This window comes from Cryptomeria japonica, chromosome 11 (genome assembly GCF_030272615.1).
Source record: "Cryptomeria japonica chromosome 11, Sugi_1.0, whole genome shotgun sequence".
NCBI lineage: Eukaryota > Viridiplantae > Streptophyta > Pinopsida > Cupressales > Cupressaceae > Cryptomeria > Cryptomeria japonica.
In genome coordinates, this window is record NC_081415.1 from 495,935,965 (window position 1) to 496,080,143 (window position 144,179).

Sequence of the window (144,179 nt, forward strand, 5' to 3'; positions counted from 1 at the left end):
AACCACAATGAGATTCTAACTCACAATATGCATAGTAATTGTTTACAAAGATTTAGACCATAGGCAAGGGAGCTCACTACTCTGGACTTGCAGACTAAGGCGCACTGCCTCAAAGCAAGATACAACTTAAGGACTTGCACAAGTAAAGAGCACTTCTTTAGGGCAAGATACAAAAAACAATTGTCCAAATCCAATAGGAATAAGAAATTTTAATTGTAGAAGGAATACATTTACCAACATGCAAATAACAGTTCACAACTTAATACTCATTTGACATATCTTTGCTCTGTAACACATCCATACCTCTACTTTACTTCAAACACACATCATATTCGCATCATATATCTTAATACTTCATCTTCATACTTGCACACACCATCTATCCATGCACACACATACTCATATCCATATATCTTAACACAATTGATTTGTCCTTTATATACCAACCGAAACATCAATAACTTCTATTAGGTTGGCTTAAAGATGTAACATGTATATGCATTTGTAGACACTTAAAATTGACCCATCATTAACATCTTTGATTATTCATTTATATTAATTAAATATTTTTTATTATTTAATTGATCTATTTTTATTCTTCCTAGTTAATATTAATCATTTTCGTCACAAATTAATTATTCAATTCTATCTTAATCAATTGATCATCTGACCATTTCCCTTTAAATTAATTAATTAATTTTATTATTTAATTAATTTTGATTATATATCTTACTTAAATGGTTTTTATTATTAATGAAGATCAATTTCATGTTTTCCCATTATTAAATAATTTCTTTAAATTATTTAATTATCTAACTTTGTCTTCTAAATTAAATAAATTTTATAAATTTATTTAAATAAATTTCCCCAAAATCTAATTTCAAATAAATTAGAATTTCTGCTAATCTCAAATTAATTTCATTTCTCATTAATCTACATCTCATTTCACATTTTTGAAAATCAAAATGCAAACTAAATTGAATTTCATGCTAATTTCCTACAACACATGCTAAAATTCAAACTACCATTAACATCCTCCCAATCAGTCTTTTATGACTAATTAGTTGACTCTCAATCAATCTTTTCTAAATAATCAGTTAAATCAATGAACTATCAATCACCTTTTTCTGACTAGTCAATCAATCTAGATAACTACTCAATCAACTCAGTCTTCTAATCATTAATTTTGTTATGTATCTAAACAAATTCTCTAACTGATCAATCAAATTTCCCAACTGAGCAATCAAATCAATTCTCTCTCAAATCATGCCAATTGATTTGTCAATCAGATTCAGTCAACATGAGTGATTCTCTCTCACTAACTTGTCACATCGAACCTTGACTATCGATTGAATCAGTTTTCACATTAACATTAACTGTCTAATCAATCCCTCTAAAATCTATAAATTCAACATTGATTCTCTTTTTTCAACAACCACAATCTTCAAATTCTTGCATTGTTATTTTGCAGGTTTCACAACGTGATGTTGAGAGCCACCATATTGCATGAAGCAGAAGGACAATGGAAGTGAGTTTTTGACATCGTCAATTTGATTTCATCTATTACATTGTTGAATTCATGAATGCATACTTTCATTGGTATTATGCAGGAATATTGTTAATTAGATAGGGCTTTGTGGTTTCCCATTTAATTTAATTAGCATAATCTGATGATTTTTCCCTGTATACAACATTATTGACCCAAAACATTACATGCAGAAGGAAAATAAGATGTTTGAAGATTCACACTAAGTCATCAAGACTTCCAATTATCCTCATAAAGGTTCTACACACAACTGCATGGACCAAAACACATAAGCCAATTCATACCAAACTGATTTACCCAAAATATCTTAATCCAAACTGAAAAACAGAATATGCAGTCCACTATGAAAGAAGCACGACACGTTAGGAACAATATCAAATGATCCATAATAACCTCAAGGAAATAGAAAAACCAAGGAAAGCAACGCATTCCTTCGCAGATTGCTAAAATTGTGCCAAAACAGATCCAAGACATAAATACCACTTACAGACAAGCATCCATTCAACTGGAAAACTAAGATCACTCTGTCATAACCATCATACTCCAATCATCATAACCATTTGATACATATTCGGTGTAAACATATATTTCGAGCAAAGATATTGATCACCAGAACAGTCAATAGAGATAGTAACACATTTTTCAGACCAAACAAAAGACATTAATCTCCTATAAATACATCACATCATCATTGTTAGCCATCCAAAAAGCTTATAGATGGTTAATATAGCATATTCATCTATTCTTGAAAATGCCACATCAATCTACATATAACTCTATATCATATTACCAATAGATAGCCATCCAGATTGTATATGGACCAGCAACCAGATTCAACCAAACATTAGGGACTTAGACTTAATGCGCCCTTGGTCTCCTTGTGTTGTACAATGCAGCGCTCAAATTTGCAACATGTTTTAATGACCTCCCGTGGATTCATTAAGTCTCACAGTTCTTTTAGGCATTAAGAGGTTGATCTTTTGGTGCAACGACAACCATGTTTCCAACAAAGGTGAAATTGGAATCCCTATCTAATTTTGGGACACCAAAAGTCCCTACTAAGAGTGTCACAAGAATGAGGAACCCAACATTACGATCATCATCTATAAAATAACATGATAGAAGGTTCAAGGAGGTATGTAGGAAATTGGAGGAACCCCTAACAAAAAAATGGAAAATTGAAAGGTTCATCTTTGGATTGGACAACGACATAAGAACTGACCTATATGGCAAAATCTTTCAAAAATACACAAGCCCGATACGAGTGGCATACTGAATCAAGGCCCAAAAATGGTAGAAATAGAAAAATGTCAGAAACACTAAACTATTAGAAAGTTTGTTGGGATAAATAAAAAAAATTGACCTTACAACCAGAGACTAGGTCATTTAAACCATAAAGAATATGGTGCACGTATTGCAATAGAGAGGGACACCCCCAAATCAAATATCCTAAAGAGAGAGGTAGAAAAGACACTACTACAAGAGCAGTCAAACATAATGCTTTGTATTATGTAAATTGTCAGGAATGGGACCTGCACTGCATAGAAGAATACCCTAGGAACAGACCTCGGTTCAAAAAAGGAGGAAATGGGCGTTGTTTTAATCATAGTTATAGCTAAGAGGACAATGAAGATGCTGGGTACTAGACCCCATCATGGTAGGATAATCAAAATGTTTGTACAAGATGAGGCTATCAAGATGACAACAGAGGTTTCAACTAGAGAGGAGGTTGAGGTCGAGCATGGAGAAATAGGAGAATAAATGATGCCAAATGTTTCAACTGTGGGAAGTTAGAACTATGTCATGGAGGGTTGGGCTAAAAAAAACTTAAATGCAGATTTTGTGGAGGTAAAGATCACACTATGTTTAATTGTGAAAAGATCTAAGGATTTTTATAAAGAAGTACAAAAACCTTTTCGCAGTAATGAACTGCAAAAGGGGGCTAGAGTAATCTAGAGAGTACCACCTCATGGAATCCAAAGCTACCACAGGTTGGATGCGTGTACCTCTGATACCTTATATGAAGACAAGTTTAGAGAAGAAGGAGTGATAAGAACGAAGAAGAAAAATGTAGTAACCAGTTAGGGGATGGACGCCAGGGGAGACATAAGGAGATCAATGATAGAAGAAAGGTTGGAGGGGTATTATATCCTGGAAAACAAAGGAGACAAGGTAGAAGAAGAACCTACCCTCTTTAAACTAGATACAAGAGAACACGACTGGGTGATAGAAGAGGCAAGCAAGACAATCTAACAATAGTTACAAGAGGAAGTAGCTCATTTCACTGAACAAGATGTCTGGACCTTAAAAATTAATAACAACAATGCTAAGAAACAATGATTTAGTGGTAAAATTAAAATAGCTAGGGAAATACTGGAATAAGAGGCCTCAAACGAATCACTTGTACAAAGACTGGAAATGGAAGAATGGGCTATGATTCATTGATGTTCAGTTAAATGACCATAAAGTAAAGTATATAATGGTGGATCTGGGAGAAAACTTAAACATCATATCGTCTAGAAAATGGGAGAAGTTGGGCGGAGTGCAACTAGTGAAGACCCTGATAAACATATGCCTAGTCGATGGGTCCAAAATGAATACCTTGGGCACCTAAAAAAACGTAAAAGTTAATATAAAAGGGATCAAACAATATGTTGACTTTGAGGTAGTCTAGATGAAGGAACCATTCAATAAATTTCAAGATCTACTGGAGCTTAGATGGTATATAAACACAAATGGGATTGCAGACTCCCAAAAAGAAGAAATATCATTTGTTGATGATAACTAGATAGTGAGAATCCCTGTCTGGCCCAAAGGATACATCATACATTGAAGAAATAATGCAAGAACATACCAAGGAGGATGTGAAGAACCTTTACACTATTTCCAACCTCCCAGATGGAAAAGAAGAGGAAAATATGAACATATAAGGGGAATTAGAGCTCAACAATGACCCTGTGAGTACAGACAATGATGAGGTATTACAAGCTTGGGTACAATACAAACTAGAGGTAACAACACGATGAGTGTACAACTTCTGAAGACTTTTTTTCATACATTAGAAGTTGAAGTCATTACACCCACCAAATGGGGAGAGGGTTATGTGCATAGTCAAAAATAGGCAAAATAAGCACCCTCCTATCAAACCATAGAAAATCCAAATGACCAACCATCTAAACATTAGAACATATAAGAAAGCCAACAAAAGTTAATGAACAACAAGAGGAACACCACCAAATATTACAACACAAAACCCTAGAAAGGTTGTGTTGTCACAAGGATTTGCACTCGAGAGCTATGCTTGATGCTCAACAATCCCATGAAATATGGGAACATCTTTGAGCCCGTGGATTGCTCATTTTGAAGATGAACCTCCGGGTTATGGGCTGGCTCCCCTTTTGATATCCTAAAAACTACTAATATATATTTCTGCTGGAGAAAAGGGATAAAAGAATGTTCTGGAAATGAATCTACTACTACTGATATGTGATGCACCAATGACTTAAAATGACTTGATATGTTGTTAATACTCACAAAATACTCAACTATGAAGCTAAATCAGCTCACAATCCAAGTACGCATGCCTGCAAAAAAGTTTCATATTAAAGGTTTTCTGATTCTTAGATGACTATTTGAAGGATCGCACTACTGTTTCACAGCTTGCATACATCAAAACATGAAAACAACTTCAAAGACCTGCACCATACATGTTTCTCTTGAACCAAACATTGAAGGAATTATACAAAAATAAAGGATTTTGAGACTAAATCACAATATTTTTATCACACCATTCACATACAATAACTGGACAATAAGAGAATTGGAAAAGAGCTCAGCTTACTTATTGAGAAAAAGAAGTTTTTTGCATTACAATCTGTAAAAAATCTTATAGATTGACCGAAAAACTCATGAGAAATGAGTTACAAAGTACAAGCTTTGCTGCTACAGCAAAAGAAAGACTCAGAACTAGATAGAGAAGAGAGAAGGAGAACTTATATTCAAAAGTGGCTCCAAAAATTTGAATTTTGAATTCTTGGCTATCCTTTGCTCCTGATGACTGAGTTAAAATGATGTTGACTGCTTCTTCTTGTGCTCCAAATCAGGTCCAATTGACCTTTAGTCATCACTTTCAGTTGTTGGGTGGATAGCCTTGGAAATCCCATAAAATCAGGGTTAAAACTGAAGGAAACTTGTTGTTAACTACCTCAAAACTCCCCTTGGTTGATGAGTCATCCTTGGGGCCTTCAAATCAGGGGTTGAACTGCAAATTAGGCTTACAAATCCCCCTTAAATCATGGGATTTGCTTTTGGACGACCCCTTTCAATAAATTTTGAATTTTGTACTCGGATACATTGATTAAATTGAAATTCAAACCTTGCCACCTTTTGTCATGTTGTCACTTTATCCCCTAGACCGCATAATGACATTTCAAAAATTTGAATTTCAAAATGCCTCCCTTTTCAAGTCAGTGGTCTTTGAGATAATGATTGTTAACCTTTGCTTCTTTTTAGAATTAGCACTATTCTGGAATAACGTTTGTTGTAACAACACTACCTTGATTCTCTGCTCTTGGGCTGATCACTGCAACTTTGCTCTTTTGATTGTGTCTTAGACCTTTGAGATTGTCTTTGATGGTATGATTTTTCCATACACTGTCATTGATTCTTTGGCTTTAGCATAAGATGATGAATACTTCCTTCTTAGCTCTTCTAGCTGAATCACTGTCATGAAGACATGCCCATGATATTGGATTGCACCTGCTCACACCTTCACACTTTTGCATTACTCTCGAGATTCGAGTTATATTGATTTAGACCTTTGTTTTTGTGTTGGATTTCTGTGAGATGCCATCATGTCACTTATCTCAAATGAGCTCCTTTAAACTGCTGCTCTACCCTTGAAGAATCTGCTTTGTAGACTACCTCTTTGGTTCTTTTAATGGGCCTTAATATCCCTTAAATTACTGTCAAAATCTTTGACAAAATCTTTATTGTGCCTTGTGGAATTGTGATTATATTAAGGATCTAAGAGGTATCCAATCTTTTCTCATCTTAGGTCATAGTTGTCTTAGGGCTTAGAACTGATTTTTGACTGTTTTGAGCCTCTGATTTTGTAACTGTATGTATGTATTTAGTCTTAAAAGTCTGCTACTGACTTCTTATTTGATGACTCAGTCCTTTCTATCTTCCATGATCTGACCTCTATGTCTGCTTATTTGTATTCATTGATGATATAATGACTGAAAAAGACGACCTCTGATACTGATGATATGACTAGAACTCCATGACTGCACTTTCATACGTGTTGCGACTGATGATCTTTCCTCTAAGGTAACTATTAATGCTACTTGACACCTTGTGATAGTGATCTGGATATCTCCTAACTTTGTCTTCATCCACTTTGAGACCATAGTTGATCTTGGGTGTTCGACTGTTACATCCTTATAATCTATGTGCTTAGTGAATGCTCTGTGTGTTGAGACTTTTGAATGGGACCATGACTCTTGACTGCAACATCACTGTCCAAACCCTTTACATCTCTAGTTACAATAATTCAATTGGCTTCATATTTCAGGATTATACTATCTTTCTTCTCTACATCTTTCTTACTATTTTTCTGATCAATATTTGGTTCGGACTGGTGAAACAATCTCATAAACTACGAACTAGGTTGGTGAGAAATTTATTGGTTTTTTTTGCCTTCTTATTTCCTAGTTTATATGAAAATATTAGAAAAACCCAGATCGTAATTTAATAGATATGATTGAATCATTGTGACTGCATTTTTCTTGATCAGTGCGTAATACCTTTGTTGAAACTTTGCAACTTTACTCTTTTAAAGCTCTGCCCTTGTTGCTGCTATGACTAATATTTTATTTTTCATAATTATCCTCTGAAAACAAACTACCCATTGTGAATGACTGCTATTTTATTATCTTTCATTGATGGTGCTGATCTCTATTCTCAGACTTCTATACCACTGCTCAGGGGTCATTGGTGCTCTGAGATATTCTGTTTGCCTCCATTGTCATGCCCTTCGTGATGATGTTGTAGCATTCAATCTTTCAACACATTCTTCTTTGCTCTGTGTGGACAATGAAGTGTGCACTTTGACTGTGGATCACTGATATCCTAGACTTGAAGCAAAAATACGTCACAGTCTTCATTGTTCTATGCTCATTGTTTTCACTGTGAAAATTCTATATTAGCTGATCTCAGTCATACAGGACTGCATTGATCACTGCTCTTTCATCTATGATACGCAACATGATGACCTTATTTATCCGTTGCTTTCTTCTATTAATTGTCCCTTGGTTGAAGCTACTATTTGGTGTTAATTTATCATGACATATGATACTCATTACCAGCCATCGCAGTGATAAAAAAGCATGTATTGGGAATGAATCACAAGGTCACCAAATACAAAGACAAGAGGCCATGATAATGAGTCATGATAACAGTTACAAAGCAGCACTAGAGCATCGCCATAAAGCCATCAAATGACAAGCAATAAGCTACAAAGACAACCCTCTTAAAAAACAAATCACCGATGAATAATGACTTCTTGATATAAATACAATGAAACCTCCTACTACAACAACCATTCTTCAAGCCAAAATAATTAAAAGCTTTGAAAAGTTTGGACCGTGCTTAAGACAATGAAAGATGAGGGCATTTCATATGAAAAATAATGCAAAGGGCTAAGAGATGGAGCGACATCTAATGGAAAATAAAACTGTTTACAAATCTGTGAATGAATCAAATAAGCACACGTAAGAAAAACCAACCCAATTTATGTCTTAGTTGTTCATGGAAAGTCTTGAATACCCTTGAACACGTGGCTGTGCTTTGGAGTGATTTCCCGGAGCTGTGCTCTCTGTGCATGCAACATGTTCTGCATATCTTTTAAGTAACTGTAACGTGGAGTTCTAAACCTTGATCATGGTTGCCATTTTGGAATTCATATGGGAGACTAACAAAAGAACATCTTCTTCTTTTACAAGAACTCGAGCTTTCACATAGAACCCTAATTTCACCCCTACTCTGTGGGGAAGGAAATTTGACCGCTTTAATTCCCTCCAAATATTAAAATTAAGCCTTCTTTGAACTTTATGCAATGTGGGAATGTGGGAATAGGATCCAAAATACAAAGGGCTCTTTTGATTTACTTTGGAATTTGACTCCAAATGATAGAAAAATAACATTATACACTCTCTTTATTGAGTCAAAGGGTAAACAAAAAAATTCAGGACTTTGACTACATTTGCACATTTGAACTCCTAAAAGACCAAGACTTAAGAATGATGGATAACTCAATCTCTGTATGCAATTTGAAGGCGAATCTAAAATTGGACAACAAGTTGAATGAGGCATAAGAGAATATTATATAAAGAATATTCCATTCTTGTGTAACATAGTGTAGCCATAATGTAAATTAAATGCAAGTAGAGATAGGAGATAACGACCGAAAATAACTAACAAGTAGAACACGATAATAGAAAGGAGATGATACTAGAAAAATAAACACGACCATCGATAACACTTATATAAGCATCCCACGACTATCTTAGCCACTTCACTCGCATCTCTAAACTCTTATACTCCATACAATAACTAGCAACATGGTTCCCTAAAGTATGATAACTCGTCCATCCAAACCCTAAGCGATTAACTCTCAACTCCTAACTGCGTCCATCTACCATGTCTTCATCCGTTACCCCCACCTTAATTGATGCCTCTGCTAAGCTTTGCCCCCATAACCGGATTTCCCTACAAGGCCCTCCAAATAGACCCAAAAGGAGCTTTCTCAAAGGTGTCGGAAGATGTAATCTACATCGAAGATATCTGGAGATGCATGCATGCATCGCTAGAATAAATTGACAATACCAACTTTGAAACACTTCAAGGAGAACCCTTGAAGAAGAAGAATGATTACAAAGAAGAGTATTCTAGGATTGTAGACTAAAAACTTGATGTCTTTAAGGATTTAACATACTTTATCTATGAACATGAATGGGTATGATTTGTTACGAGTCATCTACACAAAGAGTTCCTATATCTAAATAAGTCCCACCGAATGATCAAATAAGTTATTCAAGACGTCATCAAGTTGATGGGAGAAAGACCCTTACCACTGAGGAAGGGTATAAATAATGTCAAGGTGGAAAAGATTATCGAATCCAAATTTGATGGCAGGAGCTTGAACATTAGCCCATTCGATTACCCTATTCATTCCTTAAGTTACCTTCCGAAATACCATCGTATGCCCCCATCAACAAGTATACAACAACACAAACCCTCATCTGCTACATGATTGCACTCAAAATTACACTATGGTGAATTTTTGCAAAAAACTTCTGAAATCTCTAGCAGTAGCCATTATACACTAAAGGTCCAAATCACAACAATAGGAAGAGAACCTAAAACAAATCACCATCAATATAATAGCTCTAGAATTGACCCCCCCGAGCTACAAAAGATGAATAAAAAATTGCACTTCGAACTTCAAAGTAAGCAGAGGCTGGACAAATTGATGTTGGACACACTGAAAGAAACACAAAATGCACAAATGGAGATCACAGAAGTGGCCACCAAGACCTATAAGGGTATTTGTGAGGAAGAGAAAACATAGAAGCTGGAAGGACCTATCACAGGCCTCCACAGACTCACAATGATGCATTTGAAACATCATTCGGTGACATGTCTGCCATGAAATAGATTCAACAAATCCTCACTTCCAGACAACAAGGATTAGATACGTTAGCTAAACTATTCAAAATCCCAGTGGTTGGAGACAAAGTAGATATTGGAGGAATTACACCAATGCAAAAAATTTAGTTGGGGAATATACTGTAGCAGAAAGTCTACGAACAGGTCCTCAAGGAGCAAGATGAAATCACAACTAAGGTGGACCAGATAGTCAAGGATATTCAGAGTCAATTCCCATAGATTAAGGGGGACCCCTCTCACGCTAGTCTAGAGCATCTTCGGTTTTCAATCAATAAGCTACTTCAAGATCTAGAAGTTCAGAAGGATGGCATCTAGAAGGATGGCATCTAGAAGGAGTTCAATAAACATAAGAAGGATGGTGCAAGGAGACGATGTGGTATGACCCAGACAACTTCAAAGACTCAATTGGTTGTGACTAAACTCACTGCCACAAAGATCGATAAGCTCTATCTCTATTGCCTACAATCGCACAAAATGTTGAAGCCTGTCTAGGATAAGATGGAAGAATTGGAAGGGCAAATATAAAAGAACTATCAATAGTATGATGCCATGTAGAACTTGGATGGGACAATCCGGGTGAACATTGAGGGCCTTCGTGATTAGCACCATCAGTAGCATGAGCAAATGGATAAAGGACAAAGGGAATTCTAGAAACCCTAGGATTTTGTTAGCATGCGGCTTTCCCACATTATCAGACTAGTAATTGATGCCCAAACATTTCGGGATAACCTACAGATCATGACATCTCTCATTGAATCGTAAACTCAACTTCTTGACCTCCACATTCACATTAATCAACTGCAATCTGCCAAGAAACAATAGAATGATCAATTTCAAACGTTGTAGGTCATATATCAAGATATACCACGAAATAGGCCATCTATTTGACTTGAGGACAATTCAAAGGTTTTTCTTCGAGGGGATGATGTTGAGCAACAAATAGGCTATAGACATTGGTTCAAAGAAATAAAGTTGTAATTCAACAATAGTGATATTAGAATAAATTAGAAAGATATTCTCAAATGGCTACGACCCTAGAAAGAGATATAAGTGGAGATAGGATAGATAGTTGACGAGAGGCAAAAGATTAAGAAGGCTAAGAACCAAGGCGATAGATACAAATATTGTATTTGCTAAAGGGGATATAAGGAATGCATATGGTATACTAAGATATTAATACAAAGAATCCATTTTTGCAACTCTAATATAGTGTATGATATTTTTGTTGACTAAGTAACTAACCTAGATCCATTAAAAAATCTAATTGACCACCTCAATAGAATGATCTTCAAGGTTAGAAAACTACAACTAGTAGATATCCTTTGGAAACAAAACTCCACTCTATCTCCTTTAGATTTCTTGTTAACAAATTACACATGGAATTATGGATATGTGTTCACATGGGTATATGCTTGTGATAATCATATCAATAATGTAGTAAAAAGAATGAATAAATTATTTGAGTGCGTGTGTGTATATTCATGTATACATACATATATGTACGCATATATGTAAATATACAAACATATATTTGTATATTTATACATATGTATGTATATATACACAAGTATGCATACACATACACATACATACATACATTCATATATGCATAAAATTGATTTTAAATAAAAAGTAAATAACAAATGATGTTTGAATGGATAGAACCAATTGGATTCTACGCATAGTATCATAGCACAATTCAAACACTAGGACCTATGAGCATATTGTGTAGAAGTTGTCAGTAAGACAACTCTTTATGTGTCTTATTACCATACAAAAGTTGTCAATAAGATAAGTCTTTGTGTACCTTTTTATCATGCACAAGTTGTTAGTAAGATAAATTTTGTGTTCCTTGAATGCAAAAATAGGTGATTGAAAGACTTGGAAAAGAAGGTAAATGAAAATTAAAATTTGTAGCATCCTAATTTGTACTCTCTTACAAATTTGTTCTTATTTGGGCCCTCACCTTGGTGTTTGTCCCCCGAGGGCTGATTGGAGTCCTGATTCTACTCACACCATGCACCAAACTCAATATTTCCAACACCTATGCTTTCTCCCCCCGAATTCTATGTCCCTGATTGGTTAGGACAAGAGCACTGGCGCCCTGGTCCTTAGGGACCAGAGTGCACTCGCTCTGGTCCTCCCAATTAGGACCCATTTTGGGGCCTCTCAACAGTAACTTGAAATGGGCAAGAACCTGGATCTCGTCTCAGCTCATGTCAAAAAAATAACTTGTTTTTCGACCAAGAATGTATAAAAGGAGGTTTACCCCTCTCATTTTATGGTACACATCCATGAATTCAATCTGATCAATCAAGCATTCATTCAAATTCAAGCGAGCAAGCAATCAATCTTCTTTCAAGCATTGGAGTAGAAGTAAAGTTAAGATTCAAGCATTGGAGATGACATTCATGTTCTATGTTTTATGAACACTACATAAAACCCTAATTCCTTGTGAAGACAAACAAAACTTCATAAAAAGGTATATCATTAGTGTTTAAGACATTTGGAGCATTTACCTCAAAATGAAATCATTTCTATTACAACTCATTTACATTTCAATTCTATTTCGTGGTTTATTCCAAAACCAGAGTTTGACCTAAGGCAAACCCCTATTTTCAACCATTTTCCCTTCTTTATTATGTGTAGGAACAAGTACCAAGTTGTAACTTTCAAGAATGACATTATTCATAGAGACAAACAAGTCCCCCTTTGGATGGCGAAAAGTGTGAAGGACCAAAGCAATGGGCATTCTAGTCCCGATAATTCAGAATGACCTTCAAGGAACATATCCAAACATTCACATATTGCTCAGATCCAGGTTCATAGCTCCATTTAACAACTGTAGCTCGATGTTTATGCATAATTGCTTCAATTTCAACACATTTCCCTTAATTTCAACATTTTCATAATTCAACTTAAAAAGAGGGAACCAAATTCCATTTGGTGAATCTAATTAGAATTCTCAAAATTATCCTTGTTGATTGGATGCTAGATTTATTGGATTCACCCCTCTTTAATGTAATGGTACCTAAGCAAAATATTAGTGGTTTTACTACATCATTAGGTGAAACCCTAATATTTTTTCATAATATTACAAAATTAAACAAAATAATAAAAAATATGGATTACTCAGGAGAATCATGACTCTCTAACTTTGAGATCCTCTCAAATTCCCTTGAGTGATTTAATATAGGGAAAAAGAAACAAATTGAACAACCAAAAACCACTCTAGTTACTTTAGCTAAACCTCAGAAACTATTAGTGGTTGACGAGTAACACATTGGTTGTGGTCGTAATGCATCGAAGATTAGCAAAGAGGAACTTGAGGAGTGCTTACGAGTACATCCCCCTTCCAAATTTATTTTGTTAGGTTTTGAAGGAGAGAAGGAACCTAAAGAAATGCCTCTCTTAGATAGTGATATTTAATATTGTGATAACCCTATTCAAAATAAGGACGTAAAAATCTAATAAATTATGAATAGGTATATTCATTTTGGGTTGATTTTTTTATGTGTCATTGTGCATATTTAATTTTCATTCAAAAGAGTTCATCCAAGATAAATGTTTGCAATTATAAGTAAACTTTAAGTCTTCTAGTGATATATTTTAGAAACTAATAATCTCTTATGACCGATTAGGAGAAAACATGGTTTGAACAAGGGTAAACCCTAGTGGAAGTAAGTATGGCTCATGCTAGCAATAAAGAAATCCCATGACTTAGAAATTAAATCAAATCTTAAAGATTATGAATGAAATTAAGGAAGTCTTTGGAGTTCTTGAGAAGGAAGTGAGAGGGGCAGATGGGCTTGAGAATGACGAAGAAACAAGACAAGCAAAGAAGGATAATAAAAAATACGAGCATAATGCTCATAATCGTCAAAGAGAAGCTAACCAAAACCCTGAAAAAACAAGTGGAAATGAGGAATCAACATAACCAATGAGTTAGATAGGAACATGAAAAATATTTGTCCAACTAAGTTTGATGGCACCATGGGGTAAGTGCACCAAGATGGGGAACCAAGAAGGGGACCTTAAGATGGCACTTTTTTTCTTTTTTTCTTTTTTGAAATTAACAAAGTCTAAACTTCTCAAGCTTGAGACATTTTTTTTGAAATGGACAATGAGGGAGATGGAAAAGGTGCAGAAAACACTAATTGACATGGGTCTAATAGGCTGACAGACAATACCATGAAGAAAGGGAAGGAGGCCATTGATATGGATGAGGATGAGGATGATATTGAGGAGGTGGAGGAGACATAGGAAGAGGAGGATGTGAGATACTTAGAGAAGATTGTCAGTGCCCACTCAAAGAGTACCCAATAGCCCTTGGACCTGATAGAAGTTGCCCACTTATCGAAGGATGAGCTCCCAATTGAGAAAACCTTCCGTACCAAGGAGGATTATACCTGTGAGAAATGTAATGCTATTGCTGCAGACCGAGAGGCTTTAAAGGTGAAGGTGATGGACCTAGAGAAAAAATTGATGCATGTTTCTAGTTTCAACTCTAAAGTCATGCATAGCTCAGATACTACCCTATGCCTGTTGTAGAAGAAGTTCTCGGGAAAATATGTTGAAGATGAAGGAAATTACAAGGATCTTTTCAAATTCCTTGCTGAGGTTTGGGGCAAGCTATTTTTCTAACCACCTTAGGGTTGCTCTTTTTGATACTTTTTGTTTAAGTATTTTATACTTAGATATTATTATGAACTCGTTTTACTATAAGGTTTTAAATTTTTTGTTTTGATAAGTTTTTGGTTAAACTTTTGGAAGTTGTTAATGACTTGTTAATGCTTCCTTTAGGTTGTTTGTAAATAGGGACAACACCCTTGTTTTGCTACTTTATTTATCAAAAATTTGATTGCTCAATTAGGTTCTAATGTTTTACATTTCTCCATTACATTTATTTTAATCCATTGCCTTAACCATGTAATTGATACAAGATGTTAAAATTTATATAATCTTGTTTTGTTTCTTTCTTTATTTTGTAAAATATGTATTTAAAATGTTAAAGAATACGCAAGGCATTTTAGTTATTTTAAAATATACCTTAAAGATGTGATCTCATGGACTGCAATGATTTTAGGATATGCACAAAAATGGACATTTGCTTAAGAGTTTTTGAGGTCTTTTCAAATAAACCATTTTATACATATCTAATAATCATCAAATACCATGAGACCACATTTTATTAATGTATTTAATTAAAAATTCATAAATTCTCATCAAGAAAACCATTATGTGTATGTTCCACAATTTAAAGATTCCGTGAGAGCATTTATCAAATAGTTCACATATCTTTTGCATTCTTTCACAAAAAAACACTCTCAACTATGCTTTCATATATGTTTGTACCTTGTTCTAAAGCTCTAATTTTGGCACATTCTAATACAATATTGGTAGATTATGTAATTTGGCTTTACACTTAAAAGTGTGTAGTACCTTTTCAACAAACTCATTTTGTGCTTGTAATCATTGTTGTCCACAAGACCACATTTCTTTGAGGGATACTATCGAACCTTTTAATCACCTTGTGTGCTCTTTGACATTATCACACTCTTATAATTATTATAACTTGTTTACCTTATCTACAATCAGAACCAATATTATTACACATGAAGTAAATGATGAATTTGGCTTTTTTTTTTAAATACGACCCAAAAGTCATCATTGAACCTACATAAAATATTTTCACTTTGTTCCTACAATTCAAAAATTAACATAATTTTGATATGACATTCAAATATAGACTAAGCAGATCCCATTAGCATATTCAACACTAAAAAAATTACTAACTTTCAACCAAAAAAGAAATGGTAAAATGTAGGTCTATGATAGATCCAACTTAACAATAAATATATGACCAATTTACAAAATCTTTGTTAGAAGTGTTATTGAAATTTACAATTATTTGAAGAAATATTTGTAGAAGATTCTTATTCTATCCACTACATTGAAAATGCAACCTTTGTATCCAAACAATAGTTGCATAACCTCCAATAACTTCCATAAGATATTGAACTATCTAATCAAGCTTAGTTTCAAGCATGAAAAAAAAACAAGACTATGTTTTGTTTGGACAAATTGATTTAAAAGATAATTATATATTCATCCAAGTTCTTATGATTAATCTTTATTATGACACTCTTGGGCATATATGTACACCAAACAATGAATATAATGACTCTAAAATTATAAATGTGTAGGCCTAAAAAACTATAAACATCTAAGCATTTTGATCACTTGATAACACCTTTAAATGCTTTTACTAGTATAATTTCTATCATACCTTGAACATACTTATATTTTATAAATAAAATTTATGTAGAGGATGTCGAGAGATATCAATTTTAAACAATCTTTATCATTCATAAATATAAACAAATGACAAGATTTAATATTTAAAATAATTATAACAGATATAAGGACCATATTGCATTGATCAACTGATGAGACATTGAAACCTTATTTACAAGATAGATATACACATATAAGAAATTGAATATAATAAAACCTAGAACTTAGCAATTGATTCTAATAAAACATTTCTCTCGAACGAATAATTAGTGCATCTTAATCCACGATTCAATCATATCAAATGCAAACTATATATTCTATTATTTATTTAATATTACTTAATTCACTCATCCAACATGGAAGTAGATTTTGGAAAGCCAAATGGTCTAAACCTCGTAGTAGATAAGTTTGATGATGATGCGTTTAAGATTTAGTGTTATAGTTCAATGTAATGTTCAATTAGGTCCAAGGTTAGTATTCAATTTTTGTTAAGATTTTATAAGTGTAAGAGTGCAATTTAGACTTGGGTTTTGAGTTAGGCTTCAATTTGGTTTAGTATTAGGGCTCAATTTTGTTTGGTGTTAGGGTTAAGGTTTAATTTGGTTTAAGATTTGTGATGGATTGGATTCTATTAGTTTAAAAATATGTAATGAGGACATATTGATGAGAAATGAGATCACTTGATAATACACTAATTAAGGTTGTCATTTAATTAAAAAATCATTAAAATAGGGTTAGTATAAGGCTCAAGTCAAGGTTTAGGGTTAAGATTCAATTTGGTTGAGTGTTAATTTTAGGGTTCAGTCCAATTTCCTGTCTAATTTGGTTTAGTGTTAAGGTTAGCATTCAATCTGGTTTAATGTTTAATTTGGTTTTCAAGGTTGATTATTTCCATATCTTCAATGGGACTCTTTATGACCGAAAGATTTAGGTTTAATTTAATTTAGGGTTTTGGCTAAATTTGGTATAGGTTAAGTTTGAATTTGATTTCAAATAGAGTTTTTCTCAGGGTTCTATTAGGTTTCGTTCTAGGGTTCAATTTAGTTTAGTGTTAGGGTTAGGATTCAATTCGGTATAAGGTTAAGGTTCAAAGTGGTTTTGTGTTAGCGTTCAAGTTGGTTTGATTAGGATTAGGGTTAGTTAGGGTTGTGGTTAAATTTGATTCATTGTTTAAGTAGGCTTAGGCTTAGGGTTCGATTTGGTTTAGTGTTAGGTTTATGGTAAATTTTAGTTCATGGTCAAGGTTAACGTTTAATTAGGTTTAATATTTAATTGAGTTTAGGAATATGGTTCATTGAGGGTTAAGGTTATAATTAAAATTATTTTAGGATTAGAGTTCAATTTAGTTTAGTGTTAGAGTTAAGCGTTGAATTAGTTTAGGATTTGGATTCACTTTGGTTTAGGGTAATATTTCGAGGGACCTCTTGGTCTATTTTTCTTTCTTTTTTATAGATTATAGAGTGTTTTGAAATATTCATTTAAATAATTATCACCTAATTCAATTTGAAATAATTTTATAATAATTACATGATAGTTTATAAGTTAACATTTCTAGAATTTTCATGATCCATCTTTTAAATGATAGACTATATTATGTATGTGGAAGGATCAAGAAATTTCACCATCCTTCATCACATGCCTATGAGAGCATTGGAAGAAGAAGACCATATTATAATTTGATATTTTATTAATTCAATCTACGTGCCTTTAAATAGGCACTACGAGAGTAAACAATTTTAAAAACTAAACAACTAAAAAAACTACTACAACAACAACCCATAATGTGATACACCAACATTCCCCCCCTTATTACATTAATTTGAATAAGAGTGGAACATTGCAAGGGTTTTGAACCCAACCCTTCTAGAGACTTTGATGAAGCGCCTTCACCAATCCTCCATGCTCACTTAGGAAATATCAAACTGGTTGCATCAATGGATCTCCTGATTTTAGAACCTACAACCATTTGCACAACATGAGAGAAAATAAAAGTGTTCCCACCCTCCATGTACAATGAGACACATTTCCTTTGAAATTCAACATCTTTTGCAAGTGTGTCCAATGCCTCCTCTAGTGCTGCACATGAGAGGCCTTTCCTTCGAAAGTCCACATCTTCTTCGAGTGTGTCTAACGCCTCCTAAAGTGATATGAAATAATCTCTCCTTTTCTATACAAATCACCAACCAAATGTCTACACATGAGACACCTTTCCTCTAAAAGTACACATCTCCTCTAAGTGTGTCAAATGTTTACTCAAGTGCTTGACAAATCACCAATCAAATGTGAATACACTAAGTGCACCCACAAGAAAACCTGCCTGCCCCCTCACTACTTGAAGAGACAAACATTATGCTTACCCCCCTCTTTTGTTTAGGGACACAAATTTGGTTCTTCTTATGCAATGAATCATCCTTAAGTGAGGAGCTAGTTTGGGATGATAATAGACCTCCAACATTCGATGTGATTTTTCTTTACATATTTTGCGTCATCTTCTCCAATAGCTCAAACATGTGAATTTTGAAATCTTGGAAAGCTTTGTCAAATTTTTCATGTATAGACCTAAGAATAAAAGTAAAATGTGTGACCATAATAAAAAATAAATAACTAACAAGATATTGGATTCAACCGAAAATATACCTTTTACAATATAAGAAAATGTCTTCACACGTGTCTTAAGAAACAAATTAGTTGCATGCCTCTTTGACTATGTTTAAGAATCGCACTAACAAGTTAATAATTGAGTTTCAAATTGACGCCAATAAGGTTAAATCATGGTTAGAGGGAAAAAAAAGTTCACTTGAAAATTTTCATTGCCTGAGGTAGCATTGTATCTTTGCAAGTACAAACAAAGAGAACAAAGAGACTTGACAAATTATCCTTGTGTCATCCTATCTTCCACGCCCAAGCATCACCTTATCTCTCCATTGTCTATGTGTGGGACAAATAGGGCTTGAGAAAACTCAAACCCAATACCTCCCATATAGGAGGCTCCCAGCTAACCACTACATTGCAGGGTCATCCCCAACTTTTGAATGATTTTTATCATTGTATCTTTAATTTTCAAAACTATAAACCTTCATGCTATTATTTATTTGAAAAAAACCACATCTATTCATTTGTATTGATGATCTTATGCAAAATCATGTGTTGGACAACCTAATTTCTATAAATTTTCCATTTTTTTCCACTTCCAACAACAACACTTCGTCCTTAAACCACTTAAGTACAAAAATTTGTTTGCATGCAATGCATTTCTTAAGCAAAAGAACGATCATAAAATTTGTCCTCAAGTTTAAGAAGGCGAACCAAGGTTCTATACGCTTGCTTCAATCATGTTACACAAGCCCACATGATCAACCTACAAGTCTTCTATGCCATATATCATCTTATGCCACTATAATCATGATCCCAATGCAGGGTTTAATTTCACCTCACACCATCATACAAGATTCATCATTTAGAAACTATCATAGATGCATAGGTAGATGTTTTTATCACTGCTTAGATACCATACGTGAGAGCATTGAAAGAAGAAAACCAAAACAAAATTCTATATTTTATAAATTCAATTTGTATGGCTTTAAATAGGCACTACAAAAGTAAACAGTTTTAAGAACTAAACATGTAATATGCTGAAAATGCTATTATTTATTTGAAAAAAACCTCATCTATTAATTTGTATGAATGATCTTATGCAAACTCATGTGTTGGACAACCTAATTTCTGTAATGTTTCCCTTTCTTTTCCACTTCAAACAACAATACTTCGTCCTTAAACAGCTTAAGTATAGAAATTTGTTTGCATGCAATGCATTTCTTAAGCAAAAGAATGATTATAAAATATATCCTCAAGTTTAAAAAGACAAACTGAGGCCTATATGTTTGCTTTAATCATGCTACACAAGCCCACATGATCAACCTACAAGTCTTCTACAACAGAGATCATCTTATGCCACTGTAATCACAATCCTAATATAGGATTTAATTTCACCACGCCATCATACAAGATTCATCATTTAGAAACTATCATAGATGCATAGGTAGACACTTTTATCACTACTTAGATACCATATGGGAGAGCATTGAAACAAGAAAACAAAAATAGAATTTGATATTTTACAAATTCAATCTATATGCCTTTAAATAGACACTACAAAAGTAAATAGTTTTAAAAACTAAACATGTAATACGTCGATAATGACAAGCCTTAGTATTGAATTATTTTTATTGTTCATAGATACATATATGTTTGCCCACTTTCTTTACTAATCATATTGGTTCACTTTCAGAGAACATATAAATTTTCAACATTCACACGGTTCGACATCACACCCTCCCTAAATGGTCTCCTCAAACCTTGCCCAAGAACCACACTTCCCATCAGAGAAACCAAGCCACAAAGTGAATGGGCAGGAACATAGGCTTTCATCACCCATTCTACCTTTCTTTAGTACCAAATGACAAACCCTTTCTTTGTATTTAATAAATAATAATAATAAGAAGTTGCTTTTTTATTTAAATTTGTTTCTTTTAAAATAATTTTTAAAATTGGACGATTCTTTTAAATCTAGATTTAAAAATATAATAATAGAAAGTTTATATATATATAATGCTTTTTAATTTAGATTTTAGTCTGTAACATATTTTTAAATTATTCATGAGAGATAGGAAATAATAATAATAATTTATTTTTAATAATTTTTAGTACTTTTCGTAGCCAATATTATTGCATTCACTTAAGCCTAATTAATCAATTATTTTGACCAATCAAAATTATTATTTTTGTTTTCAAAATAAACTTGATTTTTATAAAGTTGATATTTATATTTTTAATCTAGAAATTATTTATCTACATTATGATTGGATGAAAAAAAATTTGGTTTTATAGGAGCAAATTTATAGGAACGATAGATTTTATAGTTTTTTTAGATTTCTTTATATTTAAAAAATAAATGTCTATTTTAATTAACTTTTTTCAAATTTTTATTAACAATTTTTTTTGTGTGTCGATAATCGCTTTTGATTGGAGCTTTGAACTAGTGGGGGTCACATTTGGTGGACCTCCTTCTCGTGGTTACAATCATTTTTCTCGAGGTATTAACACCTCCTTGGTTTATTTATCCACTTGCATCTTCCACCTCCATTCTTCGTTGGCATTACTTCGCCTACAACCACCTCTTAACCTTTGTCAATCCTCTTGTGTAATGCCCGCCAAAATACCCTAGAGAAATACACTAACTAACATACAAAATATAGATAAATTTTTTTTAAAACATCATATAAACTAGCGTAACATATATAATCAACTGCTCATATGCATTTAACAATCATTAACACTCAACATACAATTACATATCATAGACATAATATACAAACCATAATACGTAAGCAGAAATAAAATACAATAATCATCTACCTCCCCTAGGGTATCTCAACGTCATTACTTAAACTAACTACTTATCCATTTCTAAACATGATAACATATTTACTTCCATAATCCAAGTGAAATCTAACTTACTATCATTAATTCCTTTCACACAACCATACATGAATTCATTACTTTATCCTAGACTAATTACATCCATTTATGTTTATTCTAACCTTCCCATTAAGTTCATTTTAAAGCTCAAATACCAAACATTCCTAGTCCCAACCATTCATTTCGTTTATCATCAAATAACCATTTCAATACTAGTTACCACATTATTAAACCATAACAAAATGACCTAATTGCAACATCTAAATACAAAATACACATCCATAGAATTGATATCCATTATTGCCAATTAATGAATTATTCTCAAGATGCACATGATACACCATCGTTCCTGAAAACATCTACTATATACATGAATACTACATCTTTACAATAATGGGCTTAGTTCTTCAAATACATTTACATATCACATATCAAATGAATCAAGTACAGTAATCTGCTACAAATATCCATCCACGAGTTGAAGAGATGAGAAATCCACATCCACACAAGTATCCAAGAAAAGCATCCTCTGAAGAACATCCCAATGGAAGAAAGGCACCAACCACCCGACCATGTGGAACCAAAGGAACCACCCCCCATGCAAGGAGATGACACAAGATCTCACACACACTTTAGATCTAAGCTGACACCTATCGACCAAAGAGGAAACAAATCTAACACAACCAAGGAAAAACATACCAAACAACCAAGAGAACCTCCAGAGGCGACTCAACAACAAGACATAAGGAACTAGTACCAACATGTACAGAAAGAGTGTCATCACATGCTACCACATAGGATACACATGCAGAACCGTCTCAATCTTTGAGAAAATCAAGGGAGTTCGGTTTACCTGGTTACCAGATATTCTACTTCACTCCGGTATCCGATCCATGAGATAGACACCACAAAACACATTTATTATCTCGCTTATATGAGTTACTACTACCCAGCCCACCTAAGACTATTTATTATGTTATCACTTACAATTACAATGGAAAACCTCCAATTAGTTATCCAAATAGTCTAGACCCCGACTCTCTTACTCAAGAATCCTGGCAGTCTATTCTTCATGACCTCAATAGACTCATGGAAGCCCACTCCCCCTACTCAAACAAGAAAGCTCACAAAAACACAATCCGACTAACCAAGATAGAACATCATAAATGCACAAGAACCAACAACATATACCACATAGGTCACATAGACCACGTGACATCATAGAGAAAAGAATCCATCAACTTAGAAAGACATTATTCCTCTTGCCAACAATAAAAATGATCAAATAATGCATCCAAAATATTACTTCGGGCATCCAAGAGTACTCAAGAGCACAACACAACCTCTGGACATTCCTAACAGAACCGAGGAACCCATAAAATCAAATCTGAAACTCTGAAAAATAGAGAGAAAGGATAAATTACCAGTTTAACACATTTGTTTAGCAGTTTAGCGCATATGAATAATTCTTTAGCGCATATAAGAAACAAAACAACACATATGGGATACAGAACAAGGCATATGGCAAGTAAAACGACGCATATACAAAGGATTCAACGCTTTTGCATTACTCTGCAACGCTTTTGGCTTATAAAACAACACATTTAACATATTAAACATTGCATATGACCAATAAGATAGCGCATATGTTGTTTTAGTGCAACTACTCAAATAGACAAGCGTAAATAATGAACTTTCGAGAGTAAAATAAAATCGGTCAAGTATCAAAATTTCACAAATGAAGGCTCAAAAGAAACGCCCAGATCATATGAATCGAATGACATAAACCAATCTTCAAATCAAAATCCATAAGGAAATAATTTTTTGAAACAACAATCACAGTCCTAGGAAAACCAATCTCAGATAGAGACACGAGATAGCTCACAGGGACAAACAAAACTTCCCAACTCTTCCCAAAACATAACAAAAGATTCCATCGAAACCAAAGCACTCAAATCCAACGAAATCACATACAGCAAGGAATCCAAAATACACTGACAAAATGCACTCACGACTACGTACAACCAAGACCCAAATGTTTTTCCCCAGCTATAAAGTTTAACCTTAGTACATAAAGTGTATATAAAATATTTCCAACAAAACTATATAATAAATTTATTTTTCCCAATCTACCCGAAAACAATCTTTCTGAGCAATCATAGAGAATACAATCTTTTCTAAAAATGAAATACACAAGAAGAAAATTCCTCCAACTTGGAAAATAGAAGTTATGGCCAAGAATCTGATGAAGAACAACCAAAACAATCCTTAAGCAACCAAAATCCCAAGCCAAGTCAAATACGCAGAAAATTCTTTCTAGAAGCCAACCCGAGTGAATGCACATAAAATCTATTAAATAGAAAATCAAGCCAAAACCCATATAATATGTTGGCCAATCAAAATAATAGGCAAAACGATATTTCTTACCGACTCATATCAAACTCCAAGGTAAAATATAATAATATATTATTTAATTAACTTACCCAATAATTCAACCAATAGAATGAGAGGGTAAGTAGAAAGAATATATTAATTATCCCAAAGTGTAAAAAGAGAAATAATAATGATACTCATGGGCACAATTAACTATAAAAGCCAATCAACAAAATAGCCAAGAGTATACATACAAATACTCAAATTAATAGATAATATTTATCCAATGATCATAAATCAATAATATAAAATCACCTATTAAATATAAACCTCGATAAATAAATAAACCAAGGCTATAATAAATAAATATTTTAATTAATAATAAAGCCTTTTCTTACTAAATGATAATATTAATTCCAAAGCAATTAATTAAATAATAGATAATAATTATCTAATGATATAAAAATCATTTATCCAATATTACTCTTTCGCAATTATTTATCTTTTTATTACTAACTATAGATATTATTATAAACTATATAGATCTATTAATTAAATTTAACACTATTAAACTATAACTTAATTAATTAATAATAATCAAATCAAACAATAAACACGATACACCACGCAAGATAACAAAGGGCAACTCAAAAGATCACCAACGCTAGACAACAACTCATACCAAGATACCAACTGGCAAAGGTGACCAACTTAAACCTAGAGTGTGGAATGGGTTTTCATGTCATCTCCGATCAACTTGCCATTGGGATAAGACACAATTAGACCTACGAAGCCAGGTGGAGTCTATGTCTGGTACCTGCAAATCCTGCATTCACAAAGCCACGATACAACATATACAATATATAATATAGGCAAGTGATAGAAAATCGCAATGGCACATCCCGCTCGCAACGAGTGATGTGGCATTGTCCCTATCACGAAGACATTAGAAGACACTCGCAAACAATCAAGCAATATCATAATCGATCTCCCATCATGAATTAGGATTAGTACATCATAAAATACCATCAAATCAACATTAAGTAGATTAAGTTATAACAAAGAGATCTATTGATGTACAAAAGAGCTAGGTAACTTAGGGAGAGGCACTACATCCTGTATCACCACTTGCCACCATCCTCTAATACCTCCTATCCTCTGCCATTCTTCTCACCTCACCACCCGCCAACATCCTCCAACACGTCCGCCAATCCACCCACATCCCCATCTCTTTCTTATTTCTTCTTTTCTTCTCCTCCATGTGCCTCCTCACTGTTATCCCTCCACACCATCTCTCATATTCTCTGTACTACCATCTCCTCCAAGCTCCCGTGCCTTCTCCTCCTACATCCTTACTCCTAGCACCTCCTAGCACTCGCTCTCCATGTCTTCTCCTCCTATGTGCCTTCTTCTCTGCTCGACTTTTGCCCTATCATGTCTACGCTCAACCTCCAATCTCCTTCCACCTTTCATTATAGCCATTGTACTAGCCAACTTCATAGCCATCATCAACTCTGATGGAGATATTAACACCCCCTGCATTTGATAAATGTGCCATATCACCTGGTCAAACGTTAGTTGCACGGGTTAGCATAAACTACATCAAAACCTCCATCCTTTCGATAATCAAGTCTGAACATTCAAACCCATGACCTTCATATTAACACGAAGTTGCAAATTCCGTTGCACTGTAGGGTCATCCCCAAATTTTTATGAACAATCTTGTAAATAAAGTCATTTTTCTATTAAAAAATAAACCCAATTATTGTATGTATCTTTTATAATTATATTTTTGTATAATTTTTTTGAAATCATTCTATTTATTTTTTAATACTTTTTGAAAACCATAATTTTCTTTTTAATAATTTTAATATATATAATATAATTTTATAACATTTAATCATAAATTTAAATACTTTTTATTTAGTCACTAAAAAAAATCTAGATTCACTCTATTTTTTATATTATATAATTTTATATTTATTAATAATAATTAATAATTGAGTTTAAAATTAATTTTACTATTATAAATTTCTTTGTTTTGAAATAAACGGGTAAAAACTTTATTGAAAATCAAACACAAGCATTACAAAGAGAACCAGGGCCCCAAGGCCCCAGAAATGAACCACAAGCCCGGCCCAAGATCAACTAGTTTCATACCCATGCATGTCCTCAACAAAAATCTTCTGCAAGTCCTGACAGTAATCCGAGGAGAGATGCTCCCAACCTTCAACTTTTCAATCACTACCATGTTTCGAGGCCCACTTAGCCAAACAATTTGCTGCTCTATTCCACTGACAAGGAATGTGGATGAAAGACACCTGCTCCATTAACGAGATAATGTGAATAATCTGACGAACAATCTTTGCCAACTGCCAATGAATCCCACTCACCTTCTGCTCTGTCAACAAGTTCATAACAATTTGTGAATCCGATTCACAGATAACCTTCCTTCAACCCAACTCCTAAGCACGCTCCATGGCATAGAGAATTGTACCGAAAAGAAGAAGACCACCTCCCCCATATGATCCCTACCAACACCAACCCCAGCAGGGCCTGGGTTACTCCTAGAAGAGCCATCAATATTAATATTGATAAACTCATCCTGAGGAGGCATCCATCTTCCCACCCTTTGAACCTTCTTCGTAGTATGTCTACCTCTCCTGACACAAGCTGAGGAAGGAGACAACTCCTGCAATCCCAACCTACTCACAATATCCACCTCATCTCTATTCAAAGGAAAATGCACCTCACATTTAGCTTCCACCGTCTCCCGAATCATAACAATGATTCTATTCCATACTTTCTGAACTACCAGTCTGACCTCACAAAAGATCCTCCTATTCCTCTCGAGCTAGATCTGCCACAGTATGAAAATGGGCCCAATGTACCAGATAGTCTAGAGGAAGGAGGAGAAGATAGGAGGTTTGCCCAAACTGCTCAAAACTCCACCAGAGAGTCTGCGTGAACACAATAATGCTTCCACACCCCCCACCAATAGTGCCAAATAAGCATAGAGAAGGGGCATCTAAAGAATAGGTGTGAGGAGTCTTCCTCCCCATTACCACACAAGGCACAGATGGAAGGCCCCAAAAATCCCCGCTTGCGAATATTGTCTCAAGTTAGGCATCTATTCAAAGCCAAAGTCCAAGCGGAGTAGTTACACTTCGGCCAAGAAAAATTATTCCACACTTGTTTCCACCAGAGCACCTCTCTTCCCTCAAGTCTTCGGTTCAATAGTTATGGGTATCCACTAGCCACAATAAAGACGCCCTTAGGATTCAGAAACCAAGCAAGTCCATCCCTACCCTTGAGTGAACTATAATGTCTATTCGCCATAATGCCATGCAACTTAGTAAACTCTTCCTCCATCCCAGCAACTAACCACTCATTAGGAGCCTTCCACCGCTCCATCTCTAGCCGCCCACACCTATACACAACCTTGAAGGCACACACCCTAGACCACCTTGCCTCCAAAAACCTCAATCAAAGATTCCCAAGGTTGGGAAACTGGTCCAGGATTGGGGGGGGTAACCATCCCAAGAGTCGTTCCAGAATAGGACCTCTTCCCCCCCTGTAAATCCAAAAGAGACCTTCCTTAATTAGAGAAGCCCCCATCTTAAGAGTACTCCAAATTGTTGAGCCTTTCCCCTCAAGCGAATATCTTGGAATTTCCTCCATCGGGATCCTGTGCATATATTTGTAGGCCAAAATCCTAGCCCAGCCATGATCCTGCTCAGCACACCACCTCCAGTACAATTTAGTCGCTAGAGCCTCCCCAAATAAAATAGACTGCCTTAAACCAAGCCCCCTTGACTGCTTCGGGCTACACACCAAATCCCAATTGATGAGACTCCATTTGGAAGAGGAAAGATTGTCTGCCCATAAGAATTGCCTTGCCAGAGAGTCCAATCCCTTCAAGAACCACTTAGGAGCCACTTGAAGCATACATCAATAAATCGGAAGAGCCTGAACTACCGACTGAATCGGTTGAACCCTCCCAACAAAGGATAACCATCTATTTGTCCAGTGATCAACCTTCATGCGAAATTTATCCAAGATACCCTGCCAAGATTCCCTAGGAGGGTTACCAGGAGAAATAGGAATACCTAAATAAGTCAAGGGCAAAGAGCCAACTTGGAATCTCAAGATAAGAGCAATCCTCCTTTGAATAGTACCTGAAGTGTTGAAGAAGAGGATATAGTATTTATCCTCATTGATCACCTGGCTCGAAGTTGCAAGATAAACATCCAAAACCTTTCACAAATTAGTGGCCTCTCTGATCCGATCAAGTCCCATCAGGGTCATGTCATCAACAAATTGCAAATGAGACTATGGTTGCAAGTCATTTTCCCAACTCCATCCCTGAATAAAACCCAGACCCACATTATGCTTAATCAACCTCCCCAGACCCTTAGCCAGAAGAATGAATAGGTAAGGGGATAAGGGGTCCCCCTGGCGAAGACCCCTAGAAGCACCAAACAACTCAATATGATCTCCATTGATTAGCACTGAGAAAGAGGTAGATGTAACACAACTCATAACCCATTGGATCCATTCGTTAGCAAAGCCAAACACCCTGAGAATCTTCTGGAGGAAGGACCAATGAACTCTATCGTAAGCCTTAGCCATATCCAGCTTAATAAACATAGCTTTTTCCTTGGAAGTTGCCATAGAGTGAACGGTCTCTATTGCAATGACCACCCTATCCAGGATTTGGCACCCTTCCACAAACCCACTCTGCTCCTCATAGATAACATCCCCCAGACACTTTTTCAACCTATCCGCTATCAGCTCAGAGATGATCTTGTAAATCACATTGCAGAGAGAGATAGGTCGGAATTGGCCTAACCGGTCAGCCCCATCACACTTGGGGATAAGTGCAATGAAAGTCACATTCAAAGGCCGAAGCATCTACTTATTCCTTTGGGACTCCTGAACTACTTCCCATAAATCCAGTTTGATAATATCCTAGAAATCTTGAAAGAATTCAACCGGGAACTCATCTGGTCCAAGAGCCTTTCCCTTTCTCATGTGAAAAACAATCCTCTCTAGTTCTTCCAGCGAAATGGGACCCATGAGCTGCTCATTCATCTCCCTAGTAACTAGAGAAGGGATGCAATCGAGAACTAGATTCTCCTCCACCGATTCCCCTTGAGAATCCTCCCTGAAGAGGGACCAAAAATAATGTAAAGACTCCCTAGAGATCTCCTGCAAGGATAAAAGCTTCTCACCTCTATCATTGACCAGAACAGGAATGGCATTTCCATGTCTTCTTTCTTTCACTAAGTTGAAGAAGAAGGAAGTTTTCTTATCCCCCTCTTGAAGCCAATCAATACGAGCTCTTTGTTTCTAGTATATTTCCTCCCTAAGCTCCCATTCCTCTAAAGCCTTGACAACCCTGTCTTCCTCCCTAAGCAAGGCTTCAGACAAACCATGCTCTTCGATGTCGTTGGTGATGCCATTCAACACTATCTGAGCAGCTTTCTTAGCATGAAAAATATTCCTGAAACCTTGACGGTTCCACTGTTTAATCTAAAACTTAACAAATTGCAGCTGCTTGGCAAAAGTGTACATAGTAGTGCCAAAGGCAGGCCTCCCTTTCCTCCACCACTCTGCTACAAGAGTCTGCAAAGCAGGATCCCAAAGCCACATAAGTTGGAATTTGAATGAAGGAGAGCGAGCAACCCGAGCAGAAGAAGAAACCATCTTGATGGGCCAGTGGTCAGACCCTCTCCAGTCAAGAATCTCAGAGCTTGTGGACCACTCCCCACCAATCCAAAAACTAGAAACCAGAAAATGATCCAACCTTTCCACAATCCAATACTCCCCTACCCTCTTATTGTTCCAAGTGAACAGACCATTACCAGGCTTAATGTCAACATGATGCAACGATGCTATATTATCTCGAAAAAGGAAAGATGAAGGTTCCAACCGCATAACACCCCCCTTCTTCTCACTCAACTCAAGGATGGCATTGGGATCACCTACCATAATCCAAGGATGAAAAGGGACCAACCTTCGCATACAAGAAATATGGGACCATAAGTTCTGCTTACCCTGAAGATCAGTGGGGGCATAGATGTTAGTAAACAAGATATATTCTTTAGTCTCAAGACTAGAGACAACCCCAGATAACGAAGATATGGAGGCCACCCACCAGACAGGGCGAATCCTTAAAGGGTTCCAAAGACAGGCCACCCCTCCCGAGGAGCCCACAGCCTCAATACACTGACACTGACATCTCCCCCATAGCTTTGGCACCAGATCCATCATACTTTCCACAAAAAGTTGTCTCTTGCAAAAATAGGATATCAGGAGAATGAATCCTTATCAACTCCTGAACAACTTTTTGTCTAGGGCCACTGTTCAAGCCCCTCACATTCCAAGATAAAACAATCATTTAGGGGCATTGGAAAAAGTGAGAATCCAGAGTCTTTACTGACCCTGACTCAACCAAATTCTCCCCCATCAATTTGATCTTCTCCAAATCCTTTTTTCTGCCAACCTTTGAACCCTTCTCCGTTGATCCTTTCTTAATGTCCTTCTGATGGAGACCCAAATGTAAGCCCATCTTGTTACTTTTGGCCCCAGTAGATTCCAATTTGAGCTGAAGGAGAAACATCCCCCCAGCCAACTCCACTACAACACTAGGAATGGTCCCCAACTGAGCCACAACTGGCAAATCCATCTCCATTTGCTAGCTCCCAGCAATTTGCAGAGCCTAGGTCGAGTCCCAATTCACACTATCATTGACCAACCCTGATCCAAAGGAGTCAACCCAAGGTTCACCTCCTGTTGGGTGAGGTCGTCCAGGGCTTCAAACCTATTAAAGGTATCCTCCTCCTGTCTCTCATGTAGGGGCCTCTTTTGTCCCTGATTCCTTTTCTTTATCTTAACTGGGACAAAACCATCAGTACCCACAACTTCCCTAGTCATGGCATCTTTTCCTTTGTTAGCCCCATCTGTGTTACGGGTCGGCTGTTGAGGTTGGCGCACCATCGGTTTATACCTAGGACACTTGCATTGCAAATGACCATACTCATGACACAAATGACACCGAAATGGTAAAGTCTCATAATCCGGTTGTTGAACCCAGGAATAAGAACCCATACACATATCTATAGCATCTAGCAGAGGCTTTCTAAGATCAATTTCAACACAGATACAGGCTAAGGTCATTACCCTTCTCCCTAGGGTTTGGGTTGAGGCTCCAACTGGCCTCCCAAGCATTGAAGCGAGCATCCGTAGCACATCCTCCTGACAACATTCCACCGGAAAACGCAATAAATGGACCCACACTGGGACCCTATTCAGGAGTTCCTCCTAAGGGTTGAACCCTGCATGCAAGGTTTGATGAACAACCCCACCTAGTTGTAAAAATACGACCCTCCTTCAAAAAACCTACTCCGATCCTCCATGCAATTGAAGGTAACCATGAAGTAGTTGTTTGCTAGTAACATAATCTCCGTTTCCCCTTCCGGTGCCCAAGATCTCTAAGCCCAGTTCTCCAAAAACTGCAGGGAAACCCTCATCCCCCAAAACTTGTAGTATAACGAATGTTTTGAAAAGTAATCAACATCTTCCGCTATAATCTCCAGAGGAATACTCAACCTTGGTCTCTCGCTGCACCTCTCCAGGCAACCATTAATCTTTGAGATCCGAGAGCCCCCATCACTTCCAGCCCCAGACTTTGAGGCAAAAAGGTTATTATCAAAGGTCTTTACATTTTTGGGTGGAGATTTCAAACCCACTGCAGCTTGAAAATCCATATCGTGAGATGCCTTCGAGGCCTCTCCACGAGATCTAGACATCGCACCACTCGGAGAGCCCACCTCCTGAAAGGAAATGGGCAAGGATGCCACACCCCCTTGCAAGAACACAAACTCTCCCCACCGTGCAGATCAAAACCCCCACTGCCCTTCCCCGCAAACAGGCTGCGAATCCGCAGGAACCCCAAGTCCTTGCCTCCCACAACACCTCCCATCGCCCGCAGCCACCGCACCACCTTCCACCTCCACAGCCCTGTAGCTAACCCCTCCCGCAACAACACCCACACCCGCAAACACCTCCCTCCCACCACTGCACCAACATGCTGGCTCCACTCACGAGCTAGGACTGCAATGCCCTAGCGCACATATGACTCCCACCACACACAACTCCATCCACCATCTCCTTTCAAGACCCAACATCATAAATTTCTTTGTTATCAGTAAAGATATATTTATATTGTATCATTTATCAAAAAATAGCACATGTCTTCAAATCCAGTTCCAAGTACACCATCAAAACCTTCCATTTACCCATTTACCATACTAAACTACCATGTATTAGGCAAACACCACCTTGCTAATATCATCCACTTACCTAGAACTAAGACAATCTTGTAGTATAACATAAACATTACAATTTGCTATGAAGTCCAAAAAAAATTAGATCAAAAGCCTAATCAACTAGATATTCAAGCCTTATCTAGTTGCAAAACACAATAATCTTGCTTTGAAAATTTGGTCTTCTTGCCCTTCTTCTTTGGCCCTTCTTCCTTAGCTCATATTGACTTCTCCTTCTCCTAAATATATTATTTGATGAACCTAAAAACAATTGTCACTTGAGCTTGTATGTCATCTTCATTATCTTCAAAGATACATATCATATGCAACTTCATTGTCTTGCCATAGCTATGAATGCTCTAAACCCCAAAAAACAATTTGTTTTCACACAAGAGTCCATCATCCACCAAGCTTCTTCCTTCATTTTAGGAGAGAACCATGGATATACTATCCACATTAGAGTGATATTTATGCTTTGCCTTCATAAAATCATCTCCCAAAGCTTTCTAATGAACTGAAAAAATATGGGGTCCTCATATTTAAAATATTTCTTTAAGCCCAAGTCAACGATCTACCCCACAAAGGAGATTTGTCTTTTCCTTGATCAAGATTGAAAGTGGGCTCCATTGTTCCTATTGTTAAAGCTACCCGAACTACAATAGAGAAACTTTGAAGAGATGATAGACACTCTATCTCCCACCTCTCTGTAGTTTCCAATTTCTAGTACTCCTGAAGAAAACACTTCCACACCCAACCAAAACTAAAAAATGCAGATGAAAATATAATTAGATTTCCTTTCTTCACACATTCTTAATTCACACACACTAGTTGACACCCCAGACACTCGACTTGATACTACCATTATATCGCATCACTTCAATCTCTTGATTGTATCTCTCATGCCTTAAACTGCAAATTTTGGAAATCTAGTCACCACAATTCATCATTAGCTTCTTTTAATGAAATTGCCCATTTTGATAAGGTGTTTTCTTGACACGAGTTATTTTAAAATTTGAAAATTGATCTAATTTGGCTCTAATAATTTTAATACTTTTATTAATTTGCAATGCGGTGTATCTCCCTTAGCCATACCATTGACTATAATTTAAGTGTCGCCCTCCAGATGTAGATTATATATCAACAACTTGCTTGCCAAAGTGACCACAATTAATACCACAATTACTTTAGCTTCATTATTAGTCCCATCATTGAGTTTTTCTGCCCCTATTGCCAATAGATTTCCCTCCTTGTCCTTGACCACACAACCTGCTCCAGATGGCCTTGGGTTTCTCTTAGAAGCCCCATCAAAATTAACTTTGATCCAACTTGTATTTGGTCTAAGTCCATTCAATGTCTTTTACGTTAAACGAAGATGGATTAGCCCACAAAGGCCCATTAATGGGCCAATTTATTATTATAATTATATTTATATAGATTTTTTAATTAAATTATGATTATATTCTTAAGAAAGATGCATATTTTTATTATAATATTTACGTTGTATTATAATTATTAATATTATTTTATTGAAGTGAGATTTATAGTTAATATTACAAAATTAATATAATTTTAAAACAACAATAATTAAAAATTGCAACAAATATTTTTATTACAATACTATGAAGGCAAGTACTTGCCACTACGTGACACTTGTTTTCTCTTGTAAAGAATTTAATAGAAATATTAAAAACACAATTTACTTTTACTTACAATACAATAATACATTAATTTTTTAAGTAGAATGATGAACAAATAAAATAATTTTTCATAAGAACATCTTTCAACCTCGTTTACATAATTTTTTTCTAAATATAAATATGTTAGTAATAGATTTCATGACAACTTATTGATGAGGAGTTACAAGTAAGCATTCATGACAAGTAGAGACTATTTTAAGAAAAATATTTCTAAACATAAATATGCTAGTAAAATATTATATGACAATATTGATGAGGAGTTACAAGTTAATATTCATGACTTGTGGAAACTATTTTAAGAAAAGAATCTTAATTGGTTAGCTTACTTAAGTTACAAATTAACATTCATGACAATTTTTCAGAAAAATAATTTTAATGAATCAATTTATTCATAAAGAGTTACAAATTAACATTTATGACAAAATAGAAATTAATTTAAAAATATCTTATTCAATTTATCAACTACTATTTAAAGAAGGATATAGGACAACATAAAAATAGAAATACCATTTAATAACTTATTATTAATTTTCATCAGACTACTTACTATCCAAGAAAACTTTCTTTATTTTCAGAGCAAGAAAATCTTATTCTAATTTCAGAATTAATGCTGAAAACTCAAATTTAATTTGCTCGGGTCGTGGTCAATTCGTCCGAAAATCTTTTTCTTCTTAAATTTTCTTCCAACCGATCTGTTCATATGCTTCGTATTTTCAAGTTTAACAGCGCAGTGCTTAGGGTTTAAGCATTCCCAATTCCCCAGAGTCTGAAGAATTACTGTAGTTGAGGAGAGGTGCATTTTGAACTGATAATGGCAATGAGGAGGGCATACTCCACGAAGTCTATTTTGTCACCATTGAAGCAAATCACACAGCCTTATGTTGGTCATGGACTGAGATCCTCTGTCAATCCAGCACAGAGATTTCATTTGCATTGGTTAGTCCAGTCTCAGTCGCAGACACCCCCACTCCGATTTTCGCCTGCTTTTGGGATTCCTGTTCGCACTTTTAGAAGTGGAAAACCTCGAGATGATCTCAGCATTAGGTTAGTATTATACTTTTACAATGTAATCAAATCTATGCGTTACGTTTTTCATCTATATTTTCACGGAGTTGGACTTCTAATCAGAAGGGAATTGAAGTCTCGATCATCTTTATTTCAAACATATATTGCCATTTGAACGAATAGTTGAAAACGATAGATATTCTGTTTTCTTTTTACATCTTTTTGGTTTAGAAGCGAGTTCTTAAAGAAGCGAGTAATAAAAGAACCGAGTTCTTGCACGTAAGAAGTCTAAAATTTATTGAAAGCTGATCTTTTCTTGGTCTTGAGTTGCAGAAAACCTATTAATTTTTTATGCTTTTACTGTAAATTAAGAAGTCTAAATTGCGTAGAATCCTGATACTTTCTTGGTCTTGAGTAGCTGAAAACCTCAGAATTTATTATGGTTTTACTATAAAGTAAGAAATATGGTTTGCACCAATGACGAATTACATAAGATAATTATGAGTGCTGAAAGAAAATCTGAATCCAAATGCTAAACATACTGTCAAAAACTAAATCTAGGAAGTAATGGAACCAAATAGGAGGGGTGAGACCAAAACAAGTAAAGCCTAGGCAAGTGCAAACGTACAGAACCCTCATTTTATTAATCAATCCTTTGGAAGGAAGTTCTCTTGTTAAAGGAAACTATACTGTTTCATGATTTGATAATTTATCAGCAGATGTTAAAATTATTGTCCACCCAATTCACAAAAGACAAGTGCTCCCAACATTTTACTTTTTCTCTGCAACTTGATTGTAATGCCCCTGCCCAAACTTCAAGATCTTAAACTAATTTTTTTTTGATGCCCATATAGTTCTGTGGGCTTTGAAAGGATATTAATCGCTGATCATAAATTACTGGAGATACGCTGCAGCAGATCCAAGCATAATATAAGGTAGTGAAGAACAGCATAATATTAAAATATTAATTTTTATCATTCATTAGTCATATACCCGCAGTTTCCCCAAAAAAAGATTAATTAACATAATCAAAAGGAATAATAAGGGTTGTGACTATTGAAGAGAAGGGGGTATTGTTGATGTGTTTTTCATGCACATGCGAACACAAAATAAAATACCAAGGTATCTTATCCTCTCTTGAACAAAGCTTCCCCGAATGCTGAGATCTCACAGAAGGATGAATCGGAGTAGCTCCAAGGTTCTTGTATGTAGGGTCTCTACTTGTGGATAAGCTCTTGCGGTGTGATGTGATTTTGTTGGAATCACAAGGGACTTACATTTGATGACCTGAGCGTCTGATTTACTTTGGATATCACTGGGACGTGAGACTTTATGTGATATCCCCGATGTAATTAAATAATAAATCTAATTACTTTGTTGTAAGGCCCAAATTTAATAACAAATATTTCGAGCCCTTTTATTTAATTAGATTAGGCAAGTTTTGGTTGGTCATGTCGGCCCGTTTGTAACCCTTCGGGAAGTTTCCCGGAGCCCATATATTTGGCCGTGTTAGTCATTGTTGGGGATATGCGAATTTTTGGTATCTTTTCTCTATTGTGCGAATTCCTGTTGGAGTTTTGTTTCCGCCATTTCGGAGGTGAAAGATCCTCCCTATTTGGTATTTGCAGTTTCGGTGAGGATCACCGCTCACCCTATTCTATCATTGTAATCGTTCCGGATCTGGCAAATCTAGAATTTTATCATTGTTTACTTCGACCGCTGCGTCTCTGGTTGATCCGGTTCTCCGGGAAGTCACCACACAAGCTCACCGTACCTCTGCACCACCGAAAGACCACCTTGTCACCTCCGTACAGCCTCCTTTTGGCCACACCGCACACCTTCCCCACCACCGTACGACCCTCTTGTGTTCCACCGTACGGTCTGTTTGGCATCACCATATGGCCCTTACACCGTACGACACTCACACCGTGCACTCCCTTCCTCTCCACCGTACGCCCTCCACCCCACACCACCGTACGACTTCCCTTCACCGTACGGTCATCCAACCTCACACCACCGTACGACCTCTTCACCGTATGGCCTCTCCATCGTACAACAACCCCCCTCCACTCCACTTCGTGCGGCCTTGCTAATGCACCACCGTACGGCTCGTTTTGAATAGTTTGGGAACATTACAGTGGTATCGGAGCTTGTGATCTTGCCAGCCTGTCGTGTAGCGGATGCAAGTGTACACCAGAAGGAGGTACTTTTCAGCTGATTGAATGGGCGAACCACAGGACCCTACAAGAGAAGTCATGGCACTATTAAGGGAGCTAACCAAAAGCCAAGCTCAACTCAACGACACCCTAACCAGAGGAGAGCAACGACAACAAATCATGGAGGAAACCTTACGACAATTGGCCTTGGGAAAAACGAATGGAGAACAGAATGGACAGGGCGATGATTCGGTCACGGGAAGGTCAAACGTCCAACGCTCACATTCACGGCCGCTGATGCCGACTTTTCCTCAAAAATCTGAAGCACCACGGGGGGAGCCAGAACCCACCTTTCAGGAGATGCAAGCACAGTTGAGTCAAGATTGGAGGGATGCAAATCTCAAAGGGGACATATCCTTCAAGGATTATGTAGAGCTCCGGATGAAATACTAGGGCGGCAGAAGTTGGGGCCATTATGGACACTATAACAATGACATCAAACGAAAGGTTGGCAAGATCAACTTGTCATCCTTTGATGGGGCCGGAGCGACCTCCGCACGTGCCTGGGTTCAAAAGGCAGATACTTACTTCCAACTCAACCCGATGCTTGAAGATGAAGCTATCAAGTTTGCAGCACTCCACCTGGAAGGGGTCGCGCATGAATGGTGGCATCATGGAATGGTCACTCTTGGCCATGACCAGATAACTTCCTATGTTGAATTCACAGAGAAGCTCATAGATCGATTTGACGGGAAGGACCCAGAACTCAATTTCAAGGAGTTGGCGCAACTAAAGCAGTCGGGATCTGTGGACAGTTACATCATAGAATTCTAGAGACTATCTGTGTTGGTGATCAACATCTCAGAGCGGAGATTGGTGGTCTTGTTCATAGACGGATTGATGGAACCACTGAAAGGTTGGGTGAAAGGGTTCAACCCCAGCACGCTCACAGAAGTAATAAAAAAGGCCTGCAACATGGCAACATCCTCTTCTTCCAGAAGTTTTGCACCTACCAAACCACCTTTCGTTTCGAAGGAGAAGGATAATAAACCTTATCCGAAGGGGTCATCGCTCGATGAAGCCACAAGATAGGAACTCAGAAGGAAGAAGCTGTGTTTCACCTGCAAAGAACCATGGGAACCGGGCCACCGATGTTTAGGCAAAGGAAAGATTCACTATATTGAAGTAATGTCTGATGGAGAAGAGGAGCAGGAAGAAAGCAAAACCCCAAGGGAAGAATATACCGAAGAAACCAGCCTGGCAGAGAGAATCTCCATATTGGTTTGGAGGGGGGCTGTCATCGCCACACTGGCGGGTACCCCAAGGTGCAGTGTATTTAGAGTACGTGGTACACTCCAAGGGCAATGAGTTCTTGTTATGCTCGATAGTGGAGCCTCGCTCAACTTCATAAACTCGTCACTCGTCAACCGTAGGGGCTTGTGTACGAAGGAACATGAAGGGTTCGATGTCAAGATGGCAAGAGGCAATCTCCTATCATGCACTCACCTGGTTCCGCAACTGAGTATCACCATGGGAAATTACATGGTGACCGATGATTTCTTTGTTGTGGATCTGGATGACACGGATGTTATATTGGGCATTCAATGGATGGAGACCCTCGACCAGTACACACAGATTTTCAAACGGATGGAGTTCTCATTCGAGGTTGATGGCAGGAAGGTAGTTCTTAGGGGAATGTCGAATGGCGGCCCAAGGGAGATTTCTGCCAAAAGGATGGAAGCCATCTTTAGACATGATGACGTAGTCTGGGCAACACATTGCTTGATCTCAACAAAACCTGTGAAAGGGCAATCGATTCACTATCAGGATGGGGAACTTTAGTCGGTTCTGGATGGGCATAGTTTGGTCTTCGCTGATATTCCACCTGGTATACCCCCACATAGAGGGTTTGAGCACACCATCGAGTTGGAGGAGGGAACAAAACCCATTATCACCACACCCTATCGCCACTCGAAGAAGTTCAAAGATGAGATAGAGAAAATGATCTAGGAACTCCTCGATAAGGGATGGATCAAGCCAAGTTCTAGCCCCTTTGCGTCCTCGGTGGTACTGGTGAAGAAGAAGGACGAGACTCTCAGAATGTGTGTCGATTATCATGCACTAAACAAGAAGACTATCAAGAATAGGTACCCCATTCCCAGGATCGATGAGCTACTGGACGAACTACATGGTGCAATCTATTTCTCCAAGATTGATCTCCATTTCGGCTACCATCAGATCCGTATGAGGGAGCAAGATGTGGAAAAGACGGCCTTTCGTTGCCATTACGGACACTATGACTTCTTGGTCATGCCGTTTGGATTAACCAATGCTTCGGCCACTTTTCAGTCTTGCATGAACCACATCTTCAACAAGCAATTGCGTAAGTTCCTATTGGTATTCTTCGATGACATACTCATCTACAGCAAGACCTGGAAGGAACATATGGGGCATTTAGATGAAGTATTGGGGATTATGGAATCACAATCACTGTATGCCAAAAGATCCAAATGTGAATTTGGAATGACCGAGGTCCTATACTTGGGTCATGTCATCAGCGCCCAGGGGGTACAAGTTCACCAAGAAAAGATTCAGGCCATTTTGGATTGGCCTCCACCAAAGACACTCTCGGAGTTGCGCGGATTTTTTGGTTTGTGCAATTATTATAGAAGGTTTGTGAAAGGATTTTCACAACTTGGGGCACCACTGACAGATCTGACAAAGAAAGGATCCTTCCATTGGAATGTGCAGGCGCAACAGACCTTCGACAAACTAAAAGAAGTGATGAGCACGTGTCCGGTTCTGACACTACCGGACTTCACTCGCCCTTTCATCTTGGAGTGTGATGTCTCGGGTGAAGGCATTGGAGCAGTGTTGATGCAAGACCGTCACCCCATTGCGTTCGAGAGCTGGAAGCTCTCGGGAGTTGAGTGGTTATATTCCATCTACGACAAGGAGATGCTCGCCATCATACACGCACTGGCGAAGTTTTGGCAGTACCTCGTCGGAGCAAAGTTTGTTGTGCGAACAGATCACAACAGCTTGCGATACTTCTTGGAGCAGAGGGATCTGAATGAACGACAGCCTAGTACACGAGTGTGGGCGAATACCTGTCAACTTCAAAATTTCCTAAGGAAATGTCGTCAGGCGAAAGACGAAAACTTGTACTAAGAAGCAGAACGTTCCAACTTATAAATGGCCTTCTCTACAAGATGGGACCTGACCAGATCCTACGACGATGTGTCTTGGAAGAGGAAATCCCAGGAGTCCTGAGAGAAGCACATGAAGGGGTCGCAAGAGGACACATGGGACTGGACATGACGGCAAGGAAAGTCTTACTAGCAGGCTTATGGTGGCCGACAATGCATAATGACGCCAGAGAATGGGTGACAAGTTGTGATACATGTCAATGCGCTGGACGACCGTTAAAGAGGGATTTTATGCCACTCAACCCGTCGAATGCTCAAGAGCTGTTCGAAAGATGGGGGTTAGACTTCATTGGTCCGTTGAAACCAAGCCGGGCCCGACAATGTAGATACATTGTCGTGGCGATCGAATACTTGACCAAATGGGTCGAAGCGAGGGCCTTGGCAGACAACTCCGCCGTTAGTACGACGAGATTCATTTATGAACAGATTATCACCTGGTACGGAATACCTATACAGTTGACAAGTGATAGAGGAGGGCACTTCGTAAACCACATTATCCGATTGTTGACAACCGAATTCAAAATTTTCCATTCTCTATCAAGTCCGTACTATCCTCGGGCAAACGGCCAGGCTGAGGCGACCAACAAAATCATGGTGTCAGTAATTTATAAGTCCTGCGGGGTTGAGAAGGAAGACTTGGAGGAGCATCTACCGTCGGTACTTTGGGCGTACCGAACAACTTACAAGGTAACAACTGGGCAGACACCATTCCAATTAATGTACGGCCAGGAGGTTGTGGTGCCAGTGGAATTCATGGTGCCAAGTCTCAGAATTGCCATTGACAACAGGTTAGGCGACATGGAAAGTCTCCGGGAGAGACTATACACCCTGAATAAGTTGGATGAAAGACGGACGATGGCATAGTGGGCGACGGAGACAGCTCAGCAACGACGGAAAGCCTGGCACGACAAACATTTAAGAAGGATGCAGTTCACCCCGGGGCAATTGGTATTGAAGTTTAATGGTCGAAATGAAACTAAGCCAGGCAAGTTCAGGGTAAAATGGCTAGGTCCCTTTAAGATTCGCGAAGTTGGTGCGAATGGAGCCATCAAGCTGTGGACGATGGACGGGATGGAGGTGCCTGATGCTGTAAATGGCTCCAAGTTGAAAATCTATCACCAACGGAGGCAAGAGAAGAGGTCTGCCTAGGCAGATAGGTAAGTGTGGTCGTATGGAAATGACCATACGGTAGGTCCGTACGACCCCGTACGGTGCCGTAGGAAAAAAAAACGGAAAATTAATATATATATGCTGTCGTACGGAAATAACCGTATAGTGGGTTTGTACGGCCGTACGGTACAACATTTTTAATTTTAATTTTTAAAAAACCGTGCGGCCGTACGGAAAAAGGCCATATAGACGTACGGAAAAGGCCGTACAGACGTACGAATTTGAGTTAAAAAAGAAGGGACGTACAGAAAAAAAAGTTAAAAGTTATTTTATTTTATTTTTTTCATTAAGTGTTTTATATGGCATGAATACTCAGGAAATTGCCAAGTTAGAAAATTGTCGGGTTATAAAGACGTCCGTACGGACAAATCAGCTACTTGGCAGTTAGAAAATTGTCGGGTGATAGCCGTACAATCAAATCAGCTGTACCACATTAGCAAGGCAAATCCGTACAAAACGAAAGACAGTTAAGGCTCGAAACAATTACAAATTGAACCCCAGACAAGGAATTTTTATTTTATTTTGATTAATGGCGACTAAACCTAAGGGATTGAAAAAGCTAGACTGGAGGAAGAAATTGCAAGAAAGAGAAGAGCAAACCAAGAAGGAAGCCAGAAAGAAACCTGCTGTAGCAATGGGCAACCAAGGCAAGGGCAAAACAATTGCACAGGATGCAGGAAAGGGAAGAGTTACGCAGGTCACCGCAGATACAATTCTATTCGAGGGTTTTGCTAGAACGGTGTGCAGGAAATGGTGGGAAAATGCCATGAGCCCGTTAGATATTGAGGTAAAAATTGAATTAACAAAAGCTAGGGTCCATGATGCTATTCAGATGCCCATTTTTAATATTAAGGAATTCGAACCCTGCCTACGACAAATGATTAAAACATATGATCCTGAACTTCGCACATCGTCATTCAATTTCCAGCACGCTGACATCATTGTTTCATTTAACTTTGATGATTTTGAGAGAGTATTTGGCATTCCTGACAAGGGTAAAAAGATTGACAAAAAGGTAACAAAGTTGTCCGAGGAAAGAAGAACCTAGCTATTAAAAGAAATGTGTAGGGACAACTTGACTACAGAAGAATGGAGTTGCATCCTGGATCCAAAGGGAAGAGGTCTGAAGAAGACATTTTTAAAATCTGGCATTTGGCAATGTTTACTTGACGTAGTACAGAGCAGGCTAACTGGCGCCAGCAAAGCGTCGGACGCAACAGTACCTATGATCTCATTGATGGCAGGACTCAGAAAGGGCACGATGTATGATTGGGCCAGTCTATTGTCAGACAGAGCCCATGACTGTATGATGCTGAAACATAAAGTATTTTATATGTCACATCACGCTATCGGATTATTTTTAGATTCCGTGCGGGTACAGGTGCCACCACACCGTAGAGGATGGCAGTCGCGGGATAGCATCGACTCCCTTAAGCCAGCTATATTTTATTGGTCAGAGCTGGATATTTTGATTACCGCCGAGGGACAGACTAGCAGGAAGAGGAGGAGACAGGTCCACGTAATGGTGTCGGCCAGTGACACGGATTCAGGACGACATGGCACTAGTGAGGAGGAAAGTGAGGGGTCGGATGATTCAGAGGAAGATAGCACCTTCAGGCTTTCACAGACCGAGCAGCCAGTACCGCCGCAGGAGACTCCCACCACTCAGACAGTATTGTTGGCAAGTGTATCGAGGCGGCATCGTGGAATGCCTGGAGGGGGAGCTGGCAGGACCGACCAGGGGGTATTTACTCCAGCATTCCTGACTGTCGGAGGAGAGGGAGGACCATTGGCATCATCTGGAGTCACAGTGGGTACCATCTCTACCATCCCCATACCTGGGTTTGGTCAGATGCATCCTCAGCCTCCACTAGTCCAGCCATCGCCAGTCACAGCCAAGATGACGACACCAGCGATTGCACCAGTACGCATGCCCGTCACCCTAACGGAACCTAGGACAGAGGAGGCCCAGAGGACGGTTGAGGAGAGGCCGGCGGGGGACGATGTCGATTCATGGCTAGACAGATATGCGGCTCCACCTTCATCCCCACGCAGGCAGGCACCACCTACACCTTCCTACCCTTGTATTCCTTCACCTCCAGGGGTTATCGACTTGGACAGTGGCACTAGAAAGCAGGGTGATAGAAAGACACCGTTGGTGGAGGTGGGGGCGGTATCACCGCAGCAACAACATCAGGTTGGATGGATTGGAGAGGGGAGACCTACTGCCATGGTGCAGTTCTTAGCCAGGATGGAGGAGGTTCAGTTACTGGTTGCCTCGACAGTAGAGGAGTCTGTCGGACAGCTCACTTTGCGGAGACTCCTTGCATTTGCTACATCTGAAGTAGCAGTGGCATTTCAGCAGTGTTTTGAGGAGCATGGATGGCCGACGCTTGATCTTCCAGAGATGCGAGCAGAGTGGCAGAGCCAGGAGGTGGCCGGAGGGAGTCAGACACAGTCTGTGGTCAGACGGATTGAGCAGGCTATACGAGATAGGTATCTCGAGCTTCGAGAGACTTAGCTCAGGGCGGATAGGGCTCAGGAGGAGTTGGCCACTCGCATCCCTGCATTGGAGACAGAGTTAGAGCAGCAGCGCACCCATGCTAGGAGTACAGATGAGATCCTTGCCACCATGAGAGGAGAATTGAGTGCCGTGAAGGCACAGTTGGCAGTGCAGTCAAATGAGAGAGCCTCAGCAGAATCGAGAGTTGCTACCTTGGCAGCCGAGTTGGAGGCGAAGCATTAGGAATTGATGGAGGCAGTGTTTCGAGTGAGGAGTTCCCGGGAGCGGCAGTTGCAGGTTGAGCAGGACCTCCAATACCGGACCGACCAGGTGGTACAGCTTCGGGAGCAGTTGGCAGTAGCAGCCTCAGCCCCTCCACCATCAGGGACGCCTCCCTTACCCCCTCAGTAGTTTGTGTGTAGTTGTTATTTTGTGGGGTTCGTAGTTGTTATCTGTTGTAGGCATATCATTCCCATTTTGTTGTCTGTCGTCCAGAGACGACATTTCTTTTTTTGGGGGGGATGATGTTGTCGGGTAATTAAGCAATAAGACATTTAATGTAATTAGAGTTAATGACGGCAGTTAACCCGTCGGTTGTCAACAGTTGACATCGGGTAACTGACCGGTCACCTTTATATATTAGCGAGTCCTTGGTCATGGAGACAGGGTTAGTATGGTCATTGTCATTGTACTGACATTATTATGAATCAATGAAGATTTTAGTTTCTTTATATTTTGTCATGTTGTATTTTGTCATGTCCATTAATTCTGCAATGCATTGAATTACACTTTATTGGCAAAACACACTCAACCTCGTGTGCGTGTGTGCAAGTGAGGTTCGAAACACCTCATAGGAGTCTATGCCCGAGTATGCTACAACCTGTATAAGATGTATAGTACAAATGTCAAGAAAGGCGTGACATCTTGCTCTAAGAGACTATGCCCTGGTTTCGAGAATAATCACCCTGCATAAGAGAAAAGTGGCGACATCCCGCTCTAAGAGGTTGCCCTCTGGTTTTGAGAATGACCCACTGTATAAGAGAAAAGTGGCGACATCTCGCTCTAAGAGGCTGCCCTCTAGTTCCGAGAATGACCCACTAAATAAGAGAGACAATGCGCGAGAAATATAATACAAAAGGAGCAGTGTGGGTTCCCCCCCTTAAGATGTCAACATAGTTTAATGTTGATATCTTAAGGAAAGTAGAACAAGGATACCTACCTTCGACACAAAGAAGATATCCATTATGCAACAATGTCATAGATCCAAGCAAGAGAGGGAATACTCTTCAAGCAAGGATAAGATAGTTGAAAAGAGATATCTTGCTGTGAGTGTAAAGGAGATCCTTGGAGGAGAAGAGATCTTTGTTCAAAAGACATCTACCCCCTAAGAGGAGTTGTCTTAGACAAATATAACATCTTCTAGAATAAAGAAAAAAAGAGAGCAATAATTCAATCCTTCCTCCTATTGCTAAGTGAAAGGGATTCTTGATGAAGGATGACTCACTTTTTATCCCAATGGGGATGGGTGAATTTATTATAGATGTAAATTACGAATTGTGAAACAGATTGTAGTCAAGGACTTACACCGGTTGTATAAGAGAGAACCCTTGAGTGAACAACACCAATTCCACACAAGGAATGGCATCAAGTAATAAAACTCACACCATCCACAAAATAGGAAAGAGTGGATCCTTAGAGAAAGAGAGAGAGAGAAAGATCATTGCCCCCCAAATGTAGGACAATGAGAAGAATTACACAATTTCTAGAGAGAGATTACTCATACGAGATGTACCATTTCAAGCAAGGAATACATTCTAACCAAGGAACAAACATGCGCTCACATGAAGGATAACTCCATGCAAGAAAGGACATCAAGTTTATGAATAATGTACTCCATAAAGAAAATAGTGAAACTTTAGAAAGAGGAAAGGGAATATTCTTGCCCCCCAAGCATAGAGGCAAGAATAAATAGACTATTATGTTGCTCGCTAAGTATGATTGCACCTGAAATTGTACCACCATGAATGACAAGGAGCCCCCAATAGGTAGGCTAACTATGTCACATAGTGAGGAACAACATAATAGAAACTTGAATGTTATTTTAGATGATCATGATGAATATGCCATTCATTGTCAGATGTTATTTTTAACATGCTTGAATCAATGTAATGTTGTATTTGTGTTTTCAAAGATTGACACTCATTAGTAGAATGGCCATGGGTTGGATGATATTTACAAAAAGAAGTTTGAGAATGCTGTTTATGTTTTCTTCTTCGTTTAGGACAAAGAGGAGATATTAAGTTGGAATTTAGAAGATTGGTCAACACATTTTCTTGTTGTAACTCAAAATTAGAATGAAGGTGTGGGTTTATAAGACAATGGAGAAGAAGATGTTGACAAAGGAAAGTGTGATTTCTCATGACTTTCAAGACTTTGTTGCACACATCTTAGAACTCGTCCATTGTATTTGCTCCTATTAAGACATGTGTTAGAAGGAGAAGTGAAAATTGGTTTAGAAGCTTGGATAAAAGACACAAAAGGCTTCGCAGAGGCTTCAATCTTAGATTGAGGGATCTTGTATCCATTGGAGGAGGGTGTAAAGTCTCTTGTACCCCAATTCTTTGTTTTAGAAGCATCATTGATAGGAGATGGTGTTGCTAAAGGAATCATAGTACTAAAGGGGGGAATATATCCTACTTCATCATAAGTGAAATTATAAGGACTAGAATCAGCCTTTATTGAGTGAAGTTCATTGTTATATATGAATTTGATTGTGTGATGAAGGGTAGAAGGGACTGCTTTCATAGCTTTCATAGCATGAATCCACGATCTACCTAGAAGAAGGTTATAATTAAGATGGTTCGGCATGACATGAATAGGAGTAGACAAAGTCATGGGCCCTACTTTAATAGGTAATTTGACTATACCAAGTGACTCTCTAGGAACATTATCAAAGCCACGCACACAAAGATGATCGGGTTGAATAGAAGAATAATCCCAATTTATCTTATCTAATAAGTCAACACAACAAATGTTAAGAGTTGACCCATTATCAACTAAAGTACCTCTTATCTTTTGTTCATAAATGAAAGAACTAATCATAAGGGGATCATCTCTATTTTTAACCTCTATAGAAGGCAATTCATCTTGTGAGAATGTGATATCATTTGGTTTAGAAGGATGAGGAACCACCCTTTGTAAGGCTTCTTGGATCAACTTATGATACGAAGGTGAAGTTTGAATAAAATCCCAAAGGGAAATCTTGGCTAAGATATCATGAAGCTTTTCCACAAGATTAGGTTCTCTATCAACATGTTTCGTAGAATGAGGAGGGGAAGGATGAGAGGTAAAAAGAATATTGGGATCTTTCTTTTTTACGTTAGCATTAAATGAGTGATGTAGTTCAAAACCATATTTTTCCTCTAGTCCCCTTTCCATATTAGTTCTTTCACATATGTATTTTGTAGCTTGTAGGATATTAGGAGGTTTTTTAGGTCTAAGCTTTTTATAACTAGAAGCATGAATGGTATTGACTTGACTAGGTTCTTTTTTCTCTAAGGATACATCTTGGGAAAGAAGAGAATCAAGGATTTTGCTAACAATTTCATCTTCTTTCTCTAAGACATCTTTGTGATTAGGAAAGGGACTATCAGATGTAATGAATGCTTCATCTCTAGGGGGAAGATCATGGAAAGAAGGTATGGTATCACTAGGATAAGTAGCCATAATATCATCCTCTTGCACCAAATAATTCTTATGAGGGAGGTACTTTTTAGGAGAAGAAAGAACTCAATTCTCCAAAGATTCATCTTTAGGAGGGAGATCTTTGAAAGAAGTGTCCATATTCCCTTTTTGCACCAATGTACCCTCATTAATGAGATCAATTTTGGGAGAGGGTAAATCATATCTATGAATGAAAGGAAGAACTAAATTATCATCATATGCATGAAAGGGAACATCATGAACATCTTTGATGTAACTTGAAATTGAATTAGAAAAATAAGATAAGAACTCCATATTCATTTATGATCAAAGAAGAAACTCATATGTCATTTAACCATAATAATGTTCACCTCATACATGCATAGAAAATTGAATAAAGGAGGGAAAGTAGATCGACTTGGAAATTTGAAATTGTGAAATTTGAAACATGCAAAATAATTGAATAATGCAAAATTCTAGGAAAAATGATTACTCAATTAAATGAACAAATTGATTGAAAGAATAAAGAGCAATGATGCAATCTCCTAGGAAATTGAAATTGAAAATTAGGATTATGTAAAAAAAAAAATAACTTGTTAATTTAAAATTTATAATTATCCAAAAGAGATTGAATTTTTAAAATTAGGGTCTTGTGGAAATAACCTCTTAATTTGAAAATTTGAAATTGAAGGAATTAATTTAAATTTTAAAATTGAAGGAATTAATTTAAATTTTAAAATTAGGGCTCTTTTAATTAACCTCTTAATTTTTTAAAATTAAAATTTGAAACTATCCACAAGAGATTAAATTTAAAATTAGGGCCTTGCAAAAAAGAACCACTTAATTTTAAATTTAAAATTAGCTCTAAGATTGAAATTTGAAAATTGAAAAGTTAATTTAAATTTAAAAACTAGGGTTTGTTTAATTAACCACTTAATTTTAAAATTTAAATTTGAGATTGAAATTTGATCTAAGATTGCAATTTCGAATTTAAATTGAAATTAGAAACCAAATTTGAAGAGGGAAATTCAAAATGTAAATAACCCACAAGCTCAATTTTTAAAAAATTAAAAAAAATTTAGGGTTTTTGAAATTATCCACTTAATTTTAAAATTTAATTGTGAAATTTGTCTTGAAGATGAAATTTTGAATTATGAAATTGAAAAAGTGCTCAGATCTGAAATAATTTATCCAAATTGAACAATTCACAACTCAATCTTGAAACTAAAAATTAGGGTTTTAATGAATAACCTCTAAATTTTTAAAATTTGCAAGAAAATCAAACTTGTAAATGAAAATTTGAATTTTAAATTGCATACACTCAGATTTGAAAACAAAAACCAGAATTAATGGAGTAATACGTCGGGTTTACCAAAATGTAAAGTGGAAAATTGAACCCTAGTGATTCCCCACCTAGGAGAGAGAAAGGAAATCACTAGGATGATTTTCACTTGGGAGATACTTTACATTATAAAAGAGGGGTTAAATTCACTAGATCCAAACCCTAGAGTGAACAAGGATCTGAATATTAAGTGAATTGCAAGGGTGCAATGCAATTTACCCTCTTTTGTAAGTAGAAGAGTTGATTTGTTGACTATACAAAAAATGAAGACAAAATGGGTGAAATAAGGAGCTACCAATTCGAGATTGCGCTGTAACTTTGGATTTGAGGTGTTTAGACTGATACGGATTTGCCTTGCAAATTTGGAGAAAAGTTGTCGGGACTTTGTTGAAGTTGCACCTAGTCCTCCGAAAAACCAGTGAGTCAAAAAGGGTTTTTCCGTCTTTGCAAATGAAGCCTAAATCTACAATTACAGCTGGCACCTGCAACCTACACACAAAGAAGAAGGGAAGAAGGGTTGTGGATAGGGGTTTGCCTTAGTCAAACACCGGTTGAGGAATCAACCTTGAAAGAAAGTAACTGCAAATGCTTAAATGTAAATGATGGAAATGTATACCTTGTAGATCTGCAATTTGTTGATGATGGTTGCTTTGCTTCTTGAATGTAACCACAAGTGTTGCATGAAATGGCATGTAATGATGACAAAACCCTAACACACACACATACTTGCAAATGAATGTTGTAATGTTGCTCCAATGGATGAATGAAGAAGAAGGTTTAGAAGACTTGAATGCTTGACGACAATGATGAAGGCCTCCTCCTGAAGGGTCGCAATTTTATGACGCTACACATGGTTTTCAACGCAGTCCCTCTGACACTAATCTGTATGTCAAGCTCTTCGATGATGATATCCTTTTTCTTGTTTTCTACGTGGATGACTTTATCATTACTGGCAATTCAGCACATTTGATTACAACCATCAAACAAGACTTGTGCCAAGCTTTGGACATGACAGATTTGGGTTTCTCCATTATTGCATAGGTGTCGAAGTGTTGCAGACTGATGACTATATCTTTATTTCACAGTCCAAGTATGTCCGCAATTTGCTTGACAAGTTTCGAATGCAGGATTGTAAACCTGCTTCCACACCTATAGAGAAAGGGCTGAAGTTATCAGCTAAGTCTGATTCGCCTGCAGTAGATGAAACCAAATTCAGGCAACTAGTAGGGAGCCTCATCTATCTCCCTGCCACTAGACTTGCAATCAGTTTTGTTGTCAGCTACATCTCTTGCTTCATGACAACCCCAAAAGTTGATCAATGGATTGCAGCGAAGCGACTGCGGCGATATGTGAAAGGAACTTTAGACTATGGCATTCTGCATAGCAGGTGCAACGATCCAAAGCTGATTGGTTTTACTGACTTAGATTGGGCAGGGCTAGTGGATGACATAAAACCCACTTCTAGGTACGTATTCAGTTTGGGTATTGGTGCTGTCACTTGGAGTAGCAAGAAGCAACAGGTCATGGCTCTTTCCTCCATCGAAGCCGAATACCGGGGAACAGTCAAGGCCGCATGGTTGGCAGTTTGGCTCCGATGGATGCTTTTTGACATGTAGATGCCACAAGCAGGTCCTTCTCCCTTGTATACTGATAATCAAGGGGTGCTCAAACTCGCCAAAAATCCATTCTTCCATGAGCGTATCAAGCATGTCAAGCTTCATTCTCACTACATCCAGAAGCTGGTAGAAGGTAGATTAGTTTAGTTACAGTATGTTCCGACAACGGATCAGACTGCGGATATTCTCACCATGTCTCTGAGCCTAGATAAATTTGTAAAATTTAGGGGGCAACTTGGTATTTTTGATAGATTGACCATTAAGGGAGGGTGTTAGAATAATAATTCTTTATATTGTTAATGGTCAATATTGTATTTAATGTGTCTACAGTATTAGTTAGATAGAAGTAGGTATTGTAATTAATATCTATAGTATTTTTGGAAATTCTATATATTGTAATTAGTTCTCAGTTAATATGAATGAAGTTTTTTACCAGTTCATTTCTTGAACACACTATTGGGTCATTCTTTAGCCCAAAGGGCATGGCATTGTATGCAATGGTAGCCCACTTAGCAGCAAAGGTGCTGTTTGCCTTATCTTTTGTTTCAATTTGTACCTGTTGATGTGTCTTTTGTACACGACCAAACACAGAATAAAATACCTAAAGGCACCTTATCCTCTCTTGAACAAAGTTTCCCGACTGCTGAAGATCTCGCCGAAGGATCAATCGAGGCAACTCCAAGGTTCTGATATGTAGGGTCTCTACGTGTGGATAAGCTCTTCGTGGTATGATGTGATTTTGTTGGAATCACAAGGGGACTTACATTTGACTGCTCGAGTGTCTGATCTGCCGGAACTCAAGTCCTATCTACTGGCTGGAAGATAAAGCAATGGCAAAAGCTACAGGGTTTAGAAAATCTACTCTAAGAACTAGAATGCAAGAAGATGGATGAATGACTAGGTGGAGTCCTACTGGGTTGGGTGTCACCATCAGGTTAAACAATTCGACACCAACTCAGTGCGATCTTCTGGGGATGCTTCAAATATATTCAAATCAGATACCATCAGATATTAATCATCATTCAGGTTAATGCATGAACAATAGACGTGTAACGACTTGAAATTAAGCTCATTCTATGCCAGTGGACCACGTAAGGCGCACTTATAGTCAGCAAGAGGCTAGTGGTTTGGACTAAGGGGATTCCACGCGAGTGCATTCAATAACTTCTTTCATTCAATCTAATTATTTATCATCTACAAAGAAGATTCAACAAGAGACCATGCATATTGCAAAGAGATTACACATTCAATAACTTCTTTCATTCAATCTAATTATTTATCATCTACAAAGAAGATTCAACAAGAGACCATGCATATTGCAAAGAGATTACACATTTCACCATATCTTCAATGAAAAGTGAGTTCATTTACAATTAAGGCAACAATGTCTTGCCTTCTCTTCCTAATCTACTCTAATTGCTATTCTATTTGCTATTCTATTAGCTAACTATTCACTTATTATTTCCTATTCTCTATTAACCAACAACTATTCCCCTTTACAAATGAGGAGCCAGGGCTTATATAGAGAAACTCTTTACAAATAGACCGCTCTGATTGATTTAGAATCAATGGCTAGGATTACAAGATAGAAACCCTAATTAGGGTTTGTTACAACAAACTTCCTTAGCCACTTAGAAAATTACATTCCAAGGGTGAGGACCAATAGGAAGCAGGGGTAGGTGCTTCGAAGTTTGTGCCGTCCCCGATGAGTCAGGTACATTGAATTTGGACATGCTGAGGTGGACCAATCCAACTGGAGGAATGATGATTGGGATGCCACCTTGTCTGACACTTGTAACTTGGTTGATGTTGAATTTGATGATGCTGAGAAGTTAACTTTGACTAACTCTTCTGAGACTATCTGCTTCTTCAACGGACCCTTGCACTGACCTTATTTGATTCTCCTCTGTCTTTGACGTGATGGATGGGTGGTGTACCTTTCCTTGAAATGCTGGCAACGCCTTACATTGTCATCTTGTGGTTCCTTAGTGTGGCAAAGTGAAGGTTCTGGAGGTAGTTGGCAATTCCTTGAACACCTTGAGTCTTCCCTTTTGCATGTGGAACGTCCTTGACGATGATGGACTGGAAGAGGTCGTCCTTGCCCTGGCCTGGTTTTCTCCATCTGCAAAATAAACCAAAAGGTGATTAAGTACATATGACATGTTCATTTCAACAAAGCATTTTCCACCTTAAATCATCAACAAGAAGACTTCAAAATAAAGTTCGCTCAAAATGCTTCCCAAGGACATGCCCTATAAGAATTTCACCCTGGACCCTTTGGAAGGGTCAGGAGCGGATTTTGCATTCCAGGATAATTCTATCACTTGTTTACTCCAAAATTCCTCCCAAGGCAAACATATGATAGCTTTCCTTCCTCCAAAGCCTAGGGATCCATGCTTTGACCTTTATCATGAGCAAGTTAGGTGAAATTGAGAATTTCGCCCTGGACCCTTTGGAAGGGTCCGGAGCGAATTTCTTGATCATGGACAAAACACTCGCTTCTTTCACTTACAACCCCTTCTAAGACATGCTTGTGGCAATCTTTAAGCCCAATCTACCTTGATCACTGTCTTGGTCTCGCACAAATTTGGTAGAAAAAGGACATTTGGTGAATTTCGCCCTGGACCCTTTGGAAGGGTCAGGAGTGAAATTCATGATTTGCTTGTTTTCCTTCACCAAGGTCTATCTTTTTCACTTTCTATACTTGGACTCTTATCCTTGGATCCTTCTCCCATGTTTGCAACATTATGTTTGACTTCAAAATGACCAGAAAAGAGAATTTCGCTAGAAATCATGGCCAGGGACAGGACCTACAATGGATTTCGCCCTGGACCGTTTGGAAGGGTCAGGAGCGAATTTCTTCCTATAGCCCAAAATCATCATTTTTGGAGACAACAATCCATTCAAGGGTAATCTCAACGGCTTCTATCACCTTGGTCTAGGTTTGGCTTGGCACAAATATGAAAGGAATAGGTGGTTTTTAGGAATTTCGCTCTGGACCCTTTGGAAGGGTCAAGAGTGAAATTCATGATTTTGAGCTTATTTTCTCATTCTCTCAAGTCCAATCCACCTCCAAGACCAAGGATACATCGCCTCACTCCTATCTAGGCCATAAAAACCAAAAAACTTAACTTGATTTGCAAGGAAAATAGGTGATCCTAGGAGTTTTGCTCTGGACCCTTTGGAAGGGTCAGGAGCGAAATTCTTGATTTGTCTCAATTCCTTCATGTTCACGGATCACTAGCAACTCAAAGTTTTTCTCAAGGACTTCTCCAATCTTACCTCATCCTGACCCACACTTGACTTAGCATAAAATTGAGAAAAAGGGTGGTTTTGGGGAATTTCGCTCTGGACCCTTTGGAAGGGTCAGGAGCAAAATTCAAGATTAGGACATAATTCCATCTCCTTCTTCCCTTGCTATGCCATGATTTTCACCTTTGGACTCCTTCCTCATGAAGAGAACACTTGTTTGATCCCCAAGAAGGCCTGGAAGGAGAAATTCGCTCAAGACCATGGCCAAAGACAGGACCCATTTGGATTTCGCTCTGGACCCTTTGGAAGGGTCTGGAGCGAAATTCATGTCCTAGCTCAAAATCATCATTGTTGATGGCAAAAAATCAACTCCAAGGCATGTCTAGGGATCCTTCTAAGCTCTATTCATCTTTATCCATGCTTAGCTTGACACAAAATGAAAGGAAAAGGCGGATTAGTGGAATTTCGCTCTGGACCCTTTGGAAGGGTCAGGAGCGAATTTCCTTTTCTAGGACAAAATCTTCACCTTTCATTGCTTTCAAACATTCCTAAAGGCAAAACATGTCCATTCTTCCCTTCAACATGCCTTGGATATTAAAAATTTGATCAAACAAGGAAGAAAATGAGGTTTATTGAGATTTTCGCTTTGGACCCTTTGGAAGGGTCAGGAGCGAAAATCATGTCTTAGGCTTGATTGTTCATTTTTTTCAACTCCAATCTTACTTGGGAGGCAAACATAGACCATTCTTCTTGCATATCCACCAAGGTCCTGATCTTGTCTAAGGGGAAAAGGAGTGTTTTCAAGAATTTTGCTCTGGACCCTTTGGAAGGGTCAGGAGCGAAATTCAATTTTTAGGCTAAAATCCTCCATTTCCTCCACCTATAGTCATTCCCTTAGGCAAAAACATGTCAAACACTTCCATAAATGCCTTAGAAACTAGGAATTTGGTCTTGAAAAGTGAGAAATTGAGGTTTGAGGGGATTTTCGCTCTGGACCCTTTGGAAGGGTCAAGAGCGAAATCCCTACTCTTGGCTAGTTTCTCACTTTCTTTCATATCATTCTCCTTCAAACTTGATCAATTCGACTTCCTTTCACCATAATCAAGGCAATCCACCACCAAATAAGCTAAAAACAAGGTCCTTCTAGTGCTCAAGGTAAAATAGAGGGTCAAAATAAGGATTTCGCTCTGGACCCTTTGGAAGGGTTAGGAGCGAAATTCATCCTTTAGGCAAAAAATCTTCATTTTTCATGCATCCAACCACCTTTCAAGGCAAGAACACCAAAAGTTAACCAAACCAAGGAAGAAAATGAGGTTTACAAGGATTTTCGCTCTGGACCCTTTGGAAGGGTCAGGAGCGAAAATCATGTTCGAGGCCAAAATCCTTCACATTTTCACATTCCATCACTTCAAAACTAGAATGTTGGTCTAAACAAGGGAGAAAATGAGGTTTATAAGGATTTTCGCTCTGGACCCTTTGGAAGGGTCAGGAGCGAAAATCATCCTTGGGCTCAAATCCTGACTTCATTTTCACATTTCTTCACTCCAAATAAGTGTTTTGCCTTCACAAATGCCTGGGAATGAGCTAGTTCAGGACTTTGGGCAATGTAGAATGTCTTATGGAGAATTTCGCTCTAGACCCTTTGGAAGGGTCAGGAGAGAAATTCGCTTTGGACCCTTTGGAAGGGTCAGGGGCGAAATTTGACATTTTGGTCTCTCCGTCAGGATTCATGTATGGAATATAACATTTAAGTATAAGAAAGATTTCTCATACTTTAAGTTATATTCCATATATATTGTCAGGATGTTTGAGAGTGGTTTCAGACCTCCAGGAGTTATAATGCAAAATCTAGTTTTTGGAGGATTCTTCAGTTTTCCAGACTTAGTCAAATTTCAGGATCAGGAAGACATTCCAGACTTAGCCAAATTTCAGGGCATTTGAAGATCAGGATGACATTCCAGACTTCATCACTCACCAACTTGACCTAGCTCAGACCTTCAAGGATGATACTCACTCACCGAGCAAGACACAATTAGCAACAAGAGCAAAACCAGGCCCTAAGGAACTCTCAAAGAAACCCTAATTCTGGGGCCCCGTGGACTCACCCTGGCTCAAGCAGAGCCTGCCATCCTAGTGATCCCTCTGGCAACACTCAGCATGCAAAGGCTAACAGACAAACCCTAAAAACCTAGAAAGCAAACCCCAGAAAGCAAAAAAGTAGGGGTCCCCATTTGCGATGGGGCGATGTGTGAATACATCACAACAGTACCTAATAGTAATTAAACAAACTGTCAATGAATGTGCATGCTATTTCCCTTTCAACAATTCCTTCTAGGATCTCTTTTACGAATCTAGTGGGAAATGGCTTCATAACACATGCATCATGAAGCATGTGGTAACTCAAACATATCCTTATGTGCTCATCCTATTTGATAGAGATTACCATAGGACAAACAAATTACCCAGACTTCCAGCATTTTGTCTTATGTGCTTACTGTTTTTGATAGAGATTACCATAGGGCACGCTTGTTTTGACTCATCCATCAGAAAATTTACCCATGGCTCCAATGTTTTGTCTATCTCCTTTTTCACCTTGATGCACAGATTTGGGTTTAACCTGTGTTGCCACTTCTTCGCCAGTTTAGACGTTGGCTTCAACTTGATCTGCATTTTCTTGAGGATGGGTATAGGATATTCATCTCTTGATAAATTCTAGGGAACAAGTCCTCATACTCATCTAAGACGCTGACCACTTGTGCAAGCTATTCTTTAGGCTAGCCATCTCCAATTGCTGTCATTTTGGGTTCTGTTGATAGGTCTTTTGATGCAACCAACTCAAGTAGAACACAGATCACACTACTCTTTTTGAAAAGCTAATTGATACAAGGAATCAACACCTCCAAGGTCTTGTGTGCCAGGCCATTGCAATGTTGGAGCAGTAAAGTGGTCTATGTGATTTGGTTGTAGTTGTACGAGGGGCTTGTGCTGGTAAAATGTCAATCTAGCCAATTTATGCATCCAGAGAGTGAAATCTGCTAAAACAGTTGATAAATCTTTCTGGTTTTGAATAAGACAATTCTAATCTAATGTTAAATTACAAATTTGCAAAAGGGAAGATCAAAAGATGTTAGGGGCTAAAGAAGTAAACAATAAAGGTAAACAACCAATGAGGCATTTAGTTTTAGTTCTAATTCTGAAAGGTTTGATGAAATCCAAATAACCTACAATGTAGTGATAAGTATCCCACCCTATCACACACACACACAATAGATACAAGCTTTTAAACAGCTTGACAAAATATTTGAGTTAAGTGCATGAAATCGCCGTATTAGATGTGTGAATTTCACACGCTAACCCTACTTCAATGCACTTAATAATAATTCACCAAGTAATTTAACTTAACGAGCATGAAGCACAAAATATACCACTATGGACTACCAATGGAGAGAACATTTAGAAAGAAAAAGGGGCACAATCTTTTGATTGATTTGTATTGGCGTGAATTGCTATTTCTAGCAACATTGCCAACATCGAAAATTTGATAGTTTGCTTTCTTTCCAAAAGTTTCAACCTTTAACAATGTTTGTAAAACTAAAATATATACCCATTTTGGGCACCCAACATTATCCTTACAAGATCAAGTCAGCTTGGATCTTAAATTGATCATTGGGCCCAAAATTTACAAGTGACACTTATTTATAAGAGACTTAGGCCCCAAAATTAAATCATACACTTTATTATGCAGGCTTAAGAAAATGAATTACAATTGAACACACTCAAATCAAAGAGTGGTTTATTACATCATGTTAAAAAGAATGCAAGTGAAGAAGGAATAAAGAAAATGAGCACTTGGCTCATTGCTGACCTGTTGCAGATCTGATTCTTCTTCACTTTAATTGGCTTGGGAATCAGGCCTAGCAATTTTGCAATGTTTCCAACACTAAGTTGAAATTGGGAACAAGTGTGCATCAAACTCTTACCTTTTTAGCAAATAGGTTCTTGTTAACTTGCTCCACAACTACCTTCATCTCTAGAATCATGGCTTGGAACACATTGAGGTTCCCCTTAATTCTCATTAGCTCATGAATTAGCTCGTTTGTGAGATTCTTCCTTCTTATCCTAGTGAACACCTTGATGATGGCAACAGTTGGAAGAGGCTTTGTAGAGTGCTCCCAAAATGTGTAGGGAAGGGCCTCAATAAAATTTTCAAGATCCATGAAGCTAAACTATAGCCTCCTTTTGCATAGTGAACTTGCTTTTGCAAGCCCTCAATGCTTTGATCCTCCATTTAGTGGCTTCAAGCCACTCCATATGCATTTTTGGATTGCCAACTGGTAACTCATCTTTGTTTTGTAGGTTTGTTGATGAAATCTTGACCATTCTTTGAAGCTGAGTAATATGAGCTCTTCACCAAGGGACTCCTCAAACTCAGCCATTGGATTGGCTTCACCTCTTTCTTTGTGATAACAATAGATGGACTCACAAATCAACTTGCTTTCTTGTCTCTCCAATGAATCCCTCCAAGTCGTGATTGCATTCACCACATTTTTTAGGATTATGGGAGTAGGTACATATGAATCCATTGGATCCACGAGGTAATTGATATATGTAGTGAGCTCACCATCTTGAGCCTTGAGTTCTTTCTTGTTCATCTCATCTTTATCCATACAATCGAGGATGATAGACGTTGAAGTTTGGAGAGACTGCTTCTCTCCCTCGTGTTTGATGACCCAGATTAATTGTTTGCATTTGGTAGTCCCTTGGTTGCATTCTAGCTTCATCCTTTGCCACCAAAGGGGTTGCTACATGTGCAGAACTTACTCCTTGAGCATCCACTGAGATGGTGGACAATGTTTTAGCTCTCTTTTGCCTTGGTTGAACTTGGAACATTCCCACTAGCCTTGAGAAATCCCTTGAACTAGGTTTAGAAGTTCTTTGTCTTTTCTCAATAGTAGACCTCAACCAAATTGGTAATCTTGAATCTCCTAGTGAAGTCTCACTTGTATGCACTATTGTAGGAGTTGGCCACTCTTGGGAGAGTGGAGCGAGGAGGTGGTGGGATTTTGGATCCTAGAGGAGGTGGAGTCGCCAACTGAGTTGAAGTATGAGACTCCTTAGAATGATCTTATCATTGGGATACTTAGGGAGTCTATAGGGTGCTTTGTGAAAGCCATCCACTCCGATGTAGGAAAAAGTTTTAAATTGGATGAGCTAGTTTCCCAAGCCTGCCATTACTTAAATTGCCTCCAAAGACAAGCTCTTTGCATAATCATTCTTGCACACTTTCCTCTATTACCTCCTTTGTCTACACCATAGTTGAACTACTCGCCAAAAACAAAAACTTGCCAAGGCCCGAAAAAAAACTCGACGAAAACTCAGCAAAAACTTGGCAAAACTCGACAACTTAAATTTTTTCTTAATTTAACTAGAAATGCATTTTTTTTGTTGCAAAATTCAGTGAGGAAATGCATCCAATGAGTCAATAAATGAGTGCACAAAAGAAATGCATCCCTTGTAATATTCCCCTTATTTTTTTTTTGATTTTCCAATGAGATTTACAAACAATCACAGTAACCCGTTACGGTTAGAATAAAGAAATCCAAACAATTGAAGGGAACCCTCCACTTTCTGATCACCGAGAGCCCAAACTGGGAGGGTGAGAGCATACAGCAGCAAGGGATCGTTAGATGCAAATCTGAGATGCTGATTACAATACTGGGCGGCAAGCCAGCCCCTTCCGCTTATACAACGGGTAATGAAAAATCCTAAAATCACTTGGTGGTAATCCAACCAAGGACAATACAACAACTGGAATGAGCAATCACTCTACCGCTTATGCAGCGGGAGGACTAAAATGAAGATTATTATCAACTCCACTGCTTATTCAGCGGGAGGACATTATTACAAACAAAGATAGGCGGCATGGCCAACCTCTTCCACTTATGCAGTGGGAATTACAGATAAGTTGCAGCAAGAATGATTGATCAGTACTTCTGAAACAATCTTACAAAAAAGAGATAAAAGATTAGAGAAGATGTTTAATGCTGATGCCAAGCAAAATACTTCCAAAATCACACAACATAAAACACTAGTGCTGTTCTAATTTTGCAAGCTAGAAACACACTGTCGGGCCACTACCGGAAACACCAAAACACTCATAACTTTCTCAAAACTATCCGGAATCGCATCAATTCAAAAGCAAACAATAGATATAACATAGGCGTCCAACATAGAAACTCAAAGCTGCAACATTGGAGACTGGAAAGCAGCTGCACGCATCCCAAGACAGCCAGGAAAGGGGCGGTACAGCAGAAAGTTCGATCTGCTCCTAAAAATCATAATCCACACCAAAAACCATGTCAAGTTGGAAGAACGGTCGCCTTCCCAGTACACTTCCAAAGAACTGATACCCAGAATGATGGGTTGCATAGGCAGGGAGATACGAGCAATTCTTCACTTCAGCCACACCAAATCAGCAACTCCAGAAAACACACCACACTGAAAATACTGAAAATACGCACTGAAAATGTCACAAGAATACACCACTCAGCTAGGTACTATGTCTCAAGTACGAAACTGACAGTACTAGGGAGCCACACTCCGAAGCTTCAAGTTCAATTGCCAAACCGGCAGCATAATGATGCATTTTTTCAAGATGGCCAAAATGAGAGCTGAAGGCTCTTATTTATAACTTCATGCTCCACCAAATTCAAATGCAATCGACGCCCAAACTCAACTCAAACTCTTTTCATTTTATTTCATGTCTTCACCTAACATGGCGCCCACTTCCAATCTTCCTAGGCAAAGTTCGAACTTTACCTTTGGTGACAATTTTGCAACATAAAAATAAAATAACATGAGATGTTTTATCATCCACAATCACCACCAAATTAACGCCATTGACTTAGGAAAATAACAATATTGATATTAGATATTATTTTTCCTTAAGTCGTCCTCAATACACTTAATCAGTAAATACAAATATTTAAATATTAAACCTTAGGACAAGGAAATAATATTTAATTAAATCACTTATGACTCCAATACTGATTATTAACAAAACCAGTATGAAGTTGAGCAAAGAAGATCTCCCAACTGCTGCAGGATCAGAACCCTGTCCAAACTGCCAAAAATAGAAATGCTCCATAAGTCATGAAATACTCCTCCGAAAAGCATGATCTTTGCACCCAGAGAAAGAGCTTGGAAAGCTCAGTAAGACAACATCATCCAATCAGCCAAACCCTAACTTACTGAAAATAGTAAGTTCTTACTTCATCAAAGAATCCAATGCATGTTATGCAACCTAGGAGTTCATAAAAAACCCAGAAGGAAACCATAGATAGAACTGAAGAATTCCCTCCTGATAAACCCTAAAAAGCTCGCGCAGAACTCCACCAAAGTTGGAAACCCTAATTCTCCTTTCCACAGCCTACGGGTCTTCGGAATAGGCCAATGGACCACTGAAAGCACATCATTGAGAAGGGGACATTACATCCTTTTAATAAACCACTTTTTGAATTAGTCATCTAATTGTATGTGTTATTTTTGACACCAACTCCTTGAATCTATGGGTAATATCCATAGTCCATCTCAGCTAGATGCTACCTTGTCTCCATGAATACCACAAAATTGTGATGTGCTTTCTTAGGGTAACCAAGTTTTGTTAGCAAATCTGTTCTAATTCACGAAGATATATTTTGGTGTCATTAGAATCACACTGGGTAAACTAGTCTTTCATGCAACCACTTAATGTGGCTGCAAATAACCTGACTTTGTGATCCTTATCCATGACATTTTTCATGTGCCATACAATCTTACATGTCTTCTAGTGATGTGCAACATCCTCAACTCCAGTAAATGTCTTAAGTGATGTGTGTCGGCTCATATCTTATCACCTAATTTCAGGCCATATAAGCTACTCTAACTCTTTCTACCCTTGCTTCTTTGTGTAACTGTTTGAGTATATGATCCCAATATGTGCTGGTTGAATATGCAAAGCATCTAAGATGATATACTATTCTATCAAATGTAATATCTATTTGTCTTTAAATTTTTTCATCCTCTACTCTACATTCTTCCCTAAATTTCTTATTTAGAGTGTGCCTAGCTAATACTTGTATTCTTGGGTAGGTTCCATGACAGGCTCCAAAATTTGTTGCCCATCTACACCAATCTTCCTCCAATTGTGGTCATTCTTATATCCTTTATCGAAAATGTGTACATGATGCTCTTCATCATTGCTTCCTCTAATGAGCACCTCATTTGTGTGTGCCATGCCTTTATATTTTTGCCTTAGATGCAATAATTGTAGCCTCACATCTCTGGGCATACATTTCTTCGTGCTCTGCCTTGGAAATGCTTGCTTCCATGACTATGTTCTATCAATCCTTGGGTCTTAACTGGCTTTGCCATACACCACTCAACTTGATGTGTGGTAGGCAAATAAAGTATAATGACGGCCTTTATGCACTTTTTTATCAATAGGAGCTTGACCCAAATAGCAATCTACTTTAACAACTTGGGCCAAATTGGAGTTAGGAGCTAATGCAGCGCCTCCTTATTGGAGCGATAAGTGGACATTGTGAACTAAAGAATATGATTGCTAGTAGTTCTTTTGATAAAGATGTCAATGGTGTAAGTCCAAACTATATTTAAGCATTGTAGTCTACCATTATGCTATGGTGTCTAATCCATCTATTTTGATAATTAATCTGCCACTGCTTTGTCCACATTGATAGCCAATCAAAAATATGTTTAGGCAACTCAGCCTAGAACTCCTTGTATAGGGGATCAAAAAACTCCCTTTCATGTAATTCCTTGACTATTGCACTTGTAGGTATCTCCGTGTGTATAACTTAATCTTTCTTGTGAATCCCATTCAGATTTTGTTGCAAACCAGCAAACATAAGAAGCTCCTAGCAATAGAACCAAAAGGTAGCGATTTTATTGCATGTGCAATTGACCTTGGCTAAGTACTCGAATCTACTCTTGCATACATCTACTCTTGCATACTGGCATCAAACTCCTTAGTTCTCAACTGATTCATGCTAGAGTTCTTTGCCCACCAATTAACTTACATGTTGTAACATATGCATGGATGCAAACCATGCTAAAAACACTCATGTGCAAGAGATATTTGAATGGAGAAAATGGTAAAACTTTTCTATTCATTCATTCCATATCCAAATAGTTTATATCATGGGGTTTATGTAGGTGCATTATTCCCAATGCCAACTGAAGCTATATTAGGAGCACTTTTACATGATTCTATCAATATTACATGCTTTGCCTAAAAGCTATGATCTATTCTTATTTGCAGTGCTAAAATACATGATGCACTCAAAATATACATTGTATATTTTAACTGTCACTATGTACGTGCTTAAAAATTATAGAAAATTAATTATATCAGATTGCCACAATTTATAGAGTTGTAAGTTGCTGTTTCTGGATTTGATTGTGTGTGAGTTTATTTCATCAACGTTTGGGATCACACTCCGTGATCCATCTTTATGTTCCTTAGCTATCTTGCATCCCGATGATGCATCACAGAGTGTGACCCGAAATGTTGATGGAAAAGGATCACACACGATCAAATCCAGAAACAGCATACGATTATAGAACATCTTATTCTATTACAACTTTGGTGTGTAATTGCAATTATTCAAAATACAAAGTATTTTTGACTCCAACAATAAACAAAAAGGAAAGCATTTCAGAGAGAACATATAATTTGTGCAATACAAAGCAACATGGAGGCTAGAAAGCCATGCACCTCAAAATGAAAATGTAGTCGTAAATATCCCTACTTACTATGATTATAAAAATCCAAATGCAAAATGAAATAAATATTGACCCTATGTAATCATGGCAGGCACTTCTAGGTTTGCTAGCTCTAGAATGTGTGGGCCTGCCCATAGTAGTGACAATAGAACTGCCAGCACCAACTCTTTAACCCATGAAGATCCCATCCATTGAAGACAGCATAGTGGTCATTTCATTTCTTTGATCTGTTGGTGCTTGTGCATAGGCAAAACTGGCAGATCAATGAAACGAACCAGGATTAAAGAGCTTTGTGCAGATCTTCAAGATAATGTGTTGGAAAATCAGCATCCTCTGAGCATTAGCATGCTATAAAACACTATGTGGATTGGGTATGCAGCATTCGTTGCCAATATTGATGATTGCTGATGCCCAAGAGAAACAATGGAGATAGAGAAACACTTACTACGTTGGTAGGGATTTTGGGATTTTGGTTGAACTCTTAGGCAAACCTGGAAGTCCATCATACACAAGTGTAATAATGAGGATGGGTTTAAAGATCAAATTCGAAATTCATGCTAACATAGGTTGATTTGCCAAAGAAATACTAATCAATGGCTTTTCATTCTGTAATAATTCATTGTAATTAAATGCTTAGGGAGGGTCAATATGTATGACCTAAAAAGTCAATGCAAAAGATATGAACACGGATACACCTGAAAGGTTTACAAAATACAAGATAAATACAACTGTCTTAATTTCTGACACGATCTTTGTTTTCAAAACTGTACCCATTTCACTGTTTTCATTTGCATTTTCATATATATACATATATTTTGTGTTAGATTTATCAAAATATGGTTTCATGAAGTAGTTATTATCATGAAATGGCGGGGAAGTTGTTTTCTTTTTTTAATTTTTTATTCTTATTTATTGGACATGATATATACAATTATAATTTAATGGCACTACTCTTTACTAACAGCTAACTATTTTATTCTTGGAATGTTGTTCCACAAAGGTATTGGGTCTCTCCGCCCACTAATTGGGGCATAAGGATTGTGCCTGAAAAGAGTGCTTTTATTATTGAGCGATTTGGGAAATATGTGAAGACTCTTGATGCTGGCATTCACATTTTGATACCTATGGTTGAACGTATTGCTTATGTTCATTCTTTGAAAGAGGAAGCCATTCCAATTCCAGACCAATCTGCAATCACAAAAGACAACGTCAGTATTTCAATTGATGGGGTGCTTTATGTGAAGGTAATTAATGCCTGAGTTTTTTGAATTTTAGTTTCATTAGTGGTTTGATGGTGACGATGTCAACATGTTCTCTAATACCTACCAAAGCATCTTTACTTGTTTAAACTTTAGAAGATTGTTTTTGTGAGAGTCTAGTTTAAGAATTTTTTTCCCAAGCTTGTTTTGGTTCCCTTGATTCAAAACTTCACATATTAGGCTGTATTTGCAAATATCTTTGTAATTATAGCAAAGCCATTATATAGTCATAGTGGGCAGTTTAAAGGGAAATGTGTTTCATTTTAACACCAAGGTGTTGTCTGGGGGATCTTTCTGCCAATTTGACCGTTAGTTTGTGAAAATAATTCATAAAAAAATGTCCTGAACATAACACTCTTTGGTACACAATAGTCTTCCATATATATCTTTTTCAACAAAGCTCATATAATGTATATATTCAGATAATACTTTGTATGTCTTTTTAGGTGACTTGGCACACTTAAAAATTTAGTTTTCTGTGAAAACAAATATTTTTCTTTCCTTTGACTGTTCATTCAGAACAATTGTTTATCATGTGTTGATTTTTTGTTGATATTGTATTTCCAGATAGTGGATCCTATTAGAGCATCATATGGTGTTGAGAATCCCATTTTTGCTGTCATTCAGCTTGCACAGACAACCATGCGTAGTGAACTGGGTAAAATCACTTTGGACAAAACATTTGAAGAAAGAGACACTCTTAATGAAAATATTGTGGTGAGTTCAATCTTTCAGAAATCTATAGAAATAACTATAAAAGTCAATATTGATTTAAATGGGTAGTTTGTCTTATATTGGAATATTGATTATTTTTTTATTGTTGTTGTTTTTGAAATAGAAAGAAAAAAACAATTAACATTAACATCCACAAATATTAAAAGTAGACTAATATAGGAAGTTATTAAGTGAATGATTTTGATTTTATTTTGAACTGGCAAAGGTTGGGGTGAAAAACTTAAAACACATGCATCACATTTCTTACATCATCCATTTAGGTTACTTCCCTGCCCACTAAATCCTGATGTGTGCTTATGCAGTTCACAATCCTTAATGTTTTCTTACACAACAGTCGCATTTGTTCGTGATCCAATCGACCCATAAAATTCTCCCAAATCGTATTTGAAATTATGTGGGCGCATTGCTCAAGTTTTTTTAAACAAGGTAAAAGGTTGTGCCCCACCACAATAGACCTTGGTAATCAGAAGTGCTATAACAAGCTTCAATAATAAAAAATAAAGCGTGCATTGAGATTGATTGAGGAGATTTGTTATTGAAACAAAATAACTGATTTATGCTGTCTCTGGTACTTTGACCTACCCAACTAACAGAGGCTGAGGGAGTTGCAACTGTACACTTTTGAGTATAAGATTGTTGTGAAACATTTGGTTATTTAATTTATTTTTCAATGTCACTTGCTTTGATAATTACATCCTTAAACTGGTTAGGGCAAGGTTATGGACATAAAAAGTATCTACACAAACTGTCTATTAGAGAGGATGTTTATGATTGCTACAATACTGATTCTTGGAATGTTGAAGAGTTAGAATATGTCCCATGTTCCAAAAGTATGAGAGATAAGGCAGTTGAGACGACATTGAAGCATCCTCAAGAGCATGGTACAAAAGGTTTGATATTTTTCTATAGAATGAAGGGTGTCTTTGTTTCTTTGCTGATTCAGATGTCTAGATTAAGCATATGAGTGAGTGAGTTATAACTTTAGCATTGCATGATGATGATGATTCTATTACGACGAGCAATGATTTGAAATTGTTAGATTTGTTTGAATCTAAATTGATTGCTGAATTTGAAATGACTAGCTATAGTGAGATTCATAATTGCTTAGCCATTCAAATTGTAAAAGAGAGGCAGTAGAAATAAATTTATCTTTGGCAGAAAAGGTACATTGAAAATATCCTCGAGAAGGTTAAGATGGATGACTGCAAGAGAATGGGTACTCTGATAGAAGTTAGTAAAAAATTATCATTGAAAATGTGTCCAAAGATGCAGGAAGAAGATTACATGAAATCAATTCCTTATCAAATTGCTTTAGGAAGCCTTATGCATGCAATGGTTTGTAGTAGACTTGACATAGCAAATGCAGTGAGTGTTGTAAATCAATTTTCAAGCAACCCTTAACTACAACATCGGGCAGCAGTAAAGAGAATTTGTATATATTTGTGAGGAAGGTTCTTTTTGACAGAAAAGAGTGTGCAGGGTTGTTTCTTGTTATATGGTCTAAGGTTGAATTGTTTAGACTCACCCTTCCATCCCATTTCATTGTAACAAAAATGTTTCCTAGGAATAAATGGGCAAGCCAAAAGATAAAGACTTTTTAAATTAATTGTGAAAACATTTTGTTAGGGTTATGGAAAAAAAGAAGGAGGAAAAACTGCTGCAGAAATCAGGAAAAACCAAGAAATCCTTTTGATCAAAACATCGTGATTTTTTCAGGAAAAAATTGGGTTAGAGTTAGGGAAAAAAGAAAAAAACCAGAAACTCTAAGTTGTTTTGATTGAAAAATTGCACTCCCCACCCAAAAAAAACACTTCTAAACTGATAAAACTTAATCACAATATTTTGCAGATTTCTGCAACTATAATCCCAATTATGTTATTATTGCTATCTATTTCTCACTGTTTGTTTTAGATGCTTTATCTTTTGTAGTTAAATACACTTTCAACACTTCTGATGAGCCATTGTTACTTGATGCATATTTGAATGTTATTGATCTAGTTGACTCATTTGTGGACATAATATTATTCCTCTATTTTAGCATACCTTAAGGATATTTCCACAGGAATTAGACTCCCATCTTGGATGTCTGAGACATTTTGGGCATGGGAACATATAGTCTTGACCCCACTTCCCATATACCCATATACCCATATACCCCCACTCTTCTTCTTGTTTAAAAAGTTGGGATAATTGAGGAGGATATTCCTCACATTGCCATTATAAATAGATACTTGAAGAAATAAGCTGAGGAGAAAAAACTTCAATTTTCACCGAACTCACCTCTAATAGTCATCAGTATATCATGGCCCCAAATGAGCCGACTCTTTGGGAGTCATTTGCTTAGGAAGTAATAAGTGTTTTAACACAATAGTTATTAATTATTTATTATTTTTGTCTTTTTGTGTGAGCTGACTCTAGGTCAGCTATGTCTTGTTGGGCCGACTTATTGGAATTCTTCTATATAAGGAGGCTCAAGTTTGTTATGTGGCATGGTTGAAATAATCTGTAATCTGTCTTTGGCGAAGACTGCTACAGGGGTGATCATCTTAGTGAGCCTAGTAGGTTAGGATGACCATCCTTTCCTTGGCTTGTGGATTTATCTAGCACTCCATATCCGAGCTATAAGCTAATACTATCATATACGGTTTTTAGGGAGTTCTTCTTTGAAGGGAGCATCTGGTCAATTGATTCAATCTGGGAGCAACGATAGAAAGATTAAGGTGCCATTGCAAGTTGATTCATTCATTTCAGGAGCAGCGATAGAGGAGATTAAGATGCCATTTCATTGGCGCCCAGATCGCCAAATACTGATCTAGGACAGAAGTTGACAATTATTCTATTAGTTGTAGGAGGCAACGGACACTTAGGCATTGAGGTTGTAAGGCAGTGACCTGTGAAAAACACAGGGTCTACGCACTGAGTATAAGTAAGGCTGCTTGGGTTTGATTTGTAAGTTTTTGATTAAGAAAACTGTTTGGTATTCTGTTCCTCATTGAGTGTGCAAACAAATTGATTATATGTTCCTTAACACGTATGGAGTTTTGATGATGTTTAGCAGTGCATTGTTTATATTTCTGTCATGAGATTCGTTATCTGTAATCCAATATCAGCAACTTCTAACTCTGATATTGATTTCATATTTAATCGATTACAATTTCATCTGGTGCATCTTGCTTCTGTAATGATTTCTGAGAATCTGTGGGCTTGAATAAGTGCTCAGTTGTATTGAAAATTAGCAAGCTCTCTTTCAGTGGTATTAGAGCTCTCTGACTTGCTAGCCTATGGGTTGGTTATGAACAACAGGGAACAGGGCTACCAGTAGCGAGAGAAAAGGAAGGTAGCCACCATGGCGGATAAGGAGGAACAACATTCCCAAGAATACATGAAGGAAATTAGAGATCCAATGGGAAAAATGGTACAACTATTGGAAGGGTTGGGTCAGCAATTGAGCAACAACAAGCTTGATCTATTTAAAGAGGATGAAGGCTGTTTAGATGAAGACCAGGCCCCAGGAAAGGAAATGAGCTCCATTTTAGCTAATTCAAAGATTTTAAGGGCTAAGTTCTTGAACAAAGATACAACGATTAATATTGATGAAGAGCAACATGAATCTGAGGAGGATGTATCAAGATTTTATGAGGCATACTATGCCTTAAGCCCTGCCATTCGTGCAGACCTGACTTTTAGAGACTATTATGAAATCGAAGAATGCAATAATGAATGGGAAGAAAGGGTATAAAGAAAGAAAGGATATTTGACATCGATTGGGAAAAGTCACTATCCCAACTTTTGATGGGTTTGAAAATTCATCAGCAAGAGCATGGTTATAAAATTTGGACACATATTTCTCATTAAACCCAATGTTTGAAGAGGAAGCCATCAAATTTGCCACCTTACATTCTGGAGGGGATGACAAAGGTATGGTGGTACAATGGCATGATAACTCAGGGGCGCGATTCTATAACCATGTTGGAAGAATTAAACCAAAGGACAACAAAAAGTTTTGATAGGAAAGACCCAGAAACCCACTTAGAGAGTTAGCACAGCTGAGGCAAGAAGGGGAGGTGGACAATTATGTGATAGAATTTTAGAAACTTGCAGTGATGGTACCTAATGTTACATGTAGGAGGCTCATCGTTTTGTTTGTTGAAAGTCTAGCTGAACCTCGCAAGGGCTTAATAAGAGCATTCAGCCCAAGCACACTACAAGAAGCAATTACAAGGGCCCTCAATTTGGAAGATTCTCTAACAGGGATAGTTTTCTTATCAAGAAGTTGGTGTCGGACAGCTCACTTTGTGGAGACTCCTTGCGTTTGCTACATCTGGAGTAGCAGTGGCATTTCAGCAGTGTTTTGAGCAGCATGGATGGCCGACGCTTGATCTTCCAGAGATGCGAGTAGAGTGGCAGAGCCAAGAGGTGGCCGGAGGGAGTCAGACACAGTCTGTGGTCAGACAGATTGAGCAGGCTGTACGAGATAGGTATCTTGAGCTTCGAGAGACTCAGCTCAGGGCGGATAGCGCTCAGAAGGAGTTGGCCACTCGCATCCCTGCATTGGAGACAGAGTTAGAGCAGCAGTGCACCCATGCTAGGAGTATAGATGAGATCCTTGCCATCGTGAGAGGAGAATTGAGTGCCGTGAAGGCACAGTTGGCAGTGCAGTCAAATGAGAGAGCCTCAGCAGAATTGAGAGTTGCTACCTTGGCAGTCGAGTTGGAGGCGAAGCATCAGGAATTGATGGAGGTAGTGTTTCGAGTGAGGAGTTCCCGGGAGCGGCAGTTGCAGGCTGAGCAGGACCTCCGATACTGGACCGACCAGGTGGTACAGCTTCGGGAGCAGTTGGCAGTAGCAGCCCTAGCCCCTCCACCATCAGGGACGCCTCCCTTACCCCCTCAGTAGTTTGTGTGTAGTTGTTATTTTGTGGGGTTCGTAGTTGTTATCTGTTGTAGGCATATCATTCCCATTTTGTTGTCTGTTGTCCGGAGACGACATTTCTTTTTTGGGGGGATGATGTTTTCGGGTAATTAAGCAATAAGACATTTAATGTAATTAGAGTTAATGACGGCAGTTAACCCGTCGGTTGTCGACAGTTGACACCGGGTAATTGACCAGTCACCTTTATATATTAGCGAGTCCTTGGTCTTGGAGATAGAGTTAGTATGGTCATTGTCATTGTACTGACATTATTATGAATCAATGAAGATCTCAGTTTCTTTATATTTTGTCATGATGTATTCTGTCATGTCTATTATTTCTGCAATGCATTGAATTACACTTTATTGGCAAAACAATTGGCACCTCCTATTTCGTCCAAGAAACCTTTCTAGCAGAACATTACCTTTCCAAAAGAATCACCACTGAAAACAAGCATAGCTGAGGTATCTAAGAAAGAGTTATGAAGAAAGAAGTTGCGTTTTACATGTTGTGAACCTTGGCAGCTAGGGGCATAGGTGTTTAGGCAAAGGACAAATACATTACATTGAGTTCACTTTTGATAGTGATATGGAAGGTGAAGAGGATGATCATGAGCATGAGTTGGAATAAGCTGAGCAAATACACCAAGAAGAAGGACCTTTGGAAGGAACTTGTGCAGCACTTTCAGGGGAGCCATGATATAATGCTTTCCGTCTTAGGGGAGTCTTGAAAGGACAAAAGGTAACAATTCTTGTCAATAGTGGAGCTACCTATAACTATGTTGACGAAGAAGTAGTGTATAGGTTGAAACTAAATATTGAGGAGATTGAAGGGTTTGATGTAAAGGTTGCTAGTGGAACAATTCTACCTTTTACCAAGAAGGTTCGTTAAATGGAATTAACAATGGGAGAATACAAAATGATGATTTTTATGTAATCAGTATGGATATGGAAATGGTTTTAGGAGTTCAATGGTTGTATGCAATTGACAAGCATGAAACAAGCCATCGAACTATGGAACTCTCTTTTTAACACAATGAAAAGAAAATAGTTCTACATGGACTATCAAATAAGGGGTCCTATAGAATTTTCAGCAAGGAGGATGGAACGAGCTTTTTTGCAAGGGTCAAGTAAAATGGGCAGCAGCATGTTTTATTACCAACACATGTCCAAAAAAGGATGGGGGAGCTTACAATGTAGAAATCTAGTCCATTATGGATAAGCATAGCAAGGTATTTGAGGACATTACGCTTGGGCTATCACCAAATTGGGGTTTCCAACACATCATTGAGCTAGAAAAGTGAACAAAACCAGTTATGATCACTTGATGCTATCATTTGAAGGTGTATAAGGAGGAAATTAAAAAGGCCATCAAAGAACTATTGGATATGGGTCATATAAGGCCTAGATCCAGCCCATTTGCATCCTCCATTGTGCTGGTCAAGAAGGATGGGACCATGAGAATGTGTATCAATCATAGGGCACCCAATAAAAGAACGATCAAGAAGCCCTACCCCATTCCAAGGATTGATAATTTACTTGATAAACTCCATGGAGCAAGTTGCTTCTCCAAGATTGACTTGCGTTTAGGTTATTAAGGTAAGATATGAGGATGTTCATAAAACAACATTCCAATGTCATTATGGGCATTATGAATTCTTGGTCATGCCCTTTGGTTGAACCAATGCACCAACAACTTCTCAATCATGGATGAACCAGGTATTCATCTTACAATTGAGGAAATTTGTTTTGGTTTTCTTTGATGACATCCTGATTTATAGGAGAACATGGGAGGATCATTTGGAACATGTAGATGAGGTATTTGGCAGACTTGAACAACACCCTTTTTATGCCAAGATCTCTAAATGCGAGTTCGGATTGATTGAAATTTTGTATTTGGGGTTGAAAATTAAAGAACAAGGTGTTAGTGTCGATGTTGAAATATTGCAAGCAATACAAGATTGGCCTAGACCCAAGAATTTGACACAGTTAAGAGGTTTTGTAGGACTTTGCAGCTACTATATGAGGTTTGTGAAGGGGTTTTCTCAACTTGCAGATCCTCTAACAAACTTAACAAAAAAGGAAGTTTTCACATGGAGTCCTACAGCCCAACAAGCCTTTGACAAACTCAAGGAGGTAATGAGTTCTTGCCTAGTTTTAGCAATTCCAAAATTTTCACTTCCTTTTGTGCTTGAATGTGATGCGTCAAGGGAAGGCGTAGGGGCTGTCTTGATGCAAAATAAACATCCCATAGCTTATGAAAACATAAAACTTAAGGAGGCTGAAAGAATTTTCTCAATTTATGACAAAGAGATGCTGGCCATAATGCATGCTTTAGCGAAGTTCCGTCAATACTTGGTGTGTGGGAAATTTATAGTCAAAACAAACCACAATAGCCTAAAATTCTTCCTCTACCAAAGGGATTTGAACGATAGACAACATAAATGGTTAAAGTAAGATTCAAGCCTATGTTTTTGACATCGAATATGTAATTGAGAACAACAATGTGGTGGCTGATGCACTCTCTAGAAAACCTCATTTGCATTCCATAAATGATATTTCTGCTGATTGGAAGTCATGGATAGTAGCTGAATATGTTAAGGATTCATTTGCTAATGATGTTTTGGAAGACAAGGTGAATGATGATAGATTCAAGGTGTTGGATGAACTTATTCTCTATGAGGATTGTGCGTATATCATTCCCGAGTTCAAGATGAAGGAAATTTTTTTGAGTACTTGTCATGACACACTGCTTGCTGGTCATCTGGGCTTCTACAAGACCTACAAACAAGGGAACATTTTCCATGAAAAGGGCTGAAAGAGGATGTAATGCCGCATGTAAGGTAATATAAGTAGTGTCAACAAAATAAGGTGGAACATGTTTTTCTAGCCGAATTATTGCAACCTCTACCCATTCTGAATAAAAAATGGGAGAGTATATCAATGGATTTCATCACAGGGGCTGCCAAAGGTTTCCATGCCTAAATAAGATACCCAATACACCTCACAGAATTGATTTCCAAGAAGAATTCAGAGACTTGATAACCATGCTTAATCGAGTTGTAGGTGCCTCTCAAGCCTTCTTTTTCGACAAGTGGATGTTCTTCTTTATACAAGTGATCGTTCAAGGGAAGCGGATGTTCAATTGGGCCAGGATTATCAGTAACAACCTAGACATGTAGTTGAGAAGGTTAGCCCCTACTAAATCATTCCACATGAGCTCATATGTTATACATTCTCTAGCCAGATGTTATGAGTATGCGGGACTACCACACAGAGGTGTTGTTGGGAGAGGGCCTAGAGAGATAAGAGTATGTGATTCCTATGCCCAATTATATCATCGACCTAAGAAGTACTACAAGCTAGTCAACGATGCTTTCACAATGCATATCACCAAGACGCTACAAGGAGGAATTCATCAACGACTGTCTCCAGAAGCACAAGAGCTCGTGAAGAAACATGGTGCGTGGTTCATTCAATTTCCTAAATTCACGTACATCAGAATTCATGGATGTCCTTTACCTCCTTATATGTTGCCAAGGTATCCAACGGATAGGATAATACTACTTGAGGTGATTTGACAGTTGGCAGCGTGTGTTAAGGCATCGAGGCATAAGCATGGGAATGGTATCCCTATACCTATTTCACTTGGAAATTCAATTGAAGTTTGTCGTAACTTTCAAGCAGCTAAAGATGCAGAAAAGGAACTATCTCTCTATTCATTCACATCTTTTGCTTCGAGAGATAATTTTGATCCTCATGGTCATGTGGAAGAAACTGCCTGGAAAAAGTATAAGCATGTATTTCAAGTAGAAGACTTTTGGATGAATGTTCAGGATGATGTAGAGGTAAAGAGAAAGATGCACTCTCGATTATCCCTCGATCTCATCAGGAAATGTAAGATCTATAGAGTAGTAGATCAAGCACAGGACAGTGGCAGATATCTTCAATCTTCCTATGAGAAAGAAGACAAAGAAGTGAAGATCGATTGGGATGAACAAGAGGTCGTGGACTTGAGAGCATTGATGGATCTAGTTTTGAGTTGTACTCGCAGATGGGTGGATGTCCAGCATCAAAAGTTGAAGGAACAAAACATAGCTATGACATTCAGCTTGGAAACAAGAACGGAAGAAGGAGAGGCAAGTTCAAGTGAGAACACTTCTCATTCTAAGGGGTTGAAGAGAAAGGAGGGACCTGAAAAGAGAAAATCGTCCAAGAAGAAACAAAAAGTGAATCCTGATCATCCCTCTAGTGCTTCTTCTAGACATGAAAAGGGGATAGGTCAAGATGAGGATCAAAGGGAGAAAGAATATGAGATAGATTAATCTATGGAGTCCACAGTACAGAATGATAAACAAGACAAAGGAAGGACACTTCAACAATCATCAAGTTAGTCTCTTCCTCTCCAAGTTTGTGATAATGATCAGCAAGAAGAAAGAAATGATGATGAAGCGACAACTCCTTTTAGAGGCGAGCGACCATTGCCTGAGGAAATGAAAGTAAAAGAAGGAAAATCTTCCATTCCAGATTGGCTCAAAGAAAGACTTACAAGAGAAGTTGTAGTTGAAGAAGAGGAGCAAGTATTTGATTTGGAGAGTCTTCTGAGCAAGTCTCAAGAAGGGATTGAAAAGAGGAAAGCTACAAAGATATCCAAGGTGATAAGAGATGATACAGGCTCCCGAAAGATATAGATAGCGACACCAGCGGTGGACAAGTATGATGATGAGATTATGGCAGAAGAATATGATTTGGAGACATTTGATCTTGGTCCACTTACCTCTAAGCAAGCCATGGAAGATGCGACTGATTTAGTGAGGGCTTAAAAGGTTGGAAAAGGAGATTAATGCTTGGAGAAATTATTTTAGCCAGCTTAATAAGCCATTAGGGCAACAGGATCCAGAAGTCTCACCCTTGCAGACACTCCCTCTTGAGTCAATAAATTAGGTAGAAAAGATGAAGAACTCAACCCAACTCATGGATACATAGATTGATAGATCCTACATGGTAGCCAAGGAATTTGTCAGAAGAATGATGGAAACAATCCACAGGGCCATCCAAGTCCTTGAGATCATTCATAATCTAGTGGTAATTGTCGATGCATTGACTCACACTAGAGATATTACCATCCCCGTGTTGCAAATAGTAAGGAAGACATCAAGACAGGTTTTAGCACAAGAAATGATAGTTGATGGTGGAACTTTTTAATCTCCTACAATGGTCAACTTTGCTGCAAATGAAGGAGGTTCTATTCAAGGACATCAATAGTAACTACAACCAAGTTGAGGACACTATCCATCCTATTCAGGATAAAGTGTTTGCTGTACTATGTGCGATCCTTGATAGAAGGATAGAGATTGAAATAGATGTGGATATCAAAGAGTTGGAGGACAGGATCAAGGTCATCTTTTGTAGAGAAGACAACATGATTACCGAAAAGTAGCGAGATCAAATGTATACTACTATGTTCCTAATTGAGAGAACAAAAGAGCTAGAGCACGGATGAGAGATGACTCTTCTTGTGGCCTTTGATGAGGTCCTTCACTTGGAGGAACGAATGAAGAACCTGCCTGAGATTCCCATTGCAGAGATTGAAGGGATTACATCCAGAGTCATTGAATATGCCAGAAAGGAAGAAGGAAAAGGGAACAAAATTCTAGATGACAAGTTGTTATGAAATGATGTGGCAATTCAATCCCTATTGGAGGATGCTTCCTCGTTATTCGTGCCAATTTCTATTGGCTATGTTATGATAATGCTTATCTAAATAGGGTTATTTGTAACAAACCCTAATTAGGGTTTAGGTTTCAAAATCTTAGCCCTTGATCTTCTTTAAATTTGGGCCATTCATTGTATTTGAGAATGCTATATAAGCTCTCACTTATTTCATTTGCAAGGTGAATAAGGTTATTAGCAGAGAAGAAGAGTAGTTATTCATAGAGAGTACAAATTTGGTGAAGAGAGAAAGTTGAGCAATTGTTGTTACATTTTGCTATGAGATTAATGAAACATTGAAGTTATGGTGTTTTATTGCAATCTTTGTGGCTTCTTACATGGTTGTTTATCTTCTTGAATCACTTTTATTGAAGATAGTATTTAGATGTTAGAGTTAGATTGAGTGATAAATGCTGTGCTTGATTTTTTAGTGAAGCTCATAGTCCAAACCACTAGCCTCTTACTGATTGTAAGTGCGCCTTGTGTGGTCAACTGGAGATATTGAAATTGTTTAAAGTTCAATCACTACATGAGTGTTGATATGCACCCTATCGATGATATCTATATTCATGAATGATTTGAAAATCTATGAATTCCCTCAGAAGATCGCACCGATTCTAGTAGAGTTGTTGTTCTATGGCAATACTGAGATTGGTAGAGTTTCACTAAGATTGCCCTCCATTTAGTCATTCATAGGCTTAATTTAGCATAGTTCTCTCTAATCCCTTATCTTTTGTCCTTTTTTTGAAACATCGGTTAGTTTTAGGAAAATCTTGTTCCTCATTGGTCAAGTAGTTGCAAGAACCAGCTTTCATAGAAAGTACGTAAGGCCCCTTGGTGAAATAGCAAACACAACGAACACTGGTGCTTATCCACACGTAGAGAACCTACATACCAGAACCTTGGAGTTGCCTCGATTGATCCTTAGGCGAAATCTTCAGCATTTGAGGAAACTTTGTTCAAGAGAGGATAAGGTACCTTTGGGTATTTTATTCTGTGTTTGATTGTGTATAAAAGACACATCAACACAACCCTATAAACAGTCTTCCATCAAAGGTACAGGAGCTGAGAAGCTGAAACCTCATTTTTATGGACCATATAAGGTGATTAGGAAAATTGGTGGGATAGCTTATGAGTTGGAGCTCCCATTTAATAGTAGGATTCACATTAAGTTTCATGTTTCATGCCTCAAAAAGGTGTTTGGACAACATATCACATCTTTTCAAGAATTACCACCACTGGATTATGAGGGAAGTTGATTTTGGAACGTAAAACAATATTGAATATTGGGGCGAAAGGGTTGAGAAACAAAGTAAACTTGGGTATTTGATTAAATGGAAGAACCTCCTCGTAGAAGTTACAACTTGGGAAGTAGAAGACATTTTCGAGCACCCAAATCTGAGGTTGCTTGAAGGCAAGCAACAATTTGGCGGGGGGCTGTCATGACCACAAATGAGCTGACCATTGGAATTCGTGCCTTCACTAGTTCGATGTTGGGGGACGTGATGGCATCTCTGACAAACTTTATGCTCGAAAGTAGGCAGAAATTCAACGGCTGCAACTACAACACCTGGAAGCAGTGCATGGAAACGATTTTTGAGTTCCGATGTCTTGATGCAATTGTTCTGGGCACATCTCAACGTCCAACTACTGTAGGAAAAGATTAGGACAAATGGGATGAGCACAACCGGGAAGCAGTCATGCTCATTAAACTCTTCGTCACCAATGAGCAACTACCTCAAGTACCGTCCGACAAAACTGCGAAGGAGATATGGGAACATTTGAAGAGTCTTCATGAAACCTCTGACAAGAGCAGAGCTTTTTTTTTTGAAGAATATGCTCTTTTTGCTTATGATGGATGAGAGGACACCTTTGCAGGATCACTTGACAAAGATCAAGGACATCTGTGATCAACTTGAGGTGATTGGTCGCACAATGGAGGAAGAGGACATGGTCGTCATCACTTTGAAGAGTTTGCCAAAATCTTATGAGCATTCCATCGAAATGCTAAATATCACTTACACTGACGTCGATTTGAAGTTTCCCTATCTTTGTAAAAAGCTTTTATAGTAAGATCGGTGTCGACAATAGTTTGGAAGTAGTACCAGTTCCACCTCCACAGAGCAAGCATTCTCTGCCAAATCTTCTGCTAAGAACAAAGGGAAAGCTCAATCTTTTCAGCCGAAAGGTTCTGGTTCTTCTTAGGATAACAAGAAGAAGAAGAACGTTTAGTGCAATTATTGTCATAAGTTTGGTCACATGAAGGCCGAGTGTTGAATTCGATTGGCTTCTGAACAAAAGAAGCAGGGAGGGTCTCAACAAAAGGCAAATGTCGCTGGGCACTTTGAGTAAAAAGAATCTGGATTCTATGCTTTTATGGCCAAGAGACTAGTAGATCCAGTACACTCTTCTGCTTGGTATATTGATTCAGGGGCTTCGCGGCATTTTACTCATTGTCAGGATTGGTTCACGAAATTTGAACCATTCTCGGACTTGGTAATCTTCGGAGAAGGAGAAGAGTACACAATTGCTAGTAAAGGCACTGTCCAGATTCACTCAGGAGGTAGAAATTTACTTTTTCTTGATGTCTACTATGTTTTTGGTGTTGTTGAACGTAGGAATCACACCATTGTTGAAATGGCTCGTTCTATGATAGAGCATAGAAATGTTCCTAAGAAATACTGGGTTGAAATAGTTTACACTACCGTCTACCTCCTGAATCGGTCACCTACACATGCCGTTAAGAAAATGACTCCTGAAGAAGCCTGGTCAGGATGCAAGTTTAAAGTGGGCCATTTGAAAGTCTTTGGTTCTACTGCTCATGTATGGATTCCAGACGCCAAGCGTGCTAAGCTGGATTCAAAGAGCCAAACACTTATGTTTATTGGTAACAACAACAACCACAAGGCCTACAGGCTGATTGATGTGGAGACAAATCGTCTCATTTTCAGTTGTGATGTTGTGGTTGATGAGACTACTGGTCCATTTATGCCTTCTACTACTCCTAGTCTTGCGACTCAGTCTGTGAAGACTTGTGATGTTGGTGTTCGTCTACCTCTTGGTTCCCATGATGGGAGGGCTTCAGAGCATTTTGACTCTGAAGATGAGGAATCTACGGATCCAACACCACCTGATTTTTCACAGGATTCACACCCAGATGACTTTGTTTCAGAAACTCCAGGGGATGTTGTTCCTCCAATGCCAGATGTTGGTACTTCTACTCTCAGGCCTAAATGGTGGGCCAAGACAATAGGAGATCTTCGGGATGATGAGCTTCTTGAGGATAGATCAGTTAGCTGAAAGAGAAAGCAACAAAATACAGTCAACTTTGCACTTATGGCTAACATCCACAACATCCATGAGCCCCAGACATATTCTGAGGCTAAAGGCATTCCTGAGTGGGAAAAGGCTATGGAGAAAGAATACCATAGTCTTCTGAAGAATAACACTTGGGTTCTTTCTGATTTACCTCCTGGGATGAAACCTATCAGCTGTAAATGGGTTTACAAAGTCAAGTATCATGCAGATGGTACTTTGGATAAGTACAAAGGCAAATTGGTTGCTCGGGGATTTACACAGCGGGAGGCATTGACGACGAGGAGACTTTTGCTCCTACTGCCAAGATGAGCACAGTTCGTCTTCTTTTCGCCATTGTAGCTCAGGTTGGATGGAAACTTTACTAGATGGATGTTAAGAGTGCATTCCTCAACAGTAAATTGCAGATTGGTAAAAGCCCTCTATGGCCTGAAGCAAGCCCCTCGGGCTTGGTCTTTCAAGATTGATTAGTATTTGGTTGAACATGGTTTTCATCGCAGTCCCTTTGACACTAATCTGTATGTCAAACTCTTCGGTGATGATATCCTTTTTCTTGTTGTCTACGTGGATGACTTGATCATTACTGGCAATTCAACACATTTGATTACATCCATCAAACAGGACTTGTGTCAAGCTTTTGACATGACAAATTTGGGGCTTCTCCATTATTGCTTAGGTGTTGAAGTGTGGCAGATTGATGATAGTATCTTTATTTCATAGTCCAAGTATGCTCGCAATTTGCTTGACAAGTTTCAAATGCCGGATTGTAAACCTGTTTCCACACCTATGGAGAAAGGGCTGAAATTATCAGCCAAGTCCGATTCACCTTCAGTAGATGAAACTGAATTTAGGCAACTAGTAGGCAGCCTCATCTACCTCACTGCCACTAGACCTGACATCTGTTTTGCTGTCAACTACATTTCTCGCTTCATGACAGCCCCAAAAGCTGATGATTGGATTGCAGTGAAGTGAGTGCTGCAATATGTGAAAGGCACTTCAGAATCTGACATTTTGTATAGAAGGTGCAACGATCCAAAGCTGATTGGTTATACTGACTCAGATTGGGCAGGATCAGTGGATGACAGAAAATCCACTTCTGGGTACGTATTCAGTTTGGGTACTAGGGCCATCACTTGGAGCAGCAAGAAGCAACAGGCTATGGCTCTTTCCTCGATCGAAGCTGAATATCGGGGAACAGTAAAGGCCGCATGTGAGGCAGTTTGGCTCCGCAGGATGCTTTTTGACACGCAGATGCCGCAAGCAGGTCCTTCTCCCATGTACATTGATAATCAAGGGGTGCTCAAATTGGCCAAAAATCCAGTCTTCCATGAACGTACCAAGCATGTCGAACTTCATTGTCACTACATTCGCAAGCTGGTAGAAGATGGATCGGTTTAGTTGCAGTATGTTCCGATAGCGGATCAGATTGCGGATATTCTCACCAAGTCTCTGAGCCCGGATAAGTTTGTAAAATTCAGAGACAATTTGGTGTTTTTGATAGATTGACCATTAAGGGAGGGTGTTAGAATAATATTTCTTTACTGTTAATGGTCAATAATGTAATTAGTTAGTTGGCATATTAGATGTCTACAGTTGTAGGTAGTTAGAAGTAGGTGACATCAGTAATATTTACAGTTTTGTAATTTCTATATATCGTAATTTCTTCTCTGTTAATAACCTTAAGTTTTTTACTAGTGAATCTCTGATTTTCGCACTTTGTATAAGAAAGACTGCCTGTGTTCGATTTGTATGTTTCTGATTAAGAAACCTGTTTGGTATTCTGTTCCTCATTGAGTGTGTAAACGAATTGATTTTATGTTCCTTAACATGTATAAAGTTTTGATGATGTTAACCAGTCCATTGTTTATATTTCTGTTCTGAGAATCTTTATCTGTAATCCAATATCAGCAACTTCGAACCCTGATATTGATTTCATATTTAATCGATTACAATTTCTTCTGGTGCATCTTACTTCTGTTATGATTTCTGAGAATCCGTGTGTTTGAATAAGTTCTCAGTAGTATTGAAAATTAGCAAGGTCTCTTTCAGTGCGACACGATATGTACATCAAGGACACAACTTATATCATCTCAACAAATTGAGAAAATAGATAGGAAACAATGATAAAATATATACACACAAAATTACCCCGGAGAAAATCCAATATTGGGTGAAAAAATTCAGGCATAGAGAGCAAAATCTCTCCTTGTTTCACTATGCAAAGGTTGATTACAGTTGTTTGTAGTGGCACAATGTCATCAGTGAATTACCACAATAATTCTGAAACTCCTGCAACACATACAATGTCACTTTCATTATGAACAGACCTGCAACTGCACTTAGTACAATCAAGAGATGGAGTAAAGCTGCCATATAAATGAGAGTCAACTCAACACAATTCACGGGCAAACAATATATGAGATTCCTCTAACCTCCCATCCACAAAATATGGAAGAACAAATGAAAAAATGGAAAACCAAACGATGAAAACCCTGTGATTTCTACATTTTGTTTGTGTTTGAGAAAAAACTGCCAATTCCTCCAGGGGTTGATTGCGCAGTTGCTGCTGTATACAGAGTGTATGTTGTGGTATATGACAAATTTGTTGCCTGTAGAAACTGGCAAATTCGCTAAAATGAGGTTTTTGGGTCATTCTAAGTTCTGTGACTTATGTTGCACACTCCTAGAGATGCCCCATGCCATCTCAGATCCTCCAAGGACATCGTCACAGCCCCTTTTGTAACATAAACCATTAAGAAGTGACAAAATCCATCTTCTAATCCCTTGTTAACACTCTGACAAATGTTGAACACCATGATCCCAATGGTTCAATAGTGTTTTACCCAATTTTTCAATTCACACCTTCCCAATAGGGAGGCTTTTGGTCCGCAAAAGTTTACTGAGTCCGAGAATGAGGAATTTTTATCCCTGTGTGTTTATTAGGACTCTTCTCAACATGACTTGGCAACAAGAAGCCCAAGTTAACACAGCCTTCCCACAAAGATGATCCAACCATGGCACAACCCTGTATCTGCTTTGATTCATGCGACACATCAACATAAATGAAAGGTACAGCACTAACCATTCTTGATGGTTTCAAAATTTCAAATTGACATGATGCTCTATCACTTGCAAAGTACACTTGCTTGCTTTGATGGGACAGACCTGCACATGGCTACTTATGCTGCTCCCCACAGGGCCATACATATGGAGCTCATTTCTAGCCTCAACATCAGCCTCTTGTTGCACTTGTCCCACCAACAATGAGGAAACATTTTGTCCATTTGTACTGATTAGTTTCTTACAATATGAAGTGCCAACAATGGCAATCTTAGACGTACCCTCATAGGAATTCAGGAAAAATTCTTCTATTCAATGTCAGCTTATACTGATTCTTCTTCCTATAATAAACATATCTCTTGTACAAACATGAACTCTCAGAATTGGTCCCTCACATCCAATGGGACAACATCAAGGGCACCTCATCTTAGAAGTCTGGATGTAGACCAAACTGCAACCTGCACTACTCTCATTTCTATTCCATTTAGCAACAACCCTAAAGCATATAGATGTGGATGGTTCACAACCTCCAGTCCCATCTCACTAACCAACCTATCTGAAATCAGATTCACTTGAGAACAAGACAAAAATAGCATTAGGTTTCTTACCATTTACTTGCACCTTTATTTGAAAAATTTGTTAGAGCCCATCTCAATGTTTTTTGTTACCATCCTCAATGTCTTGTTGAGTATAGCACATGAATAGTCCTCATGCAGATCCGAAGTGCACTTAATCTCTGTGAGTTTCAATGTAACATTGGCTTGTCTGTCCTTATTCTCATTTGAAGGCATCAATTTAGGGTGCAATTCCAACACTCATCTTCTAAGTGTCCATCTTTGTCACAATGAGAGCAATGATATTTTCCTTTACCTCCCTTTGCCACTGTCATTTCTATCACCACCAAATTGATGCTCATCACTTCACTTGTTTTTGTTGGAAGAATACCCTTTCTTATCTAGCTTGAGGTAATGTGTGGACACATGCTACGTCTATTTTGGGGCTTAACTATTAAGACGTGCCTTTTCAAGTGCCCAAACAGCTGTTCAACATATAGCATGAGAATTTCATGGTTCAACACATCCTTTCCCATTTGGAATGCTTTCTTTCATCGCATATGAATTATTGTATATGGGGTAGGGTTATTTACATATCAGCCTTGTTGATGTGTGTTTTAGGCACATTCGAACACAGAATAAAATACCAAAGTATCTTACCCTCTCTTGAACAAAATCACCGTGTATGCTAAGATTACTAGAAGTTTATATGATGATTCCAAGGTTTTTACGGTCAGTTCTTGACATGTGGGTAACTCAATGGCTTAATGTGATAATGTTGTTTTCACTCGGGGGCTTACGTAATTGTTCAATTTGGAAATCTTCATGGATTTGGAATTGGAACAGGTATGCCAATGGCTTAAGATTTTGCAATGAAGTTCTTGGTTCTAATCTAACAAAGATTTCTAAAAAAAAGGACAATAGGAATAGGGTTTAGGAATTCTATTCTAACGCCTAGAATGCAAAAAAAGGGTGAATGATTGAATGGAATCCTACTGGGCAAGGTTTCACCATCAAACCGAACAATTTGACACAAGCTCAGTGCAATCACCTAAGGTATATTTTAAATATGTTCAAATCATTACCATCAAACATTGATACCATTCAAATTAATGCATAACAATGGACATATAACAATTGAAGTTAAGTGCACATAAAATTCTAGTTGACCACGCAAGGCACACTTACAATCAGCAAGGGGCTAGTGGTATGGAATAAATGGATTCCACACAAATGCATTCAACAAATTCCTTCATTCAATCTAAAATACTTGAAAGCAAATTCTAAATCTAAATTTCTAATCTAACTTGGAGGCAATGAGAACCACAAATGCATGCAACAAACAAAAATCACCATCAATGGAACAATGACTTGTATTCAAATCTGAAGTATATAACCGACAATTCTCAAAAATCCCTCTTACAAATGAGAGAATGGGGTTTATATAGAGCCTCAAAAGAAATGAATGGCCTACACAACCCTAAAGTTGCCATAATTAGGGTTTACATAAAAAATGGAGCCACCAACATATGGCCCAATGGAATGACACCTAATCATCAACTAGGAAATCTTCTAGAAGATTCTGGTTTGCATCCCTCTCTCACAACATATTCTAGAAATCTAGCCAATACTGAATCTAACTCCTCCATGGTAATGCTGGGCAAAGTATCCTACTGCACATCAATCACATCCAATGTATCAAAATAAGTATCCAAAGTGTTCTCCCAATTTGGCATAAGCTTCTGCGAACTGTGGACATGAATCAACAAGGAAACCAAATCATCTATTTGATTTTTCTACAAAGAATTCAACTAACTAAAGTACATGAACTTCATTTTATTTCTCAATTCTTCTAAGTGTAGACCATTGGCAACACTGACATCTACTCCCAATAACACTTTTATAGATGTAAGGATCCTTGATTGTATATCCTGAATTGATCCTTCCATCTCTGCACAATCCTTCCTTGCATGCTCATAAGTGGATTTCCTCATGGCGAATGAACAATACCATGGAAATCATATCTGTCTCCATCTTGCACAACTTTCTCCTGAGTCAACATGGACATTGGAATTTTCTTCAACACCCTGAGGTGGGGAATAGTATTCTCCTGAATAGGATGGAATTCATCCCAAACTCCCTTCAAATATTGTATCCTGAATATGAGTGCCATTGTCCTGTCAAATGCCTGGACAAACTGAGTAAATAAATCATTCGCTTGCCTCTTTACATCTTCAATCCATTTTTCCAACTCCGCAAGTGTATCTCTTGTTGTCTCATGATCGATATGTAGTCCACGATCAACTACAATAGGGGAAACAAAGGTGGGATTCTCACGCCTTATCCTTGCAATATACTCTCTTAGCTTGATATTCTCTTCTTTGTACTTTTCTTTTTTTCTCAATTTCTTTGTGTAACCTTGCATTGATCAACTTGATAGTATCACTGAGTTATTGGAACTCTTTCTCTTTTGTAGTCCGTCCAAGGGCAACTGAAGTGATTTGGAAATCCGTAGGAGTAGCCACATACATAGTTACATCACCAACTGGGACAGCCACTTGTGCAATCCACATTCCTGTTTCATCTCTAGCTATATTCGAAAGTATCTTAGCCTTCTTAGGTTCTTTCTCTTGATTACTCCTGGCTAAGTAGTCATCAATATCATCAATAGGGTGGGCTTCTACCATTTTCTTACTCTTCTCCATGCTCTTCATCAACCAATCGGGAATGGTGGACATTTCCATTTCATCATCAAGACACATCTCCCAATCAAGCCCTCGCAATGCTGAGATAACATCACCATCATCCTCTTTGTCCTTAGTTAAATCATGAACATCATTTCCCAAGCTAATCTCCAAAGTAGGAGATCCCAACTGCTCATCATCTTCATTTGGTGGCGTGGATTGAGCTGTAGCTTGCAACTCTTGAGTATTATCTGGTAAAATCACAATGTTGGGACACTATTCAAATTCTCTATTCCGCTTTGGCATGTCAATCTCCTAGATTGATGAGAAACTAAGGGGAGACAAAGGAGCGCTAGGTTTTTGCTTCTTCTTCTTCTTCTTGTTTCGACTCACTATCTCCTTCCCCTTCGTCTTAGATTCTCTAGGTGTATTCTTCTTACGTTTAGGAGCTTGACTCTCCTCATCTATATGAATCCTCAAATCGCTAACTGTCCACTGATCATCCTCAAGAGAGGATTCTACCTGTTTCATCTTCTCATATGTGAAGACAATGCTCATGTCCATCAATCTGTTCATTTTCTTGTCTACCCATTCTCTAGAGAAATCCATGACGTCTCTCATAAGTTCATTCAAATTTGTCACCTCCCGCTCTGACCAACTAGGCAATCAAATAGACTTCTTCATTTCTCTCTCATACTGCAGATGAGTATGGTCACTATCATCCAATATCTGATCAAGGATGAGAAAGAGTTCACATTTCCTCATGAAATCTACGAACATCTTGGACCACATTCTCCTTTTCACTGCTTGCTCGTCCATTAGGTTGGCCCAATAATCTTCAATGTCCATCTTGTGTATGAATCTATCTCCTCTGATCCTCTCAACATTCTTATGCAGATCAAATCTGTCTCTTTTTTTGTATGTTCCAAGGCGATAGAATGCAAGCTCATCAATCACCGTACTAGCTGCAGCAACGGATTGGCGCACCTCCAAAGTCTTTCCTATGGCAATAGGAAAGGTCATCCCTATTCCATGTTTCTCCTTTTGGATGAAATCATACTCTAGAAGTTGTCTCACCACTTCAAGTAGAATCATTCTGTCTATAGGATACCTGGGAAGCTTGTATGGTTTGGATTGGAATCCTTGAATCCTTAGGTATGTGAAAGTGGGAAACTGTATGTACCATGATCCATATTGTTCAATCAATTCCGTTGTCTCCCTAGACAACCTCTCGTGGATTCCGCCTTGCAACATCCTCGTAATATACATGGTGAATGCATCATTCACCCTCATGTAATCTTCAATTCTATGCATGCCCAGTTGTGGATAACATTCATAACTTCTATACTGTCCTTGTCCATCCCCGACTTCACCTCTGCATATTAGTCCCTTTATGCGACAAATCTCGCAAGTTTATACACAAGGTAAGAAGTCATGGTGAATTACTTAGTTCTTTCCACATTTCTCAACTGAAAATCCAGATTGTCGTTGATGATTTTTGACCAATTGATCATTGGTTCCTCTTATACAATCTTGGATAAAATAGAACATCCATCCTTCAAATAATGCCCCTTGTGGAATTCCTATCACTCGGTTCAATAGGAATACCAAATCGCTATATTCCTCCTTCAAATCTGTGCACGAGTGTTTTGGGAGTCTTTGAATGATGAGGCCTCGACTCAATCGTCCATTCCTTGTTCACTATAGTCTTGCATGCATCCGCCTTTGACTTGTATTTTACCTCATATTCTTCCCTTGTTCTATCCTTCATGTCTGCACTATGGGGAATTCCAAACACTTCGGCAATTGCATCCTTAGCAAGGTAGGCAATGGTTACTCCTTTGGGAGTCCGGATCATTCTAGAGAGAGGATCATAATGCCTTGTGCATTCCAGGACCAACTCGCTGCATTGTATGGATTGTGGAAATTAGCGGCATGATAGATACCACTCCTCATGATGTTCGCATAGGTAGGAGAGGGATTTTGGTTCCTTGTTCCGAACATCCTCTGCCACATTCGCTCCATGTTTAGGAAGTGCATGTTCGTGTCTGTGATATGTTTCCACCGAGATGATAATTTGGATTCCGGATAGAATCCCTCTTGAACAAATCTTCAATTGCTCCTTCCGAACTCCAATCCCGGATTTCGACATTGTACCTGTACGAAGCTGAAAGTCAATAATTTCAGAAAAATCATCCTGATAGCTATTTTCAGAATTGAAGTAGTTCTGATTTCTAATGATTTAGACAAGTTTTAGGAATGAAAATCAGAAATTCAATTTATATTTCTAACAAATTTTGAAAGTAGAATGTAAGAGTAGGGTCTAAAGCCTTAATAAAACCTTTTAAAATCAGCATTTCAGACCTAACTAAGTCTGAAGACATTTAGTATATTCAGAAAATTCATCAATTAAGGTCCAAAGGAGTATACCAAATCTAGAAATTCCTTAGGAAAGGTGTGAAAAGTCTGATTTTCACTCTAAAGTGTCTAAAGTGTCTAAAGACACCCTTCCAAACTCACTAATGGCTGTCAAAAGTCTGAAGACAACCTGCAATGTTTAAAATCAGTCTCATAACAATGTTGCAGCCAGGGGAAAACATGTGCAATTGATAAAATTTTACCTCCCAAGTCAAAGAATGTCAAATCCGGGCACAAATAATGGGCTGGTAAAATGTCTAAGTCTAAGGACAAATCTGAAAATGGAGGTTTCTGACTCAGACCAGCAATGAAAATACTCCCAAACACTTATCGATTTGCTTCTAGAAAATACTTAATCATTAAATAACCATTGCAAACCATTAATAATTGTTTTTGAAAATTAAATAATCGTTGCTTAAAGCAAAAAACAATTAAATTTGGGCCCTTTTTATTAAAATTTTCAAAAATTAGTCAAATATGGGCTCCTGGGGGAAAATCGACCCCTATTTGGATTAAAAAATCCAAATAAAACTTATTAAAAAATCACCATCATTGCTCTTGAAGGAAAATTAATCACTATCAGGACAAAATTCCTAATCAAAATTGTCAAATCCACACTTGGGGAAAATCGATCATCATTTGGAGTGACAAAATCCACTTCATTTTCATCATTAAGTCCAAAAACTCATCTTGGGGGAAAATCGACCCCTATTTGGAAGATTATCCATATAAAAAATCATCAAAACTGCATTTGGGGAAATTTGCCCTTCATTAGGAACAATTATCCGCATAAAAATCCTCAAAAATTGTTCATGAACTGTCTTGTGGAAAATCAATCTGCATCGGGAACATGAATTTCATCTGCATTAAAGTCATCTGCACTCCTAGGGGAAAAACCTGGGTCATTAGGACAATTTCCCAACACTTAGCCAAAATTTTACCTTTCTGGTGGAAAATCGCCCTCCATCAAGAACTCGAATGGGGGAAAAATTGGGTCCATCGAAAATTTGGTGGAAATTCACCTCCCATCAGGATTTTGAGTGGGGGAAAATGATGCAGAGAACTTGAAGGAGTTTCAACAATCAACAAAAGGAGTTACAACAGGTCCAAATGGCAGAGCACATGGTGGAATTCAAAAACATTTCAATAAGACGACATGAAGGTCTTGTCTTCAAGGTTACAAGGGCAAAGCAAAAAGATTAACCTCCATTACATGGTCACACTGATCTCGGGGTTCTTTTGACACCACTGGACTCCAAATACATTTGTAAGGTCCCAAAGTCTTTTGCAAAAACTCATCCCTTAGACTGTCCTATTAGGTCTACTAGCCCTGTTTTTGGGGTTTTGGGCAAAACTTTTCATCCAATGGTCTTGAGCACAAAATGAAACCTGTTTAGGATTCCTTTTTGAGGCTTACACAACATATCTTTAATTTGTCTAGGGTTGCTTTGGATCAAACAAGTCAAAAGCTCGCTGCCCTCACTGTTTTTGAGGGCAATTAGGACACCTTTACAAAGGGAGTGCCTCAAAGACTTGCTTCTCGACTTGACCAATGGTTGGAACACTTTGTATTCATTCCCAAACCAATAGTTTCAGAGGTTACCAGTACCCAAACCCCTCAATTTTTACCAAGCAACTCAATCAGCATTCACAGTCTCATTTCCTAGTCCTGTCACATTGAGATGCTAGGCCTAGGGCATCACATAACTCCTCCTAGTCACCACATACTGCTCTGCAACCACTTTTATCTTGAAAAGGACTTGAAAACCTAGCATTCCACCAAGAATGAGAATTTTCCCACGGTGGACATGGGAGTTATTGCATAATCTCTGTCAAAACCCTAGGTCAAGAGGGTTCACGGGCTGTTTTCAGAAAAGTGAGTGTATTACCCTCAAAATTTGATGTAAACGCCTCAGACTGCCACCCAAACAAAGAAAACTCCTTCCCCTATCCAACCATGGGTGTTTTATTCTAAGAAAAACAAAGATAGAAAAGTATTAAACGCTGCAACCGTGAATTTCTCAGAAAAGTGCAGAAACAGTTATATGTCTATTGAAAATCTTCACCAAACTTACATGCCAACCCATGCCTCGACCTCCTTGAGGCATATTTAAATGTTTCCCAGCAATTTCAATGGTTCTAACCACTATTCAAGGTGGTTAGCCATTAGAATTCAAAATTTTTGCTTAAAAACTTGAAAAGTTGTCAAGCAACTATGACAACTTTTACAATTTACTTGAAATGGATTCCAAATTCTGCAAGGACCCTACAAACCAACCAAAAATGACTCAAAAACACTGATTACATCATTTCCCCATGTTTTGGGTCACATTCTAATGTCCCCTACTAAGTTTAGGCCTGGTTTAACCATGATTATTCTATTTCTATATATTTTGACTTGTAAACTAACTTGAGTAGGAGACAATTCATTCTTAACATGAATCAAATCAGTGATAACATAATCTTTTCCTGATATTGATTTGATAATTCAATCCGACTCATAGTTTCATATTTATTTTGTTCATTCAAATTACTATTTCTATATATATATGTATATTCAGATAGTATTACACTTTATGTTTTACTGCAGAGTAATTCTTTATAAATAACTATTTGACTGATCAACCCTTACATATATATATAAATAAATCAAATTATATTTTCAATAATATAAATTACTAGCACTGCCATTTACTAAAATACTAATTATTATTCTACCTAGTACCTGTAGTGGCAGACAGATCTGACAAGCGTCGGATCTGGTCTGCCCCTGTATGTGAAGTTAAGCATGAAATATAATTTATATTAGTATTACTCTTAAATATTACATTTAAATCCTGCATAACAAATATTATCAGGCTATAAATATTAAGCACATTCCCGTTCATACCACCAAGTCCCATACCACCAAGTCCCAATATATTACTGTCTGGAACTTATTAACAGTTTTGATCTGATCTGGATGTCTTGCAGACTATTAATACCCCTCCATGATCGATAATTGATGATATTGATATTGCTATTTTCTGAAGATATGTTTTGCCGACTGCTGTTCGATATTCCTCTCCGAAGATGTGTTTTTTGGATCAATTCCCTAATATACCTTTCAAGAGGGAGAAGTTACATCCTTTCATGTCGATAAGACATGTCTCCTTCTCAACGTGTCATTTCATACCAATTGATTTATTATTCCAAGGATGCCGATTAGTCTCCTTCTCATATCTGTTGCCTAATTGTCTCTAATCGTTGTTTATCATTAAGGTATTTAAAGTAATCGCTGATATTATGGTGAATGTATTTATAGTTGCAATATCTGTGATTCTGGCATTGCCGCCACATGCATCTTTTTTGAAGGGGTTGTTCATTAGCGGAATTAATTCTAATATTCGTTGGTTGCATGAAGAAATCGTATTTCCCATTCTTACTATGTGTATCGGTCTCACCATAGTGACACATATATCTCATCATCCGAATAATTATAACAAACACTCAATATGTTCGGCTCCTCAATTACTTAATATTGGTTCCTCAATGTCTATTCCCAATAGTTATATTTGTATCAAATAATACTATAGGCTTACTAGAATCTGTAATGGAACATACTTGTCTTCAGAAATATGGCTTTCACCTATAGCCAATCGACTTGCTAAATATTGATATCTTATAGAATATCAAACTGGGTCTCTTCGATAATACAGATTTCCTCTAAACTTCGCACTACATAATTAACTCCTATGAATACTCCACCCACTTTTAGGTGTCCCTCACATTCATTCTGTTCAAGTTATCATTCTTTGATGTCAATAATAATATATATGTTCTGCCTTCTTATATTATCGATATGATTGTTATATAATTAAGGAATGCCACTATATGTTGAATGGTCTTCTAATCTTATATTGGTAGATATCTTCATGTCTACAATTATTCATTGCTGCTTAATGAATTGTAAGTTATCTTTAAAGATAATACAAGGAGCTTATTTTAGTTGTTCAGTGCTATAGACTTATCATTTGGATGGGGACATCACCCACATCTGGATAATTTGACTATAATCGACCTCTTTAGGACCTTATAGGTCTTCCTGACATAGTTGGCATTCAAGTGCCTTACAAAATAGTGGAATGAGAACATGTGGTCCCTTGGACCTTATTGAATGTGAGAAAACACCAAAACAAAACATTGCACCTAGAAAACCTTCACAAGGCATTCCAAGAGCCTAGGTGCTCTTGCACCAGAAAATCATGGGTCATTGGAAATATGGGGGGAAAAGCAACTCCCATTAGGAATTTTGACCTTTTGACTAGTAGAACATAGATTTTCATCAGGAATTTGATGATTTTTCCACTCAAAATCAACTACACTCTCCAAATCTTCAATAAAACGGGGAATTGGTCAAATTCACCAAAATTTGAGCGAGACAAAATGAATTCTATCAAGATAAAGTGCAAATTTAACTTAGATAACCTCTTAGGAGCGAGAAAACAACTCCTAAAAGACCTTTTAACATTTGGGCACAAAAATATCACCGACTTGAATGTTTAAAACTCGTTCATGCTCAAAAGGTCTACACTTAGACAAAGTTTAGGATCACCTAAACATGTAACATCTACGTGCTCAATCCTATACAAAATTCTATACCCTAATAGCAATTAGGCATGATCACATTTCAAAACTTGAGACTCGAACACTAGAAGCTCAAAATTGCCAGTTACTGCCCAAACCCTAAACTAACAAGACACGAAAGTAGGAAAGAGGGGGTCCCCCTTTGCAATGGGGTTATGTCTGAAAAGGTCACAACAAGCCCCTTCTTCCCACTTCACAACTGGTGGCATTTTTTGGATTTCCAACGAGTGTGCAATGTAAGAGCATGCTTGGAGAGCTTCAACCTTGCAAAAGATATTTGTTTGTGAGGGAATATTTGATGAAGGCTGAAACATACATCCATTTGGGACATACATTGATCAAGCTTCTCTGCACCAATCTCTCCATCATAGGGCTGAATGCTGATTTTGCTGCAGTCTTGAGGATCTTCCCTTTAGAAAACTCACCTTATTCCATCTCTCCTCTTTTTGGTTCCCTTTTGCCCACGTTTTTTTTATAATTTTCAATTTAAAGATTAGAATCAACATCATGCTTTCCAATCCATAGACGTCCTCTACACTAGGAATTTATGCAACATCCTCTTAAAGTTTCCAGGACCTCACTTCTACATGATCTTCCCTTGCCGTCCTTGTTCTTCAACGACCCTTTTTCCAATTTCAAGCTCAAGATATATCAAACTTGTCTCCACCCAATTTTGCAGATGACATATACTTGCAAACCCTGCAAAACAACTTTTTCAAAGGATACAACAGTTCTAATATCACTTTATTTGTAAATATGGAAGATATTCCTCAAACGGCCATTAGAAATTGATACTTAAAAAATTGATCTCAACAATAAAATCCTCAATTCATTGTACAAATCACCTCTAATGTTTGTCAAAACAACATAGGTGTATATTAAGGAAACAACATATATCATTTTAACGAACTGAGAAAATAGATGGCAAAAAAGCATTACATGTATAACTATAAACATGAAATTACTTGAAGAGAACCTAATTTTCATGTGAAAATTTCTAGCCTCGGATAGAAAGTTCACTCCCCATTCCGCTATGCAAAGGTTGATTACAGATATAAACAGCGCCACTATGACATCAAAGAATTACCACAACATTTCTGAAACTCCTTAAACATCTACAATGCAACTATCACCTTGAATAGACCTTCAACTTCATTAGTTCAGTGAAGTGATGGACAAAAATCACCATGCAAATGAGAGTTAACCCCACGCTCTTCATGGGCAAACAATATATTTTATTCTGCTAACCTCCCATCTATGAAAAAAGGAATATCAAACAACAAATTGGAAAACTAAATGGCAAAAACACTTCATATTGAACATTCTATGTTTTGGTAAAATTGCTGTTTTTGCTACAGGGTGATTGTGCATTCACTGTAGTTTGGGAGTGTTCACTGTGGTATATGGTGGATTTGCCATCTATACAAATTGGTGAGTTCGCTAAAATGAGTCTTCTAGGTCATTCTGAGGTTTGCAACTTATCCCAAAAATTCATGGAGATGTTCAATACCATTCTAGATTCTGCTTAGACATCATCAGAGCTCCTTTTGCATCGTAACCCACTAAGACATTATAAACTCCAACCCCTAATCCCTTGTCAACACACCAATGAGTTTAGAACACAATGAGCCTTCTGGTCCCATAGGGTTTGACCCAATTTTTTGTATCAGGATGTTTTGGTTGGGGTGTCCTCCCATGCTTGTAGCACCTTGTAAACAGCAAAAGAAAATTTGGAAGGATACCCTTTGGGTTGTTTTGACTGATCTCAAGCCTTCTCAGTTGAGTCAAGAGGAGAGCAGGGAAACTTCCAATTTAACTATGGTAAATTGAGAGCACTCACCTGCTGGAATTTGCCTTATGCGATTCTCATCCATTTGCATGGGAATTGGGAAGACTCTTTCCTCAGACAAAGTCCAGTTGAACCAAAATTTATTCACAAACAAAATGATAAACATCTACTTCTTAGGATCCATGTTACCATACAATAGAAAGAATGTGGAGTGGAGGGCGTCGCTTGTAGGAGAAGGAAGGAATAAATAGCACACTCATAAATGGAAGTTGGGGACCTGTTGAATGGAAAGCAAGATTGTGATCTCATCTTACTGGTGGTGGTAAAGTTTTATTTAAATGCCAGCTAAAGAAACTTGGCCTATCCTTTCTGCAGGAAATATATGAATCATTCAAATGCAATATATTTTTTGGTTAACAATGTCTTCAATGTGTCTAGGCAAACTTACATTCAGATAAGTTCACTGACATCATAATTGAAACTGTATCAGGCTGAAATTGGCATAGGCACCTACACGCTTCCTTTCAAATGTAGAGAAGCCTCAAGAGTCATATTCTTTGTATGGGCATTTGTTTGTATTTTTAGTGGATATATTTAAATGCTGAAGTTTTGAAAACTTCATCTTGTTTTAGTTTGTTTAATTTATTTTTAGATATATTTAATTTATTTGTATTTTAAAAATTCACATATTAATTTTTATGTGTAGTTTTATTATCATCCCCAACCCCATCCTGTCATCCACAAAACTTGGATTAACACCACTTTATTTCTTCTATACACTTGTATAGGATATAAATATTCTTGTAATCAATTAGAGTTACCTTTGTGCTAGGGTTAGATATGAGATTACAAAAGTAATTAATTAAGATTCTTTACTGTGAAACACACTTTTGCCATCTGATGTATTTAAAAGAGTTAATTAACTACCCTTTTTGTATCACTAGCCAAAATTTATTTGTGTGCACTGATCTTATCTGGAATTGTTTATTTTTATTGAAGTCTCAAAATGTTTTATATCCCAGTTATGTCTTTAATTTCTTGATCTGTAGGATGACTTGAGAGTTTGTTTTCTGCATCCATGTCAAATTTGAAGTGTTATGCTCAGATATTTTAATGTTTGCTTTGATAGAGAAACAATTTATGCTTATTTTAGTCATTTATAAGATCTAAAAGTGACACCTGTTTCTATCACCATACATTTCAGTGAATCAATTCTTATGCACTGAGATCTACAAGTGGCTTGTTATTCCAAGATTGAATATAAAAATCATGGCTTGTTATTCCTTTGCAGAGATCTATCAATGAAGCTGCAAGTGACTGGGGTTTAAAGTGTTTAAGATATGAGATAAGTAAGGGATTCTTTTATTCCTACCTAGGAACTTTACATGACTTCTTGATTGTGAAAGTTATATGAGCTACCCGATATTCTACTCGTCAAGATTATTAATCTATGCATCATTAATCTGCAGGGGACATATCTCCACCACTAGGTGTAAAGGCAGCCATGGAGATGCAGGCAGAGGCAGAACGTAAAAAGAGAGCCCAAGTTCTGGAGTCTGAAGGCCAGTCAATCACTACAAATAATTATTTATTTTACTTTTATTAGAAATAAAGATTAAATCTACTTGTTTGATGCCACAGAGGGCTAGAATATGCAAGTTATTTAAATGCCCCGAATCCCATCTTTTCACTTGGATTCCAAGAGGCATATAATAAAATGTAGCTAGTAGATTAGATTTGGGTACCAAGTGGAAAAAGTTTAGTAAGGCATTATTTAATGCTTTATATCTTGTACGGGCTGTGAGTATCCTTGGATTTGATTTAGTAGACAGCTGGTTAAATCTTGGTCTAGGTTGTCAGTTGAGTTTAGAGATGGCATTGTTTGGTATATAAAATCCTGGTTCTAAATATAAACATTTAACTTATATTCTGCATTGTTTGTCTATAAGCAAAAAAGTATTAATCAAATTCCCTATAAAAACATGCTTACTTTATCTTAACAGGAATATGCCAAGCAAATATCAATATTGCAGATGGAAAGAAAACCGCAGCTATACTGGAAGCACAAGGTAATCTGATTTAATATTGTTGACTTTGGTATTTAGATTGTTCTTAAAAAACAGAAGGATAATGGGAATGTTTTTTATTGCAAAACTTCTCTCTTATGTTTTCTTTAAAACATGAACAGATAAGAATGACATATCAAATCTATCATTTGCTGACGATTCTTTGATTTTGCATTATGGGGTTGCTTCTGCTTATTGACAATACAATATTGTCATTCTCTAGGTGAAAGTGGTGGGGTTATTATTACAATGGGCTATTGTAATTATTATTTGCATCAAGCTTGTAATTATATACTCAAAAAGTTGGCTATTTATGTTGCAAAGAACTAGAATTTGAAGTTAACAAGTTTTAGTTAAGTTAAATTGCTTTCTAATCATTCTCTTTCCTTGGTTTAGAAGGAAGCTTTATGCAGAATTATCTTTTCTGTTTGACTTAAATTCAATGTTGTTGGATCACTTTTCCCATGACACACATTCAGCTTTCGTATTGGGCTACATATATGGGTTATTCACAAACTAACATGTTGGTACTTGTTGACGTGATTTATAGGACACCTCGAACACAATAAAATACAAAGTATTCTATCCTCTCTTGAACAAGGAAACCTCAAATGCTATACTTTGTGATCAAATAAGGCCACCCCAATGTTTACAATGTGAAGAATCGACTTTAAATTGTGGATAGAGTCAGTGTATTGATGTGATATGCTGGTTAACACAAAGGGACTTACGTTTTGTTGGAACGTGGAACACTTACTAATTTGAAAAGTAAAAAAACAAAAGGATAAAAGGTTAACGAAATCTAATTTAGGACCTAACAATGCAAGAAATGATTGCTGACTTGATGAAACCAAACCAAGTTTTGCTTCGCCACGAGGAAACAACTAAAAAGATGGTGCAATCTCCTAAGGGTAAGCAAATGATTTTCATATCACTTATGCACATCAACACCATGAACAATGAACATAGAGCAATTGAAGTTGAGCTTTCAATATAGTTCGGTCTAACATGCACTGCAACTTGCAATCAACAAATTCCAAATGGTATGAACATATGAGCTTCGCCATTAATCAACAATAATATTTTCCATTCAATTAATCAATTCCATGTAAACAAATCTAAAACTTGAGAAGTAAAAGCTATGCAACATGTTGAAACAAGACACAAAATCCACCACATCTTTAGTGACATCATATGTTTATTCCAACATAGCCTTGGCAACAATTCCAGGTCTCCTACTCTACTCTAAATCTATTCTTGCTTCTATTAACTGTTAACCTTTACAAATGAGAAGACCGAGCCTTATATTATGCTCCTAATTACAAATGAAGGGCCAGGATTGATTTCAAATCAATGACCAAGATAATTCAACACAAACCCTAATTAGGGTTGAGTACCACTAACACCTTATTGACCAATGAGAAAATTACAACATCTTGGAAACATGTCCCTCTTTGAATGTGGACCAATGAAAAATGAGGTTAGGTACATTGAACTTGGTGCGTTCCACATGTATACTTGTCCTCCTCGTAGGATGAGTCCGGTTCATTAAACTTGGACGTGTCAATGTGGCATCTTCTGATTAGTTGATGATGAGTAAGTGCCACCTCAACATAGATATCTCTTGATACTCAACATTTCCAAGCTTTGATTGATTGTGATGGTTCATATTCCCAAATTGCATCATCATGACAATCAAATCTTTAATTTTTTCTAAACTTCTCTGAAACTATCATTCATCTTTGATCACATTTCACTTTTCATCTTCATATATGGTCTTCCTTGTGATGTTTTGCATTTCATTCTCATGTTTGGGAATTCTCCTTCAATAGTCCCTATCCCGCTTTCATCTTCATCATGTCATGAATTTGTCTTCCCTTGGTGTAGTTCTTGAATTGTGGAACATGTCCTTGATGTGATTGATTTCCTTGTAGTTGTAGTGCATGTTATCCATGTTTCACCATCATTTCCATGAAATTCTGGATACCCTTGACCTTTATCTTGGATTTCCAAAGGAAGTCAAAGGTCATCATGAAATCTCTCTTGAAGAGCAATGTTATCCTCCAAGTCGTATCCTGATTGTTGAGGTTGTGAAACCCTTAACACAATTGCAACTCTCATGTAGTTTTCCTTCTTTGTATTATTATGTTCCTTTGATAAAGTGTGAATCTTGACTTCCTCATGGTGTTGAGCCTTCATGTTGTTAAATTTTTCATCCGCATCCTTGAATGTATACACCTTGTTGAGTCCATCTTCCTTGCCTTGAATTTGTAGATCTTGTCCTTGCAAATGTTGAATCCTTCATTCCACGCTCCATACACCTCATTGCTGGCCTCAAACCTTAAAAAGGAAACATTGTGAATCAAGAAGCATGTAATAGTAATAAAATGAACTCAATCTCATAAATAAAAATGACATAAATCCTTCATCAATCAAGTATTAAAACCCCTTTCAAATCTAGATATAACTTGTAAAATTCCCACTTATTTTTTTTGAAATTTTTCCACAATTACATTCAACACAACACTTAGGAAATGAAAACCAAATGGTGCTGAAAGGTAACCCTTCCACTTTCTAATCACCAAGAGCCCAATGTGGGAAGGTGAGAGCATATGGTGACAAGGGGTTTGTTAGCTTTCTAATCCACTGGAAATTACAATGCAATTACAAAACTGGGCGGCAAGCCAGTCCCTTCCACTTTTCAGTGGGATGAAGAACACAAACTTGGCGGTAAACCAGCCAAGGCAACAAAGCATAATAGAACCAAATCACTCTACCGCTTATGCAGCGGGAGGACTTTTAAATGAAACTATCACTCAACCACATATCTCAGCGGGAGGACAATATCACTCAACCACTTGCTCAATGGGAGGACAAAACTGAATTACAAACATACAGGCGGCTAAGCCATCCTCTTCCACTTGTTCAGCGGGAAATACAACATATAATGAATTGGTTAGTACTACTGAAGCAATTCTTACAATGATAGAAATGTGAAAGGAGATAGAGTGAAGTACATATCTTATGAATTCACTAACACATTCTAACCAATAATACTACTTGCTGTTCTGAAATCAAATACAAGGAAAACGCAGAACCAGCCATCCCGAAACCCACTAAATTGCTTGTAACTCACTCAAAACCCCATAGAATCATGCCAAATCAGAAGCAAATGAAGCATATGACATAAGCAAACAAAACAATACCTCGAAACTGCAAATGAAGAGCACCAACAGCAAGGCACGCATCCCAATGCAATTCTGAAAATGACGTTTTTGCTGAAAAGTTCGATGTGCAACTAAAAATTGGAGAGTTCTCCAAATGCCATTTTAATATAGGAGACTTATCGTCTCTCCGGTACGCTTCCAACGAGCCCTCACCCAGAATGATGCATTCAACACACAGGCAGCTACGAGCGAAATACACTTTCAGCCGACACACACCAGCAATACCAAAAAAATCAGCAGCATACACAAATCTTCACCAACACACCCAAAAATCACCAAGAAGCTCACAACTACACACCACAGCTAGGAGTGATGTCTCACACTCGAAACCGGAAGGAAGGATCTAGGAGGTATTCACCCTCGAAGAATGTCTAGAGTCATTCCGACAGCATAACGATATATTTTCTCTGGATACCAAATGAGGAGCCCAACCTCTGTTTATATAGCTTTTCCAATTTGAAATTCAAATGAAATTGCCTCCCAATTTCGCCTCATTCCAATTGCATTTCATTTCATGGTGGACCCAAAGTGGCGCCCACTTTCCCAAGTCAAAATCGCGCCAAGGAGAGGGGCCACGATTTTTGACATTAAAATTTCTTTAAAATATAAAGAATGAAGTCTCCCTTAATTCTCCAAATAAATCGCCCAAACATGACTTAGGAAAAATATTATATTTTGCACAATTTCCCATAACATCAATAAGTGATAAAATAATTAAATAATAACCTTAGGATAAGGAATAATATTTAATTAAATTGCTTATAGTTCCAGTACTGATTATTAACGGAATCCAGATGAGGCTGAACAATGAGGATCACTGAATTGTGCTGGGACAAGACCAAATCCAAGACTGCCAAAAATAGAGTACCCCAAACTGCTACTTACTAAAAATAGTAAGTCATGAAATAATGCTCCAAAAATCGTTATCTTCGCAACCAGAGAAAAAGCTTGGCGAGCTTAGCAACTCTGTACCATCCTGACAGCCAAACCCTAACTTACTAAAAATAGTAAGTTCACATTCCACCCCCGACAAGTCTGGTCAGAACTCCAAGGAACATGGGAACCCTTAATTCATCTTTCCACATAGCCTACGGGTCTCCGGAATAGGCCAATGGACCACTGAATGCAACATCACAAGGAAGGGGACATTACATAACTCTTCTATGTTTGGAAATGATGATGCTAATCAAATTGTAGACAAGATTCACTTCAAATCAGGATGCCCTAGATGAAAATTCGCCTTCAATCAGGTCTGCTTAATTTGCATTAGGGCTGCTAATTGCTCCAAATCAGCCTTGACAAGTTCGCCTCAATGTCTGATCCACAATTTTTCCCTATAAGCTGATAAAAATGTCTCAATTTGTAAGGTAATTGATGAAAAGTTTCTCACGTCTGCTGGTGATGATTTGCTCAGCTCTGCTCCACTATTATTTGCCTTGAATCAAATTGGATTGATGCTTTAATGAATGATTTGATCCTCCATTTATATCATTTCTCAATTTCAAATTTTCAGTTTCAACATTAGGCCGACTTAGTCATTTAAGTGTTTGAAACCAAATGAATTGCAATCTCCCCAAGGCCGGCTCAGCTTAATAATCATTGATTTTGCCTTTTAAAATTTTGATTTTCCCTCGAAGAGGACCGACTTAGGCATTTGATCTCCCTGAGTGCGTTTGAGGGGGCTTTAAGGACATGTGACAAGCACTTTAAATTTTGATTTTCCCTCGAAGAGGACCGACTTAGGCATTTGATCTCCTTGAGTGTGTTTGAGGAGGCTTTAAGGACATGTGACAAGTGCATTTAGGGGCCCCTTAAGGACAATGCTGGGCGGATCCTAGGTGCATTTAAGTACAAAGCTAGGCAGTGATTTCATGTGCACAAGGACTAATACAAGTAGGCTGTGTTGTTAATGCACCCTTTATCCTTAACTCGAAACAGGTCGGTTGGTCATAATTCATGATTTTTACCTTGCTTGAGGGGGTATAAATGAAATGTTGAGCACTCATGTTTCCAACAGCATTCACTACTTGCAAATCATTTACTTCTGCTCTGCTATGCGAATCTCAGACCTGCATTTTAGGATTTTTTGAAAATTCTTTTAGGTCTGATGTTTCTTACTTTTAGGTCTGCCCTTTAGGATTTTGTTTGAATGCAATTTTAAGGGTTTTCATTCCTAATTAGGTCGACCTAATGCTCTTTTTCCTTGGGCAGGATTTTCAGGGTATGAGGACAGAATTCAAGGCGGGATTTCAAGGTGAACGTGGACTCATGTTGAGTGCCTTTTGAAGGGTGTTAGGGACTAGGATGAGTGGGATTTTATTCTTGTCATGGACAACCCTTGGGCGCATTAGAGGTGCCTTAAAGGATAAGATGAGAGCGCTGATCCATGATGCAAAAGGATAAAACAAGAGCGGATTTCAGGAGGTATCATGGACTAATGCAGGCTGGGTTTTCATGTGATGAGAGGACAAGGTAGGGTAGCATTAAGGTGGTGTCAAGGACAAGTGCTCATGGACAAGGTGAAGGACACAATTTCATGTGATATGCAGACAATATGCTAGGCGGGAATCCATGTTTACCAAGGACAACTTGAAGGGCGCAAATCCACCTATGTCAAGGACAAATCTAAGAGTGGGTTTCCAAGCCTCACAAGGACAAAGTAAGGGTGCTATTTCATAGTGTGGAGGGACAAAATGCAAGGCGCTTTCTAGGTGGTGTTAAGGATTAAACTTAAGCACAATTCCTAGGTAAGCAAGGACACAATGCAAGGCGGATGTGAGGAGTCCTCAAGGACAAGGTGATGCTATCCTTATGCTTTACAAAGACAATTTAATGAAGACCAAGGATGCATTCCTCATGCAGTAAAGGACTTGAACTCCGATTGCAAAATTCCACACTTAGACAAGGCGTTCACAAAAAAATCCCCCTTATTTCCTAACATGTCAAGATTAGATTTTCCGATATTGACAAGGGGTTTTCCTTGTCAAAACATCTCATCCTTAAACATTTCATGGATTACTCTCAACACTTAGTATTTTTCAAACATCAATCCTCATGATGACTTACTTGACAACCTCGCAACATCCTTTTGCAATTTGATAACTACGACAACATTTTTCAATAATGACAACTTTTCTCGCTCAAAGACAACATTTGACAATTTTGACACCTTTTCTATAAATCCTCTGCCTTATGTTTGTTCACAAATACCTGACTCAAAAGTTGAGTTCTTGACTTGATCACATCCTAATGACAAGACATTGAACCCTTAAGACATTTCACGGATTACTCAATTCTCACCTTATCCTGGACTGACAAGACATACCCTTCTCACAAGCAAAGGTAAAAACTGTCGCCAAGCTAAACAACTAAGCAAAAACACCTACGCTAACAAGCAAATAGTGGGGTTCCCCATTTGCAGTGGGGCGATGTGTGAAGACATCACAAAAGTGCCCATTTTTTTTAGATAATCTTCAATATTGTATCAGTGCCAAGTTAATCGTGGTCTGTCCCAGTCAATTTGCTAAAACTTATCCCATCCTAGTCTTCTCTTCTAAACTTTTGCAAGGTAAATATGATCAAGGAAGAAATAATGGCTATGTTACTAGATCCTTCTAATTTGACCCGGGTACCCATGTGGGTCCACTCCTAGTATTGATGCCGTTTAGGTTTGTCCCTGCGTACACCCAAGGTTCTGCTTGGGCACCCAGGTTCCCTGTGGGTCCTTCAGAAAAGGACCCACAGGGAATCTGAGTGCCCAGGCTGTACCTTGGGCGTACCCAACAAGACCCTCGTGTACCCAATTGAATATATAAATTTTTTGAGAAACTCAAAAAGACTGCATTTACAGAGTTTCATCTTGTCAAAATGATGGATTGTGGTCCTTTAGCAATTGATTTTATACCTTCTAAGCATTGTAAGACAACATTTGTTGGTGGCTAGGGTTTCAAGAGATTTGTGTTGAGATTGGGAAGAAAAAACAGCAACTTTTATCTTGTCAAGCAGGGGCAGTCTTCTCCCTTCCAAGAATCAGTTTGCATTCCTCCACAAACAACAGAATTTTACTGACAAAAGGCTGTCGATTCATGGTAGAATTGTCTCAAAATAACACTAGTTTGTTACCCTAAAATAATAGCAGGTTTCATCTGCTTAAAATAGTCTCTTATCTTTTCAAAGGGTTTAATTCATTTAGTTCAATTTTCAGAGATTATAGTGTAAACAGTGGTAATTTGCAGTAAAAACAGCAAGAAACAGTGAAGGTTTCATTTCTTTCTTACCATATTTGGAGTCATCTTTGGTATATTCTTAGCAAAGGTGACTGTCAAGACTCAACAGGACCTTAAATATTCAAAACAGTAAGGAGAAAACAATTGGAATTTCATTGTGAAATTTCATATTTTAGCCAAAAGGGAGCACTGTTTTGGTTCAAGAAAGATGTGTGTTGATCTTGTTAAAATAGATAGCATCGGTCGGATAAACCAAATGTCTAATTGGCCTTACGGCCTTAGACATTTGTCTTGTATTTATCTGTATATCTATCCTTATTATTCTGATCACATATAGATGTATATTTATGTAACTATTTAATTATTAATCGGTTAATATTATGATTAATATTATAATCAATATTATGAATAATTAGTAACAACCTTGTGTTACTAATTATTCATAATATTAATTATGTAATTTCATTTTTGACACGTTTCCGATTATTAGTAAATAGTCATATTTCACTGTCGGTTTGATTGACGATCATGTGTTTATTAGAACCCGACGAGATTATTGTGGGTTAAGCATTTGTTGATGGCTGTCGGCATGACTCCACATAGGAGTGACGACTCCTTGAGGAATCATGTCGGTTCCACAAGGAGTCGTGACTCCTTTGTGGATCGACCTTTGTGTATAAATAACTTGCCGTCGATAGATGCAGAAGTTCGATGAATATACATTGCAGATCGACTTTCCATCACAGTCGATATAGAGACAGCCGTGCAGATTGACTTGTATGTGAATTACGTACAGCCGTAGAGGTAATATTACTTGTATGAGAATTACGGTTTACACTGTAATCTGCAACAACTCAGATTAAAGGCAAAGTTGAAATAATAAATAAGTGCAATCAATATTATAACATACAGCAGACTATATCATTCTTAATTTAAAATTACCTATATATAAATCTGATCAAACTTAACAGATCCAACAAAGTAGGGACAGCAAGTAGTCAAAGCATAAAGACAAGAGAAAGACTCTTACCAAAATAGAAAATAAAATGCAGTAACATTTCTAACCCATAGAGGCACCTTCCATACTTGTGTTTGAATACCCTTTGTTAATGTGAATGTCCAATTCTTCTATCTTGTGTTTGCATAAGTTGTCCTCACTTTGTTTATGTTAAAACGGACACCGAATAACATAAAAGTTGAAGTGTTGGCTAAGCACCTTGATCTCATCAATAGCTAACTGCTTTGCCTTCTGCAATGGTAATGAACACTTGAAGGCATAAACTTGGACATATTGGGCAATGTATTAATATGCCTTCATCATGGCTGCGTTGCTTCATGTATCCAAGAAAGAAAAGCTTCATATATCCAAGAAAGAAAAAAAACTAACTCCAAATGTAAATCAATATGAAAAAACTTGAGCTATTAACCTATATGGGTTTGCAGTTAATTCTTAGGGGTTTTTTCTTTCGTATACGTTGGACAACATTGCAAATGCTTTATGATTTTATAGAGGAGTTGTCAAAAGTTGTAAATATTATACTGGTGGCAAGATAAACATCTACAATTTTTACAAATACCTATACATAGTTCATGTAATATCCCCAAATAGGGATAATGGAAAAACCACAATATTTCCAAAAATATGCAATAGAAAATTCTGAAATTTTAGAGTAACTCCTCCACTTGAAAGGCTTGCCTTGGAGGGACCTCTTGATAAAAACATATAACAATTTTTGCTCTTTCCATGAGATAAACAACCATGATGCTCAACATTGTTTGTAGATGCATCACCTGATGCAACTCTTGGCATCTTTCCAATCAGATTATCAAAGGTTTTCAAGTAACTTTCAACATCTCCAACATGAGCATTATGGCAACTCTATAAAAGGATATATTCAATCTGGACCAGTTTTTGTTGGAATGTAAATACATACAATGATTTTGCATGTTCATGGAGTTGAGCGGATGTGAAAGAGAAGATTTAAAAAGAGGAGAGTCCACAAAAAACCATTTATAGGAAAAGCCATCTATGGTATTGTTGGAGTAAGCCAGGAATCTGAAAGCACGAAACAATAAACACAATAGGATAATAGAACCTGCAACACTGAGTGATGTTTGAAAAAGATCATAGAATGTGATCCCTTAATGTCAAACAATATTTCTTCCTCATGGAAGGAGAACTGCAAATAGGTGCATGGAATCTTCTCATGTGAGAAGAATAGAAGTCTTTGAATGATGCACAAGATCCAAAGACAATGAATAAATCTCTTTTTGCGGGTTCTATTTGGCCGTGATTTACTGTACTTCGTGCAAACCTTTATCTTTTGTGAATTGTCCATTGCTTTCGTGGTGTTCTCTGGGTTTGCAAATTGTTTTATTTTAGGGCTTTAATAATGCCTTATTCATACCTCTTTTGAAGGGTTTCTCTGTGTCGACAACCAAGCTTCTATAAGGCTCACAACCTGCATATTTGCTATCATTGAGCAGTCTTTGCAAGAGAAGTTTGAAACAACTGTCCCATGCAACCAACACACCATTTAACTTTCATTTTGGGCGGCAAGTAGAAGTTTAGTGGATGGGGCATATCAACTCTATGTTGCCTTACATTGTAATCTACAAGTCACAACCACTAGACTTCCACACAGTCATTGTTTCCCTGAATCTCCTTACTCCAAAGTTGCACGGACACGGATACAGATACAAATACGGATACAGATACGGTCATTTTTCAAGACTCCCATTATGGATACGGCTGGATACGTTCCAGTTTGAAACAACTGTCCCAATATGGCTACGGCTAGCAATAAATCACAAGGTGTATACACAATTTTCCAAGTCATTAGAGGAGATTTTCACTACTACAAAAGCAATGTAGACACATAATCGCTACATAAATAATTATAAGTTAATTTAACAATTTACAATATGCAAAAATATGCATGACTTGCAATTTCTTCTGTCTTGTTAATGGATTGCTTGTATTGATTTGCATAGAGATCTTAGAACTGATTGTACATTGAAAGCCATATCTTAGATCGTAATTCTTTCATATAATCATCCTGTTTGCTGTCACTTTAATAGCGTTTTTATGCTTCTACATTTAATGTCTAATCAAATGCCTAACTTTCCCACATCTGTTGTCACTTTGTGGGCCCTAAATATGAAAGACTAAAGCAATTCATTGGTGATTCCATATTAAATTTACACTAGATCCTCCTCATAAATAATATATATCAAGATATCTGTATCTAACACTAAGTGAACCCATTAGTATTACATTGATTCATTCACTCAGGGCTTATGTGACTTTTTATTGGTCACAACATTTTCTAGTATCTTCATATATTTTCATTCTGTCTTGGCAAGGGTTGTATGCAAATTCCCAGACTCGGACTCGGCTCTGACTCGGCAAGGCTGACTCGGCTCGTGACTCGGCTCGGACTCGGCAATGACTCGGCAACGACTCGGCAAAATAAGAAAACCCTTGAAATTTAGAGATTTTTAATGATTTAAAATTTGTTTCATACACCCATTATTGAATTAAGCTTAAAGACACTATAACATCATCAAATAGAAGCTAATTTGATCACATACATAAACATACATCCATCACATGCGTAGAAATGTAAATTGTAGCTGAAGGTTTCTTTACTCCACCCAAAACAAGACCTTAATTTTTGGTTTTTATAATAAAAATTTCAATCATCACATACTAGCTATTAGAAACAACAAAATAAAGCAAGTGTTCCAACAAAGCCAAGAAATTCTTAAGCCTAAGTTGCATGAATCGGGCATAAGCATGCTCTGTGCATGGAAGTTCAGGTGCCCTCATTTAATACCTACTATATTCCTGCAGAGTAGCTACAATTCCCTCCAACCAACAAGGGTGGGGCCATGCTAACCAATTACAGTTTCAATATATCTATGTTAAAAATTCTATTCCACCCTGCACTAAACCAACTAGTACTGCTAGCACACCAACATTCTGCAGCATAAAATATGACTGGAAACTCATAGCAATCACTGAACTTTTAACTCCATATCTGATGGTAAAATAACACAAAATGGACTGATAATGAAAAATAATATATTCTTGATCCCTGAATAACCTCTCAGAACTAGAAACAGTAGACCCCATAAGTGAAAAGCCTTATCATCCCTGAGCAAAATCTACATATCAGATCAAGTTACTTGATTTGGACGGTGATTCCTTTGACTAAAACTTACCTTCAGCTTTACTCACCAGGAAAGTTCAAAATGTCTAAATGATGATAATAATATATTGGCACCCATTTCACTGTCAAGTATAACCATCTCCAATGTTGACTCTTACTTCATTCCAGTTAAATAGAACTCTGAAACAGAACCATAAATGTGTGTACTTCATAAACATTTAAAGGGGGATGTTTTTGGTACATAGCTGATGAACCATTAAGAGAAACTATATGATCAATATAAAAAAAGGCACCATTCACGTTAAGGTAATAGATTAATAATCCATTGCTTCTGCTAAAACTAAATATGCTAGTAAAGAAGCATGATTACAATCAGACGTTGCAGAAAGATCTCCAACAGTCACGTTAAATGTTAAGCCTTTTATTATGAAAGTCATTCTTACATATTTCAACTATATGCATATAACATCGACAACCAGGAAATTAATTTAATCCTATCATGGAACTAGAAGTTTTGAGAAAGCTCACATCATCTTCATCACAGCGAAGTATTGACATTAATTGTATTAATAATATTATTATATTAATCATATTAATTTATACCTGCCGGGTCACGACCCTCGGACTCGGCGAGTCAAGGAGTGACTCGCTGACTCGGCGAGTCACGCGAGTCAAGCCCCCTGACCCGTCCGAGCCCGGGTCAGGGTCACCGTGACCCGGCAGGGGTCACCTGGCCCGCTGACTCGCGTGACTCGCGTGACTCGCCGCGAGTCACGGAACTCTGGTTGTATGTCATCATAATATATTGACACATGTTAAGTTTTGACAATTATGCTGTGTTCCGTTTCTGATATTGTTGTCCTTACAGTCTGTTTACCTTGTGCGAGTTCTCTGTTTGAACGTAAAATTGTATGGTTTTGAACTAGACTGGATATTTCATATTTGATTACTAAGTAGCTTTATAATATTGTGGCCAATTGCCTTTTATTCTTCTTTTCCTTAATAAAATCACCGAACTCATTCATATCAGTGTTGTGCATCTTTGTTTATCTTGTTCTATAAGGTTTTCAGTTTGTGCCGTGCCCTTCTTTTAAGTAATGAGTAAGAGCTCTGTTTCTGCTTAAATAGATTTGCATGATGTTGATAAACTGATAATCCATAGACAGTACTTAGATGTCATTTTTTGTTTGTGTAGATTTTTCTTGACTTCTGCAACAAGGCTGGTATGATGAAGTAAATTCAGAAATTTTTCAATACTTTTTACACTGTTGAAGATGAACATTATATAAAATTGCATATATACCTGTGAACATGATATTTCTGAGTGAGCTGTGACAATTAATTGAGAAGAATGACTCTTAGCGAACCAGTGAGAGATTTGTTGTAACTTCTTTTGTACGGTTATCATTGCTAATATTTAGATTTGTGAATTCTACATCAGAGAAAATTAGAATTGTATATTTTTATTTCAGAAAGTGAATTAAGTGACCCGTGCGATGGTGTACAATATTTTCACGTTCTTGTGATTTATTGCTAGCTTTACATACTGAGAAAGCACATGAGGTATTCTCTCAGAAAGCTAATAAGGGACTAACTTGGTTATAGGCTATGTCTGTACCAGTTAGGTTGTACAAATATCACTTTATGGTGGATGTGAGGCAAACATGCAGTTTGGATGCATTCTCAATTATGAATACGGGGATACACCTTATAGAAACCACTATATACTGAATTCCCACAAGGAAAAATAATATTATTTTCGGTTGATGCACAATAATGTTCTTTTTTGTAATAAAGTTATCCATGCATCGATGTGAATCTGTAAGAAGTAAGAACATTATGGGAACACTGAATCTTGTGCAGTCTGTAGGGCAAAAATCTTTTGAGTATTTTAATTAATCATAAGCGAGCTTATAACTAGGAAGGTAACAGTAAATGACAGTTTTCAGTTGGACGCCAATAGTCAGATAGTTGATTTTGCTACTATAATCAGATTACTTATGTAGACATACATTCTGAATTTAGAATAGGCATTTTTTTTAAAATTTTAGTATGTTCACTTCTTATTGGATGCTCTGGACGACCCTTGTTTGGGGTTCTGAAATGTGAAAAGTTCCTGAAGTCTATTTGAGATTTATATGAATCATGTTTGACATGACTTCAATGTATGTCATTAACTCGATTTTAGATTGTGAAGTCTATGCTGCATCTAAGTTACTTGAAAAAATTGGGAATATCATTTGCACTATGTTTATGTCCTAATCTACAGTCATATTATATTCATGCCTGAATTTTAATATCCTATTGCGGCTGCAGAATTCAATTGCTATTCAGAGAGAAATGGCTGTAGGTTGCTCAGTTGTAATATAAATTGGGGTTCTTTTGCAAATGTGCAGGTAAAGCTGAAGCTATAGTAGCTAGAGCTGATGCTACAGCAAAGGCTATAATAGCTAGATCTAATGCAACAGCAAAGGGAATTAGAATGCTTTCAGAATCTATTCAATCAAATGGTGGAGTAGAGGTTAGTGTCTAAGTGAATTTTATTGTTCGATTTAACTGTTGGGTTAATAGGTAGTGTGTAGATGTCACACTCTCTTGATTGGTAGAAGCTTTCACAAAGCATGCCAATTATCAACAGCTTTTAGAATGATAGATACGAAAAGCTACCTAATTAGTATTTTGTTTGTCGGTAAGAGATAACTGTTATACTGCTTTTAAACACTGAAAAGTGATGTCTTTAGATCTCCAGGTATTATAGTCTCTTTCTCGTAGCTTGTTTTTGAGTCTTTACTTACGTAAATGAAATTTGGTGGTTGTTAATGGTCTGTTCTTTAAGCACTGAGTTTTGGGTGTCAACTGGGATTAAATTTACTTGGTAATGTTCTGAGCAGGCTGCGAGTCTGAGGATTGCTGAACAATATATTCAGGCATTCAGTAAGATTGCAAAGGAGGTATGTTTTTAATGCACCTAAAAGACCGAAACTAATTAAATAAATTAATAGAAAGTTTATAGATAGAATTTTTTAGTGTGGAACAATTGGTATTGAAATTTATGAAAAAAAAATGTAATAAAACAATTTATAGTGTCTCTTATTTTTAATTGCTAAACCAGTTAGAAAGTTAGTAGATAACATCTGGTAGCATGCTTTACATTTGTTAATATTGTTATGACTCATTGAAGGGAACAACAATGCTGCTTCCAAGTAATGTTGCCAATCCTGCGAGTATGATGGCACAAGCATTGTCCATTTACAAAGGTGTTGTTGGAGGTAAATCCCCTAATGGACATGATGCTACAGTGCCAAAAGTGCAAGAGAAGAACACACAATTAAAAGATGACTCAGAACATATTGCAGAGGAAGATATTGACAGCTTGGGTTCAGATAGCAAAAGCATGGATTATTCACGAGATAAAAGTGGTCCAAATCTCATGCCTCCTGTTCAAGGTTTTAGCCTTCAGAGTTCAAAAGAGTAACTAAACTAATTTGATCTTCGAGAAATTGCCACTTTTGTGGATGCTCATTTATGAGGTTTCGCCAAGAAACCAAATTTTGCCATTCCATTTTTTCTTCCAATTTTACTTGCAATGTAGTGTGGTATACTTGGGAATCTAAACCTTTCAGATTTATCTTTAAGGCTTGAGAAATTCTTTTCAGCTTACCAATCAAATTTTGTAAAGACCGACTTCTGAAAGTTTATTGGAAATAAAAAAATGTGGAGAAATTCATGGTGTTTATTTCATGAGATCATAAAGTTATGGATTATTTGTGTAACCGCTATTTGACTCTAATTGCTCTATGTTTTGATGCAGAGCCAGAAAACAAACTAGGTGATAACCTTCTCTCACCCACAACTACTATGTCCAAATCAAGTTGTTTTGTTTGTTCAAGGTGTCAAACAACACACCTACCAAGTACTCAACTCACACAACAATTTGTGTGACCGGATCCATACTGGTTTAGTATCTTCTGGTACCGGTGGGATTAAAAACACTCTACCCTTGTGTGAATGGCAGACAATTTTCCCGTACCGGTGGGATGGAAACCTATTGGATTTTGTCTATTGGTGGTCCAACCAACACAAAACATCCATAAGATCTGACTATCAAATGTGTTAGGGGGTACTTGTCTCACAACTGTCCTATTTGTCTAGTAGCCCTACCGGTAGACTAGTAGCCCTACCAGTTGAGTTCTCCACACACAACTTAATAAAATTCCAAAGGACAAGACAAACTAAGGGCAGATTTACATACCCTTTATCAAGTTACACAATTCTCCAAAGGCTTAGACTCTAACCCCAAGTTTGAAAGGTCTATATCCTTATTGTCCTTCCAGACTTAATTAAGCCAATTAGGCCTAATTTACAAAGCAAGTATCCCTTGTATTAGTCCCCCGACTAAACTAACACTTCTGCAAGGTGGGGTAAGGTGTCAAACCACCAAATCCAAGGTTTCATGACTTGATCCCATCTTCTTTGTCTATTGCAAGTGATTTTCACTTCTTCAGTTCAGGCGATCACATAGAGATGCCCGCCTAGGGTCAATTCAATCTCTCTGGTCTTGGAGCCTCCCTGCAAACCAACACCAAAATATTATGGTACAATGGCCCCACTAACATTTTCCCATAGGTTGTTTGGTCATCTAGTGAAAATGTCAGATTAAGGGCATCTTTACAGTGAAACCCTAGGTGCCAGCAAGGTTTGGGACCAGTCCTGTTAGATTATGATGGATCTCTACAACTCGATCGTTACAAGACCTCAAACTTGATTCAAATGAAAGGTAAGAGACTTCCCCAACTCGTCCAATTGGTTTCAGGCATCCACCAATCTGTACCGGTTAGAAATGAACATCAAACACGTAGAATTTCAGGAAATTCCAAATATATTGTATTGCTCCAAACTCCAAAACATTATCAATTTCAACAACTTCAACAACAACATCAACAACCCCCCTAAAATCGATCAAAGTGGGCATAATATAGCCTTCCTAACGGTTTCCAACCACTTTTCAAACTTTGGAACCGTTGGAGGATTAGTTACCCCTTTTTACAACATTTTGCAATGACAACAAAAGTTGTCAACTTGCATTTTTCTAATTTGGCGACTCCAAGCTGTATTCAACCTATTCCAAGGATTGGTCTGATGTTTCTAAGACCAATATTTATTTGCCTGACTCATGCCTAGACTCCTACTGCCCCACATGGTGATTTGTCCATGGTGGCTTATAAAATGCAACCATGACAATGCCTTACATCAATTGGGTCTTATTGCCTCACAAACCTATCAACCTACTACATATGATCATTTTCACCTCATGGGTGATATTAGACTCTTTTAGGCTCCATTTGTGTCTTTGGGTGCTCCTGCACCATGTTTGCTATATGCTATTAACAACAATCGACTTTAGGTAATGTTTTAAAACGTTCTTTTGCACTTTGGTTACTGAGAAGCTTTGGATACCACACAATTTCTAGTTGCTTTAGGTAGATTAAAAGAGAGAATTGTGACTAAATGCTAGTGTGTTGTTTTGATGAGTGAAACAACATTCTATTATTAAAGCTTCTCTATTTAATACAAAATTGCAGAAGACCTCTTCAATTAAAATTGAGTTTGCATATAGAAACACGTTTTAACCTTTTTAGGACAGAAGGGTAGGTACCATTTGCTTTTGTAAGAGAGCCCATTTTTTATGATAATACAACCTAGAAAAGGAACTTTAACTTAAAATTGCAAGAGATCATTTACAAAAAGTTTTATATCTCCTCTCCCAAAACAACATAGATGGAGAATGAATGAATGAATGTTTTTAATAACGTCCATGAGGCCAAACAACCTATGGGACCCACGAATAGCTAGCAAAGAAGGCATGCAAAGCCCGAACAAATCCAAACTGTTTAACCTCTTTCTCCTTCTCCTTCTGCATCTTGGATCTTCTACTGTGTAACTTGATTAGGAAATCTACAACTCTTGGTATCTTTTCTTCGTCAAATAGACTACTTAAGGTGTTCACATTTAGTGTCTCAACATACTTACTCTGATGTCACTGTAGGCTAGGCACTCCATGATGTAATGCCATTCAGTCTCCACCACCCCTTGTGTGCAATATCTACACCTTCTATCTTCCCATTCCTCTTTGGGTATCATCCATCTCCTAGTTTTGCATCTAAGTTGATGTGAGTTGGTCCTTATTTGAGCAATTAGCATTTTTGCCTTCCACTTTATGTCCATTTCTATGTAGTTCTTTTGTGTATGGTCATGTTTTTGTATCTTAGAGGTCACATAAAGAGCCGGACCTCCATTTGCTAAACCTAGGTGACCATTTGTTGCTAAGTAGTGATTGGAGTTATTTATTGTTTCGCCATGGAGCTTACCCCTCTAGACTCGAGGTACTGTTCTATGTGTTTTGGCAAATTATAGTAATTGTGCATACATCACTATTTAAGAGCACGCTATTGCTAAAATGCAGATTATTTTTCTCGTCTTTGTTGCACTTGTTAGTCCAAGACAATTACAAAAACATACTTTTTTCAATGTTGCAAAAAATAATTCAATGGGTTCATATGTTCTTCTCTAGTAGCACTAAAAATCAATATATCATCTTGACGGGCTTTCACATTTACCTAGAAATATCTTTACTAAGTGGCTCATAACACCTTAAAAGATCACAGGCCACTACACAAGCGAAAAGAATCACTAATGGCAAACTTTATTTTGTTTTGAATGCTATTTTCCATATATACTCCATATGAATTTAGTGATAACATTTTTCAAAATTCGAACTTTGTAAAATACTTAGCATGTTAATGTTGGGTTGCAAGTCATCTATCCTTAGAAATGGATGTGTTTTTAGTGTGATCTTAGTCAATGCTCATTAGCCTATGAATGCTCTCCCAGAGTTGTTTTTGTTGGTAGGAATAGAGAGTTGTGAGGCACTACAATATAATTTGGGTCATTTCTAAATTCATATATCTATTATATATTGCTTAAATAGCTTTAAAACATTTCTAATATACCAAAATAAACTATAGAAGTTTAAAATATCAAGAAAAGATATTGAGAATAAGATTGTGTTATCATGAAAATATATGATGGAAAGGCATTAAGAGGGTTATGTATTGAAGAGAAAAGAAGGAGATGAGTGTGGAATTTTGTGGAATCATATATGGATTGAATACATGTGAGAATAAGAAGAGGATAAGGAGCAAAACATGAGTTAATTATAAGATGTGTAATTTATGAAAGTATATTCATATGCGATTTTATTTATATATATGGTGGAAATATAGTGTATGATTTATTATAGTTTGGTTTATATTTATTGTATATCTAAGTTGGATCAGTGTAGAATAATATATTCCACTTTTAAGTCAAAGTAGATCATTCAAATCAACTTTTTTCATCAAAAATTTATGTTTCTAACATTAATTAGCAATTAAACTTGAGAATTTGAAAATGATGTAAATTAGTGTTTTTTGAGGTTCGGTTTGTGATTATATATATATTAAAAATAATTTTTGAGTTCTAAATAAATTTTTAATAGTGTTTTTTTAATTTTTTTAGTAGTTACTAGAATTTATAAAAAGTGATGTTTATTTGGTATAGCATGACTTTATTTGTAAAAGGGATAAAATTATAAATTTTAAACACAAATTTATAACACCAATATCTAGAATACAAATTTTTTTTGGTGTCTTTTTGTTGTATAATTTTGTTATAAATTTTTGAAGTGAGATTAACTATAATTTTAGACAAGTTGATTTGGTATCATATACTATTTTTCATATGCATTTGAATTAACTTTTTTTTTTGGTTGAAGAAAATCAATATCTAGGGCGTGCGTGTAGTATAGTGCCCCTCCCTCTATCAGACTCCATAAAACTTAGTTTGACTTTGGTTGATTTCTTGGAGGTATATGTGATTGGATGCTACTCTCTTATGTGATGATTTTTATCATGGTTCTAGAATATGATGTTAGATAATATGATTAAGTATTGACCTTGGATTGACATATCTATTTTATGTATGAGTTATATATTGTGATCGTCTTCTTGTATGTGTTCGAGTTTGTATGGGGTGCGAGGGGATGATCTTCCATCACCCACTTCGGAGGGACATGGAATGCCACGACTCTCCTCCACCGGTGTGCCTGTTCATGTAAGATGTATATGTGTGTATTTTTCTCTACGATGCAGCTGCAAGTATTGAGCATCGACTCCACTCGAATCTTCGGGTCTGAGCGTGTTTTATAACCCAATGGTAAAGTGGAAAAGAGAGATGTCAGTCAGACCCTGTCAGGCGCCCTAGTTCTTTGTTGTTGGTCATGTCAATGTTGGTTTTGTTGGTATCTCAAGTTGTTTAGTCTCTGTCCCTGACCCTTGTGTTAGTGTAATGTTTTATTAGAAAAAAATATTAAAAATTAATACCTTACAAAAAATTAAATAATAATGGTTAATTAATTATTATAGTTGAATTGTGCATTAATATAGTCAGTTAATTCTTTAGTAAATGTTTTAATCTAATCTTTTGTTTAGAAAATAATTTATTAAAAGGAAACTTAAATATTTAATTAATTTAATTTAAATATTTGCATGTGTGCGGGAGTTACTAAAAGATATAAATAAAGAATTAATGAATTTTATGGGAAATTCTTGAATGTATTTGGGAGTTACTAAAAGATATAAATAAAGAATTAATGAATTTTATGGGAAATTCTTGAATGTATTTGGGAGTTACACTTTTTGAGAAAACTAATTAATTATGGGTATTAAATGGAAAGAATCTCGCATGTTGGGAGTTACTATTGAAGATGGGGTATTTTATTATTATTGTTGGCTTTTTGGTTATGGAGAGTTTTGTTTGCCGTGAAGTTAGTTTTTGGTTCTCTTCTCTGCATTTGTTTTTTTCTGCTGGTTATGGGGTTTTGGTAGAAGAAATTGGGGGAAAATTCTAGCTCTTGGAAAATGAATTTTGGGAGAGTTGTTTGATAATTTTGGATTGGAGAACATTGTTTTGGAACCCTGTGATTACTACATCTGCTCTGCTTTCATTTTCGGATAGCATTTAAAAGGTAGGGGTTCTGGTTCTTTCTTTTGCATGTTAAAATTTATCCTTGTTTTGAAATTAAATCAATTTGTTTGAGTCATTGAAATGAGAAAATGAAAAATGAAGATTGCCTGATAATGGGTTTAGCTGGGATTAGATTAGATCTACTTGTATTTCTGTGTTTCAAAATTCTAAAAAAAAACAAAAACAAAACAAAAACCAAAAAAACAAAAAGAAAAACTTAAATGTAATCAGTGGCTCTGATTTTGTAAAGTTTTTATATTGCTCCTTTTTTTTTAATCCCATTAGAAAATCTGGGTTGTCTAATTAAATTTTATATCAGTGTAATGGGCATTATGAATCTGTTTGATTTTCACCTTGAAATTATTCTGTGATTCATGTCTGATTAGATTTAGTACCTATATATATATATATCGATAGATAGATAGATAGATAGATAGATAGATAGATAGATATGCCTGTATTCACATCAAGTTGTTTTCGATTAGCAAACGTATGTTTAAAAAAAGAAAGAAAGAATGGCGTTAGTCCTTGTCTGGGAGGGGGCTTGGGGAGCCGAAGCTCAACCCACAACCCTCCCTGTGGCCACCACGACTGTGGGTTTCCACAGTGTGTGGTAGCCATAGCTGTGGGAGACCATAGTCTGTGGTAGCAATGGGTTGTGGGGAAACCACAAACGTGGGTACCTCTGTGTGCCGCCGAATCATTACTTGGTTTTAATTTAAATGCTTACTTTTATTTGTTAATATTGTTCAATGTACTTCTTTATATATATATATATATATATATATATATATATATATATATATATATGGGATTCAGTAGTGAGATCAGTTTTCAGATTTGGTATTTGTGTTTATGGAATCATATTTATCATTTATTAATGTTAATACTTTTGTATTTGGGTACTGATGTTGGGCAATTTAGTATATATATATATATTTTCTAATTTGGAAAATAGAGTTTATTTTGAGATAAGATAGTTTAAATGATAAAAAGGTTATATTTTGGTGAATTATAGTTGGATAGATATTAAGGATTAAATTAGAAGTAAGTTTTATGGCTATGAAGATATGTAGTGCGAGATAAATATATGTGTTTTATCAAACATAAATTTATTTGGAGATTACTCATATCTTTGAGAAAAGTAAATGTAATTAGACTTGTACATATGTTATTCATCATGTGGATAAGCTTTCGATTAGGACTATTAATACTTATACTTTATCATTTGATCTTTGTTTTCCTTTTTGTAATACATTGATGATCAAATCATGATATAATGTTATCTTAAATGTGTGTTTTATGGGTTGTTAGTTTATTGTGCTATTAATAGGAATGAAATGAGTTATGATGGTTTTAAATTTGGTGTTTGGAATTAACAATGACTTGAACTAATTATGGTGTCTTAATTAAGATTATATTCCTTTATGCTTGGCAAAAGAAGACCTTGTTGTTGCTTTGACTCTTGTCTTTTATTGTGGATTCATGGTAATGTTTAAATGCCTTAGATGCCAGAGGCTAGGACAGGGCGAGAATATTTTGTGCATATTCTCTTTGTCTTTGTATGTAATGAGATTGGTGTCTTTCTTGGGTTCTTTGTTCCTCATTGCTTGACCCATTTGGTTTGTTATCATTTTCTAGGAAGTGGGCTAAGCCTTGATATGGTTGGGACCTTGTCACCTTGTGTTTTTGGGTGTCATGGCCTTGTGTTTTTTTTATTCCTAGGAGCAAGTCAAGGGGGAGTGGCTTTCATTGGGGGTCGGGACCCAAAGTGGTCGCCAGGGTAACTCAATGAGAGTTTGTAATCAAGTGAAAACCTAATTAATGAACTCGGGTGGGTAGTTAGTTCACATTAATAAAGATAATTCTATGTTGCCTCTTTTGCCTGCAAACACTCGTATATGTTTGAGGTAAGTAGAGAAGGGCCTGGAATGACTTCTACCAATCTTGTCTCCATGAAAGGTTGGTGTGGTCCACTAGTGTATGTATGGGGGTCGGGGGTCGGGAGAGGTCACCAAGGTAACCCAGGATGGGGATCGGGACCTAGTGAAGACCTACCAGGGTAACTCATGACAACCTAGTGATGACACTCTTCCTTATTGCTACCTAGTGGTAACTTATGTTTTTTTTATCCTTTTGTGAAATTGCTTTGAGCCTCTGGAAGTTGGATGATTTACTTTTGTGTCTACTACGATGTTACTGTTATGAGCCTCATGTGTAATCTGTCTTGTTGATTCCTTTGTGAGCCTCATGTGTATTTTGTATTGTGGATTCTATAGTGAGTCTCATGTGAGTATAGCTCTAGTGTTTCTTTTGTGAGTCATGATGGTACCCTAGTATGTTTTTCTTCCGCCTTGTGGGTCTGGCTGATACCTCCTAGCATGGGGGGTGGACCTTATGGTACCACATGGTTGGGTGGAGTGCTATTTGCACCCATTGGGTTTTGGCACTTTCTGCATCATGTACGTGGAGGCTCTTGAGAAGATTGAAGACTATCTTATTGTACCAGATTTATGTAATCATTCCCTCATGGGACTCTCTGAGATTATATCTTTATGGAACCATTGTATATGTATTCGATGTTCCCATGTAAATTCTTATGCAATTTATTATGTATCATGTGCTCTTGTAAATGAGCGAAGATGTAATTTGTATAACAGATCTTTCTTGGATTATTTGAATGATGTCTTTTCTTGAGATGCATCGTTATGGGGCCTTGAGGATATTTGTTAGTTGTTAATTGTGTTTCATTATATGTATCTTGTTTTATGTATCTCTTTGCATATGTATATGTGATCCGTTTATAAAAAAAAAATCTCACTTTCTTTGCTATTGTTATTTAGTCCTCTTGGCCTCATGGCGGGGCATGACAACACACCCACACACATACACACACATTCCTATTGTGTTGCATATGTGAAATAAACATGTCCAATGAAAATCCTACTTCACAAAAAAAATAAAAAAAATCATCAATTTAAACATATATAAAATTATATTTAATCATTATTTTTTATTAAAAAAGTATGTGATTTCAAGTAAAAATCATAATTTCCTAGAAGGGGGACACACTATTGTTGCAACACCCAATTCCCCCTTATTATCATTACACCAAGGTTTACCAAAAAAAAAATTAAGTGAAGATTTTTTGTTTTTCAAAAAGAGAAAAAAAAGAATTACACATGGTGAAAATATTTATTATGAAGAGTTGTGGTAATACAAAATAAGCACTAGCCCTTAAGAACAAGACACTATTAAAGTGATGGCATAGAGAAGAGGATCAGAGAGTTTTTTAGTGGTGAATCTTCACCAATTGGCGAATTCTGCATTTTTTTTTGAGGAAATGGCAAATAGTCAGGGGCAACATAGTGGTCAAATCGCCAGGAATTTCGGGGTTAACGATACACTGTATGTTGGATTTGCCATTGACCACACACCGTTCGACGTGCATGGCCGTAATATTCACCTGGAATCACTCAGACGTGGGTATTAGATCACCTTCGTTATTCACCAGAAATAGTAAAATGACCACGTACCCAAGACCTAATTTGCCAACGGTAAATTAAATGTTCATTGCATGCATCGACCAAATAATAAATTTGCCACTATCAATTAAAACATTATAAGCATTCAAGGACCCATTTCGCCCCGCTTAAATCAAGATGCATTTTGAAACGCCTGCGCAATTCGCCAAAAATGCAATCATGGATTGATATAAATACACTCTTTCTTACAATTTGTTCGTGTCTAATTAGTAAATTTGGGAGCTCTCGATTCGTATTTCGCAATTTGAGTTGGAATGTCAAAGTTCATTGTAGGGCGGAGGGCCAGAGTTACAATCCTGCAATCCTGAATACCCGACTGAGAATGAATATGAACCTGTTAGTACTAGTCAGTTTCTGGATCTTGAGTCCATTCGGGATATAGAAGCCTCAGACTGAGTCACTGAAGTGAATTAGCAGTCAGTTTATAGGTATTTATACTACAGTTCTTGAGTCATATTACAATTTGCAATACTATAGTTGTCATTGATGATTTTTGATATTGTATTCCTTGAATTTGTTAATCAGAATGGATACTTATTTCATATTTTTAATTGTGAATTTGAATTATTAGTAAACAATTAGAATTTATCTTCTGAATTATTAGTAAACAATTGAATTATTAGTAAATTGGTTCCACATTATGTTGAACATGAAATGCAATAATTTGTGTCACAAGATCCATAAAATTATTCATATTGCATAACTGTTAGAACCTTTCTACTATTCTACATTAAATACTTAACATGATGTTCATGGCGATTAGGGTTTTGTGTTTCTTTTTTATCTTAGTTGGCTAGTAAACTGAAGTTGTCGTGCGTTGAAAATATGAGTTGTCCTCTCTTTATTTGTCCATGTCAACGTCAAGTGTGTTCAAACAGTTGGTCAGACAATGAGACATGTTTAATGTTTCATCTCTAACTAGCAGATAAATTTCATGTTTAACAATTTAAGTGGCGAGTTAGCGAGTGTTGGTTTGGGTTTAAATCGTGAGGTCTCTAGTTTTTTGGGTGTTAGCATTTTATGTTAGCGAGCTGGAGATTGTTAATGAAATTAATTTGGTCGCGAGGTCTCGAATTGGCTTGATGTCATGCATTATAGGCGTGAGAGTTAGCGAGTAAGTCATTAATGGTCTGTGTGCCACTACTCGTGCCTGATTATGAAGGTAATACTAATTAACATAAAACATCGATTTTTTTTGGTACTCGCTGGGTCACTGCGGTCAAGAGATAAATAGTTTTGAGATTTTATGGTGTCACTAGCTCGCAGGTCCTTTATCATCAAGTCAGTTTAAGTCGCGAGCTTGCGAGTACTGGGAGATTTTAGTTGTCGCTACCTCGCAAGATGTTTTGCACTTGACCATTTTATGTTGCGAGGTTGCGACTGGGTGTGATTTTATGTTATTGCAAGGTCGCGAGGTGTTCGCGGTTAAGTCATTTTAATTTGCGATCATGTGATGTGGTTGGTATCGCAGCTTGGTTTTGTCGCTTGCTCGCAGGTTTTGAAGTTGTTTAGCATTTTATGTTACCATCTGGCAACAGGTAAGTTTTGGTTTGATTTTGTGGTCATCGCATGCTCGCGGGTTTGTAAGTCTTAAGTCAAAAAGTGTTGTGAGCATGCGCTGGCAGTTAAGTGTCTTGTTGTCACGGGATCGCAAGGGTTTTAGTCAAGTTTTGAGTTGCGAGCTTGCGATGAAATAAGTTGTTTTGTTAGATTTGTAGTGGTCGCTAGCTCGCAGGTAAAGAAAGAATATTACAAATGCTGTTGCGAGGTTGCAACTGAAAGGCTTGATGAAGATCAACGGCTGTCGCTCACTCACGCAATTCTTTGAGGATTCGTAAAAGGGGTTGTGAGCTTGCAATTAAGAGGATTTGGTAGCATTGTCGGTAACTCGCCGGTTACTTTCCAAATTGTTATAACCGGTTGCGAGTGTGCAATTAAAGATGGGGATTGACACGTGGACTTGTTTGCTGGGTTCTGTAAAAGTTTTGCCACGTGCTTTAATGACTTAATATCTTGAAATCGCCAATATATTTTTTATGGTTTGAAAATAGGTTGAAATCACCAATATTTTATTTTTATGGTTTGAAAATAGGTTGAAATCGCCAATATGTTTTTTTAATGGTTTGAAAATATTTTGAAATCGCCAATGCAAATATTTTTCTGGTTTTAAAAACATTACAATTCGCCCATGCAAATATTTTTTTGGTTTTAAAAACATTACAATTCGCTAGGATTTTTCACAAACTTTGAGTAATCACGACTAATTTGCCAATGGAGATCATTATTTTTTCTCCATAAACCACAAAAATTCGCTAGTAAAATTAAAAGTTTCCTTGGGAATTATACAACTTTCGCCAGGTTTTTACACCTTGTTTGAGGGGGGGGGGGTTTCTTAAAGTTTTCCCTGAAGAGGATATCCAAAAAGATATGATTGCTAAGACAATACTTGGGAAATAAAATAAATAAGGAATGTAAAATAAATGAAGTATTATAAATAATGAGATATAAAGAATAAATTAAAGAATTAAAATAAAGAAAAAGATGGAATAAGATAGTTTTAAAAAATGTTTGAATATCACTAATTGGTAGAATCATTGAGGCCATAGCACGTGGACCCATAGAAAATGAAGTGTTAAAAGATCGAGTTAGAGTTTGTCGATGGGGGTGATGCTAGGCATGCCAAAATGGGTGTTGTTGCAAATAAATTAAAGAAAGCCAAAGGGGCTATGACTAAATAGAGGTAGTGAGAATGAAAGGTTATCAGAATTAATGGATCATGAGGAAACTCTAGAGAAACCCTACATTAGGAAACATATTATATATTTATGATATGAAAGTGGAAATGAGAATAGAAGTGAGAGAAAAAGGTTTTAAAGAAGTGAGAAGTAGTCAATATCATAAACAAAAAAAATCCCAAAGGATTTATCCCCTACACTAAGAGACATGATAAGGAAATGACCTTCCCCAATCAAATACCATCCCAATGTCACTGATAGTGAAGAAGACAAAGAAGAACATATTGATAAACAATGGAGAAGATAAAGAAAAATAACGGAACATAATATATGGATGTAAATACTAATGCCCATATCGAAACCAATAATGAAACAAAGTGGAGAAGACATGACAAAAAGTAAAATCTTTGTATGAAATAATTGTAAGTGCTATCCCAAACATGTTGGAATTTAGACTGTTGAGAATTAGCTAGGAAGATGAAGAAATAAGAATCCTATCAGGGGGGGATGACCCCACAACGCAACGGTTAGTTGTGAGCCTCCTACATGGGAGGTCTTGGGTTCAAATCTACTTGAAGCTATTTTAGCTGTGATTGATAAAAAAAATAAAAAATAAAAATCCTATGAGGAGATTACAATGGTATCCCTAGATGTTACTTTGACAAGGAATACAAGAATATGGTAGAAAACGCATAAAGAAATTATCTTCACATGGAGAAATTTAAAGTTTGCAATCAAATAGAGATTTGTAAGGAGGGGATGGTTGATGCACATAATTCTTATTTATAAAGGAGCTTCCAATCCAAGAAATCATATTAAATATTTTGAGAAGTTATTAACTAAAAGTGGAGTAACAAACATGTTAATATGGGCCATTTAATTTATTAGACTTCAAAATCACCACCTTGTCATTGGTATATACATCATGAAAAAGACAAAAAAACAAAGGACTTGGATAAACTAAAAGAAAATTTCATTAAATTCTTTAAATTTTATGAGCAAGGTGAGATGACATGTCAAAAACATAAAAGAATCCAAAATGTGATTACATTCCCAATGTTAGTGTAGGTGTTCATTTCCTAGTTGATTATTTATTTTCCTATTCCTAGGTTTATCCAACACATTTAGTTGAGGTTTCTTAGGATTAATTGAGTGAGTATTAGTGTGAGTGGGTGCAAGGTGTTGACATCTTCCATGGGAGTTACACTTACCTTCTTTTAGGTTATTGTGGTGGTCTCTTCCCATTGGTTGTATTTGCTACCTCTCTAATCTCTCATTTTATATTTATACTCACTCTTAGCTAGTTTTTATATTCCATTCTATTGCATTGTAATTGCATTTTGCAAGTTTTTTCTCTTGCATTCTCCGAATGCCACTTTGCTTTTGCAACATTTGCATTTCTCTCTTAGAGACTAACTTTATGTTGTTACTTTGATCTTGTGTCATTTACATTCACAATTTTATGTCTCTTTGTTTGCACTAGTTATTCTCGGTTATTCATCTTTTCAAATTTTAACATGGTTTCAAAACTATTCTAGTGTAAGAATAGATTTTAGTTTTCTTATGTGAGAGATTTGTGGGGTGGGGGGAGGTGGAGGGGCTAATAAGTTTTTCGCATGCTTTTTAAAAATTGAGTATGCTCTTCTCTGGTATTTTGATATGAACTTGAGAATCATAAAAGTTTGAGAGAAAAGTTTAATCTTTGGAGGTTTTTCTGTGCAAATATTTTGTAATGGTTGTTTGCAACAATGTGGTAATCCTAGTGACTTTTTTAGTTATTCTATAGCATTTAGAAGGCTTGAGAAAGTTAGATTTGGTTTTCATTTCACCAAAATCAGAGCACATGAATTCGAAGCAAGATTAGAGGTGTCTTCATTTTTGCATCAGATTTCTATCTCCTACAAGTCAAATTGAAAAATGATTTTCGATTTTTCTTCTCAACCCAAATAAACCATTTGGGTATCTTTTATATTTTGTAGATATTGATCAGATGTGGCAAAAATTGTTGTCCAAAAAGTGTTGCACGACTATTTTTTGGCTAGCAGAAGGTTGAATTTTATTTATTTTTTCATCTTATGTTTGTTTGATTAAAAAATGTTTTCTAGGTTTTGTTCATAGCTCACAAATATTTATGGGTTTCTAATATTATCTACATAGTGAATATATTTTCAGAAATCAAATTAGAAACAAACTTTTTGTTGGTAGAAATAATTGTTCCTCATGATAAAATTAGTTTTTCAAAATTTATATCTTTTTGCTTGGGTGTTAGATTTTAGCAAAGAAGACATCATTGGAAATATAAAGATAAGTGCTTTCCATCTATATTGATCTTGATCAAATTTGTTATCTTCTTTTTCAAATGTTGCATGCTGAAGTTGGTCTTGAACACAACTACATAGCTAATTTTTCTAGATTCAATGATTGTGGTTTTGTCTATTGTCAACATTATAATTTTTTTGGGGGAGGGGGGGGAATGATTTTTGAGACTAGTGAAAAGGGCGGGGGTGTACAGGTGTTCTTGTTTTCTCTTTCTTTCAAACAACAATTCCCATTCTCACTGAGTGGAAATCATGCATGACAAACTACCTAAGAATATTTGGTTTGCATAGGATAACAATGGGATTGGAAATTGATCCTACTATAGATGTAGAAAAGCCTGAGTGGTTTAAGAAACATGATGAAGCATATGAATCTTTGTGTTTGTTTGTTTCTCCTAATTTACTCTTTCATATTGAATCCTTGAGTACTCTACTCTATTTGGAACTCAAGATTCAATGAGGGGTCATATATTGAAAACTGAACTCTTAAGTCTAAGTCCAGGAAATTTTAACACAATTTAAGAATTTTTTTAGAAATTTGAAATCAATAAGGCTGCAGTTAAAGTAATGTGGAATTGAAAAGAAATATGAACAACCAATTCTTAGTATTCTCTCTAAGCTAAATTCTGAATATTTAGTATTTGTTTCTACCTTCTATATTACTAAAAGTGCACTTGGGACTCAATTTACCATGCCATCATTAGATGGTTTTGTTATTTATCTCACACAGGAGAAAGACAAGCTAATCTGGATGGGCACTCTAAACTCCTTTAAGTCACATGTCTTGGTTGTCAACCAAGGCACAAAAGAACAAAAAGGACAAAGTAGCAACAATAAGGAGAAGAAAGGGATCAAAATTGTTTGGATTTTTCAAAATGTTTTCTCCTACTCCATCTCAAAATGTCACTATTGCTCCAATGGCATTATTGAACCAGGTAGTTATCGCTGGTGTTCTTTTTGTTGCTCCAATGGAAGTTGGTGATATTGCTAGTGTGTCTGCTTTTGTGCATGAAGTTGTTGTATTTGTTGTAGCCCTTCATGGGGGTTCCCTAGGGTCTTGTCCGGACATGCCCCTCTAGTTGTGGGTTGATGATGGGGTCCTTCTTGAACCTTTCTCTACTACTGCTAGGTGGAGCTTTTCCTGTGTTGCCAAATCTGCTATTACTTATCCTCACAAGGAAAAATCTTGTCATCTTCCTTGTGCCAAGCCTCTCCTTTTGTGGTTTGTAGCCAAGATGTGGTTGAAAATATTGCCTTCTACCAACAATGTGGGTTGGTGTGCAAATTTGTTGGGCTATGGAGATTCCTCCTCAATCTACATCGTTGGGTGAGTGAATCTTGGAATCCTTTGATAGTTGGTAGCATTGAGTTTTTCCCTTGTGCCAAGGGTTTTATAATCACTTGATTTGCTTCTTTTGAGTCTCGAGACTTGGTGCCAAGAAAGTTATGGGTTTGGGAAGTTAACTCTCTCTCGGTCAAACCTTAGACATCTTCTTTTAACCCTCTTACTAAACCACTCAATGTGCATCTGGTGTGAGTTCATCTTCCCAATCTTCCTCTTCATTTTTGAGAGCATTATTTCTATGAGGTCATTGTTAACTCAATTGACTGATTCTTGAAGGTTGATGATACCACTTCCTTCATGGGTCATTCTACTTTGCTCGCATTCTAATCAACAATGAAATCTCTATGCCTCTCTCAGGGGATGTGGTTGTTAGGTTGGAGATAGGCCATGGACTCAATCGTTAGATCACGAGGGCATCCCCTTTAATTGTCATAGATGATTCTCAACTAGTCACTTAGCTATGGATTGTTATCTATAGCATCGTAAAAGTGCTGCTACTTGGTAGAAGTATGCTAATGGTGATCATTTGACTATCATGGCTTCTGATTTTGATGACTCTTCACGGGATAATGATGACTCCTCCTAGGATGAGGTTGTGCATTGTTGTGGACTCCCTTGTCCCCATGGATCCTTCTCCCCCTCTTATTACTAGTGTGGCCTCCTCAGGTCCTATGGTTCTTACTCATGTTGCTCATGTTCAACAACAACCTTTTGCTCCAAGTATTGACACACCTTCTAAAGGGATTTCCCCTCTTGATTCCACTTGTAATAATGCTCCTACCAATAGTATGGCTTGGATTTTTTTTTGTCATAGGCGAAAAGGTAATTCTCCCTATACTCTTCCTTGAGTTGTGGGTGTTTCTTCCTACTCTTGAGTAAGGTTCCTAGTTGTACTACTAGTGTGTTGTTGACAGTTTGTTTGGCCTTTGTTTTGCATAGTGGTCTTGTGACTTGCTATTAAGGGCATGTTTGACCTGATTTTGTATAGCATAAACACCCTTGTTTTGCTATTTATTTTTAAGTTGCTATTTGTAGGTAGGGTCAACACCCTTGTTTTGTTACCTTTAATAATAAAAAACAATAAGGAGAATAAACAAATGAATAGAAATGAGAAGTACAATAAAAAAGGATTTGCCCCAAAAGTAGCTAATAAGACCCAATCTTGTAATTGTGGTAAGCCTAAGAAAGAGAAGGTCAAATGTGCCTATTGTAGAAGACCTGGATATGATGAGGATAAATGTCCGAAGAAACAAATTGATCACTTCCAACACACATTCTCAAAAAGAATAATATTAGTGTTCCCGAATTAGTAAAATAGAGTTCAAGTGAGGGATCTAACAAGGCTAAAGATAAAAAGGAGAAAGAAAAGGGCAAGGGCCTTGTAGCATTTGCGTCACCACCATCCACTTGGGTTCTTGATTCAGGTGTCTCACACAACATGGATTCATCAAAGGATGAACTTGCATCTTTGGAGTCATGTTCTATGACTTCTATTTTGATGTATGATGACACTTCTATTGAGGTGTGTGGGAGAGTGTCTATTGATGTGGGGGATGACACATCCCATGATGTTCTTTGTGTGCCTTAACTATCAAATTATCTCCTTTTAGTATATCAAAGACTCACACAAGTTTAGGCAAGTGGGTTGAGTTCTATCCTAATTCAATGAAAATTTGTGAGTTACTCAATGATTGTACAACTACAGTTGGGAGAGAAAATCATCAGTCATGACTATCTATTTTTTTTTTTTTATTCTTGATCTCATTTGTTTTTATCACTAATTTTGATGAAGTGACTAACTTGTGACATCAACAATTTGGCCACTTAAACTACCACTACTTGTAGAAACTTTGTTAGCATGACATGGGTATAAGATTGCCTCCAGCTCACTATTTTGGTGGTGTTTGTCAAGGATGCATTCTTAGCAAGAATATTGAGGAGATATTCGACAAAAGAAAAGTTTGGAGAGCTTCACAACTTTTGGACCCGGTACATAGTGATTTGGTTGGACCATTTCCATATCCATCCTTTAGTAAAATCCGATATGTTTTGGCAGTTATTGACAATTTCTCCTAATACACTTTTTGTATATTTTCTTAAACAAAAGTTTGAAGTCTTTGATTCATTATTGGACTTTAAAGAATTTGTAGAAAAACAATCTAGCAAATCTATCAAATTTTTGCATACAGATAATGGGGGGAGTTTTCAACATGTTTGAGCAAATTTGTCTCCGAGAGCATTGACTTACAACATACAGTTCCCTACAGTAGTCAACAGAATGGAGCTACAAAATGGGATAAAATGATCCTTGAAAGAAATGGCCAATTGTATGATTCACTCCAAATCTTTGGCACCATGTCATAATGGGTAGAAGTCATTATCTGTGTGTTTAATATCCATAATCGAGTCCCTCACAAAGTTGTAAAGGGGGTGACACCCTTTGAAGCTTGGATTGGTAAAAAACCCTTAGTCGAGCACTTTTGAGTGTTTGATTCTCATGCATGGGCCCACATTGTAGTAGATAAATGTAAGGATATGGATTCATAAAGCAAGCCTTTCATATTTGTGGATATCTAGATGATTTCAAAGGCTACAAACTTCTTGATCCTACCACTCATGAGTTGTTCATGGAGAGGAGTGTTAATTTTGAGGAGAGTCATTATAGCTCTTCTTTTACCACTTCTCCATCTACTATCATATTGGAGTCATTGCATCATGATGATAGTTCTTCAAAGGATCTTAATCCTCTTGCTTTTGATGAGGAGTCTTCTTTCTCCATGTCATATGGTGACAGTGATTATGGGGAGTCACATTCCTCCCACAATCATGATTTAGAGGATGTTCATTCTCCTCTAGATTCTCTAGTCTCAAAATCTCTTTGGGCTCGTAAGACACTAGAGTCAACAAGTGATTGGTGGTGCAGGAGCACCTAGCTTTTAACTAGTTTGTGGATGCTTTTACAAATTTTGGAGTGATTGTCCATATTTTGGATCAATGTTTGAATAATGGACTGTTTAGAGGTCCACATGTGTGTTTGGTAGTCATTTGAAGGGTGATTGTCACCAAGGTTTGTTGGTTTTCTTAGATTTGGCCAATGAGCCCTTGTAAGCCTAAATTGGCATTATTTTGCATTGTGATGTAAAATGTCTTGTAAAGCCTCATTAGGCATTTAGTATTGTCATTTTGATGTCAGGGAATCATCCTAGGAGGTTTAGTATGAGTAGAAATGCATAAAAGGCAAAAATGCACATTTGAGCAAAAGTTGTCATTGTTGCTTGACAACTTTTTGCAACTTTTTGAGTAAATCAATGGTTAGGAAACCGATGAGGAGTTGGTTATGACCAATATGGAATATAAAATTCTATCTGAATGATTGTACACGGGTTGGAAAATCCAAGAGCAAGTTTGAATCAAATTTGAAGACAATTTCTAGATTTTGCCTTATATTTTGTCATTTTTGTAGCAACAGTCTATACTAAATGGATTGAACTTGTTACTTTATTTCATGAAGGTTTAGTGGATGATTTTATGTTTCTCAAGAAGTGTTTGTATCTTCTCTTAGTGCAGATTTGAAGTGTGTTTACAAAATTGTCTCTTATTGTACTGCTCTTGGTTTGAGCAAGGGTTCAAGAAGCCCAGTCATGGTTCCAACTTGAAATCCCTTGAGTTTTCTCAATGAAACTTGGGATTAAAGTAATGGAACCATTGTACAGTGTATATACTTTTTGGAAAGGCCTGAAATTTTTTGGGAAGCAACTTGCTATCATTTCCTAGGCGAGCTCTGTCATAGCCCGACTAGGAATATGATTGATAATTTTGTCTTTGCTTGCAGGGATGAGAAGTTATGAATGTGCCAGGTGTTTGGAATGGAAGAGTGATGTATAGTAGAGTCTCAGTGAAGAGGTGGAGGTGTCACAGGGTGGAGAGAGCAACAAATCCCATTGGAGAAGACTGTTAACTCCTAAACCCTCAAAAGTGCCATCTTTGGGATCTGTACTAGTACAAATAGACCAGACAACCTACCCTAGTGGATCCAAAAAAATTTCCAAAAGGGTACTTGAATCACCAAAGGTTTTGGGGAGTCCTTTGAAATTTTTCTGAGTATTTGCCCAAAAACCGGCAAGGTAGGGCTAATTGGGGCTCTAGGGCTACTAGGCCTAGAAAATAGGAAGAAGAGGGAGCGATGAGAAAATAGTGAAAATCCAATTGAAGAACCACTTGAATGGAGTTGAAATACCTATAAGGCACCCCCTGAAACCCCTGCAAGTACATGTTGGAGGTTGGATGATCTAATGGTTGGATTGACTCTAGTGAATCCTAGCCATGCTTGAGAGCAACTGCAGAAAATAAATTGATAGGGAGAACTCCAAGAGAGTTTGATTGTTTTACTTGTTAGATGGATAAGTGAAGAGTGTTGAAGTCCACAAAAACATCCTTTACCTACCTACTTAGCAAGGTGTGACTCTCTTGAGAACCTCTCCCCATCAATTGGGTTGGTGATCCTTCTGATGCTAGAAGAATAAGGTCACAATTTCAGAAAGTTCCACATCTCTTCATTGCTTCACCTTTTGATCCACATCCTTTTGGGAAGCTTCAGCTATCCCTAGGTGGGATGCAACTATGTAGGAAGAGTTCAATTCCTTAGAGAGGAACAACACTTATGATCCTATCCCTCTTCCTAAGGGAAGAAAACTTTTTTAATTCAAGTGGATCTAGCAGACAAAATCTGCTTAAGATGGGTCAGTTGATAAAACATAGGGCTTGCTTAGTTGCTAAAGGATTCTCCTAAATTCATTGGATTGAGTACTCTGAAACTTTTTCACTAGTTGATAAAATGAATTCCATCTAACTTGTCCTTGCTATTGTTGTAGTTAATAGATGGGAATTTCATCAGATGGAAGTGAAGAGTAATTTTCTTCATGGTAACCTTTAGGAGGAAATATACATGGAGCAACCACAAGGGTTCATTCAATATCCTTCACTTGTTTATCATATTCAAAAGTCTCTTTATGGCCTCAAGCATGCCCCTTAGGCTTAGTATGCCAAGACTCCTTCCTTCTGACAATTGGGTTCACTCGTTGCCATTCTAATCCAAATGTCAATATTTTACAACAAGATGATATTCTCACCTTTTTGGTTCTCTATGTTGATAACTTGTTGATTGTTGGGAGCCACTCATCCATCAATTAGGTAGTGAAAACTACCTTTCATGATCGTTTCTTGATTTTAGAATTAGGCCTTTTGCACTACTTCTGTGGTATGGAGACCACTCTATCTTTTTCAGGGATATCTCTTGCACAACCTAAGTATGCTCTTGATATGCTCTCTATATTTCACATGATTGATTGTAAGCCTACACTGACTCCATTTTCATCCAGGATCAAACTTGAGGGCAAGTGTTCTTCACCTTTTGTGGATGGTACTTTGTATCGATAACTTGTTGGTAGTCTCATATACTTGACTCACATGACACTGAACATTTTATATGTTGTAGACATAGTCTCTTGATACATGTAAGAGCCTCATGAGATGCAATGGAAATCAACAAAGAGGATACTACAATCAGAGTACTCACAGTTATGAGATTCACTATGTAGTGAGTATGAATTTCGACTTGGTGAGATACATAAATTAAGATTGGTCAGGTGATTCTGAGGACCACAAGTCTACTTCAAGATATTTCTTCTTTCTTGTTTCTAGTCCAATTTGTTGGTCAAGAAAGAAGCGGTTTGTAATTGCTCTTTCATCTACAAAGGTTGAGTATTGAGGAGAAGTTAATGCTGCGACTAAGGCTATTTGGCTTAAAAAAAAATTCATTAATTTTAAGATTTATTTTAAGGAGCCTACCTTCATTTTTTGTGACAACTAGAGTGCCATACAAAACTCTCACAATTTGATCCATCATCAAAGGAGCAAACACATTAAGATCCACATGCACTACATTTGAGAGTTGATTAATGAGCAAATCATTGATCATAGGTATTTCGATATCAAATCAGATTGCAAACATCTTCTCCAAACCCTTCACTGAGAGAAAGTTCATTCATTTGTGAGCTTTGTTGGGGGTCTGACTAGTGTCCACTTTAGGGGTGCTCCTTAGTCCTCTCTCTCCCCTCTCTCTCTCTCTCTATTTTTATGGGGGTGTTCTCTTTGTATATCTTGGGGGGTGGACTTATTCTCTTTGGGAAGGGAGGGGAAATTCTTTGTGCATGGGTACCTAATACGACCCAACTTTATGAGACCCATCACCTTTTCACCCACCTAAGCTATGCTTAAGGGGGGACATTAGTGTAGGTTTTTTATTTTCTAGTTGATTATTTATTTTCCTATTCCTAGTTTTTCCAAAAACTTTTAATTAATCTTGCTTAGGAATAATTGATTGAATATTAGCGTGAGTGGTTGAAAGGTGTCAACATATTCCATGTGAGTCACACTTGACTTTTTTAGGCTATTGTGGCGGTCTCTTCCCATTGGTCATATTTTCTACCTCTCTCTTCTCTCATTTCCTACATATACTTAGTCCTAGCTAGTCTTTGTATTCCATTTTATTGCATTGCAATTGCATTCTATTGTTTTTTTCTCTTGCATTCTCGTAATGCTATTTTTCCTTTCTATCATTTTCATCTCTCTTGGAGACTAGCTTTGCGTTGTTATTTTGATCTTGTATCATTTGCATTCACGGTTTTATTTATATTCATTTGCACTTGTTATTCTGAGTTATTCATCTTTCAGATTCTAACACCCAATTAAAAAGGCACAAAAGACAATTAAGAGGTATAGCTTCAAGATGGAACCATAGGAGGCTACAAATACTTATCAACACATCAATTTCATGCTACAAGTAGTAGTGATACCACTCAAAGTTGGTCATCTTCTACACATGGAAAATTGATGTAAAAGACATGAAAAGGGAACCAAGGAACATAAAGGTGGACATGGAAGGAAAAGACAATATGTTGATCACTAGAGATATGGAACCTCTAAGGAAAAGACCATACAAACTTAGATATTGATAAAATTATGATAAGGATGTACATACTTCCTATTATTTGTAAGTAGGATAGTAGGAGAATAAAGGGGTTGTAGGAGAATAAAGGGGTTTTATATAATACATCCCCATAAGTAAAGAATAAGGGTAAATACTACATTGGAAACATGTCACAAAAATTAAAAATTCAATAAAATTTCCACTTACATAAATGAAGAAACATGAAAAGAAAGGAAATTGTCAAGGATACAAGTGGCTTGACAAGATTGTTTGGAGAAAAAGGCAACGTTTTAGCTTGACAAGAATGTTGTCAAGATATTGAGGGCTAAGAGGCACTACAATACAATTTGTGTAGTGTCCACCCTTGAATTGACTTGTTTTGATTAGAGTTGACTTTTATTTCATGCATGATAGACTTATCTTGACAATTTATGATGATTTGGATGATGAATATTCATGTGTTTTAGTTACACATTATGATGATAGACATTATTGGGCATATGCTATTTTGGATGATTTATACGATGTTGATACTATAATTATTGATCATGTAATTTAATGGATATTATATGCTTACTATGTGATAGATTATTGGATATTATATGCGTACTATGTGATAGATTATCGATAGATTATATTGATAATGGATTTGATGTTGATTATGATTACACTAACCCTATCTCATGATTACATTTGATGAGATGCTTATGAGTTGTGTTTGACTATTGTTTGACTGTCTTCGTGATAGAGACGATTCCATATCACTCATTGCGAGTGGGATGTGTCGTTCCGACTCTCTATCACTTGCCTGTTATGATATATATATGTATATGTTGTATTATCATTTTGTGGTTTCAGGACCTTGTAGGTACCAGACATCGACTCCACGTGGCTTCACAGGTTTGAGCATGTCTTTAATTCCAATGGCTTATGTGGTTCAGAGATGAGATGAGTTCCCTCCACTTACTCTAGGTCTAAGATATGCACCAAGTGTCGTAGCGTCTTGGAGTAATTCGCCACGTTAGTTAGTGAGTTTGATCTTTTGAGTATTGTGAGTATGTTTATAGATGGTTGATTTATTTGATTTTGTTTAGATTAATTATGTGATCCTTGATGTGTGATTTTATAATTAGTAATGCTTATTTTAATGCATTTAGTTCATTGACTTTGAGTATTTAATTATTTGATATTTTATGGTTATATATTCTGTGTGATTTTAATATTTATTTGACATTTTTTGTTTAATATTTATTGAGGTTTGATCATTTATATGATATTTAAATATTTATTCATTTAATGTTTATGGTTTAATTACTTATTTGGTTTTTTTTTTTTTTTTCTTTTCTTATAAAAGTGGATTTACCACTAAATTATATTAATATTTTAATATTTTTACATGGTGTCTGGTTCAACGAGCACTGGAGGGAAAGAGCCAGTAAGAAAACCCTCCAGTATTGCTCCAAAACACTTAAGGCCTACCTACCTATTACAAAGAGGCCTCCTGGGCATAATCCAAAATACCCCCCCATATTACATAGCATTTCCATTAGATACAAAAGAAGCTGCCATAAAAGGCATACAAAAAGATATCAGATGCATAATCATCCTTTCAGCTCACTGTATGAACACCGCAACAATGGAATAGAAGATCAACTGCCAATTACAACTTTATAACAACAAAAAAATTGAACATCCTCGAACCACCCCTGGCTACACAGAACAATTCTCCAATCTATTTATTAGCATAAAACTCAAGAAAAGAAATGAAACCACTGTAAGTGAGCATGCCATAATGAAAACCGTGATCAGACAGAGAATAACCCAAATAAGAAGGAGAGTAGGATGTTGAAACCCCGATGGAATCAACAAGAGGCCGAGCCAAACGATTAACCATAAGAAGAGCCAAGGAAACAAAAGAAAAACAAGAAACCACTGCATATACCGCAACATCAACAGTTTCCAGGATCCAAAACTCAACCACCACCTTCCAAGCCTCATGAAAACCATCTGAATGAAGTGGATTACAATCCCACCCAAATTCCTCATCTTAGACTGTATGAGAATGACAACCCTTGGAAGGAAAGAATCAACAAGAGGATGGAATGCTAAGATCAGAGGTACGATAAACTCATATATATCACAAACCAAATGAAAGAAGGCATCATAACAAATATAACTTGAAGCGATGCTTGAAATCACACAAAAGCTGAGATAAACAACTCGCACAATCATAATTACCAAGCCAATGATCCTAAGAAATGATTAGCAACCGAGATAAAGAGCACACACATTCATAATTAACAAAACCAATCTCCCAAGATATGATCCACAATAATAAGTAAGGCCAGTTAAAAATAATGATTGCAACAGTAACAAATGGAGAAAGAAATAGATCACGCATGAAAACCAATCAAATACCAATATGCAACCAGAAAAATCCGATCCAAATGAAAAAGGAATGAGGACAAAGGAATCATGAAAGAGACATATCGCACAGATAAACTCCATCATAGGAAGATCATAGAAGGCACTACCTTTCGTAAAGAAAACACTTGGAATGTATGGCATCAACAAAGATGTTACCACAAAATAAACAAGTGGACAACACCCTCCCTAATGTAACACATACAAGTATATCCATAGAGAAAAGGGTGCATGAAAAAAGTATCAAACCATCAACTTTCTGAAAGGACACCACCAATCCTAATGATTAAACCACACTGTCTAAGCTTATATGTCACACCTTCAAGAAAAAGAAAACACATGCCATACCAATTCAAAATTGAAAAGCACCCCCTTGCTCATGAGCCAACAAATAAACAAGAAATGATGAACAAATAAAGCTAGTATAAAATTCTTATGCAAGAGGAGGGAATATCCATGGGGGAGACCTCCAAGTACTCCAAGCACTCAACTGCTGCCTTGTTAGCAAGAAAATGAGCAATACAATTAATTTCCCTATAACAATGAGAGATAGTAAAGGAACTAAAAAACTTTAATTGAGCAAGAATTCGATCTAAAAGGTATTGTAACTACCAGGAGGCACATTTCTTATTGGAAACCGAATGAAAAGCCACCATAGGATCACCTTCAATTACAATATCCTTAATGGTCAGAGAAATAGCTAAATCCAGACCAAATGATAAAGCATGGAATTCTGCAGAATTATTAGAACCAAAACCAATATATTTATTAACAACCTTGACAATTTTTGAATTATGATAAAAAATGACAGCTCCAATCCTAGATTTTCCCAGATTGCCCTTAGTAGCCCCATCAAAATTTAATTTAAAAGAGGATTGTGGAGGAGGAGACCATTTAGCAAGCTTACACTTGACAACATAAGATAAACCTAATGATACAGTCCCATGAGAGGGAATGACTCGAAGAGCCTCCCAATTCCATGTCACCCAGTTATCCTAGTGAGAAAAGGAACGCAAATGATCCAATTTTTTATAAATAAAGGAGAGAACCACTTCAGAAATGGAAGATTGAATCTTGCCTATCACATCCATGAAGGAAGCAAATTTGTGTTTGAAAATCCTATGATTCCTCTCAAGCCAAATATTCCAAATAACAATAGACGAAGCAACAATCTAGAGACAAGAATAGAATGAAGTCAAATACAACATAGGCGAAGCCATGAATTGAGACAATAAATTAGTACAAATAGCAGATGTCCATCCAAGCTTACCAAACAACCAATACTAGCAATTCGAAGCAAAAGGACAATCTAAAAACACATGATCTAAAGATTCCATGAAGAAGCCACAGAACACACAAGGAAACACAGTTGTAAACCCAAGTCTATCTAATCTCATCCCCGTAAGAACTCTATCTTGTACTGCTAACCAAGCAAAAGAACCAGCTTTAAGAAGACAAGCCGAATTCCAAAAGAGTTGAGAAGGCCAAGAGGAGAAAGAAGAGGGATGAGACAAGGCCTTATAGCCCTCCCTTACTATATAAGAACTTGCCACATTCTTAGTCCATATCAACTCATCCTCCATGTCTTGAAATACTAGCAATCTCTTCTTAAGCTCCTACACATAAGCTATTAGGATTCCCAAAGATACTGAGAGAGGGGGGGGGGGGGGGGGGTGAATCAGTATCTAACTGGTTTGATAATTTTCTTAACTTAAAACATGTAAAGCATATAAGTACTGTATACCGGTAAACAAAAAGTAATGCAATAAACAAAGATAACATCAACCACATGAAAAACACACCATAACACAGTAGTTTAATGAGGAAAACCGGTGTGGGAAAAACCTCGGTGGGATTTGTGACCCACAATATTCACTTACTGGCCAATAAGAGAATATTACTGCTACAATAGGGGCCTGCACATGCAGGAAGGCCAAGTGCCTAGAGCTCACTGCTCAATTACAAAATGGGAAGTCTCACTAACTTACAAAATGGATTATGCAAATCCAATGTCTTGTACTGCTTCAAAATAGCATCTACTATGCCAGATCTAGTACCAGTTTAAGCTCTGCTTTATACATAAACCCTTAACCTGTAATTCGCATAATAGGCCTGCCTTATTTCGCCTATCTACTTCCTTACAAAATGTTCTATAGTGATCTAATACATATATGAGTCATTTTACAACTTTCCAAGTCGGCTTATAATGATTTTACAATTAATTAAAAAATATATTATAAACAAAATTCCTGTCGGCCTGGGTGCTGGTATACTTCCTTTCATTGCTGGTGTTCTATGTGCCAATGTAGAGTTTGTCGTTGCTAGTGCCGGTAAATTGTCTTGCCAGTGTCATAGGATTGCAAGGTTGCCATCAATGACAAAACCTTCAATCACCTACAATATCTCATTGGAGTGTGCATTTGCCAACATAAGCATATTTAAGTTCTTGGTCTACTAACACAAAGTCTATGGATTTCCAACGAAAAATAGGATAGGGGCCTAAAGCATCAACATAACAATAATCAACAACAAACACACCCCAATGATCTTTGAGGATATCTAATAAAGGAGACCAATCTCTAATACTAGTCATAGCAGCATGGCCATTCCAAACTTCATCCCAAAATTGAGCCTTTCTCCCATTATGAATTACCCAAGAAAGGTGGGGAAGAATAACCGATCTACAACTAGTAATAAAATTCCAAAACACTGACCCTTTTGGAAGAGATGAAGCTGTGAATAACTGCTCTCTAGGAGCCCCCCTCAAATACTTATCAAACATAAGAGAAGCCCATTTAATTGAGGGGTCCTTATAGAGATTCCAAACTTAGTTCGCCCCCAAAGCTTTATTCTGAATAACTAAATCTCTGATACCCGAACCCCCTAACTCCTAAAGAAGACAAACCTTATCCCAGGCCAAGAGAGGGATCTTCTTCTTGCCTCCAATATTGTCATTCCAAAGGAAGGATCTTAGAGATGACATAAGCTCATGAAAAACCTTGGGAGGAGTTTTCAAAACAGACATCAAATAAATAGGAATAGCATTAAGAACTGACTTGATCAGAAGAATCTTACCAGCTAAAGTAAGTCATTTATGGTTCCAAGAAGAAATTCTGGAAGACACCGCATGAACCACCTTGTCCCAAAACATTGTCTTATTCGAACCATGAAAAAAGGGGATGCCTAGATACTTACAAGGAAAAGATACCACCTCAAAACCCTAAAATTGAGTCAACCTATTCTGTACTAAAGGGGAAATATTCAGAAAAAAATCTTAGATTTGGAGCTATTAACTTTCTATCCAGAAAAAGAAGAGTATTCTGCAATAATTTTCTTGATGACTTTAGCCTCTGCAAATGAGGATGAACCAAATAGAAGAGTATATAATCTGCAAAAAGACAATGAGATTGGGATACCAGATAACCATCAATATTAATTCCTTTCCAAATGCCTGATGATCTAGTAGCATAAATATCCCTACTAAAAGCCTCAGCTAAAAGAATCAACAGAAAAGGGGACAAAGGATCACCTTGCCTAACACCTCGAGAGGAAGTAAAAAAACCAGAAGGGGAACCATTAAGTAATACTGAAAATTGAGCAGAAGAGATGCAGGAAAAAAAACATTTAATCCAAGTATGAGCAAAACCAAAATGATTCAAAACAAAAACTAATGAGTGCCAATCCACCCGATCATAAGCTTTGAGCATATCAAGTTTAAGAATCATAGTAAGAGGCTCCTAGTAAAGATATGGAATGCAAAACCTCATGTGCAACAATAGCACCCTCTGAAGTTTCTCTCCCAGGTACAAAACCACCTTGATCAACAGAAATAATCTTAGGAATGCGTTTAGCCACCCTAACTAAAATTGCCTTTTTGATGATTTTGTACAAGGTGTTACATAAAGAAATTGGACGAAAATTAGAAAAAAGAATTAGGATTCTCCACCTTAGGGATAATAGCAATAAGAATTGTATTAAGCTCTTTAAGTATGGTTCTATTACGCCTAGACTCTTCAAGAGCTAATTGGACGTCATTCCCCACAAAATCCCAATATTTTTGAAAAAACAAAGCAGTGAACCCATCGGGCCCCAGAGCCTTCTCCGGGGACATGAAAAAGACCACCTCTCTTAACTCAAGACTGGTAAAAGGAGCCAAAATCATCTTATTATCTTCCTCCTTAACAAGAGGAGGAATTGAATTAACAAAGTTACTATTTGAATCCATTGTATCGGCAAAAAGCAAGGACTTAAAAAATTTAACAGTCTCAGAAGCAATTTCACCCTCATCAGACAGACAATTCCCATTAGAATCATGAATGCAAGATATCCTATTACGCAGCCTCCTTTATTTATTATTGATATATTATTTAATTGGCATTTATTTATTTATTATTTATTGTTTAATAGTACTTTTCTATTTTAATGTTGATTAATATTTGGTGGTGAGCTTTATTGTTTTTTTAATATTATTTTATATTTGTGAATTAATCTTTATTAGTATTTGTTTATTTAATTATTTATTTGATTTTTTATGGTTTAGTATTTATTTGATATTTAATACTTATTTGGAGTTTTTAAATTTATTTTATTAGCTTTTGGTTTATTTAATTCTAATCCCTATTTAGATTATTTATTTATAGCTTATGTTTATTTAATAGTTTGACTTTCATTTCCTAAGTAGAGTGTGTGAACACATTAAATTATAATAATAATAAAACATTCCCACTTGGTTGGATAAATGTTTTTTATGTTTACTATACCTACCCTTTACTCTCATTGGCTAAATTCAAAATGGGAGAATAAATTATAATATATGGTGGGTTGGTAAAATATATTCCAAAATGGAATATTTTGATTGGCCGAGATTGAGGCTATGGTTTTGATTATTGTTTGCTTTTTATTTTCATTCCCGTGATGTTTTTGGGGTTGATTTTTTTCTAAAAAAATTTCCTGCAAGCATTTTTCCTTTGGCTTTGGATTTACACTTGGATTTTGGCTAGAGCTTGATTTGGATTTTGGCTTGGCTTTGTAAGGATTTTGTATTATTTTTATTTTGATGGCTTCCCTGTATGCTTCATGTCTGCACATTGTTTGCAAATGCCATTCACGACAATGGTTGCCTATGTGTGTGTTTTACCTACGAATGTTTCACTCAGGTTTAGTTAAATCTTTTTATTCCCGAGTGTTCCTCTTGCTTTGACAACCCTATCAATACCTATTTTGTACATTTCTTTCAAGGGTTGGATTTATTTTCTTATCCGTAAAGTCTTATGTGTCGCAACCTGTATTTTATGTTTGCGCTATATTTGTTGTTCCTAGGTACAAATTTGCAACTTTATGTTTAATGTTTCTAAAAAAATATCAACTAGGTTTCATGAAATTTATTGGGTTTGTTCGCCTTGTATTATTCTAAACTCTGTGTAAAAATCATGAAATTTGCGATCTGGGTTTTTAAGTTATGACTAAAACACTACGACTATGTATTTTGAGTTTTCCAGTATTTTATCTGCTTATTTTAATTTGTTTCTCTCAATCATTTGTTTGTACCAGAGGCTTTTCAGATGTTTATTGATGATTTTCCAGATTGTGCAATTGATGGATTCGATGAATCTTTTATGGTTTTTCTTCTATATGATCTTTATGATGGATTTATGCCTCTATCATGTTGAAAAGCCATGGTAGAGAGAGTTATTTATTGTGCTTAGTCCAACAAGTTGATGTGCCTTGTTGTTGACATTTATTTCATTTAATGAGCATATTTGATTATCTTATTCATGCATTTTTATGCTATGAGGCTCTTGTTGCTTATTTGGTTTTATGACCTTTGGATGGCCATGTATATGAATGTTTGTATGATGATTGTGATTTCAAATTTAATTGATATTATGAGCCTCTTATTTGCATTTATTGTTTGGGCCATGTTAGGGGGAGTGGGCTTCCATGTGATGATCGGGGTCCCAAGGGATAGGCTTGCATGAGGTTCCTTGTAAGGATGCATGAAGTCTAGACCACTAGGGCACATTGGGAGTTTACCATGATTTGTAAATAAGTGATAACCCGATAATTGATGGGTTGGGTAGCTAGATTCGTTAATAAGACAATAAATTGATTTGAGCCTCATGACTTAGTCCTAGGGAGTATGTTTTAGGATAAGAATGAGAAGACCGTGAAGATGGTAAGCTAATCTCTCTTAGTCTCTCATAGGTTGAGATGGCTCCACATGTCCATCAGGCTAGTGCCTTATTTTAATTATGTTTTGAGGATGGCCTGTGATGACACTCCACTCCTACATGTGTTCCCCTTTGATGATTTAAGATTATGCCTTATTGGATGCATTTATGTCTTGATGAGTTATATGCCTCTAGGAGTTTATTCTTGTTGTATTGTGTGAGCTCTTGCATGAGAGTCCTTGTGTGGTTAGTCTCTTTGGTTATAGGTGCCAGCTTAGGTTTAGAGTGTGTGTTGGGACCTTGTGTCATCTCCTAGCACGGGGGGTGGTTCCTTTAGTTCCACATGGTCAGGTGGTTGGTGTTTTTTAGCCATTGGGGCGTTCTCTTGGATTCTTCGTGCGTGGATGTGGATTCTCCTTCTTGATGGAATATGGATGTACCTTGTAGCAGATTTATGTAATGAATATGATGGAATGCATGTATGTAGTATCTTGTATGTGGTGGATGGAATCATGTAAAAGAAAGAGCTATGTTCTTGAAGTATTGTTATGTAAATATATTTGTAAGTAGTTCATGAATGGTAGTTAGGATATTTCATGATTTGTAAATGTGGCAATGAGGTGTATGGATATGTTCTTGTTAAATG

The 144,179-nt window shown here is 37.1% G+C and overlaps 1 protein-coding gene across 1 annotated transcript; it reads left to right on the plus strand.

Moving 5' to 3' along the window:
* Positions 1-34,950: 34,950 nt before the first annotated feature.
* LOC131068317 (uncharacterized) lies at positions 34,951-112,681 on the plus strand. The gene is made up of 9 exons (XM_058003485.2): positions 34,951-35,495; positions 65,190-65,433; positions 66,016-66,165; positions 96,543-96,600; positions 96,721-96,813; positions 97,255-97,320; positions 111,342-111,466; positions 111,837-111,896; positions 112,127-112,681. The coding sequence occupies exons 1-9, from the start codon at positions 35,263-35,265 to the stop codon at positions 112,418-112,420; spliced, it is 1,323 nt and encodes a 440-aa protein (XP_057859468.1). The 5' UTR covers positions 34,951-35,262; the 3' UTR covers positions 112,421-112,681.
* Positions 112,682-144,179: the final 31,498 nt, after the last annotated feature.

Bases quoted from the DNA above. Each gene is read 5' to 3' on its own strand.
- LOC131068317 (XM_058003485.2), top strand. From the start codon at position 35,263: ATGGCAATGAGGAGGGCATACTCCACGAAGTCTATTTTGTCACCATTG. The intron at 96,814-97,254 runs GCCAGTCAATCA...TTATCTTAACAG, and splicing joins CCAAGTTCTGGAGTCTGAAG to GAATATGCCAAGCAAATATC. The intron at 97,321-111,341 runs GTAATCTGATTT...GCAAATGTGCAG, and splicing joins AGCTATACTGGAAGCACAAG to GTAAAGCTGAAGCTATAGTA.